General features: G+C 39.7%; 4 protein-coding genes and 4 non-coding genes across 15 annotated transcripts in view; 1 reads left to right on the forward strand and 7 right to left on the reverse strand.

The window, feature by feature from the left end:
• Positions 1-7,003: 7,003 nt before the first annotated feature.
• Positions 7,004-93,218, reverse strand: LOC127637225 (laminin subunit beta-1-like). Of its 2 annotated transcripts, none has more exons than XM_052118175.1 (32): positions 92,910-93,218; positions 91,987-92,144; positions 89,737-89,872; positions 79,459-79,532; positions 79,117-79,305; positions 78,939-79,002; positions 76,659-76,858; positions 76,424-76,583; positions 62,493-62,681; positions 39,785-39,961; positions 39,571-39,683; positions 38,423-38,502; positions 35,935-36,070; positions 34,892-35,050; positions 34,651-34,772; positions 32,679-32,799; positions 32,032-32,221; positions 31,640-31,783; positions 31,121-31,352; positions 24,303-24,691; positions 22,577-22,791; positions 21,582-21,678; positions 17,958-18,327; positions 16,954-17,138; positions 16,625-16,866; positions 12,753-12,953; positions 11,801-11,945; positions 11,253-11,457; positions 9,694-9,835; positions 8,850-9,026; positions 7,476-7,635; positions 7,004-7,370 (listed from the first exon to the last, which is right to left on the reverse strand). In XM_052118175.1, the coding sequence occupies exons 1-32, from the start codon at positions 92,941-92,943 to the stop codon at positions 7,234-7,236; spliced, it is 5,343 nt and encodes a 1,780-aa protein (XP_051974135.1). In that variant the 5' UTR covers positions 92,944-93,218; the 3' UTR covers positions 7,004-7,233. The 2 variants fall into 2 exon arrangements, with proteins under 2 accessions (XP_051974135.1, XP_051974136.1); XM_052118176.1 differs by having other exon boundaries at positions 76,463-76,583; positions 92,910-93,216.
• Positions 45,180-45,253, reverse strand: trnam-cau (transfer RNA methionine (anticodon CAU)). The gene has a single exon. It is a non-coding gene; the product is annotated as a tRNA-Met (tRNA).
• Positions 47,084-47,157, reverse strand: trnam-cau (transfer RNA methionine (anticodon CAU)). The gene has a single exon. It is a non-coding gene; the product is annotated as a tRNA-Met (tRNA).
• On the reverse strand, positions 50,136-50,209 carry trnam-cau (transfer RNA methionine (anticodon CAU)). The gene has a single exon. It is a non-coding gene; the product is annotated as a tRNA-Met (tRNA).
• Positions 50,944-51,017, reverse strand: trnam-cau (transfer RNA methionine (anticodon CAU)). The gene has a single exon. It is a non-coding gene; the product is annotated as a tRNA-Met (tRNA).
• Positions 93,219-94,776: 1,558 nt separating the features above from the next.
• On the reverse strand, positions 94,777-111,059 carry LOC127637228 (peroxisomal succinyl-coenzyme A thioesterase-like). Its single transcript, XM_052118183.1, has 12 exons — positions 110,927-111,059; positions 109,166-109,255; positions 103,942-104,144; positions 103,613-103,712; positions 103,336-103,526; positions 103,024-103,187; positions 101,547-101,666; positions 101,073-101,155; positions 99,403-99,496; positions 98,868-98,948; positions 95,693-95,834; positions 94,777-95,545 (listed from the first exon to the last, which is right to left on the reverse strand). Exons 2-12 carry the CDS (start codon positions 109,180-109,182, stop codon positions 95,415-95,417), a joined length of 1,326 nt encoding a protein of 441 aa, XP_051974143.1. The 5' UTR covers positions 109,183-109,255; positions 110,927-111,059; the 3' UTR covers positions 94,777-95,414.
• Positions 111,060-113,419: 2,360 nt separating this feature from the next.
• On the reverse strand, positions 113,420-134,097 carry LOC127637226 (peroxisomal succinyl-coenzyme A thioesterase-like). Of its 6 annotated transcripts, none has more exons than XM_052118181.1 (12): positions 134,066-134,097; positions 131,565-131,640; positions 131,092-131,294; positions 130,820-130,919; positions 130,053-130,243; positions 128,656-128,819; positions 128,336-128,455; positions 121,387-121,469; positions 121,001-121,094; positions 120,841-120,921; positions 114,573-114,714; positions 113,420-114,425 (listed from the first exon to the last, which is right to left on the reverse strand). In XM_052118181.1, exons 2-12 carry the CDS (start codon positions 131,618-131,620, stop codon positions 114,295-114,297), a joined length of 1,365 nt encoding a protein of 454 aa, XP_051974141.1. In that variant the 5' UTR covers positions 131,621-131,640; positions 134,066-134,097; the 3' UTR covers positions 113,420-114,294. The 6 variants fall into 6 exon arrangements, with proteins under 6 accessions (XP_051974141.1, XP_051974142.1, XP_051974140.1 ...); XM_052118182.1 differs by lacking the exon at positions 134,066-134,097 and adding an exon at positions 133,943-134,013; XM_052118180.1 differs by lacking the exon at positions 134,066-134,097 and adding an exon at positions 131,963-132,365 and having other exon boundaries at positions 131,565-131,644.
• A 7,303-nt stretch (positions 134,098-141,400) lies between these two features.
• Positions 141,401-144,179, forward strand: part of rbm17 (RNA binding motif protein 17) — a 10,516-nt gene continuing 7,737 nt past the window's right edge. Inside the window, exons 1-5 of one of the 2 annotated variants that reach the window (XM_052118653.1) lie at positions 141,401-141,504; positions 141,820-141,967; positions 142,046-142,162; positions 142,410-142,576; positions 143,337-143,458. In XM_052118653.1, the coding sequence (XP_051974613.1) occupies positions 141,845-141,967; positions 142,046-142,162; positions 142,410-142,576; positions 143,337-143,458 (529 nt within the window). In that variant the 5' untranslated portion in view covers positions 141,401-141,504; positions 141,820-141,844. The remainder of the gene's footprint in view (positions 141,505-141,819; positions 141,968-142,045; positions 142,163-142,409; positions 142,577-143,336; positions 143,459-144,179) is intronic. The other variant, XM_052118652.1, reaches the window with a different exon arrangement.

A 144,179-nucleotide genomic window follows, 5' to 3' on the forward strand; every position in this document is an offset into this window, starting at 1 on the left:
ACCCAGGGCTCTGCCTCTCAAGTCTCTCGAGCCACCCAGGGCTCCGCCTCTCAAGTCTCTCGAGCCTCCCCGGGCTCCGCCTCTCGAGCCTCCAGGAGCTCCGCCTCTCGAGCCTCCCAGGCCTCCGCCTCTAGAGCCTCCTACGGTGCCACCTTCCTCGGCTCCGCCTCCTGAGCCTTCCTCGGCTCCGCCTCCTGAGCCTTCCTCGGCTCCGCCTCCTGAGCTTTCCTCGGCTTCGCCTCCTGAGCCTCCCTCTGCTCTGCCTCTTGAGCCTCCCACGGCTCCATCCCCTGAGCCTATAGAGTTTTCCATGGTTCTGCCTCCCTCTGCTCTGCCTCCTGAGCCTCCCTCAGTTCTGCCTCCTGAGTCTCCCTCGGCTCCGCCCCCTGAGCCTCCAACGGCGCCACCTCCTGAACCTCCCTTGGCTCCACCTCCTGAGCCTCCCTTGGCTCCGCCTCCAATGGCTCCCTCAGCTCCGCCTTCCGTGCCTTCACCGCCTACGCCTTCCACAGCGCCGCCACCCAAGTCTTCGACTGCTCCGCCTCAGAAGTCCTCCTTGGCTCCTCCAGCTCCCCCAGTGGGCACTCCTCCTCCCAGGCCCCCTGAACCGGGCCTTGCCTTGAGGCCACCTCCCTGGCCTCCTAAACCTGTCCCTACCCAGTGGACGCCCCCCAGGCCACTTGACCGTGGCCTCGTCTCACATCCCCATAGACTGCCTGCCTGCCCCCTCGGCCTCCCTGGTCTACCTGTCTGCCCCTTGCGCCTCCCTGGACTGCCTGTCTGCCCTCTCGGCCTCCCTGGACTGCCTGTCCACCCCTTGTGCCTCCGTGGACTGCCAAATTTTCCCTTGTGCCTCCATGGACTGCCTGATTGCCCCTTGTGCCTCCTTGTTCTGTCTCTGTGTCCCTTGTGCCCCCTTTGGGCTGTCTGTTTTCCCCCTTTTCTAGCCCCTCTCTCCTTGAACATTTGTTTATTTTTGCTATTTTTTTGTTTCTTAAGACCGTCTGAAATCCGGTCCTTTTGAGGGGGAATTATATTATGTTCCCGTGTTGTCTGCCCCGTGTTTTCTATTTCACTCGTCACTGATCACATTCCATGTCACGTTTTCCTTGTTGTCTGCCCCATGTTTCACTTGTCTGTCTAAAAACTACACTTCCCACAATTCCCTGATCTCATCACTGCCATCATTGCATCCTTGTTCTCACCTGTGTCTCGTTTAGTCTTCATTGTGTCTGTGTATTTAAACCCTGTTGTTTTCCTTTTCCCTTGTCGCTCGTTGTATGGTTTCTTGTCGTGCCTTTGCCCTTGTTTCCTGCCCTTCGTGTTTGTTTTTCCAGCTGTGTGTTCTTTTGTGTTAAAGTTAGTTTTTCCTATTGTGGACTTTTCTTTGTGTTTACTTATTTTTTATTTATAAAATAAACCACTTTTGGATCCAAACCACCCATCTGCCTTCTCCTGCTTCCCACATCCATAACACATATATTGCAAAATTACAATTTGTGTCTTTAAGAGTTAAACATTTTTTATACCACAGAGACACATTGTTTACAGTTTGAGAAAAGTAACCTATGATTGGCAGTTCCCCTTCTGTCGCTCTCTCCACGTTGTGTCAGAGAAGCGACACTAGGGGTCTCTCTCTTGAGCGCCGATATTCACCTCTGACCTATTGAAAAGGGCCAATGAGAGTTGGCAGTCAGTATTTGCATACCCCGCCCCCGCATACGGGTATTTAAGTGGGGCAAATACGGAAGTTTAGTCAGAAAATTTCTTCGGAGCCGATGGTCTGTCTGCAGTTTGCTGCGAGTTACACACCACATTAAAACGTTCCTGTTTCCTCTGACGATCTGCATGCTGTTGGATCTTGACGGCGCACAACAGCGGCTTTCTCCTTTACATTGCACGGCGTGCATTGTTGCCCCTGAGCACTTCGACAGCGCAGACATACACACACACTGTGTATTAAAAGAGTAAATTCCTATTAAAAGAGTAATTTCTCTAAAAGAGCAAAACACAGTGGCGTTGAACGTTCTTTTCAGAACACGTCTTTTTCAAGATGCCCTTCCGCCCCTGTGTTGTTCCTGGATGCGGTAGAGTGCTCTCCGCTTCAGACGGCCACAAGCCCTGTCTCGTGTGTTTGGGCCGCGATCACACCGAGACGGCGTTTGTGGATGGTTCATGTTCTCACTGCAAGAACATGACCACGTTGCCACGGTTCCCACGGGATTGAGGATGATGCAGTTGGCGCTGGGGGCGATTTGGGGGCGGCAGCGGGTGCGGTTTCACCGGGTAGCCCCCCGCGAACCTCCTGTTCCCCGACACGCTCGCTGGTCCCCGTCCACGCTCGCAGCGATAGCGGCTCGCCTCACGGCCCGGCTGTCTATCCTCCCGAGCCCGAAGCAGATGAGCTTGCCGCTGCATCGGAGAGTGTGATGTCTGATGCCGAGGACTCCCCTGGACTGCCGCCTTCGGGCCAGCAGGCCCAGGCTGAGGCCGACGCTCAGATGTCTGACATGCTTTCCCGGGCCGCCGTAAGCGTGGGCTGGATTGGAACCCTCCATCCTCCCCACAGCCTTCACTGTTGGATGACTGGTTCCTGAGGGGAGCGCGCCGTTCGCGGCCTCGCATCCCCCCGGTCCCGTTTTCCCGGAGGTGCATGACGAGCTGACGTCTACGTGGAGAGCCCCGCTCTCCGCCCGTCTAGGTGCCACCCGCTCCACTCTCACCACCCTCAACGGAGGAGGGCGCCACGGATACGGGGCGATTCCCCAGGTCGATAGGGCAGTTGCGGCCCCGGTAGCCCTACCTCCTGGCGTGGCCGCCCCGTACTCCCATCCAAGCCCTGTAGGACAACATCCTCGCTCAACGCGAAGGCCTACAGTGCGGCTGGATGCGCTGCCTCCGCCCTGCATGCGATGGCCCTCCTGCAAGTCCACCAGGCCAAAGCACTCAGAAACATGCACGGGGGTGGACCTGATCCTGATGTGCTGCATAAAAAATGTTTAACTCTTAAAGACACAAATTGTAATTTTGCAGATGGGTGGTACACCGGACGCGGCGATCCCGCCTTCCGCCTGCCCACGACTGTCCCCCGGCCGGCCGGTTCAGACGAGTCCAGAGGACGCCAGCATCAGACCTCCTCCTCAGTCACGAACCCGCCCCCTGCCGGGTGCGCGGAGCAAGGTAAGTGCTTTGAGTCTATTCTCAGGACCTCAGCCTCAGGCCGCAACGAAGCCGCCCGACGCTGCACTACCTGTTCCGCCCTGCTGCGAGGCCCCGCCGGGTACGTTCAAAATACTCGTCCCTTTGGTGCCCCTAGCGCAGAGCTGGGAAGCGTGGCTTTCGCTTCCCAACGCATCATGCTGGCTGCACCGGACCATTCGACTCGGTTACGCAATTTAGTTTGCCCGGCTCCGCCCCCTTCAGGGCGTCCGCTTTCCGCAGTACACGGCGAGCATGCCAGTTCCCTGCGCACGGAAATCGCGACCCTCTTAGCCAAGGGCGCGGTAGAGCCCGTCCCTCCAACCGAAATGAGGAAGGGTTTCTACAGCCCTTACTTCATTGTACCCAAGAAAGGCGGCGGCTTACGACCAATCCTGGACCTGCGAGTTTTTAATCGGGCCTTGTTAAAACTCCCGTTCAAAATGCTCATGCAGAGAAATATTCTGGCTGGTGTTCAGCATCTAGATTGGTTCGCAGCGGTAGACCTGAAGGACGCGTACTTCCACATCTCAATTCTGCCACGACACCGACCCTTCTTACGGTTCGCGTTCGACGGCCAGGCGTTTCAGTACAAAGTCGGCGGCCCTTGCCCCGCTACGAGTAGCCGGCATCCGCAGAGACCAGGTGCTCCGGCACCTCAGCCGTTTGGGGCTTCAGGTCAACTGGGAAAAGAGCAAGCTCACTCCGGTTCAGAGCATGTCTTTTCTCGGGTTGGAGTTAGACTCAGTCTCAATGACAGCACGTCTCACGAGCGAGCGTGCTCAGTCGGTGCTGGACTGCCTCGCTTCCTTCAAGCCTGTCTACCACTTTTCCTCCCCAAGAAAAAGGGCAGGTGTGGTCTCCGCAGGGTCTGGGTAAGACCCCCTTCCCTATATGCGTGTAAGGGCCCCGGCCGTGATTGCTCTATGCGAGAAACATAGAGAGAAAAGAGGCCCAGCCAGGCTGGCCCGTTCCCATGTTGGCAAACATCGCCTTGTTCCCCTCTCAGGGTAACTAGAAGGATCCCGATGTTTGTATGGGGCATTGGGGAAGGGTACGTGCAGCCAGGTACAGACGATGCGCGGCACTGGATGAATCCCTGCCCGCCTCCGTATCGGCAGTTACATATGTAACCAAACGACTTATAGTTAAGTCTACATATTATGCTGGGATAGAAGAAAGTATTTTAACACTGAAAAAGTTGCAAATGTCAGCTTTAAGGGGCAGTCGCACTACACGCAATTAATTTATCTTTTTCAGACTATAACGCAAGAGGCCGAGATATGATTTAATGCGTAAAAAGCTGCTTTATTCTGCATATCGTGCTGTGTGCACATTCACTAGCGCTGCCATGTATTGAAATAAATGATTATGTATTTATTTACCTCTAAAGACACTTTTTGTATTGTGTAATCAATGCTTTACTCGTCTACCACAATAGTGTAATGGATTTAACTCATCTGATTTTTTTTGTTTATTAAATAGATTTGCAATTTAAGTATATAAAAAAATTATAATTATATTTTGAATTAAATATTTTTTGGTGGGATGGGGGGGTTATAAGCAAATATTGATGCATGATATTAATTGTAATTTATCGGCACATCATGTAATTAATTAAAAAATTATAATTGTTTATCAATCTGCGAAAGCACTGACGTGCAAGAGTGTGGTAGTTACCATTAGATATTTAGATTTAGACCCGCCCTGCATCCCACCCACCACCTTGTAGGACACACCCTATTTCTAGCTCAAATCAGCCCCGCCCCTCCCCGCCTGCACCAATCCCACCCAACCTTGTAGGTGCCCTTACCCGACTGTCCTCAAACTCAATAAGAAACTGGATTTTCAGAACTCGGATAGCTGGTAGCTGGTGCACCTGGAGCTAGGAATGAATTACAATCAATCGGCAAGCACCTCAGAGCAACGTCGTTCACTTAACATCACATTACATGATGCTCAATAGTCTCTAATTTTATAATATACATTTTATTGAAGTTCAATTATAAAATGAAAATCACCCCAGCCCACACTGTACAGTCCACACCATTCACCTTGCAGAACTTTCTCCCCAGAGTGGTCTCGAGAAAGTCCTCATCTGAAGACAAACAAACCTGGAGAATGTTACATCACACATCCCAAGCCCTATGTCACAGCGCCAGCTTCAATTTCCATGACAACGATGACGCCATAATAGCGGATTCCACAGATGTGTATAAGTGTGTGTGCGCGCGCAATGAGCAAACTAGAACTTTCCATGCGAAGATGCAAATCCTTCTCTTACAAGAATAAAAACACTGCAGAAGAGGAAACAGTTTGGATTCACTCTACTACATAAATAAATTCTGATACGTTTTTATGCATCACGATATAAAGGCAGCCTCCCGAGTTTATAAATTACATTTATCGTTTATCTTGTTTTCATGGACATCAATATTGAACTCACAAACCACAATAACTATGTCAACCAAAAATAATATGAGCTCTCAATAATCACCACATCAACTGAGTCACAACAAAAACACACGAGCATAAATAAAATAGGCAAAAAACAAAAAAAAAATGAATAGTAGACAGTAATCTAAATAATTATGTTTCTATGTGTAAGCCCTAAATAAATTATTATTTTGCATCTATACACCTTCACACATTGTTCAGCCCCACTTTTTGTTTTTACAATGATTGTGCTGCCAACAGTAAGATACCCTTAAGATTTTCCTTTTGCCACTGCTAGCCAGAGCACTACTGTGTGATTTATTATGTAAAAGTTCAGTCATCTTCTGCCAGAAAGCATTATCAGTGGGATGTGAACAGATTCAGTACAATCAGTGATGTCAACAGAATATTTGGATTTAGGAATTGATTTATTCGTTAGTGTAGAAATAAGCAGATTCCAGGCAATAAAATACAACAAAAACACAACTTAAATAGTCTTTATACTGTTTATCTGTTGAATGTACTGCATGTGGATATTACATACAAAATAAATAAAATAAAATAAATAAATAAAACTGCTGAAATAGTCCACAAAAGAATGGAACATTGAAGGAGGGACCTGAGACATTTAGCCAGGAACACAATATAAAGTACATACTAAAAACCACTCAGAACACATTAGCATCCACCTAGAACACCCTAGCAACACTAAAAAATATTCAAAAAGATATCGATGCTCAGACAACCACCCCAAACACCATAGTAACTGCATAGTTACATGCTATAAAACACTTAACACCTTAGCAACCGCAATGCAACACCCTGGCAATCATCGAGAAAACCCTAGCAACTGCATTACAACCTCCTAAAAACAACTCAGAATACCATAGCAACTGCACAGCAATGCCTCGGAAACCACTCGGAACACTGTAGCAACTTGGGATGTCATAAAATATAAAAATGTTGATTATTGATTGGCACATTATTTTATCGATACATTTTTGAGCCGATATTTAAATTAGAAGCTTAATTTATGTGCTTTCAATTCACTGCCAGTTGCATTCCATTCAATGTAGACTCTTTGGGAGACCACAAGGGGGCGACATAACATTTACTTAAGCCAGTCGTAGCATTGACAAGGGACAGACCACACACATATTTTGAGCTGATGGCAGTCCAAAGTTAAAAAGGTTTTGTACTTCTTCAAGAATTTTCAAAGTGACACTGATGAGTTGATGATGCAGGTTAGTGTATGAAACTTGTGTAACTCTGCAAACTGAACGATTAGATATGGCGACTTTATTATGCAATTTCTCTTTATGTATCTTTGTACCTAATATCATAAAGGACACAACAAGCTGAGTGAACATCTTTGACTTTTTAATTATAACAAATATTGCAATGATACAAAGACTGTTTACATAGTTTAGAAAGTGTATGTTAAAATATCAGAAGTAGTCTTAGAAAAACTCTACATTGATTTCCAAACTACCTTGAAAATAAAATGAATTCGAGTCAAGAAGTTAGTAGTATACGTGTGAAATTATAAAATTGCATTTGCGTGGTTGACACCATTTTGTACAGCTAAAGTGATAATTATTAAGAGCAGGTGCTGTAGACTGTGATTTTCTGACTCAATTCTTGCAGAACATCTCTGGCTTCAGTCTCCAGTCCATCCAGCTCCTGAGCTTTTGCCACCAGGGTGTGCTGATTTAATGAAAAAGATCTTTCTAGCTCTAAGAGAGCGAGACAGTAAGAAAGAAAAGTGAGAAAGAATCAATAATATTTAAATGTCTTAGTTCATGACTAATATGAGAATGCATGAGTGGCCTTGTGTTCACCTCTTAGTCTCTGTAGTTTGTTTGTGGAATCTACCAATAGGTCTTTTGCCTCCTGTCGTAGTTGCTCTGCCTTCTCATGTGCATCAAACACGACCGCAGCCTTTTGATCAATCAGACCGCTGACCAGTTGGAACTTAGGTTGCACAACTGAGTCAAAATCCTAAAAATACACAAATATACATCAAATAAAAGCTTAATTTAAGTCTATAGGTAAACTTATGGGAGGCTAATAAAAAGCACCAACACCTTCACATGCCATATTTGAGTCTGTTCCTCGCACAAAACAATACAAAGTTATCGTATGGCTTTAGAAGACTTGGAATATAGCACAAGACTCATATATAGTGGCGAGAAAAAAATATGTGAACCCTTTGGAATTACCTGCATTTATGTATAAATTTGTCTTAAAATGGGGTTTGATCTTCATCTAAGTTACAATAATGAACAGGCACCAAGTAATAGTGCTAATAGTATAACTAATGACACACAAATTATTGTTTTTTTCTTGTACAAATTGAATACATTCATTCGAACATTCACAGTGTAGTTTGGAAAAAGTTTGTGAACCCCTAGGCCAATGATGACAACAAAAGCTAATTAGAGTCAGGAGTTGGCAAACCTGACATCCAATTAATGAAACGAGATTGGAGGTGTGGGTTAGAGCTTTGACTTATAAAAGGTGCTCAAACATTTTGAGATTGCTATTCATAAGAAGCATCTACTGACTTAGGCCATGCCTTGCAAAAAAGAGATCTCATAAGACCTACAATCAAGAATTTTTGCTTTGCATGAAGCTGGAAAGGGTTAAAAAGTTATTTCAAAGAGCTTAGATATTCATCTGTCCACAGTTAGAAAAATTGTCTATTAATGGAGATGATTTAGTTCTGTCGCTACTCTCCCTAGAAGTGGCCGTTCAGCCAAGATGACTCAAAAGGCACACCGCAGAATGCTCAGTGAGGTAAAAATGAACATTAGAGTGACAGATAAAGACTTGAAGGAATCATTGGAATTGGTTCCATCTCTGTTCATGAGTCTTCTATATGGAAAACATAAACATGAAACTGGCATGGTGTCCATGGCAGGACACCACAAAGGAAGCCGCTGCTTTCCAACAAAACATTGCTGTGCACCTGAAGTTGGAAGACAATCTTGACACTCCACAATGCTATTGTTCAATAAAGACATGAAAGATAATAATTGTTTGTGTGCTGTTAGCTTAAGCACATTGTGTTTGTCTATACTTGTGACTTTAATGTAGATGAGGTCACATTTTGGGTTTGCAATGAAAAAGGGCGGTAAATGATTACAGAATGAACATATTTGGGTGAACTATTCTTTTAAATGGCAGGTGCAAATTTATTTTAATTTCTTTACCCCTTTGGTTTGCTCAGTTTCAGATGTGATATACTCAGATCGTCTTTGAATGTTCTCCGCACTACTGGACACTTCTAGAATTTTCTGTCTGAGTTCGTCCACCTTGTTCCCAAGATCTAAAAATCTTCCTGTGCCGCTACTCAGTTTAAACTCAGTTGCTTCTGTTTTAGATTGGACCTGCAAACACACACACATACAGCAAAGTCATAAAAATTATTAAATAATTCAGAAAAAACACAAGCTGATCATGTTTAAAGGGGTTGTATCACACACAGGGCTGGACTGGAAAATAGCCCGGGATTTTATATGGCAGCTGGCCTAAAACTTGTTGAGCGAAAAGTTGTTCGCTGTCCTTTTCTGCATATCGCGCCGCCATTTTGTGGTCCGTTCTGCATAACATGGCAGCTCATTTTCAATTGTCGTGGCCCATTCGTTTCCCCCGCACGTTTCCCGGCCGACCCACCCACCCGCTCGGTTCTCCCGATGGCCAGCCCGCCCCTTATCGCCCCCAAAGTTCGTCTGCCCACCGGAAAAATGCCCGGTATGCCAGATTACCAGTCCAGCCCTGATCTCTCACACACACACACACACACACACACACACACACACACACACACACACACACACACACACACACACACACACACACACACACACAGTTTAACTTGCTCAGCCATATTTGCATACTGTATGACCACCCATATTCTGCTGTTTCACTTGAGAAACTTGTTTCATTTATAGCAGATCATTATCAATCATAAAATAATTGAATGGCATTCACTGAATTAAGCATAAGCATAAAACAGGACGTCTAATATGCAGCATCTTCACACTTCACACTTACAAATGTGATTTGATATCTTGAGAGGTCCGTGTCACTCTCAGCCTCTTTCAGTTTTTCACTGGCAGCAGACTGAGCACGCTCAGTATCATCTAGAGTTTCTCTTATCTCATCAGTGGCCTGTTTAAGTGCTGTAGTTCTCTCACTGTAATATATAGACAGCACATTTGAAATGTAATGTGTATAGGAGGCTCTATTTATGGATGAGTCTTCAATTAGGGGCACTTGAAAACTTTGTTAAAACATTTATCACGCCCCTTGAATAAATTACATTGAAAAAGAAGTCAAATTACTAATTACTTTGCTTTTATGTTACTTTCTAAAACACTTTTCCACTCAACAAATTCAAAATAATGTCTATATTTCTTTCTTGTTCATTGTTACACACAATTCATACACGCTTGACCCTTTAATACCATAATTCATGTATTGTACATAAATAATATATTAGAAGCATAACCATATAATGTACTTAAAAGTAATTTAAGTAATTTAAAGTCAGTAACTGTAATCTAATTACATTAATTAAAAATGTAATGCATTACAGTACTTTGTTTGACTAAAAATTAGATTACAGTAACTTTTTAATTTGTAATGGATTTACATCCAACACTGAACAGTTATTCCTTGCATCACTTCATAACAGGAAAATGTAATCTGATTATTGTGATGAGTCACACCAACACTGATCAGTAGCAGCTCTGCATATATTACATTTGCAGTGACACTGAGTGAATGTCAACATGATAAAATTGTGAATAAACATATATTTTGTATTCTTGGTGAGCGAAATAGCCTATCCTGCCAACACAATTATACCACAGAGCACAAAGTGTGATTAAAACTTGCAGAATATTAAGCATTCAATATTTAGATGATGCACAGTGGCAATCTAGTAGCATCTAGCCCCTTTTAGATTAATAAGGCGATGCAATAGAAAAAGTTTGGACACCCCTGCCCTATAGTAAAAGTGTTAAGATGTCATAAGATAGCATTGTGTAAGGAACAGAGTGTAAAGTAGGTGTTTATGAAATGATGATCTGCTGTTTTACCTGTGATCTGTGTAAAAAGAGAGTAAAACTTATTGTTGAAGCTCCTCACCAGGAAACTGCTGTGATGCATACAATGTAGGTATAGTTTTGTGATTCTATGAGACCAGGTTGTATTCAACATTTCAACAATCTTAAAAATTTGGTAAAAGAAATAAAAAGTCTAAAAGTTATATCATACAACAGTAAGTCCGGTTTTCAAGTCTGATTAGCCAAGTGAAACTTGCAGGCCAATTCTTGCCTGAAACGTAAGTTACTTGATATTATTTTACTTGTCTGTAGAACTGTTGTATAAAAACAATATCACACTCATAATCGTGCTGGTGTTCTGAACATCAGCGTGGCCTAGAGCCTGTATCACAGCTGTGCTGATATTCAGAACAACAGTATTCTTGCACAGATATATGGCCTAAATAATCTATTTTTCGAAAGAAATGTTTTTTAAATCATCGAATGGGAGAGAAAAGTCCCCTAACTGAAGAATCATCCTTACACGTGTGTGTTTGTGTTCACCTGGCAGCTTGTGCTCGTTGAAGGAGTCTCTCTGTAGAGTGGGCTTGCTCTTTTGTCTGGGTGAGAATATTATCCACACTTGTCAGTTGTGCCACATGATGGTGAATATCTGTAGTGACATTCTTTAACACCCCAGACGACACTGGCATACTCAGTTTCAACACCTCATTAGCTACTTCCTCTACACGCTTTGGATCTGTGGCATCTACACACACACACACACACACACACACACACACACACACACACACAATCAGAACTTAGTTTCAATTTTTTAAATATATATATATATAAATAACATCTCTCATATCAGTTTGCGATAAATTGCCCTGCGACAAGTACTAAACACAATGTATTTATTTGTTGGAACATGTACAGTAAAAGCAATATATGGTTGAAACATTTCAAATCATTAATAATTATGTCACAGATACAAAAATATTTATGTTAGAAATGGAACTATGACATAATATGGTATGATATAATAATAGTTATTCTACAATTGTTTTGAGTGCTGTGTGTGTGTTAGTATATATGAGAAGTCATACTAGTGAGAAAGTGTCGTATTTGCTGAATGAGATCTCTGAGCTCCTCATTGGTCTGTTCCACTCGTGCTTTGCTCTGATTGGCTCTCAGTAACACACCCTGTGCATTGAGTTTGGCATCATCCGTACGTCCTCGAGCATCTGACACCTGAAACATAAATGTACTTCCAAGAATGCTTACCTAACCTAGTGTTAACTGATGACATTTAATTACATCTTGTGTTGACTGATTAAACTACCTCATGAGTTAACTAAGAATATTAAACTGCTAATATATTACGCTAAATCCATTTTAATTGATACAATTAAACTACTTTTGTGAACTGAACACTAAATTACTGCTTGAGTTAACTAAGCATATTAAACTATTCATGTTAAAGTAATCGTTCATCCAAAAATGAAAATTCTGTAATCATTTATTCACCCTCATGACGTTCAAAACCCTTATGACTTATTTTCTAATGCGCATGAATAGCCCATTATGTCTTTTTGATAATGGCAGTTGATAATGACACACTTAAAAGCTTACAAAGGAACTATTCATGCGAGAATGTGTGATTATTAGTGCTAAAAACAATGCAAGTTCTTGTTTGAACGTGTGTCACTATGAACAGGCTTCTCATAGCACTCATGAACCTGCAACAGACATCAAGGTTTTGGAATATGGCACAGCAAGTCGCACGGTCTGCTTTAATGATAAAATTGGGTGCTTTTTTAAGCTTTAAAGTCACTACCAACTGCCATTGTACTGAAAAGAAAAATGTAGATATTAATTAAAACTTTCTCATGTGATCCACACAAGAAAGAAATTCATACAGTTTGGAACAACATGAAGGTGAGTAAATGATGACAGTATTTTCAAAGATTTTCATTATTGATATACTTTACACAGCAACAATAAAAGTGTTATAATCTAATAAAACTGTAAATGAATAGTGTATTATTGAGTACCAACCATCTTTTGAATCTTGTCTACTGCTCTTAAAGCTTGTAAGATCTCTTGGTCAAAGTTTTCAGCTTTGTTCAAGGCATCTTGAGATCGAGTCACTACTGTCTCACATCCTTCACCCCCACATTGAGACACGCCGTCCTCGTTCATACAGCCCAGACCACCACAAGCACGGCAACCATCTAGACTTGACAACCCTCCGCACACCTATAAACACAAACACACATTTCATATTATACCAGAAGCTCATGAGTACGTGTCTGATGCATTACAATAACCAGCATGTTTCTGTCAGTACAAGCTTCTGAACTGTAAGCTACTGTAAACTCAATTGACTTCCAATGTGCCCAATAAATATCCCAGAATAAAATTTTAAATGGAATGTATGTGTACCTCATTCTAATGGCTACAACTAAATAAAAACTTTGATATCTAAATTTGAGTCTAGCTACTGGTTTATTCAATATCAAATCAACCAACTGAGGTTAGTTTGTTCTAATGTTCAAATAATGTACAAATCATTTTGAAAATATCTTTACTTATTCACATAATAATCTCGATTAATACTACTACTAATAATAATAATCCAATAATACCCAATTATTAAGAACAAGCGGCACATGCATCTTGTCAGTTATTGCAATTCTTACTTCATATACATTTTTGTTCAGAATAAACAAAGGTAAATTTGTAGTTTCAACATTATTTGTTCTTTAAACCTTTGTTTTGTTTGACAAGAAAAGAGAGCTTTAGACCATGTGACCCACACTTGGTTTTTGACCATTGAAATTTGTACAATTAAACAATTTATGCATGGAGCCACATTGAGAGCCCCATATCTCTGAGATTCAACCATATATGGTCTTAAAAATGAATATACCATAAGCAAAGTTTGTTCTGAACCAGAATCTAAAAGGATATTAAGGGCTGTCAATTGATGTTATAGAATAAATCACATGGTATGCCAATTAATTAATCAAATTAATCGCATATATAAATATTTGCTGAAAAAGCCCCTCAAATAGAAATAATACAATATAGAAAGATTTAATAATTATAAATAGTAATATTTAAATAATTAATAATGTTAATTTATCTTTAATACGTCTGGAGTTATAGGCGCTACAATTTTGGAAAAACAACACAAAAAAGCGTTAGGCGGAAAAAGTTGAAACTGGTCTTTACAAAATAATGTAATACTCAGCAAGATCCCACTTTATATGAAGTGTCTTAAACTAAATTAATTTATGAGGGAATGAACTAGATTTAGATTTACTGCAAAACATTCATAATAAGTAGTTTGAAAGTATACAGCTGATTCAGTTATAGCATTCACAGGGTAAAAATATAGATTTTCCGTTCCGTTATCCCATTCTTCATTTGATCAATCTTTATATTGATTCTTAAATCTAAAAATAGATATTTAGCTTTTACTTTAAAGTTTACTTCAGTCTTGGTTGTGTTGATCATTATATCTGTTAAATAAATAGCAGTTTAACTGCATAGTTTGAGACCTGTTGTTAATTTTTATATAAATATTTTTCAATGTACCAAGTCAGCCTGTATAATTCAAAGCATTAGCCGAGAGAGAATTTCTTTCACATACAAGCAGAAATTAACATCATAAATGAAATTTATCCAAATAAATCAGAATCAAATTAAACTGCATCGAAATTGGAATGTTTTCATAGCAACAACGACTGTTCTGATTGGTGGATTTCTCTTTAGGATTATGGGTAATGTAGGTCTCCACTGGCTAATAGTTAGAAGTATAAATTAACAATCTCAGAGCTCTTGAAATGTTTACAAGAGATAATTTCTCAGTTTCTCTATGGAGAAAATTACTGAGAATTTTACTTTCAAAACCTGATTTCTGCACTCTGTTGCTGTAAATGTTTGCACCCCTTAACAGTCAAAATGGATTGAAATCGTCTCGGTTACTATCGTAACCTCCGTTCCCTGATGCTGACACTAGGGGTCTCTCTTGAGAGCCTTGGTTACCTCTATCTTTGACAAAAGGCCAATGAGAATTGGCGAACAGAATTTGCATGCCCCTCCCCCGGGCATATGGGTATAAAAGGAGGGAAGGCTGCATCTGTTCAGACAGGTTTTTAGCTGAGGAGCTGAGAGTAAGGTCCCGGCCATTTCAGCGCCTTAGTACAGTGTTGTGGCAAGAGGGAAACAACGTCTCATCCCCTCCATCAGGGAATGGAGGTTATGACAGTAATCCAGATGTGCCCCTTCTGTCACTCACTCAATGTTGTGTCGGCACTAGGGGTCCCTATCACATCCTGCCCAGCAGGGGAGGTTAACATGTGGCAAATACGTCACATGGGCTTACCAGCCACATATGGGAGTGGGTAGGTCCTACTTCGACGGGGAGGAGCTCTACAAACACAGCGACCGGGGGGGCAGAGGGAGCTCTGCCCAAGGGAGACCCGGGTCCGCTGACAAGGAAAATATATCACAGAAGATATTGGAATTATCAGAACCTGTGGAGTACCTGTTCTACTACAGGCAAGTCAGTCCCTGCAGTGGGTCTGGCTGCGAATTCCGCTAAATTCAGAGCCAGAGAGCTAGGGAGGAAGGACATCCAGAGTCCGTGACTTGTAGACTTGACTGGGGGAATAGAGTGCATGTCTTCACCTCAGGGGAGGGGAAAGGGGCTATGTGCAAGTGATACACCCGGCCAGCTATACTGTATTACCGAATTCTACGTGTTCGGACCTGTCAAAACACGGGACGAGACCGGCTCAACCGGAGATAGTAAGACCTCGTGAAGCTATTGGGTGCTGCTAGAGAGGTGCCATTGGCCAGTGCCCATGAGGATGCCACATTCCTTGTAGAGTGAGCTCATACCCAGAAGAGGGCGGGCACGGCCTTGGTCTAGAAGGCCAATGCAATGGCGTCCACGATCCCGTGGGAAAGCCTCTGTTGGAGACAGAGTTCCCTTTGTACATCAAAGCAGACAAAGAGCTGCTCAGAGTGTCTAAAGCTCTGCGTGCAATCCAAGTAGGTGCGCAAAGCATGCACATGACACAGCAATGCTAAGGCTGGGTCTGCCTCCTCCCAGGGCAGCGCTTGCGGGTTCACTACCTGATCCCTGAAAAGGGGTCGTAGGAACCTTGGGCACGTAGCCTGGTTGGGATCTCAGGATGATGTGAGAGTCTGCCGGACCGGACTCCAGTCGCTGATAGAGAACGCTTGCAGGTCCCCAACCCTCTTGATGGAAGTGAGCGTGATCAGTAGGGCAGACTTCAAGGAGAGGGCCTTGAGTTCGACTGATTCAAGCGGCTCAAACGGGGCTCCCCGAAGGCTCCGAGAGGACAACGGAGAGATCCCATGAGGGGAACAGGCATGGCCTAGGAGGTTCAGTCTCCGGGTGCCTCAAAGGAACCTGATGATCAGCAGACGAATGCACTGGGGAACGGGTGGTCCGTGGGGATTTACCCGGCAAAACCGTGCCCATTGAACTCCCGAAAACGTCTCCATCGCTAGCCTTTTAGTTGTATATACTCTTTTAGGTGGCTGTCGAAGCGCCCAGGTGCGTAGTCAGCAATGGGATGCAGAGAAGAGAAAAGCTGCTGATTTGCGCCGTATCTCCAACAGCATACGCTCTTGTAGAGGTGAGTGCAACAGCAGTGGATTTATTCAGCTCACTGAAACACAACTGCTCGGCTCCGAAGAAAAAATCTGTCTGAACAGATGCATGCTTCCCTCCTTTTATACCCGTATGCATGCAAATTCTGTTTGCCAATTCTCATTGGCCTTTTCTCAAAGATAGAGGTAACCGAGGCTCTCGAGAGACCCCTAGTGTCACTACATCGACACAACGTTGAGTGAGTGACAGAAGGGGAACATGTAATTTGTTGATTTACCTGATGGCTTAGTTCTGAAAGGTCTTTAGAGTTCAGTACATATGTAATTTTGTCCAGTCTCTGTCCATGCAGCTGATGTTTCGGGTTGAATTCTTTCTCTGTTGTGTCTAGTTTGGCTTCTGCGGCTTCGCGTGTCCTGGCAGACTGTTTCACCGTACTGTCTGGATCAGTGACAGCTTGACCGGTTTGAAACTCTGCCTCTGCAGACTCCCTGTAATATTCTCTGATGCCATCCAATGCACCTTCAGGAGATAACAGTGACCACACACTTCAGATATGCCATATTATTGATGTGAAAGTGTATTTGTACATGTGCGTGTTCTGCTCACCTCTGAGGTCTGAATGTTTGATGTGCAGAACCTGTCGTTGTTTATCCACAGAGGTCTTCTGTAAGTTCTGGACCTCCTCTGTCAGACTGTTCAGGTTCTCTGTGGCTTTCTGATGGTCACGTGATATCTGCTCCAGATCCATTTTAGATCGCTCCAAAGACTGTTGCAGAACTGATGCCATCTCACTTAGATAAGAAGACAATGATGGTATAAGGAATAGTTTATCCCAAAATGAAACATTTGTCAGGCTGTCAAGCTCCACAATAGACTAGAAAGCACCATAAAAGTATCATAAAAGTCCATAGAGTGCAACAGTCTTGTTCCGGATGCAAAAATGCCATTCATTTTCACCATAAAGGAAATTATTTTTAACCCTAACATAAAAACCTTGAAAGACAGATCTGCGATGAGCTCCAAGGTTGGTAATCAAAGGTATATGCTTTTTTTTGAAGTCATCAGTCCATGCAATTTACATTTAATTAGAAAAAAAAACCCTGGTGAAGAACTACACTACCCGCGATCATGAAAAGACAAAGCGCTCCAAAAGAGCTCTGCACTGACGAGTCGGTCTCCATACATTCTTAAGTTGTTTGTATATGTCTGAGCATTTGGGAATAAACTGAAAATATATTGTTTCTATACTTAGAATGAAAATGGTGGAAATAATTAAAACCATTAATTTAAAGTTGCTTATTATAAGTCATTCACAATGCTTCATGGTATTGTAGTTATTTCCTCATTAAAGACATTAAGTAAACAGTTTTGTACCTTTGTCTTTTTGTCTATTTTTCTAAAACTTGTTTGTATCAAATCAAAGTTTGTAATGTGATGATTCAACTCTGAGCTGGTTGGTTTGGTTCATTGCTTGGAACTCTTTTATGATTAATTATTTATATCCCTATGAAAAAAATGTATGGGAAAAGACATTTTGGGATTCTACTAGTAAATACTACTATCCCTTTAAATTGAAGAGGAAAATGTGAAGTAAAGTGTGTTATACATACTTAGCTTGCCGCATCACCATCTCTGTGTGTGTCAAAGTTTTATGAACTTTTTCATCTTTCAGTATTTGTCTGAGCTGTCTCGTATCATCCTCTAGACTGGATACGGTGTATTTAAAGGGCGTCATCACGCCAGATTCTTTCAACTCCTCCACTGTGTCCACCAGCCTCTGCATGTGTTTGGTCAGTTCTCCAACATTAACATCCCACTTGTGGAAGCATATATGACACAGCTTACAATCAGGGAAGGTCCCCAGATAGCCACGGCCACAGGAGTCACACCTTCGCCCAACCACGCCTTCTACGCACAAACACTCTCCAGACATTTTATTGCACTGTTGAGTAGCAATGCCTCGCGGGTCACAGTCACATGCTGGAACACAAAAATTTGCACAAGTAAATCAAAAAATTTAATGAAATCATGTCATTTTTTTTTTATAGGATTTAAAATCCTGGATGTGAGGGCTGGAAGGAACAGTGAATGTGTGAGAAATCTTGTTTTTCAGTCAAAATACCGAATCATTCTTCATAGGGATTTCAAAAAATCCTTCATTTATGAGTTCTAAGCCATGAATCAAACCAACTAGTTACAAGGTAAATCACAACATTACAAACTTTGATTTTAAGCAAAAAAAAAGTATTTTAAAATTGGACAAAAAGGCAAAGGTCCAAGACTGTGTATTTAATGACTCTCATTAGGGAATGAACAACAAACCCATAAAGCATTACGAATGACGTAATTGAATTGCAAGCAACCGAAAAGAATAAAACCATTGAAAAAAAAAACATGACTTTCCAGTCATTTGGTATTGCTGGATAAAGATTTAAGAAAATATATATATATATTGATTCATACCTATTTGTTAATAATTCATTAAGTCTATTTTGTAAATCTTTTTGACATATTTATTGACCCAAAAGAAAGATTCACCTACAAATCAGAAATCACTATGATTTGCTAGCAAGGTTTTCTGCACATGAGCTAAATCTAGCTGATGAGATATGTTTAAGCATCAGACAACTAGGCCAGTCACAACACCAAGGTTTCAATATGCAGACTTGAGAGTTTTTGTTGTTTAGAAAAGAGCAGTCTTGACATTCTGCAATATATTTGCATTCATTCATTAAGGAGATTTCATGCTTGATGATTGTACACAAAGCATTATAAGCTATTGAATTATAAGTTATTGAAGATCTGGATGTAGTTACTCCACCTTACCTTAAATATATTTAATTTTGATAAACCTACATGGGATCACTTTCAAACATAACAATTCATTTAATAATAATAATAATATATATATATATATATATATATATATATATATATATATATATATATATATATATGTATATATATATTAGCATTTTTAAATGGTTGGCACAAGTCGCCACCATGATTCACTTGGGACTGGTCAGACTGGACAGTAGCCCCTGGTAACAGTAAGGAGATCAGGCAGGGCGGTGGCCACTTGGGACTAGACAGCAACCTCTGGAAGCTGGACAGGCTCGTTGATGGCCTCCGTGGCCGGGAACGCTGGCACTGGTACAGCCGAGGATTCAGGTGCTGGCTCGTGGATGGACGAGGCTATCTCGTTAACCATGGTAGGCATGGACGCTAACTCGTTGACCATGTAAGGTGCGGGTGCCAGCTCTTGGACCGTGGCTGGCATGGGCACTGGCTCATTAACCATGGCTGGTGCAGGTGCTAGCTTATGGACGGAGGCAGGCTTGGACACTGAAAGTGGCAAGGGATTAGTGATAAGGGATAAGTGGCGCTGGTTCGTTGACCGTGGCAGGCACAGGAGCGGGCTCTTGGACTGTGGCAGGCGCGGGTGCTGGCTCGTTAACCGTGGCTGGCGCAGGCGCTGAAAGTGGCAAGGGATTACTACCATACCCCAAAGTGTAGGGGGATAATATGAGCCTCAAAGCATAGTCAATGAATTAAATCAAGGAAAGTGCATATCTGCCTCCTGACAGACAGGATTTCACAGGCTCGTTGAGTCCAAAACGATGGCAGTCTTTGAGTGTAATATCTCTCCAATTGACAACCTGGGTGAGACTGCAGAACTGCTCTGTATACTGCTCGATGGTACCACCACCTGAAAAACAGCAGTTGTAAAGCTGCTAGAACTAGAGTTCTTCTGTAATGATTGCAGGAACGAGAGAAGAGTGGAACTGGGTGTAAATGCAGGCTTTTAATTTAAACTCAGAAAATAATTACAAGTAACCAAAAACATGAGAACACAATGAACCACTTCAGCCATAAATTGAAAAGAACTGACAAAGAACACAGGGGGACACAGGGATTAAATACACAAGGACTAATAGGGTTAACAAGACACACCTATTTTTTTTGGAACACTAACTTACAGCCCAATTCTATAAAATTATTGTTTATCTTTTGAAAAAATGCAGGCAAAATTCACTGTATTAAATTAAATAAATTGCCAAAAGAAAAAAGCATTAAATTAAAAAAAAAATGAATTACCAAATGAAAAACCCCCCAGATTTTTAGACCTATTGATGCCTTTTCTTTACACAAACTTAAATTAGCCTTACCCTGTTCTGTAGATGAAAAAGGTCAGCTGAACGACATTCTTAGAATAATCTCCACTTTCTTTTAAGACTATAAACTCTTTTTAAGTCTTATAAACTCTATACAATATTTGTCAAATGCTGAGTTCACTTTCAGAAAACAAGCTTTTGAACATTTTAAAATGTTTAAATATTTTAAATCTAACCCTCTTTACCTCGGATCGCATTTGCTGAGCTTCTTCAGAATATGTAAATTGTTATGACTCTAAAATACATTTTAGATGACAATCAAGATCAGTTGGTCGTAAAAAATATGTGGGACATAATGCAGTTGTTGTAATGATGACGCTTTAGATTAGATGATTGTTCAAAATAGACTGTTGAATATCAGAAATGTATCACATGTAAACCCTGATATTAACATTTTTCTTTATTAGCTGTGCACACAGCATATACACATCGATGGATGGTCCTTATACTAAGATCAAAAGTTTCCCCCGCTACTTGGTGCAGGTTGAACAGGGCCATGACGATCCACTTTCGGGTCGGAACCGATCGGTGGCAACCTGCAATATGGGCAACATCAGGACCAATATTACAGTTCTACCAGAAGGGCAACTGCGCCCTTTTGATTTTAATTCCTCGTCTTCTGATTGAATTTATTTGTGAAATTCTAATGACATTAAGCTGGCTAATTTCAATGAATTTTCTCAATATTCTCCACATTTTACCAAAACTTCTGAGGAAAAAAATGAGGGACATCTGGGAGACGAATTAGTGATAAACACACATTTCTGCATGGAAATGGCTTCAGGGCAGATTTATTTTGCGATAAACCAAAACTTATGCAACAAAGCGTTTTTTTAGGCATGACGTCATCACACACCCCAATTTTATCGATAAAAGGCCATTTGAATGGAAACAGGCAGAAGATGCCAAATTTCTCTAATTTGTTTTACACGTTTTCACTTTGTCGATAACAAAATAGCGTGAAATGTGGATGAAAACTAGGCTTGTGACATTACCTTGTGAGAGTGAATTAGTTTTACATGTGTTTATTTGTGTGCTGTTCACGTGTTCTACACTCACCATGACATTTGACCTCAGGATCACCCCAGAACAGCTCTCTGCACTCCTCACATGTCCTGCCTCCAAAACCAGGTTTACAGGAACACTGACCTGACAGCTTAGATAATCGGACACACATGGAAAACAGTGTTCAGTTTGACAAGAACTGATTTAGGTTTTATTTTGTCAACTGGTGATACATTTAGGCCCTGTTTACATGTGGTATTAACACATAATAAAAAGTGCTGTCAGCCAATTCAAATATTTAATCACAATTAATCGCTTGACTTTTTGGAGATAATAGCTATTAATTGAAGATTTTGAAAGTGCTGAAATTTGACTCTAAATATACTTCTCTTCCTGTGAAAATGTATTTAGTTTCTTCTTAGGAACAAAAACTAAATATTTTTAACAAAAACTAAATCTTTTTTCAAAAATATATTACATTTTTTTCTAAACAAAGCCTTTTATAAAATGCAATAACATAGCACTAATTTAAGTAACATTAAATGTTTACCAAAGTCAAGCATAAGTTCAAGTTTGGTGAACTCTGATGTGCGAATCTGGAAGATGAGAAGGTGTGTGACCAACAGAAGATCGAAACTATGTAAAGTATGTCAGAAATAGTAAGAGTAGTATGGTAGCATGCCATTCCGAACACGGCCAGAAAACATTTTCTAAATTTTTTGTTCTGTTTTTAGCACTGGAATGACCACACACTGATACGTCATCCGATTCATTAGCTGAAGTTTCGAAAGGCCAGCAGAAACAGGTTTTTATTTGAACTTTGAGTGACATGTCAACAGACATTCAATAGGTGAACTCCAACAAGCTAGTCATACGCAGCGGCCCCTTATCAGTGCCATGTATCGTGTGTTTGGCATGTTAAACATTGTTAATGAATGCATGTGTAAATGCATTCATTTTGACAGCTCTAATAATAACACTTATAATTAACACATGTAATTCACATGTTAATAACTCAATACCAAGGCCTTATATGTGTGTGATCATACCAGGTCACAAGAAGAACTATAGGAGTGTTCAGGGTTGCATTGACAGGGTTGGCATCCTTTTCCACTGTTGATGTTCCATGTGTTGGGCACGCAGAGGTCACACTGTTGACCCTTAACGCCAGGCAGACATGGGCATTGCCCACTTATCCGGTCACAGTCACATAGACCGTCAGTACAGCTTTGCCTGACACTACCCACTGGATCGCACATACACCCTGAACACAAAATGAAGAACAAATATGACTGGGACTATTTGATAAACACACGTGCTTTACTATGCATGAAACACATGCACAAATCTCAAGGGTGCATACCTCACATACCAAAAGACACACAGAGAATGCATGGGCTTTTAAACAAACACACACACAAATATGCTGGCAGTTGACACATTAAATGTGGACTATTTTATATTAACATTAAAATGTATATGACTAAATGATAAAAAAAAATGTATAACTTAGACCCTGTTAATGGTCACTAGCTTTTAAACCCTTTAATACCTTTTTTTAGTTTATTTTTTTACGGAGCCCCTCAGAGGACAGGGAGGGAATTTAATTCATTTTCAGAAAAAGTTTTTCTTTCCTTTGCAATACGTTTTACTGTCCCACATAATAGTTTGCATTCCGTCGCAATAGGTTTTGTGTTCCCTCGCAATAAGTTCTGCATTCTCCATTTACATTCTCAGTTTATATTTGTAGTTTTGAGTTGCCTTACAATATTTTGCATTCCCTTGCAAAAAGTTTTGCGATTCCTCGCAGTAGTTTTGAGTTGCAGCACAACAGTTTGCATTTCCTCGCAATAGTTTGTGCTTTCTGGCAACAGTTTATGTACACTCGCAATATTTTGCGTTTTCTCACAACAGTTTCTGTTCTATCGCAATATTTTGCACTCCCTTGCAATACGTTTTGAGTTCCCTCATAATAGTTTGCATTCCCTCACAACAGTTTACATTCCCTTGCAATAGATTGTGTTCCCTCACAATAATTTAAGTATCCTCACAAATAGTTTTGTTCCCTTGCAATAGTTTTGTATTTCCTAGCAAAAGTTTACGTTCCATCAAAAGTTTTGCATTTCCTCGCAACAGTTTATGTTCTCTGGCAATAGATTTTGTTCCTTTGCAAACAGTTTTGCATTTCCTCACAATAGTTGTGTTACCACGTAATTATTTTTGGTTCCCTTGCTATATCCATCCCTTACAAAAATTGACCATGGCTTTATTACAGTAACTTGAGTTCAACTATGGTTTTTGTAGTAAAACCATAACCAAACCATTTTACCCATGATATTCGTGAAAAAAATACAGTAATAAAAATAATAATAATTCTTCCAAAAATATAGTTTTACTATAGTAACACCATGGTTAATTTGTGGTACATGTATCATGGTTTTCAAAGGATGGATAAAGCTATTGCGACTTTGCAAGGGAACCCAACAAATAAATGATCTCCTTGGCCTCTAAGGGGCTATGTACATTTTAAATGGTCCTGAGGTGTGAAAATTGCCTTTTTAAAAGTACAATTCTCTTAAATAATATGAAAAAGCTATATGTTTAATTATGATCATCTTTAATATAAAAGTAAATATTATAAAACTGTAATAATAATAATTATTGAAAAATAACCAAAATGCAGTTTAAAATTGTTTAATTTTATAGCCTGCTACACCACATGACAACTTTCCAAAAGTATTTCATTCCAACTACCCATGTGCAATGCATACTCACTTCTGCAGTTCTGTGTATGGGCATCTCCATAATAACCATAAATACAAAACTGGCACGCATTGCCATCTGTGTGAAACAGGCATTTGAGACAGATGCCAGTGCGGGTATCACAGGACTCCGGGTCTAGCATGTTGATGTTGCCATTACATTGGCATGGATGGCACCGCCCACCTGGCACCTGAGGTTTACCATAGTAACCGGGCATACATTCCTTACACCTGGATCCTTTATAACCTTGGCTGCAAAAGCAAACCGTTTGAAGGGAGTATTGATTTTGGTAACAGCTCTCGGCAAACTGCCTGCCACTTCCTGGGCCATCAGGACACATACAGGGGCGACACTGCTCACTGGAGCCCAGCAATGGATTTCCATGATAACCTCTTGCACACCTAGAGAAGAGTTTCAGGAAATGTAGTTGTCATTAGGTAAAACTAATTAACCCTTATAAAAGAGCTATTTTTTTGTTGTTGTTATTAACAATTTCATTGATTCCAATCATAAAACAATAAATAATAAATTATTCACATTAAACCCCTACCCCCGAACATTATTCTAATTGGCAACGCCAGCAGGTGGGTGTGTCTTTATGACCCAACCTATACAATCTACAGGGGGTCCAGTAGAATCTATGCAAAATCTTAAATTGCATCAGACGGACCCTTGCATCTCTAGATGTAGACTTGAAGCTTTTTAGAATCCTAGCTAACACTCCCTCTTCCAATACAAAATTTAAAATTTTCACCCATAATCTCTTGTGAGATAATAAAGCTCCATCCCCCAGAATCTGATTTAATTGGGAGGAATACACCGATGCCTCATGACCTTTTCCAAAAGCAGTAATCACCACTTCCAGAGTATCTGACGCTTTAGGCAGGTGTATACTATTCCCAAAAATAGTACAGAACAGGTGGCGCAGCTAGAAATCTTAAAATGTTGAACAAAATTGTCAAAATATCTCAGCACTCCACTCTCATATAGGTCACAGAATTTAGTAAAACCCCTCCCAAATCACTCTGTCCAACAGAAAGTGGACTTATTAATACATAATTTAGGGTTCAGCCATATCTGCTTTTTATGTCTAGCCAATAGCTTACCTGCTTTATCCGCCGACTCAAAGTATGACTGTCTTGCCCTGAACAACCAAAATTCCACCTTCTCAAAATAGTATTATATCTGTATTTCAATCAGGTCAATTATCTGAGGCCATCAGATGACATTCGGCGCTTCAAATATCCCTCAGCATTTTGAATATTCCCTTCCAACTCTACAAGTTCTCGTGCTTTGGATTTTTTGATGAATGAGGCATACTATATGATCTGCCCCCAAGAACTGCCTTAAGTGCCTCTCACAGAGGATACTGAGAACCAGTTGGTCTCCATGTAAACTTTGATTTCATTTTTGGAATTTCAAGATTTTCAAGATTTTGCAAAAGGGATACATTAAAGCACCAACTACAGTGAGGAAAATAAGTATTTGAACACCCTGCTATTTTGCAAGTTCTCCCACTTAGAAATCATGGAGGGGTCTGAAATTGTCATCGTAGGTGCATGTCCACTGTGAGAGACATAATCTAAAAAAACAAATCCAGAAATCACAATGTATGATTTTTTTAACTATTTATTTGTATGATACAGCTGCAAATAAGTATTTGAACACCTGAGAAAATCAATGTTAATATTTGGTACAGTAGCCTTTGTTTGAAATTACAGAGGTCAAATGTTTCCTGTAGTTTTTCACCAGGTTTGCACACACTGCAGGAGGGATTTTGGCCCACTCCTCCACACAGATCTTCTCTAGATCAGTCAGGTTTCTGGGCTGTCGCTGAGAAACACAGAGTTTGAGCTCCCTCCAAAGATTCTCTATTGTGTTTAGGTCTGGAGACTGGCTAGGCCACGCCAGAACCTTGATATGCTTCTTACAGAGCCACTCCTTGGTTATCCTAGCTGTGTGCTTCGGGTCATTGTCATGTTGGAAGACCCAGCCTCGACCCATCTTCAATGCTCTAACTGAGGGAAGGAGGTTGTTCCCCAAAATCTCGCAATACATGGCCCCGGTCATCCTCTCCTTAATACAGTGCAGTCGCCCTGTCCCATGTGCAGAAAAACACCCCCAAAGCATGATGCTACCACCCCCATGCTTCACAGTAGGGATGGTGTTCTTGGGATGGTACTCATCATTCTTCTTCCTCCAAACACGGATAGTGGAATTATGACCAAAAAGTTCTATTTTGGTCTCATCTGACCACATGACTTTCTCCCATGACTCCTCTGGATCATCCAAATGGTCATTGGCAAACTTAAGACGGGCCTTGACATGTGCTGGTTTAAGCAGGGGAACCTTCCGTGCCATGCATGATTTCAAACCATGACGTCTTAGTGTATTACCAACAGTAACCTTGGAAACGGTGGTCCCAGCTCTTTTCAGGTCATTGACCAGCTCCTCCCGTGTAGTTCTGGGCTGATTTCTCACCTTTCTTAGGATCATTGAGTCCCCACGAGGTGAGATCTTGCATGGAGCCCCAGTCCGAGGGAGATTGACAGTCATGTTTAGCTTCTTCCATTTTCTAATGATTGCTCCAACAGTGGACCTTTTTTCACCAAGCTGCTTGGCAATTTCCCCGTAGCCCTTTCCAGCCTTGTGGAGGTGTACAATTTTGTCTCTAGTGTCTTTGGACAGCTCTTTGGTCTTGGCCATGTTAGTAGTTGGATTCTTACTGATTGTATGGGGTGGACAGGTGTCTTTATGCAGCTAACGACCTCAAACAGGTGCATCTAATTTAGGATAATAAATGGAGTGGAGGTGGACATTTTAAAGGCAGACTAACAGGTCTTTGAGGGTCAGAATTCTAGCTGATAGACAGGTGTTCAAATACTTATTTGCAGCTGTATCATACAAATAAATAGTTAAAAAAATCATACATTGTGATTTCTGGATTTTTGTTTTTAGATTATGTCTCTCACAGTGGACATGCACCTACGATGACAATTTCAGACCCCTCCATGATTTCCAAGTGGGAGAACTTGCAAAATAGCAGGGTGTTCAAATACTTATTTTCCTCACTGTATATGACTTCTTTTTCTCCATATGTGGCAACACCTCTAAACTCACCAGGGCATGATCTGAGACTAAGATGTTTACAACTGATCAATCAACAACAGATGAAATGAGGGACTTAGATATATAAAAAAAAAATCTATTCAAGAATACATTTTATGGACTGATGAAAAAAATGTATAGTCCCTACCAGATGGGTTAAAAAGTCTCCAAATATCCATAGGACCAAGATTTATACACAGAGAAGCGTCAGTGTTGCTCTAGTGGGCTTACAAACTTTTGCTTCACTATGATCAAGGATTGAGTCCATCAAAAGATTAAAGTCTCCTCCCAATATTGTATCATGCCAGCAGCTTGCAACATCCCTTCAAGATCTATAAAAAGATGCCTGATCATCAGCCTTAGGTGTGTAAATATTTGCCAAAATAAGACTTCTATCTTATATCTTATATAGGACTCTTCCTAATTTATCAATTATATATCCTCCCAAATTTTTCATCTTCCAGTGGGGGAAGATGCGTTTCTTGAAATAACACTATATCGCATTTCTTTCATTTAAGAAAAGAAAGAAAAAACCTTCTTTTTATGGGGTGCCCCAACCCATTCACATTCCACGTGGAGAGAGACAATCCACTCATATTAACATTTGACATTTTGGCATATTAGAAAAAAAATCTTGTGTGCCAAAATTAAATTATACATACCACATTCCAACATATTGGCAACAGTCAAACCCTGAACTTCCCCCAAACCAAACAAACAGAAAAAATAAAAATATGCGCATTAACCCCGCACACGACAGCGCCAACCGACGTCCACGTCCATCCCGCTAAACTCAAACAGTCCGTGTACACCTACGAGAGCACCGTGACAACTTTGCTGTCGCATTGCTCAAGTCCAGTGCTTCTATACAAATTTTGTGAGACCGAATTACATAACAGAAGGAAATCTATAAAACAAACGTCTAGGTTACTGTTGTAACCTCCATTCCCTGATGGAGGGAACAAGACGTTGTGTTGAATGAAGCGACACTAGGGGTCTTTCTTGAGAGCCTCATTTATCTCTGAACTTGAGAAAAGGCCAATGAGAAATTGGCAGACAGAATTTGCATGTCCCTCCCCCAGATATACAGGTATAAAAGGAAGGAATCATGCATCTGTCCATTCAGGTTTTGCACTGAGAGGGAGGAGTTGCTACAAACACAGCGACTGGGGGCCAACGGGGACTGCCCAAGGGAGACGCGGGTCCGACCGTAGGGGAACCGTACCGTGGAAAATACACACAGGGGGAGTAATCCACACAAGGGCTCATCCTGTGGACCACCTATTCCAGTACAGAGTCACTTTAGTTCCCGTAGTGGGTCTGGTTGGGGAATTCCTCAGCCGAATCTGCAGACCAGAGGGCTAGGGAGGAGTCATCCAGGGAGCCGAGTTAGTGGGATCTCCTGGGATAAGAGTGCACATGTTCACCTCAGTGGAGGGGAAAGGCGCTAGGTGTAAGCGGTACACCCGGTCAGTTGTTCCGCGTTACCAAGTTCTACTGGCTCGGACCTGACAAAACATGGGACAAGACCGACTCAACCCTGAGATTGTAAAATCGAATAAAGGTATTGGGTGTTGCCCAGCCCACTTCTCTACATATGTCTACTAGGGAGGTGCCGTTGGCCAGTGCCCATGAGGATGTGACTTTGTCGAATGTGCTTGAACCAGCAAGGGGGCAGCACGGCCTGGGTGTGGCATCAAGCCCCTGTTTGGAGACAGCATTCCCTATCGGCCGTCCACCAAAGCAGACAAAGAGCTGCTCAGAACCTCTAAAGCTACTTAGTCCCTAAAGGAGGTCATAGGAAACTTGGCACATAACCCAGTCGCGGTCTTAGGATGATATAGGTGTCTGTTGGACCGAACTCCATGGGTGTCACTGACAGAGAACGCTTGCAGGTCCCCTTTTGATGTAAGCACGTGCGATCAGGAGGGCCATCTTCAAGGAGAGGGCTTTGAACTTGACTGATTCGAAAGGGGGTCTCTGAAGGCCTGCAAGGACCACAGAGAGATCCCATGAGGGGAACAGTCATGGTCTGGGAGGGTTCAACCTCCAGGCGCCTCTAAGGAACCTGATAATCAGATTGTGCTTCCCTAGGAACATACTGTCCACTGCGTCGTGGTGAGCCGATATGGCGGCTACATAAACCTTCAAGGTGGAGGGGGACAGCCTCTCCTGCAGAAATGAGAGCACTGACCCGACTGCGCACCTCTATGGGTCTTCAGATCAGGAAAAACACCAATTTGTCAACAAGCGCCATTTTAGGGAGTAAAGTTGCCTGGTAGAAGGAGCTCTGGCTTGGTTGATCATGTCTACGACAGCAGGTGGTAGGTCACTTAGATCTTCCGCATCCTGTCCAGGGGCCAGACGTGGAGGTTCCAGAGGTCTGGGAGCAGATACCAGAGGGTGCACCGTCCCTGAGAAAGAAGGAATTTGCCAGGGAGGGGCTGTCGCAAGGAGCGTGAGATCCGAGAACCAAGTCTGTGTGGGCCAGTAGGGGGCCACCACAGTGACTTGTGACTTGTTTTGTACTTGTGTAGAGCTACTCCCCTATGAATGGCAGGATCTACCGCCGTGCCTCTTCCATGTGCGGCCTTAGGCCCAAATGACGTATTCGCCACTTTTTTACCCTCTCCATCAGGGCAGGGTGTGGCCTCCTTGGGGTCTTTTACCCCTGAAAGAATAGGTTCGGAAAAGAACCAAAGATTCTGTGGAGAGAAAAAACTTAGAGAGAAAAGCTCAGGGTTGTTGAGAATTACATGATGTTTTGGGGCGTCTGGGGAGGCTACGTGCAGTTCGAGTGCATCTGTTCCTATGCTAACATTAGCTTGCCTACACCTGCATCGGCAGATCACGTAACACAGTTCAGCCTTTGTGCCGTTTCGTATAGGGACCCCTAGTGTCACTACATCGACACAACATCGAGTGAGTGACAAAAGGGGAACGTCTTCCGATCCCTGATGTAGGGAACGAGATTTTGTGACCCTTTGGCCACAGGTTGAACTACACCGCTTTTATGGCCGGGACCTTGTCTCGGCTCCTCGGTGCAAAAACCTGAATGAATCTGCATTTCAGCCTCCCTTTTATACCCTTATGTTAGGGGGAGTGGCATACAAATTGTACTCGCCAATTCTGAAGGTGTCTCGGGCTCTCGAGAGCTACATCGACACAATGTCTTGTTCCCTGCATCAGGGGACGGAGGTTACGACAGTAACCGAGATGTTAAAGATAATTAATAGAAATACAATTGTTCAATGCCTTTACTAATGCTAACATCCACAACTTTTGGATTTAGTTATCTAATGTTAACAAATACAACCTTTTAGTAAGTGTTTTAAGTGTTAAAATCCTAAAGCATCTGTAAAGATTTCATGACACTAGGATATGTTAATTGGTCAGAGCTCGCCACAGAGAGCCATGAGCCCAGATGCAGAGCTTCATCACAGGGCCCACTTCGCCCAGAGTCTCTGCATCATGAAGCCCACTAAGCCCAGAGGCAGAGCTGAACCATGTGACCCATTGAGCCTAGAATCAGAGCTGCTCTATGAGTTCCACTGAGCTCAGAGGCAGAGCTACACCATGAGGCTCACTAAGCCTAAAGATGGAACAACACTACAGAGCCCACTGAGCCCAGAGGTGGAGCAACACCACAAAATCGACTGAACAATACTAACCTCAGAAACTTATTGTGACTTAGTGTGAACTGATTTGACATTTACTCTCACCTCTCACAGTGATGTCCGATGGTGTGGCCCCTGCAGTCCAAACACTCACCCGTATGTGGATGGCAATGGTCACTATGTCCATTACAGAAGCATGGCTGGCACTGAGGGAAGCCCCAGTGGCTGGGCTTACAATATGCACACTGGCGCCCATATGCCCCTGGTACACACAAACACTGCCCCGTACTGTGGTGGCAGAAGGCGTTCTGAGAGCCCAGTGGGTCACATTCACATGCTGACGAGTGAGTGATCAGAAAGACAAAGTGCTATTGTTATTTTATGCTGATGGATACATTTTCAAATATTCTTTGAACATGTGTCATTTCTAAATGTTCCGAATGAAACGTTATACTGATTTCTACATAGAGTGCAGAAAATAATGTATACTATCTACTATTTTTCATAAATAGTTTGTAAAACAGTATGTAGTATGTAATGATAAGGATTAACACACTATTCACACTGAATGAAACTGAGATTTGTACACGGTACACAGTGTAAATGTGTAGAGTTTACACTCACGTCTACATCCTGAGGATCCAAACAGGTAGGTTGCAGGGGCACAGGCATCACAGTTTCTGCCTGAAATGTTGGGTCGACACTGGCACCATCCACCGCTAGAGTCACAGACTGAGCTTAGAGAGCCATGCAGGTCACACCTGCACTCTACACTCATGACAATATAAATGATTGAGAGACAAATTGAAATTAGGGAGGTACAAATTTTACCTGACAAAAATGTAAAAGACAAACAAAAGAGGTCAAACAATTTTGTAATGACAGGCCTTACTCAAGTTACCCCTGGAGGTCAATTGTCTTTATTAATCTTATCTTGTTTATTGCTTCATGTGTTTTTAAAACATAAAATGTACCCTATTTATGTTAAAAAAAAATTAACTTATTGAGCATCTCACCCAGAGCTCCACTGTGCATTAGTGCAGACACACTGAAGATGTAATCTCTGCAAATATCCATCATGGGGATTTTAATGACACTATGGCTGCGCTCCATACATCGATATTTCTGGAACATCTCCCAGTCCACATAATGCCGTGGTCCTCCCGAAAACAGGTCCAGATCCTGTAACTTTGGCAGCAGCACAATCTACAGAGGTCAAAGGTCAAGTCATTTGGCATGCATATTGCTGTGAGAAGTCAAATTGATTATTGATTTGCTTTGTTTATTAGTGAGTGTGTGGATATTTGTAAATGTGAACTGGTTTTGATCCCTTCTTGGGGCTGAAACTTCCAAAAATGTCCTCATAAGGATGTAAAACTTGAAAAATGCATCTTACAAACAGATATTCAAATAGCTTCATGGAGGGTCTTAATAATGTTGTATTTTAATCTTTAAATACCAAAGGTTTTATTTTAGCATTAGGGTTGTTGCAACAAATGTTATTAATGAAAATGTTAAATAAAAACATTTAATAAATTAGAAGATACATTTAGCAAAACCTCCCTGTTGGGATTCATACAATAAATTATTTTATTTATTCTAGATATGTTTTATTTGGTTAGGGTTAGGGATTAGGAAAGTACTTAGGTTTATCTGTACTTACTGAATCGACGAGTGTGTGTGGAGAGGAGTGATAGTTGTATGATGAATACAACGGGAAGCTTATTTTCACTGTGTAGTTCTGATCCTTCTCCAAACACACTGGACCAGGAAGAACCACATATCTGAAGCACACACAAGCACACACAATCAGAGAAATAAAAACACACTACATATAAATACACACTCAATGCCAGTAGTTCTGAATGGGTGGATTGGGACCAGTGTTGGGTAAATTACTTGGGTAGTTGTAATTAGATTACTTTGTTGATTACTTCATAGGAAAAGTAGTAACATTACTAATTACTTTCCTTTTAACTTACTTTCTAAAACACTTTTCACAGAATGTTTTTTTTCTGCTTAAAAAATTTAAAACGTCTATATTTCTTTGTTCATTGTCGCTCAGCCTTAAAGGGTTAGTTCATCCAAAAATGAAAATTCTCTCATAATTTACACACCCTCATGCCATCCCAGATGCATTACTTTATTTCTACATCAGAACACATTTGAAGAACAATGTAAAAAATATCTAAGCTCATTAGGTCCCTAAATGCATGTGGATGGTGATACAACGTTTGAAGTTCCAAATCATAAACATCCTCCACATGACCCCACCGGTAACTAAATTAATGTCTTCTAAAGTGAAAAATATCAGTATTTAAGTCCTTTTTAACTATAAATCATCGCTTCCGATCAGCATCTGTATGCGCATGATTTAATCACGTTGGCATGTTCACGCGAGAACAGATGCACATGCGACACTTGGAAGAGCTGTGCTGTTTATAACTGAGTAGAGCTTTGTTGGTTTTATCTGTTTGTTTACTCACAATGGGGCATTTGCATACTAATGCTGGATGTCTCAACTGAGAGAAAAACGTGAGATTAAATCTATAACATTCCAACGCTAATACGTCACACGAGACCGCATGATCTCCGTCCTCTCGTGAATGCGCGAGGCTGCTGACCGGAACCGATGGTTTATTGTTAAAAAGTACATAAAAATTTATCTTTTTCGCAGCACAAGTGAGCGTTTAGCTTTAGAAGATATTAATTTAAACAGTGGAGTCATATAGATGATGTTTATGCTGACGGTCTGTTCTTTTTGGAGCTTCGAATGTTGTATCCTATCCCCATCCACTTTTTAAGGACCTTTAAGGATTTTAAACATTTTTCTTCAAATGTGTTCTGATGAAGAAAGAATGTCATGCACACCTGGGATGGCATGAGGGTGAGTAAATGATGAGAGAATTTTCATTTTTTGGTGAACTAACCCTTTAAGCTAAAATACAAACATGCCTAAGTATTTGTACATTTGAACATATGAATACATTTTAAAAATGTATAATACAAAAATTATATTTTTTAGAAATTTGTAACACAAGTAATATCCTTAAAAGTAATTAATTTAAAGTCAGTAACTGTTATCTGATTACAATAATTAAAATCTAATGTGGAACAGCAGGGAAAAGCATCAGTCAGGTTACTGTTGTAACCTCCGTTCCCTGATGGAGGGAACAAGATGTTGTGCTGATGTAGTGACACTAGTGAACAAATCTGAATGAGTGGTTGAAAGCCAGCTCCTTTTATAACCATATGTCCGGGGGAGTGGCATGTAAATTCCACTCGTCAATTCCCACTATCCTTTTCTCAAAGATCAGAGGTGTTTGGGGCTCCCAAGAGTGACCCCTAGTCAGCCTCTAATGGCTGCCAAGAGCAAGAAACCATTGAAATTCAATAGACATTTATATACCAAAATTTTACATTTCCTATTTAGCTTATGCCATGTTAACAATGTTGCATATTGTTGGGCCTATGCAGTTCATGGTAATATTAATACACTTAAATGTTTGAGGACATTTTTGTTTACTTTTGTATTAGAGAGGAGGTGGATTCAGGTGGCCTGTGCTAAAAGTACATTTCAAACACTTTATTCACCACATCACTTCTACAGACTATTGGATTGTGAATAGCCTCACCTGGATCCAGGGTGCAGTGAAACAGTCTGTTCATCATTGTATGTAGACATACAGTGAGTTGATGTGTAACCAGTCCTGGGCCGCTCTACAGTCACCACAACCTGCTCCCATTCATCTGGCAACTACAAACAATGTATAAAAGTACTTTTATACGTGGGCATGTCCATATATGACACTTATAAGATGTAGCAGCTAAGTTATACTGTAAGTTGAATATTGTGTTTATGTGTGTTTACATTACCAGTGGTTCATAGCGGATCATGAAATTGTAATCCATAGACAAAGGGAAAATGTGAACGTTGAATCTCAATGTTTCCCCCTCTGGTACTTTCACAAAGCCTGCACCTGTCCAGGTGGGTTTATCATCCAGAGGTAATGGTCTTTGAACCACTTTCACTGCCTGTACAGTCAATACATGCTCTGAATGCACTAATAAAACACATTTGGTTCTGCTTCTTGTTAAAGGAATGTTCTTGGTTCAATATAAGTATTTAGTGAATGACTTGTCCTCCAGTGTGCTGTCTGTCTGCACTGGTCTCAGAACAGTCGAAATGCACCTTCTTTTCATCCTAACTCCATATAAAGCCTCAGAAAGCAATATTTTTCAGCTTTGGATGAACCCATTGATTTTTTATGTGATAATGTAAAATATAAGTATATATAATCCACAGAAAATATAGGATTTCTAATAAAAGAAATTGCTGAATTACACAGCAGCTTGGCATTTCATGATAAATCGCTCACATTTAAAAAATCACTCTGACCTTTTGACCCAAACGTATTTCAATGTAAAAGCTTAATTAAGTTTATCACCAGATGTAGTTTTGTTGTCGTATCTCCCAAAGACAAACGCTGCTGTTATCGGCACCAAGTTGTTTTGTAACATGATATGTGTTGAAAGTTTAACCCTTTACTGACAGCACAGAGTCTTCTGAACTGAGATAAGTCGGTTTAAATGAAATTATATTTTGTGTTGCATATATTTAAGCCAAAATGCAACATCAACGTATGTGTATGTGAGGTCGTACACGACTAACGATAGCAACATCATGCATTTAAAGTGTATTTTGTGAGTTACTGGGTTTACTGGATTTACATGGTCTCTACATCAGTTGAAAGTTTTCAAAGACAAGAGTAGTAAGCTCTTTTATCACACTAGTCTCATGTTAACACCAGTAATGTTAAAGTCTTGTGGCCTTACCCCATTGACTTTCACTTGATGTGCGTTACTGCAAACCCAATTAAGCTTGTTTTTACACATAGTTAAAATTGTTAGACAGTTACCGGTCCAAAGGAAGCTTGCTCAGCTTCATAGGTATAGTGATCCAGTTCTGCAAAGAAGAACCCGGACTGCACCTGGTCACAACGTCTGCCAAACATGTGCTTCTTGCATACACACTGTCCTGTCTCTGGAGAACAACTAGAGAGAGAGAAAAAATTTTAACCTGGATATTAATTTTGTGCTAAATGAAAATCAATTATCAGAGAATAAGCTATTCACGTATTCATTACGATTATTTGGTTCCCCATCGATTCAGTTCACTCAACATTGCATTTGAATGCTATGGGTAAAATCCCCTTTCCACGACCTAGTTGAAGCCCTTATATCATAACGGCAATGTTATGTTTGAGTTCTGCCCCTTTAGGAGCGCATTTGCCCTATATAAGTGGGTGCTCAAACATAATTTCTTCAGAATTTCTTCCTTCAAGGTGGTACTCTCGTCTTGACTATGATGGATCATCTCATCTTGATCAGCCCGCTCTTCACCATCAATAGACACCCTTCAGCGAATGGGATTCCCTGCAGACGTACAAGGATGTTCTTCACCTGATTCCAGCACCTGCAGCGAAGATTTACCCGCCCCCTCTAGTGTTCCAGCGAAGAAGTCTCTCCACCTCACCACCGGATTGGGTTCTGCGCTCAGCATGACTCTATCCGCTTCACGCAGCATCCGGACAGGTGTTGTATACTTTCAATATATAGAATATAATTCCGTCCAAGTGACGTAAAACACACATGAAAGAGCCGCTTGTGTGTACGCATCTTTTTAAAGATGTCTGTGGAGCGGAGGAGGGCGGGGCCAGGCTTGAATGTCACACGGCTAGTCCCCAATCGGCTTGATGGGGCGCACGGTGGCGATAAAGGCGGCCGGTGGCGACGGTTCGACAGAGAGAGAGGAGAGAGAGAAGCAGCTCACTCACCGGTTCTCTGATGTGCCGTCGCGTGGTCCTCGAGCACTCCTCCACACTCTTCGGCGGATGACAGCCGCTCCGACCCCCAGTGGACAGAACGCCCCTACACTTTTCTGGTGGCACATGGGGACATTCCTCCTACCGCTCAAGGCGATCGGGGAGCTACTTCCCTCCTCCCCTCGTGGACAGCGGTCTTCCCTCGACCCCTCCGCGTTTCTGGGGGATGGCAGGGCACTCCTCCGCCTCTGGCAGCGGCTCCATCGCTCCAGGCGGTTGGGGAATCCAGTCCCCACTCACTCCGCGGACGACGGCCGTTCCCCACGTCCGGGTGGTCAGGCTACTCCGTCACCCGGCAGATGGCAGCGGTGCTCCCCGGGTGGACGGCAGTGTCGAGGACTCTACGACGGGCATCCCTCCTCCTTCCCAGGTTTTCGGCACCAATGTAAGGGGGTTAAGATGGGCAAGGTGGAGGCGAGAACAGCCTTGTCAATATAACTAATAATTTAATGAAAACTTAAACCAAAACACACAAACATAAACACACACATGATGGACATGCCCGTAATTCTCTCTCTCTCGAACTGTCGTCACCGGCCGCCTTTATCCCTTGTGCGCCCCATCAGGCCAATTGGGGACCGGGCGTGCAACATTCTAGCCCTCCCCCCTCCGCTCCACCATGTCACATCGCTCTGTCAGACCAACATGAGAACTGCGTTCGCTGCCTGGGCTGCAACCACGCCGAACCAGCTCTCATGGGGACAGACTGCCCTCACTGTGGGGACATGAGTCTCAAGATGCTCTGCTCTAGGGTCACACCCATTCTGAGGGATGATTCTGCCTCCCGCGCCCTCCCAATTGCTTCCTCTGTGTTAAAGTCTCGAGGGACCATGTGAGGAAGCATGGTTGGGCCGTGAGGTAGAGATGGAAGAACCTGAGGAGGATCTCGAGCCGGTGCAAGCCCCATGAGCCCCTCGATCTTCCCACGCAGCATCTTCACTCTCTCAATGTATCGTTGATGCGATCACCCTCGATTATGAGTCACAGGGCATTAGATGCCCTATTGGCGTAAAGGCGCATTCCCTTCCACCGCCCGAAGGGCAGTGACCTCTTATGCATATTCTTCGAAGTGTTTCTACTCAGGTACATCTAGGATATGACGCTACATAATGCGGCATGATGGGACTCCGATCCCCATAGCATTCAAATGCAATGTCCAGTGAACTGAATCGATAGGAAACGTCTTCGGTTACTCCGGTTACCTCTGTTCCCTGAGATGAATGGGAACATGAAATTGCAAAACTTGGCCGCACTACTATGTTTCAAGAAACGAGCGACGCATTCTTGTCCCTCAGTCAGAAATTTGGAAGAAATTATGTTTGAGCACCTGCTTATATAGGGCAAATGTGTGCCTAAAGGGGCGGAGCTCAAACATCAATGCCAATCACAAGATTGCTGTTATGATACAAGGGCTACAACTAGGTCATGGAGAAGAAATATTCCCCATAGCGTTCAAATGCAATGTCTCTTTCCCTTCATCTCAGGGAACCAAGGTTACATGAGTAACTGGAGACGTTCTTACTCATTATTCAAAGCTCCACCTATGTCACAGTCACATGGTCTGCAGCCATCCATATCTGTACTGAGTCCCCAGTGCTGAGGCTGAAAGGAGGAATTGTGTTAGGCTATGTTCGGAATTACATACCAGCTATGTTTCTATCCAAGTTACTAATTTAATTTATTTAAAAAAATCGAAATATCAGAAAAACAATTTGTGAACAAAGCAGTGTTTCTATTCCATGCGTTTAAGAGAACAAAATCGTCATTCATCGTTCTGGAGAAATTTACTTAAAATGAATATAAAATGGAAGTTGAAGCCACTGTGGCTGTTCTATTCATTGTAATCAATTAAAAGATAAATCAAATCTATAAGCGAATTATGTATTCACATGGCTTGTTAAGGCAAAGTAGCATGACTTTTTTGATGTGCATCTATATTCCTATAAAAATTCTATAGGAGTTTATTCTGTAAAAGTGTTTTCATTATAGTTTATTTGCATGTCTTCTTATGAAATAAAAAATATATCCACCTGACTACCACCCCTGGAGTCGAGAGTTCAAATTCAGGGCATGCTGAGTGACTCCAGCCAGGTCTCCTAAGTGTAATGTCTGAGCGGTCTCCCATCCACCAGAGGGAACCCTCACCTGAATTCTAACTGTCGCTTCCTGTTTAATGCCATGTCACTTCCTGTTTGTCTTGTATATAAGGCATGCATTCACACTCCCATATTGCAAAGTATTGCCAGTTATCTGCCTTATCAAGCATTTGTTTCTCTGCCCTTGTTTTGACTACTGTTATGATCATTGCTTACATTTTCTGTATTTATGTCTCTGGATTACTGTTTTGGATTTGTACGCCTGTGGACCGATTTATCTGTGTTTTGACCCAAGCCTGTTGACCTGATTACATTTAAGGAAAACTGTTTGAATTGTTTGTTTAAACCCTTCAATAAAAATCTGTATATGGAACCTGCTCAGCCTACCGCTTCATTACATTAAGCAACCAAATTGGCCCAGTTGCTAGGGAGGGTAGATTCACATGGTAAAAACAAATAGTGTGCCGTAAACAGTGTATACTGCACAGTATGCCGTAAGAAATAAGTTAGTATTTCATTACAAACATAGCCAAATACACAAACCAAAACACATACACCCATAATGCTCTCTCACCAGACACTGGTCACAGTTCTGTCCAGTGACAAGACGTTTGCAGAAGCAGATTCCTGTCTGTATATCACAGGGAAGTCCTGCTAGGAGTGTGCCAAGAGCATAACAGCTGCATGCTGGGCCACAAAAGAGAAAAAAAAAAAAAAAAACTTTATCTTCCTAACTGACTATAGACAAACAAGAAGTCAAAACTTGAAAGAATGTGTATGTAACTCACCCTGACATCCCAAAGGATCATTGCTGAGGCCATAGTGTCCTTTCTTACAGTGGTCACAGCGTTCACCCTCCACATTAGCTTTGCAGCGACACTGTCCAGCAATCATATCTCTGAGCACATTCGTTGCACTGTCACATAAGCCTTCATTGAGAGACCCCTGTGGGTCACAGTCACAGGCTAAACACAAAGATTACACAGATTACAAAAACAATTAAAACAAAATAGTTATTTCAAGGAATATTTCAGGTTGAATACAATCTAAGGCTCTCTATTACCACAGAAAACAATTTAGTCTAGTCCCTCAGTTTGAAAAAAAAAAAAATAATTATGTTTAAGTAATGCACTTACAATGGAAGTATAAGGGGCAATTGTACTGGAGGGATTCAAAGCAGGAATGTAAAGCTATTTTTTTTATTTTTGTTTAATAAATTGAGCAAATATATTATTTATTTGATCTGTATATGTAGGACTACTTTTCTAGGTGGATGAAATTACTGTAAGCTATCCCAACATTGTCTGTGACATGCTATCGATTTCCAACGAAAAAAATGTCAGCTCATTTCTCAGTTTGTAAAAATAATGGAAATGTTTTTACAGTAGTAAGGAACTAACAATTGAAGTACAGCTCTGGAATAAATTAAGAGACCACTCCAGATGTTCAGTTTCTCTGGATTAACTATTTATAGGTATGTGTTTGAGTAAAATGATTTTTTTTTTATTTATTCTATAGATTTATTCTATAATTTCTCCCAAATTCCAAATAAAAGCATGGTCATTTAGAGCATTGCTTTTCAGAAACTGGTAAAAATAACAAAAAATATGCAGTGTTTGTCAGACCTCGAATAATGCAAAGAAAACAAGTTCATATTAATTTATACACAACACAATACTAATGTTTTAAGGAAGCGCTCAGAAATCAGTTTTTGGTGGAATAACCCTGATTTTTAATCACAGTTTCCATACATCTTTGCACGCTTAGTCTTTCACATTGCTGTTGGGTGATGTTATGTCACTTCTGACTGAAAAATTCAAGCAGAAATTCAACAGACAGAATGGATTGGCTGCCATACATGTAGAGATGCTGATTTAAGAAACATTTGGAGTGGTCTCTTATTTTTTTCAAGAGCTGTATATGGATAAGTGTACAGCACAACAAATAAACATTAAAAATATGCAACTGTCATACTCCAGCGGAGAGTGGAGGCTTCATCCACAGTCGGTCCAGCTGATTTGGGAATGATTCGACGAGGCCCAGGTAGATCTGTTTGCCTCCCGAGAGACCTCCCACTGCCCGCACTGGTATGCCCGAACAGAGGCTCCCCTCGGGGCAGACGCACTGGCACACAGCTGGCCCGCGGGGCTGCGCAAATACGCATTTCCCCCAGTGAGCCTTCTTGCACAGGTACTGTGCAAGGTCAGGGAGGATGAGGAAAAAGTCACACTAGTGGCTCCGTATTGGCCCACCCGTGTCTGGTTCTCGGACCTCATACTCCTCGTGACAGCTCCTCCCTGGCAAATTCCCTTGAGGAAAGATCTTCTTTCTCAGGGGCAGGCCACGCTTTGGCATCCGCACCCAGACCTTTGGAACCTCCACGCCTGGCCCCTGGATGGGACGTGGAAGATCTAGCCAGTCTACCACCTACCGTCGTAGACACGATCAACCAAGCCAGAGCCCCTTCTACCGGGCATCTCTATGCACTGAAGTGGCGCTTGTTTGCAAATCGGTGTTCTTCCCGAGCCGAAGATCCACAAAGGTGCGCAGTTAGGTCAGGAGGCTGTCCCCTTCCACCCTAAAGGTGTATGTCGCTGCTATCGCGGCCCACCACGATGCAGTAGATGGCAAGTCCCTGGGTAAGCACAACTTAATCATCAGGTTCCTAAGAGGTGCCCGGAGGTTAAATCCCTCCCGGCCAAGCCTGTTCCCCTCCTGGGACCTCTCGGTAGTCCTCGTGGGCCTCCAGAGACCTCCCTTTGAGCCGCTAGAATCAGTTGGACTCAGGGCCCTCTCTCTTAAGACTGCCCTGCTGTTCGCTTCCATCAAGAGGGTTGGGGACCTGCAAGCGATCTCTGTCAGTGACACTTGCCTGGAGTTCGGAGCGGCAGACACATACGTGACCCTAAGACCGGGCTACGTGCCCAAGGTTCCTACCACACCCTTTAGAGACCAGGTAGTGAAACTGCAAGCGCTGCCCCGGGAGGAGGCAGACCCAGCCCCCTCCTTGCTGTGCTCGGTACGTGCTTTGCGTACCTACCTGGATCGCACGCAGAGCTTTAGATGTTCTGAGCAGCTCTTTGTATGCTTTGGGGGACAGCGGAAAGGAAACGCTGTCACCAAACAGAGGCTTTACCACTGGGCAGTGGACGCCATTTCATTGGCCTATCACACCCAGGTCGTGCCCCCCCCATTGCGGGTCCGAGCTCACTCAACAAGGAGTGTTGCGTCCTCGTGGGCACTGGCCAGGGGAACCTCCCTGGCAGACATATGTAGAGCAGCGGGTTGGGCGACACCCAATACCTTTACGAGATATTACAATCTCAGGGTTGAGTCAGTATCATCCCGTGTTTTCTCAGGTCCGAAACAGTAGAACTCGGTAACAAGCCGATGGGCTGGCCGGGTGAATCGCTTGCATATAGCGCCCTTTCCCTAGGTTGAGGTAAAATTGTGCGTTTTTTCTCCCAGGAGATCCCACTCCTCGGATCCCTGGACAATTCCTCCCTAGCCCTCGTGGGTCCACTGTTCAGCGGAGGAACTTGCCGACCCAATCCACTGCGGGTACTCAATCTACCTCTTACTGGAATAGGTGCTCCACAGGGTGAGGACTCCTACACGGACTCCCCCTGTGTGTATTTTCCACGATACGGTCCCCTTACAAAAGTGGACCCGCGTTTTCCTTAGGCAGTCCCCGGCTGCCCTCCGGTCGCCGTGTTGTAGCATCTCCCCCCTCCTGAGGCGGGATCTACCACCACGCCACTTTCCACGTGTCGCCCAAAAACACGTGACGTATTCACCACTCTAACCTCCCTTTCCAGGCAGGTGTGGTCTCCGCAGGGTCTTTTCCCCCTGAAAGAATAGGAAACTGGGTAAGACCCCCTTCCCTTGATGCATGTAAGGGCCCTGGCCGTTCATTGCTATATGCGAGAAACATAGAGAGAAAAGAGGCCCAGCCAGGCTTGGCCTATTCCCAGGTTGGCAAGCGTCGCCTTGTTCCCCTGTCTAGGGTAACCAGAAGGACTCCGACGACTTTTTGGGGGCATTGGGGAAGGGTACGTGCAGTCTGACACAGCTGGTCGCCTTGGCACGTAAAATACCTGCCCGCTCCTGTGTCAGCAGAACACGTACACGGCTCAGCGCATGGCGTGATTTAAATTGGACCCCTAGTGTTGCTTCTCCGACACAATGTCGAAGAGAGCGACAGACGGGGAATGTCTAGGTTTTGGATGTAACCTCCATTCCCTGATGGAGGGAACGAGACGTTGTGTCTTCCCGGCCACGTCGCTGACCATATCCGGCTCCTCAGAAAAATCCTGAATGAACTCATAGTATTTCCTCGCCTTTATACCCGTATGTCCGGGGGCGGGGTATGCAAATACTAGCTGCCAACTTCTCATTGGCATTTTTTCATAGATCAGAGGTATATTCGGTGCTCAAGAGAGACCCCTAGTGTTGCTTCTCTGACACAACTTCTCGTTCCATCCATCAGGGAAGAGAGGTTACATCCGTAACCTAGACATTTTTTTGCACTAAAAACGTTTTGTAAAACATGACTTTTTTCCATCCACGTTCTGACCCTCTGTCAGAAACACTTGGTTTTAGGCTGCTTCTCCTTTAAAACTTTAAAAATGGTTTAAAACACCCAGGAAGATTTGGCATTGCATGACAACAGTTTGAGGCAGGATAAAGAGCTCCAGCAATGATTTGTAAGTGTGCTGATTTCGTTTATAACGCCATAGGGTAATCTAAAAAGTAAAATTAAGATTGTACACTGCATATTCTACAGGCTGAATCCACAGCCTGTCACATTTAAAATTTATGAGAAGCATCAGAGAAATTTAATTTATAACACTTTTTTTTTTGTATTTTCAGCTTCGGTTTTTGGCAATCAAATGTGGGAGGGACCTAAAGACAACCGTGTGGCGAATGCTTCAGAGTATGTTCTCTAATCACCTTTCCATCAATACAACCTGGACTGGTGTAGGGGATAAAGCATGTTTTAGAGACATGTTCCTGAAGACCATTGTTCAAAGTAAGTTGGATATTTTTTTTATATTTAAGTAGATGTGTATGACCTTATGCCATTCAAATGGAATGACAGATCTTTATTTTCTACAGGAGCCATCCGGAAGAACCCGGCAACCCAGGATGCCACTGATGAGGCAATCCAGGTTAACGTTACACGTTTCCTGAAAGGAGCATCTGAACGTGAAGGTGGAAAAAGGCGCCACACAGCTGAGAGGGACCCACAGCCGACCCCTTAAACCTAGGCTGACTATTAACACCCCAGCATCACTGACAACTGGAACCCTTTCTTTATCCTGCAGTCAGTAACATAAGGACCCCTAAAAAAGCCTGCTAAAAGTGTCAGACTACACTCACCCAATCCACACTGTTCACTGTGGAAATTGCTCTTTTTTTATCCTCATTGCTTATGTTTACTGGTAATTCTTTTCATCCCAGAGCTGACCTCTTTATATTATTAATAATTATTGTAAGTGTTACAACAGTGGTTTTTACAAATGTTTTTTTTTTTTTTTTTTTTTTTTTTACCAAAATTTAATTGGAAACCTGCATGTTCTTTAGTGTGTGTGTGTGTGTGTGTTTGTGTTTTTCTGTTATTTATATTTCAGTGATCTGACATCTTGTTTCAATGACAGTTACTGTACTTTGAAATGTGGAATTAAAACGGCAAATGGAAATTTGTCTGGTTTGATCAGTCATTATTCTTGATAAACTGCATGCTATAAATATTAAATATATATATATATATATATATATATATATATATATATATATATATATATATATATATATATATATATATATATATATATATATACATATATACAATAAAGGGCGGCAGATCGCTCAGAAAAAGCGAAGGCAGTAGGAAGGCGGCTGCTGCTTTTAAAAAGCGGCTGCCGCCGCCAGTGCACCGTCAAACGTGTTTGCGATAACGCCATTCTGCCGCTACTACTGCCTCCGGAGCACCGCCAGCGGCCCGCCGACTCATTGCTATCTGGGTGTATGTCGTAGATGCCAGCTTTTCGCTTGGACATTTTAAGAACAGTTAGACCACCTGATACATTTCAGCCATCCAGAGGATCTGAAGATGCTTGGCAAAAATGCTGTGTTGTGAGAAAAAAGTGTCTCCTTTGTCCAAAATAAAAAGCTTTACTCTGCCCCATGTGAGGCTCGAACTCACGACCTTCAGTTTATGAGACTGACATGCTGCCTAACTGCGCCAAGGAGGCATGTTGCAGAAACCTGTTTAGCAGTGAAACCTATAGCATATAGCTCACTGTCCTTCAGTATGGCTCGAAAGGGGCAAATTATTTCATTCTTATGTGCCAGGTTGGCTGAGCGGTCTAAGACTGCTGCATTGTGGTTGTCACAATTTCTCATTTCCATGTAAAGGCAATGTGCTGCAATTATCCTGGAGCCCCGAAAAGTGAAGTAGTTATCATTCTTTCCACACTTTTCATGACACTCAGGAAAGTGGCACATTTCAAACACTCCACATAAATGGGCACCCCTCCACTCTGGAAGCAGCAAATTAGTTTGTGGTGGGCCAGTGGTGCAATGGACAACACGTCCATTACATTAGGAACACGCACCATAGTAGCCCATACCCCACTGTAACTCAGAAGGTAGAGTGGAGTACTCTAGACAGTCCACTGTTTGTCCTTAGGATGCTGTTTTGATTATGTCTAGAAGGAACTTGTTTTTTGACTCATGGAGGCACTACTTGACTTTCCCTCAAACTCAACTGTGTGTCGTAGATGCCAGCTTTTAGAGTGGACATTTTTTTTTACCCTGAATGGGAATCAAAGCCAGATTGCAGCAGTGAGAGCAAAGAATCCTAACAGTTAGAACACCAGGGAGGGCCTGATACATTTCAGCCCTCCATAGGATCCAAAGATGCTTGGAAAAATGCTGTGTTGTGAAAAAAAGGGTCTCCTTTGTCCAAACTAAAAAGCTTCACTCTGACCCGTGTGAGGCTCAAACTCACAACCTTCAGATTATGAGACTGACACGCTGCCTAACTGCACCAACGAGGCACGTTGCAGAAACCCGTTTATTAGTGAAACCTTTAGCTTATAGCTCACTGTCCTTCAGTATGGTTTGAAAGAGGCAAATTATTTCATTCTTATATGCCAGGTTGGCTGAGCGGTTTAAGACTGCTGCATTGTGGTTGTCACAATTTCTCCTTTCCAGGTAAAGGCAATGTGCTGCAATTATTCTGGAGCCCCAAAAGTGAAGTAGTTATCATTCTTTCAACACTTTTCATGACACTCAGGAAAGTGGCACATTTCAAACACTCCACATCAAAGGGCACCCCTCCACTCTGGAAGCAGCAAATTAGTTTGTGGTCGGCAAGTGGTGCAATGGACAACATGTCTGACTGCAGATCAGAAGATTCTTGGATTGACTCCTGGCTGGTTCAGCAGGATACATTTTTTGTCAGTCATGGCACTATATATGACCAATCTAGTATAACCGGTAGCTGGGTAAATTAGGAACACGCACCATAGTAGCCCATGCCCCACTGTAATTCAGAAGGTAGAGTGGAGTACTCTAGACAGTCCACTGTTTGTCCTTAGGATGCTGTTTTGATTATGTCTAGAAGGAACTTGTTTTTTGCCTCATGGAGGCACTACTTGCTTTCCCTCAAACTCAACTGTGTGTCGTAGATGCCATCTTTTAGCTTGGACATTTTTTTTTTACCCTGAATGGGAATCAAAGCCAGATTGCAGCAGTGAGAGCATTCCAAATCAATAGGCACCCCTCCACTCTGGAAGCAGCATATTAGTTTGTGGTGGGCCAGTTGTGCAATGGAAAACACGTCCATTAAATTAGGAACACGCACCATAGTAGCCCATACCCCACTGTAACTCAGAAAGTAGAGTGGAGTACTCTAGACAGTCCACTGTTTGTCCTTAGGAAGCTGTTTTGATTTTCAGTTAGACCACCAGGTAGGTCCTGATACATTTCAGCCCTCCAGAGGATCCGAAGTTGCTTGTAAAAAATGTTCTGTTGTGAGAAACAAGTTTCTCCTTTGACCAAACTAAAAAGCTTCACTCTGCCCCGTGTGAGGCTCGAACTCACGACCTTCAGATTATGAGACTGACGCGCTGCCTAACTGCGCCAACGAGGCACGTTGCAGAAACCTGTTTAGCAGAGAAACCTTTAGCTAGCTCACTCTCCTTCAGTATGGCTCGAAAGGGCAAATTATTTCATTCTTATGTGCCAGGTTGGCTGAGCGGTCTAAGACTGCTGCATTGTGGTTGTCACAATTTCTCCGTTCCAGGTAAAGACAATGTGCTGCAATTATCCTGGAGCCCCAAAAAGTCAAGTAGTTATCATCCTTTCCACACTTTTCATGACGCTCAGGAAAGTGGCACATTTCAAACACTCCACATCAATGGGCACCCCTCCACTCTGGAAGCAGAAAATTAGCTTGTGGTCAGTCAGTGGTGCAATGGACAATACGTCTGACTACAGATCAGAAGATTCTAGGATCGACTCCTGGCTGGTTCAGCAGGATCAATATTTTGTCAGTCATGGCACTATACACTCACCTAAAGGATTATTAGCAACACCTGTTAAATTTCTCATTAATGCAATTATCTAATCAACCAATCACATGGCAGTTGCTTCAATGCATTTAGGGGTGTGGTCCTGGTCAAGACAATCTCCTGAACTCCAAACTGAATGTCAGAATGGGAAAGAAAGGTGATTTAAGCAATTTTGAGTGTGGCATGGTTGTTGGTGCCAGATGGGCCGGTCTGAGTATTTCACAATCTGCTCAATTACTGGGATTTTCACACACAACCATTTCTAGGGTTTACAAAGAATGGTGTGAAAAGGGAAAAACATCCAGTATGCGGCAGTCCTGTGGGCGAAAATGCCTTGTTGATGCTAGAGGTCAGAGGAGAATGGGCCAAATGATTCAAGCTGATAGAAGAGCAACTTTGCCTGAAATAACCACTCGTTACAACCGAGGTATGCAGCAAAGCATTTGTGAAGCCACAACACGCACAACCTTGAGGCGGATGGGCTACAACAGCAGAAGACCCCACCGGGTACCACTCATCTCCACTACAAATAGGAAAAAGAGGCTACAATTTGCAAGAGCTCACCAAAATTGGGCAGTTGAAGACTGGAAAAATGTTGCCTGGTCGGATGAGTCTCGATTTCTGTTGAGACATTCAGATGGTAGAGTCAGAATTTGGCGTAAACAGAATGAGAACATGGATCCATCATGCCTTGTTACCACTGTGCAGGCTGGTGGTGGTGGTGTAATGGTGTGGGGGATGTTTTCTTGGCACACTTTAGGCCCCTTAGTGCCAATTGGGCATCGTTTAAATGCCACGGCCTACCTGAGCATTGTTTCTGACCATGTCCATCCCTTTATGGCCACCATGTACCCATCCTCTGATGGCTACTTCCAGCAGGATAATGCACCATGTCACAAAGCTCGAATCATTTCATATTGGTTTCTTGAACATGACAATGAGTTCACTGTACTAAAATGGCCCCCACAGTCACCAGATCTCAACCCAATAGAGCATCTTTGGGATGTGGTGGAACGGGAGCTTCGTGTCCTGGATGTGCATCCCACAAATCTCCATCAACTGCAAGATGCTATCCTATCAATATGGGCCAACATTTCTAAAGAATGCTTTCAGCACCTTGTTGAATCAATGCCACGTAGAATTAAGGCAGTTCTGAAGGCGAAAGGGGGTCAAACACAGTATTAGTATGTGTTCCTAATAATCCTTTAGGTGAGTGTATATGACCAATCTAGCATAACCGGTAGCTGGGTAAATTAGGAACATGCACCATAGTAGCCCATGCCCCACTGTAACTCAGAAGGTAGAATGGAGTACTCTAGACAGTCCACTGTTTGTCCTTAGGATGCTGTTTTGATTATGTCTAGAAGGAACTTGTTTTTTGCCTCATGGAGGCACTACTTGATTTTCCCTCAAACTCAACTGTGTGTCGTAGATGCCGGCTTTTAGATTGGACATTTTTTTTTTCCCTGAATGGGAAACAAAGCCAGATTGCAGTAGTGAGAGCAAAGAATCCTAACAGTTAGACCACCAGGGAGGGCCTGATACATTTCAGCCCTCCAGATGATCTGAAGATGCTTGGAAAAAATGGTGTGTTGTGAGAAAAAAGTGTCTCCTTTGTCCAAACTAAAATGCTCCACTCTGCCCCATGTGAGGCTCGAACTCACAACCTTCAGGTTATGAGACTGACACGCTGCCTAACTGCACCAACGAGGCATGTTGTAGAAACCTGTTTAGCAGAGAAACCTTTAGCTTATAGCTCACTGTCCATCAGTATGGCTCGAAATGGGCAAATTATTTCATTCTTATGTGCCAGGTTGGCTGAGTGGTCTAAGACTGCTGTATTGTGGTTGTCACAATTTCTCCTTTCCAGGTAAAGGCAATGTGCTGCAATTATCCTGGAGCCCTGAAAAGTGAAGTAGTTATCATTCTTTCCACACTTTTCATGACACTCAGGAAAGTGGCATATTTCAAATTCTCTACATCAATGGGCACCCCTCCACTCTGGAAGCAGCAAATTAGTTTGTGGTGGGCCAGTGGTGCAATGTGCAACACGTCTGACTACAGATCAGAAGATTCTAGGTTTGACTCCTGGCTGGTTCAAAAGGATACATTTTTTGTCAGTCATGGCACTATATATGACCAATCTAGTATAACCGGTAGCTGGGTAAATTAGGAACACGCACCATAGTAGCTCATGCCCCACTGTAACTCAGAAGGTAGAGTGGAGTACTCTAGACAGTCCACTGTTTGTCCTTTGAATGCTGTTTTGATTATGTCTAGAAGGAACTTGTTTTTTGCCTCATCGAGGCACTACTTGACTTTCCCTCAATCTTAACTGTTTGTCGTAGATGCCAGCTTTTAGCTTGGACATTTTTTTTTTTACCCTGAATGGGAATCAAAGCCAGATTGCAGCAGTGAGAGCAAAGAATCCTAACAGTTAGACCACCAGGTAGGTCCTGATACATTTCAGCCCTCCAGAGGATCCGAAGATGCTTGTCAAAAATGCTCTGTTGTGAGAAACAAGTTTCTCCTTTGACCAAACTAATAATCTTCACTCTGCCCCATGTGAGGCTCAAACTCACAACCTTCAGATTATGAGACTGACGCGCTGCCTAACTGCGCCAACGAGGCACCTTGCAGAAATAGTTTGAGCAGTGAAACCTTTAGCTTATAGCTCACTGTCCTTCAGTATGGCTCAGAAGGGGCAAATTATTTCATTCTTAGGTGCCAGGTTGGCTGAGCGGTCTAAGACTGCTGCATTGTGGTTGTCACAATTTCTCCTTTCCAGGTAAAGGCAATGTGCTGCAATTATCCTGGAGCCCCAAAAAGTGAAGTAGTTATCATTCTTTCCACACTTTTCATGACACTCAGGAAAGTGGCACATTTCAAACATTCCACATCAATGGGCACCCCTCCACTCTGGAAGCAGCATATTAGTTTGTGGTGGGCCAGTTGTGCAACGGAAAACACATCCATTAAATTAGGAACACACACCATAGTAGCCCATACCCCACTGTAACTCAGAAAGTAGAGTGGAGTACTCTAGACAGTCCACTGTTTGTCCTTAGGATGCTGTTTTGATTATGTCTAGAAGGATCTTGTTTTTTGACTCGTGGAGGCACTAATTGCCTTTCCCTCAAACTCAACTGTGTGTCGAAGATGCCAGTATTTAGCGTGGACATTTTTTTTCCCCTGAATGGGAATCAAAGCCAGATTGCAGCAGTGAGAGCACAGAATCCTAACAGTTAGACCACCAGGGAGGGCCTGATACATTTCAGCCCTCCAGATGATCCGAAGATGCTTGGAAAAAATGGTGTGTTGTGAGAAAAAAGTGTCTCCTTTGTCCAAACTAAAAAGCTTCACTCTGCCCCGTGTGAGGCTCGAACTCACGACCTTCAGATTATGAGACTGACGCGCTGCCTAACTGCGCCAACGAGGCACCTTGCAGAAACGTGTTTAGCAGAGAAACCTTTAGCTTATAGCTCACTGTCCTTCAGTATGGCTCAAAAGGGGCAAATTACTTCATTCTTATGTGCCAGGTTGGCTGAGCGGTCTAAGACTGCTGCATTGTGGTTGTCACAATTTCTACTTTCCAGGTAAAGGCAATGTGCTGCAATTATACTGGAGCCCCGAAAAGTTAAGTAGTTATCATTCTTTCCACACTTTTCATGACACTCAGGAAAGTGGCACATTTCAAACACTCCACATTAATGGGCACCCCTCCACTCTGGAAGCAGCGAATTAGTTTGTGGTGTGCCAGTTGTGCAATGGACAACACGTCCATTAAATTAGGAACACGCACCATAGTAGCCCATACCCCACTGTAACTTCCCAATTGCATATAAAAAACAGAATCCACACCCCCGCTGTGTATATTTGTAAATTACTACACTGCAATATTTTTTATTTCACTCCGCTTTCTTCACACATAATAAAAGTATTCAACTCAAAAATTCTTCATACATTTATGTATTGATTTGATAAGCAGCAATGTATTAATGATATGCTTGGTGTGGGTGTCCTGATCAGAGATTACTTAGTTCTTTGCACTGGAAGACTCTGTCACCATGACAAATTCCTTGTGAGTGTGTAAGCATACTTGGCAATAAATCTCATTTTGATAAACAATGGCTTACTCTTTATTACAAACACATAAATGAAAGATAAGAAATAAATGATTTATGTAATGATTTACTTCATGGTGCAATAGAGTTTACACTGCCACATCTTTCAATAAAAGAAACATTGAAAAGCCTGCAGCATATTGTGAGTGATTCACAAAAGAGTCAGCTGTAAAATGTGTTGAACAAACAAATAATCATGATCAGGCATGTCTATAAAAATACATGTTGACAGAGAGTAGGGAATGAGATGCTCAGGACCCAAATGCAGAATGAAAAACAAAGGATTTATTAATGTAAGAAAACGTGTAAAAAACAAAACTCACACAAGGGGTTAAAACAAACACAAACTGGGCCATAAGGGCCAAAAGTAATTAATCCAGACTGGGGCACGGGGAACAGGACTGACCACACAGGAACAGGGAATAACATGAACTGACCAACAGACCTACAAGACTAGATCAACAGGAAGATTCAAGACCGACTGGAAAACAAGACGAACTGACAAATACGAGTAGACTAAAATAAGGAGAGAAATCAAACATGTTAACAGGGGACAGGTGAGGAATATTAACTAATAATAAGCAAACAAGGAGGTGGGGTATGACGTAAGACAGAGAGACACGTGGCCATACAGAAACAAAACAAAGCCACGTGCCTAGGGCCGGACCTAGGGTTTTGGGGGCCCTAAACAAAAATAGTGTATGGGGCCCTACAGGTTTCTAGAAAATTCTAGTTAATTTAGAAAAAAATATACGAAATGAAACATTCTACGTTTCATTGATATGGTTGTGTGTTTTGTTGATTAGAGTAATTGATGGGCAAAAAATTAAATAAATGGGGGTGGTGGGTGGGGCCCCGAACCAATCACGGGGTCCTAAATAAATGTTTAGGTTGTTTATTGGGTCGGGCCGGCCCTTCATGTGCTTCACAAGACAATAAAACACCCGAATGGCACGAGTGCACATCCCCAAGACAATAATTCAATATACACGCACATGCCAACCGACAAACAAGGCCAAAGAATGCGTATCAACTGCAAACAAAGCAATGCCACGCATTCTCACACCAAAGAATCGGTGTGAAACCGACAAACAAGACCAAAGAATGCGTATCAACTGCAAACAAAGCAATGCCACGCATTCTCACACCAAAGAATCCTGACAAACATCTCATGACCCGGGCGCGCAACGCGAGCGTGACATGAGGCAAACCCGCATTCCCGAGAGCCAGACAAACTATTGACACAAGTGCATGCTGCCAAGATGACATAAGTGCGATGCACCCACGTCAATAACAGACAGACATGGAGCACGAGTGTCCGGATCCCAACACAGACCGAATCCGAAACAGACAGGAAGTCTTGGTCCAGACACCATACTCCCAAAATTAAATTAAAGATGGACTGATGAGTGCACAGCAGGGAATACATCCAAAACCACGCTCACACAAAAACAGACAACGAAACAGAAGACAGACATGGGATGATGATGTCACAGTCCTGTCAGACACAAACCCAGACAGACAGAGTGACAGGACTATGGCACATTTATTCCTAATGCTGGGATCCCTGGTGCAGTTTCTCCAAATCCATGCACACAACAATGTCTGCATCCACACCTCGCAGAGGTAAAGGCAACTCTGCCAAGGGAAAACTATGCGAGTTGTGCTCCGTGGCACGGTAGAAATTTGAGCAGCCTCCAGATTCGTAGCTCGGCGCCGCTGACAGACATCAATTTTTTTCAGTGATGTGATGTCACAAACACACAGATTTCATACTCAACTCAACTCAATTTTATTTATAGAGCACTTTCAAAAACCACACTGGGTACCAAAGTGCTTTACATGGAGTAATAAAAAATTTATAAAATCACATAAATACAGCTTAAGAATGCAAAAGACATTTAAAACCTATAAAACAAGAATAAGATAAAATTTACCTAGTACAATTTATAATGCAATTAATTAAAAGCTAGGGAAAATAGATATGTTTTTAAGGCCCCCTGGAAAGAGAATAGAGACGGAGATGATTTTATGACCAATGGAAGCTCATTCCAAAGTCTAGGGGCTGCCACCACAAAAGCTCTATCACCTTTAGTTTTTAGGCGAGATCGAGGAACTGACAGACACAGCTGATCACCAGAGCGGAGAGACCTTGAAGGTTGATTCAAACTTATTAAGGCAGAGATGTACTCAGGTGCAAGACCATGAAGAGCCTTAAATACATACATCAATACTTTGTACTTGATTCTGTATTGGATCGGTAACCAATGTAGTGAAATCAATACTGGGGTGATATGGTCTCTTTTTCTGGTTCCAGTTAAAAGCCTAGCAGCTGAATTTTGGACCAGCTGCAGGTGAGAGAGAGAGGCCTGATTCACACCCAGATACAAAGCATTACAATAGTCCAATCGAGAAGACACAAAAGCATGCACAACCTTCTCCAAATCATCAAAAGAAAGGATGGACTTCAACTTTGCTATAGTTCTAAGATGGAAAAAAATATTTTTAACAACAGCATTTATTTGTCGATCAAACTTGAGCTCAGAGTCAAATATAACACCCAGGTTTTTTCCATGGAAGCAGTGACAAATTTCTTTCTAAATTTACCTCACATCCCCTTTGACCAAAAACAATAAACTCTGACTTATCCTCATTTAATTGAAGAAAGTTGTTTGCCACAGATTTCATAACAAGATGTTTCAGCAGGGTGGTAATTTACAGTGTCATATAGTACAGATGCCTCTTATATGTCTAAATATCAAGTAAAATCTTATTCTCCATTTTATGACCCCTTTAATCTCTCCAGTAAAATTGCTCCATAGCAATTTTCGTTCATAGGAGTTTCCGTTCAATTTTCACAGAGATGTCCAGGACATTGCCCAACGGGTATAGTATTTGTATAGTATAGTATTTAAGCAAAATCAAATGAGAGGTCATGATGCAGAGGTGGGGGACTCGAGTTACATGACTTGACTCGAGTCGCAAATTTAAGGACTTTAAGGACAAAATTAAGAAAATTACTTGACTTGACTTTGACTTGAGAACCAGTGACTCGAGACTTGACTTGACTTGAACTGAATGACTCAATAATGACTTGAATTTTAAACAGTAATGAAATGCGTTTAAAAAATATTGCAACATCAATTAATTAATATGCAAAAATGTAAGCCCACCAGCACCACTGATCTGCATCTGCGCAGTTAACCCTGCACTCACAACCCACCAAAATGACAGATTGTCGAGTTCCCAAAATAATCTCCTTTGGATATAAAGATTTAAGATTGGATTGTGTGAATAAAAAAGTATGAAAATATACAACGCAAATATATCGGATACAACCACCGAAACCTCAAATTTCATCAGACATTTCAAAAACCACAAGGAAAGGTAAGTGTCGATCAGAATATCGCGCGCCCGGTCCCCAATCGGCCTGATGAGGCGCGCGAGGGATAAAGGCGGCCGGTGACGATGGTTCGAGAGAGAGAGAGAATTATGGGCATGTCCGTCATGTGTGTTTGTTTATGTGTTTTGAGTTTAAGTTTCCCATTAAAATATAATTTATGTTGACAAGCCGGTTCTCGCCTCCTCCTTGCCCATCCTTCAACTGTGTTACAGTAAGTAAATAATTTCATTATCCAGAAAGATTAACATGTAAAATTACTGTTCAAATGTTTGAGGGTTGTCAGTAAATTAAAATTATTCATGATCTAATCTCATGTTTTGTAGCACAACAAGTTTGAAATGACTCGACATTGACTCTAAATGTGTGTGTGCCTTTTCTAAACCTTCTCAACAGTCAGCAATGTACCATAACCATTTGTTGGCAATATAAAAACATAACAGGCAGTTTTGCAATCACAACACTTTACTTAAAACATGACAAGTAGTATAAAATATACAGAATGAGTCATTACGAAATCCAGTACAAATCCTTGAATGCAATATCTTTATGACTATTTTATATAAATGTATCACTGAAGAGAACTGACTGTCTTCAGAATAGTTTCGATGGCATTTTCTTTTCATTTTACCTTCGTATTACGCAGGGGTCGGGAACCTTTTTTCACTAAGGAGCCAATTTAAAAAATGTGGTTAATGTACCAAACAATTTTGGTTATTTTTTTAAAGAGCCATACCACAAACAAATAATTTACTATTTTCACAAACAAGGTTTTTCAATAAAATAAAAGGTTTATATTGCCCATAGACTACTCAAAAACAAACAAATATGCAAACATTTATAGGTAACATGTTGCAATATGGATTGAGTTTGTGCCGGTCTCCATGAAATTACTTCATTTTACAATTGTTCATAAAAACTTTTACTACGCTTTTGGGTTGGGTGATATTTAAAAAATATTTTTATGATAATCCATTTAAAATATCGCCATATACGATTATATGGTGAATATTTTTGCTTGATTGATTTTACTTTAAAAATTACATTAATTTATTGAAACACGAAAAACTTAAACAAAAGACATTTCTAAATTCAAATTGCACTTTAAACAAAATGAAAAAAGCAATTAAAATAACAAAGTAATTAAAGAATCTTCTATATAACCACCTTCCTAAATCCAAACATTTACGTCTTCAAAAGCAGCATTAGCCATCACACATGTATCAGTATGCGGCAACAGGTGCAAATTAAGAACTAAAGACAATTATGGCTGTAAAGATTATTATAATAATCATCATAATAAATAAGCCTCCCTGGTGTTCCCAAACAATTCTGCCAAATGTGTGTTCTTATCGAATGTGTTTGTATTGCATTTGTTAATACAGTTAATGCTGCCTAAAGAAAAGAAAATAGAACACAATTTTAGGTTCAAGGTGAACGTGTCTTGTATTTCTTTATGATTTAATCATATTCATCTTTGTTTCTTTAATACAAAGATGCCTGTATATATTACTCAAACTGCAGGGTTGCATTCACAATGTGTAAGAGCAAACTGCTCCCTGGAAATAAGGCGAAACTCGCAGCACCTCACGAGATGATAGGAGATCATGTGCCACAATCTCATGGACAACGTTATTTTTCCAAACAGTTTTCATTTAATGAAACTGAAAAAGGAGTGATACTCTTTAAATGGGCTGAGACAGGGTCTGAACAAACAGCAAATCAGACACGAACACTGACGAATTTTCTTTTGTCTGTTCTTAAAAATATAATAAAGTATGTTTCTTCTTTGTGACAAACAGCATTTGTTGTCATGTGTCACTCAGAGTCGTCTAACTGGACACCCACCCGTTGCGGGTAGATGAGCAAAATTACTCGCGCATGAAATATATTTGGACGAGGACCTCACAAACTGGATTGAGTCTCATCGCATTTCTTGTAATATATCACTCCGAGAAGTCTTAATGAAAAATACTCTGCATGAAAAATCCACATATGGCGGGTGTTCATTTCAAACATTGTACATTAGGAGTAGCTATATGACAAATTCAGAAGAAAGGAAATCAAAACTGTCATTGACTTCAAGCTTTGCAATCGCACCCACACTTTCTGCTGAAAATTATCTCTAGAAAGTTTTAAACATTCATGTGTTGGTGAGACTCACAAGCACGACCCCTTGTGTAATGCCTAAAAGTATTGTTTATACTTTATTGTTTAAAAATACAGTGCATGTTCATTAATGCAATTTACTAATATATATAAATGTAAAGGTATGTTAATCTTTTCAGAACAAAAATAAATATTTATTTCCCAAATTAACCTCTCTTTATTTTAGTACTGTGGCTTTAATCTCTAACACCTCTTTCTTGTTGTAGTGATGGCAGAGGGAGACCTGAAAAGGTGCACAAAGCATATGGCCACTAAGAAACTTTTTTTATTAAAGTTTTTGTATGACACTGAAGAGTAATAAAATACTCACATTGACATATCATTGCATCCTGACTCCTCCATTGCCCAGAAATTATGAACCTTGAAACATTGGTGCCGAACCCGGGAGACTATCAGAGGATAACGTATTCATGGCGTCTTCACCCGCTGGGTGAATTAATCAAGTCTCTCGCCAGCATCCAGTAAAACCAACACCAAGCCCTCATGGAGTTACATCTGGAGCAGGAACAGCATTTCCAACTCCTGCTCCAGGCCCAAGTAGAGGACCGGCAAGCATTCCGTAGGCTGATTGACAGATAGGGGGCTGCAGAAGCGACCCCAGAGCCCACATCCCGCGTTACCCTCGTTAAAATGGAGCTGAACAACGATCCCGAGTCCTATCTCGATCTATCTGAAAAGACTGTCGAGGTGTAGAAATGGACACCCGACCAGTGGGCGGCCCGCCTGTTATCGTTACTCTCCAGGGAAGTGCAGCTAGCAGCCCAGCAACTTCCTGCCACCAGCCGCCTCGACTACAGAGACGTGAAGAATTCCATTGTGCAATGGGTCGGCCATAGCGGAACCACCAGTGCTTCAGATCTCTGTTGTTCGGAAGACATGGCTGCCCATTTGCTTTTGCACAACAATTCCGGGACGCCTGTCAGAAATGGTTGCTGGCTGAGGGAATACATGCACCTTGGACATCAATGACCTGATGATCCTGGAGCAATTTATCTCAGAGTTTCCTCAGAGGATGGCCGAGTGTGTCCAGTGCCACCACCCCGCGTCACTGGAGGAGGTCGTCCAGCTGGCCGACGACTACATGATGGCATTTCCGGGAGGCAGCGATCCTATGTCCCCCCACCCCTTTAAAATTTAAAAAAAAGGGCTCTTAGTGGCCAAATACAGAAAAGTCCTTGAAAATCTGATGGGCACATGCAGCCAATACTCTCTCTGCTGTCTCTCTGTGCCACTCTTATGATTGTGCAGCTTTTCAGGTCTCCCTCTGTCATCACTACAACAAGAAACAGGAGTTCGAGATAATGACAACCCAGGTGACGAGCCTCACCGCTCTCTCCCTCTCGCAGACAGATACTCGACCACGCCCCATACCCACAGAAGGCAACTGAGATTATTCCTCTGCACCTGGATTGATGTGAGTAACTGTGCCACCATGAGGAATTATAGAGTATTGGGAATTAGGCATACCAAATTGGGGAGAAAATGTCAAAAAAAAAAAAAAAAAACATTTAATTATAAGAAGCCGGACCACTCCACTCCCTTTACTATTAGCTCAACAAAAACAAAATGTGGAACTGCCAGTTTTCTCCAAGAAACAGTTCTGTTTTAGCATTTTACATATCAGTGTACTGTACATACTAGTAAATGGTACAAATTGTGTGTGTTAACAATAAACATGCAGGTCTAACACACACACACATATGTGTACACTGCCTACCAAAAGTTTGGAATAATGTACAGATTTTGCTCTTATGGAAAGAAATTGGTACTTTTATTCACCAAAGTGCCATTTATTTGATCACAATTTTTAGTCAGAACATTAATAATGTGAAAAACTACTATTACAATTTGGGGGAAATTTTCAGAACGTCTTAAACTATTTCAAAGTATTCTCATCAAAAAGATCTTCCACATGCAGCAATGACAGCTTTGCAGATCCTTGACATTCTAGCTGTCAGTGTCAGGATACAAACTAGGACAACAAGGTCAGAAGGATTCAGAATAACTTTTAATGAAGCTTTCGTAGGACAGTAGGGAAGTTCAGATGCATCAACGGGCGCTGTGAGTATAATACTGATGAATGACCGTCTTTTCTCTTGCAGATAACGGCAGGCTTGAGTGTGGTAAGTATCACAATCCAAAAGGACGCGGAGAATGAACGCCAGGGAGATGGAGGAGTCTCTAGACGAGGGAAAACAGGTAAGTAACACAAGGGTGTACTGAGGAAACGGACTGGAATAGTCTCAGGAACAATCGTCTGAAATGCACAGAGAGCAGGTTAGTGGATATTTCCTCGTTCAAGGTTTGACAGAGACTGGAGGTGAGTTGTGCTCTTAAATAGTGCTGGTGATTGCTGGATTGATGGATTGATGACAGGTGCAGGTGATTAGTATTCGGGTGAGTGTGATCTTTGTGTTGTGGATGTGAGTGAGCCTGATTGCCTCCTGACAGTCAGTTTGTCCAGATACTCATGTGACAATTTACCCCACACTTCCTGTAGCACTTGTCATAGATGTGGTATTTTCAAATAATTCTCACATACTTTACAGTCTAGCTAATCCCACAAAAAATCAATGGGATTAAGATACATAACACTCTTTTCCAATTATCTGTTGTCCAGTGTCTGTGTTTCTTTGTCCACTCTAAACTTTTATTTTTGTTTTTCGGTTTCAAAAGTGGCTTTTTCTTTGCAAATCTTCCCATAAGGCCTGCGCCCCTGAGTCCACATTTCATTCTGTCCTAGTTAAAACCAGTTGTCCTTTGTTTTTGAAGACTGTAATGTACACCTTTGTATGACATCTTCAGTTTTCTGGTAATTTCAAGCATTCTTTAGCCTTTATTCCTCAAAACAATGATTGACTGATGAGTTCCTAGAGAAAGATGTTTCTTTTTTGCCATTTTTGACCTAAAATGCCAGTCTATTGCATGCCGTGGCAACTCAAAAACAAAGACAAAGACAATGTTGAGCTTAATTTAATTTAATTTTCAACTGTGTTTAATATAATGGCAAGTGATTTTCTAGTACCAAATTAGCAATTTAGCATGATTACTCAAGGATAAGGTGTTGGAGTGATGGCTGCTGGAAATGGGGCCTGTCTAGATTAAATAACGATGGTGCTTTTTTTTTTACATCAGTATTGTCCTGACTATACTTTGTGATCAGCTGAAGGCCACTTAGGTGAATTAAAGTACCAATTTCCTTCCGAAACATCTAAATATAGCTAATCTGTACACTATTCCAAACTTTTGTCCACCAGTGTGTGTATGTGTGTGTGTATATATATATATATATATATATATATATATATATTTATTTCTTTTTTTTAACTCAAAACTAACAAGTTAATGCATGCGATTAATTAAAAAAGTTATTTCCATAATAGCGATCATTTACCAACCAGAGTCATGTGCCCGCAAAGTGGGGGTATTTCTCCCTATTTCACGGTAGCCGGTGCACGAGTCGATCACTATAAAAACCGCAATGTCCTCCGCCAATTTAAACAGCACCCATTGTGTAATTTATCAGTCTGTTTTGTCTCTCAGCTGTGATGAGCCATAATGCTGAAGTTGTTCATTTAAAGCTATTTCCTAGCTTTAGTAGTGTAGTAGTAAGACAAGCAATCACGAAGAGCTGTTATATGTAAACACTGGCTGATGCGGATTCACTTCACATCACCTAACTGGCTCATATTACACATAAAAATGATCTTTTGTCACCACCAAAGTATATATATATTTTTTACATATATAATGTAAAAAAAGACAAGCAGTAGCTCTTAACACATATGCACTGCTCCTACACTAGTTTAGAACAGTGAAGTGTCGGAGTGCTGATGGTGTCAGACCATCAGTGCTCATGGAACATCTCTCGTCCAATCAGATTAGAGGACCAGAACTAACTGTTGTGTGTGTATGTGTGTGTATGTATATATATATATATACTAAAATTATGAAAAACTAATTTGTCTGTTCAAATTGAGCATATAATGGCTCATTCAGCCTGGTTATATTCTTGTTGTTATTGATGAATAAACATCCTAAATAATCTTTACATATAAATAATAGTTATATACTGTATGTAAATGATATTTTGCCTTTAGTTCACATCTTTGATTTTGTGTCGATGGAGTAGGATGAGGGAAGCCTTTCTGATGGTGCTGTGGGGGTGCTTATGGCATAAACATTTGGGAAACATTGAGCTAGCAAGCAGAAATTGTATCCAGGTAGAGGTGTTCAGTATAGATTTTACAGATGACAGACTAAATAACAAGCTTTTTCGAAGTCCCTTTTCATCTCAACTTCCCTATAACTCTCTTCTGAAGTTCACCTCTGATCTATCACAGTTTAACTTTTGAAAAACTCGTAGCTGCAGAAGTTTGAGTATCATATGTCTGGTTTATGCTTCACTCTGAACTGTAGTGTATTACACATGATGCCAATGATATTGTGTATTAGTACGGTTTCAGAGCATTTTTTGCTCTATACACACAAATTCCATCTCGTGCTCTAATTCTGTACTTTAAGCAGAACAGATGTGCTCGGAATTGTGTTTTTTTTTTTTCTTCTTTTGGAATTGACATCTAAGCAGTTGCAACAGTGATTTATTTTTTGGTCTAAATCGTGCAGCCCTACAATAATAATAATAATAATCAAAATGTCCCAAATGAAAGAATAATAGTGATTCATTATCATGATAAAAACTGAGCAAATAATTATGACAATCACTTTAACCATTATCGTGCATCCCTAATAATGATGCGTGTTTTCGGTGTATGAGTGCCCGGCTTCACACATTCATTTTGAAGAGTGCAGCACAACAGACATTCAAACATTAATTTTCATCCCAAATATGTAAATTTCCATGACATTCAGCATTTTATAGCTGCAAATGTTTTTGTAGTTATGTGTATTAAGTTGTGTTTAGGCACCTATCTGCAGTCCCCATCATTATTATGTTTATGTATATGAAACAATCAAATAGTTTTTTATACTAAATTTTTTTCCTGGAAAAATTATTGTTTCCAGGACATTTAGGTATTTTTCTTCTATGGCTGGAAAGCTGCGATTGCTAAATTCCATGTTTTCCAGGATGCATTACATTATTGTAAATACAATTTTTGCTTGTTCTTACAAACTGCGGCACAGGTCGAAATTATTTTCTGTGGTAGTTAACAGCATGCGGTCGATAGAGTTTAAATTTGATTAAGTTAGACACACTTACACTGACAGATGTTGGGGTCTCTGATGTCTCTCTCTGGGTGCTGATAGTAGAAGGGTTTGCAGCTCTCACACCATTGGCCCTGTGTGTTGTGTTGACAATCCTCACACACTCCTCCACTCATATTTCCAGATGAAAGATACACCGCCATGTCAAAGTGACAGGAATGCGAGTGGTGGTTACACTCACATTCTGAGAAAGAGAGGCCAGATGAAATGTGGAAAAGTAAAACAAAACATTTAAACACATAAAACAGCATTCACAAGGCATTTACTTCTTTAAGCTCTGAAGGTGTTTTTAAAGATTTCCTTTCAGTTTCAGTGGCATACACAAAATTAAAGGCTGATAACTAATTTTTTACTTAAAAAAAAAAAACAAAAACAAACAATGAGGTTCGTGTTTGCTCTTATTGTAAAGAAAACTTGAATATCAGAAAGATGATAACGATTATGATACATTCTGAGACTCTCAGCCTAAGAAACTGCTGAAAAATCACACACACACACAATGGCCAAAAATTTACTATTTTTCTGATTTACATTATATATCTCTGGGTGTAAATAAGGTGGCTCCGGAAAATTGTTTTTGTTTTGTTCACAATTTTATCAACTGTATCTGAGAAAACAATTGTGTTGAAATGACAAAGCAATCAAAAGTTATAGCATTACAAAATAATTAATAATAGTGTCCAAAAACGACTCCATGTGTCCAAAATTGTGGCAATTGTTTTTTAACAAATTATCAAAATGAAACACTTCTGATTTTCTGCAAATTTCAAAGCACTGCATGCATTGGGAAGTAGAACTTCTAAGCTTTAAAACGATACCTATTTTGTGTTGGTCATGACTGTAGTTATTAATATACTGACATTTCTTATTCTTGCAGGCCCATCCGTATTTCTGAGTGAAACAGAAGTTTCAGAGCAAAACAATGTGGTTGATTTTATCCATTGATATTTGACTAGGTTGAGAAAAGTGGGCTATGATAGTATTGGTTTATATTGGTTTATTGTTGGTCGCACACTTGGGTTGACATCTCTTCCTGTTGCTGCTGGCACCTAGCTTGAGTCAGTGTTTATAGCCTGCTAGCTTTGTTAGTATTGCTTATCTATTTCAGCTTTTAATCTTTAATATCTGCCATTTTTCAGCATGCATCAGGTTTCCCCCTGCATTATTCTCTTATCGAGATTCAACTGCATGCATTTCTTCCATGTGCATCTGCTTTCTTTTTTTATCATGATTAAACTGTGAGTGTTTTTACTGCGTGTTTTACAGCATGCACCCGTTTTCTCCTCTGTTACACAGATTATTGTATCGATCTCAAAGCACCAATGTGACAGGGCGGAGGGCGGGGCCAGGATGCTGCAAACCCGGTCCCTTATCAGGCTAATCCAGCCTCAGAGAGGGATAAAGGCAGACTGCGGACGGTGGTGTGACAGAGAGAGAATATTTAAGGGCAGATGTCCATCCTGTTTGTGTCTTTTGGTTTATTTCTTCACTAAACTATTATTTATATTGTCAAGCCGGTTCTCGTCTCCTCCTCCTTCCCCTGAATCCCTTTACAACCACTTATCAAGAACAACCATAAAAACAAACAAGTGCGTGAGGGATTCACATCGATCTCAAACCCTCGCTGCTCAGGAACAACAAACAACAACAAACAATTGCACTAAATCATGGTATCAACTCATTTTATTGATTCATGCATTACATGCCACATGTTTACTATAGCTTCTTCCATCAGCAGTAAGGGGTTTACGTGTGATAAATGTAAGGAATTAGTCAGGCTGACAGAGAAGGCTAATGAGTTAAAGACACACATCAGAATGCTAGTGGAGGTCAGTGAGATGCTGTTTCAGATGTGGATAGTACAGCGAGCAGCAGGGAGTTTGGGTGACGTCTCGGCAGCATACTCGCTCATCAAAGCGACACCACTCTCCCGTTCCTGTTAGGGTTTCCAATCGATTCTCCCCACTCAGTGATGCATCCACTGAGAATCATGTTGAAAGAGCCTTGGTCATAGGTGATTATATTGTAAGGAACGTGGAAACAGAGATTCCAGTCACAATCGTTATATACATTTTGAGTACCAGATTGTCTGACATCAGATAAAAGTGCTGGCTAATGCTAAATGTAGATTTTCTAAAATTGTTATTCATGTCGGCACTAATGATGTCCGGCTTCGCTGGTCAGAGATCACTAGAGATAATATTAAACAGGTGTGTGAACTTGCAAAAACTATGTCATACACTGTAATATGCTCTGGCTCCCTCCCTCCTCATTGTGGTGATGAGAATTATAGTAGATTAGTGTCACTGAATGGCTGGATATCTGAGTGGTGTCTGGAGAATAGCATAGGATTTATAGACAATTGGAAGAGTTTTTGGGATAGATCTGACCTGCTAAAGAGAGATGGACTCCATCCCTCCAGGGAAGGTATTGCTCTCCTCTCTAGTAATTTGGCTCATAGTCTAAATACTGATAGTATTTGACTAACTGGGGCCCAGGTCAGGAATCAGACAAACTGGCTAATCCAAACATCTGCTAGCTACCTTGAGCCGTCACACAAATTACAACACATAGAGACTGTATCACCTAGATATCATATAGAGACCGTGTCTGTTCCTCGAACTACCAAACACATAACCCTCCATAAATCATAAAAATACATTTGTAGTAAGGTCAAACTTGGGGAAAAAAAATGAAGATAAACATCATATCAAGATAGGGCTACTAAACATTAGATCTCTTTCAACCAAAGCACTAATTGTAAATTTAATTATTACAGATCATATTTTCATATTTTGGATGTGCTCTTTTTGACTGAAACCTGGCTTAAACCAGATAAATGTATTAGTTTAAATTAATCTACTACCACAGGTTATTGTTATAAAAATTAGCCTCATCTGAAGGGTCGAGGAAGAGATGTTGCTACAATTTACAGTGACATTTTTGGTATTACTCAGAGGACAGGATATAAGTTTAAGTCTTTTGAACTAATGTTTAATGTGACTGTAGGGTATGGACGGAGAATCATGAAGTCATTGATTCTGAATGCAATGCACACATTCTTGCGAAGGGTCATAAAACCCCCACTCATGTGACTCGCCCCGCACCCCCCTCCTTAGATGAGTAAGGAATGTGAAAAGTTGAGAGACACACACGTTTCTCACATTTAAAGCCCAGAAGGGCTTATGTTTAAGGAAATATGTTTTTATCCCCGTAGGCTTTGGTATTTCTGCTGTATATCAAACTAGTAAGACTGTTTAGTTGTGTAGTAAAACTCTGAGGATATATATATATATATATATATATATATATATATATATATATCCTCAAAGAGTGTATATTCACTTAAGTGTACCAAATACACGTTTCTTGGTATCAAATTAAACCTTACGACTTGCCCTAGCTGAATATAAATATATGGTTACGTTAAAAATGTATTCTGCTATGTTTTTACTGTCTTTTGAGTGATTAAACCCAAAATCCTGACCCGGTCATAAATTATGCAAATGACATGTAAATGAGCCTTGACAGGACAAAGAAACAATCTCGTGCCCAAAACGGAGGAGTCTCATTGGGCCAGTCCTCCCAGAGGAGGTGTGACCTCCCTGCCTTAAAAGTTAGGCTCCGGCATTGAATCTCTCTCTTGGCTTCTTCCCTCGTATCTCTTCAAGCTTTCTTTACTTTTCTTTTGTGTTACTTTCGTCAGACATGTCTTTTATTTTATTTGCCGTTTATCTCAGTCTTTTATTTGTCTTCGGACAAAGCTCAACACTTTACATTTCTAGAGCAATCCGATACCCTCCGGGTGAAAGGACTCTCTCTCAGCAACAACAACCGTTCCTCCTAAGATGCTTTGAACTCCCATGAGCGACCCACGCTCGGGAACACCCAACAGAAATCCTCCATCTCACGGACCTAACGAGGGCACAATAAACACGCAGTCTTGTTCAGCCACAGAAAGGTCCATTGTGCAAGTATTATTTCATCTAAATTCAAATGCGTTAAAGTGTGTAACTTCCGTAATGGCTCTTAAGGTTTAACTGTTGTAACAAGTTTGCTACCCCTCTCTTTACTTTCCTTACCGTTTTTACTTTGTTTATTTTATGTTTGTTCTGTGTTAAATGTTTGTTTGTTAAGTTTAGTGATATATCCTAGTTCCTTGTATTAAACTCAATTATGCGCGTGATTGCCTGTGTGTGTTGGTTACAAAACAAAGCCTCTTTAATGTGCGATTTTAAGCTACGAGCTGATATTATCGAAGTAAGTTAACGTGCTTTTGATGAGTAAGCTTATAACTAGGAATAACCCCTCTGGAGAATTGGATAAATTAGGTTCCAAATAAAGTGGTTCGGCGGACGAACTGACTGGTTGCGGTAGCCTACGGTCAGTTCCATTACGGGGTTATTAAAATTAATATAGCCTGTCTGCATAAAGTATATATTCCTAATTAATTATAATTCGTTGTGTTTAATTATCTATATATTCTTGAAGCAGAATAAAGGACTATATAAGCCTTCCTTTTAAGGTTTAAGGCGTTTTTACATGTATGGGTGTTCGGGTCACACTGTATGATTAATCATTGATTTCGATCAGTAATATTAATTGTACATTCCCCAAACCTGACCTGTTCACACGCTACATTATTATGGCGGAGAATGATGGGGGCACATTTTAAGCTTTGTTTTGTGAACGAATGCATTGTCAATTTTGTGTATTTTTGTTGTTAATTTTGTACGCGAGCACGCCGAACTGAAAGGCACAAAGCCGATTCTCAGTTCAGCATTTAACAGCGGCTAAATATATGTCTTACATTTATTTTTGCCACTGTTGATTGCCACAGTAAACTGCAGTACATAATATTAAAATTGCTTCTGTAAAGACGCGCTATATTTTAATATTACAAACCCCCCTGTTCAGAACGACGTTCTTCTGTCGGGGCGATAGAAGATTGAGTGAAGCGATGCTCCTTCCCTCATCTTAAATAAGGCCTGAGATTATAACGTTATAAAATTAACTCCTGGTTTACAATGACGTAGCTAATCAACTGGAAACCTAATACATTTTGAATAAGTGCTATATTCCTAATGTGTATGGGAGTCGAAGGACAGACGTACAATTCCTGTTGTCCACATTTACTCTAGTGCAGGAAAAAAGAATCTGCCACACCATTTATGTAAAGCATAGCACCAGAAAGAAAGAAAGAAAAGACCCGCCGAGGTCTCAATTGAATAAGTGTGATTTTGCAGAAAATCACAGCGTAACAAACGCCCAGATTTGAGTCACACCGAAATATAGGGTGTTATTTTGCTAACAAACAATAGAGGGCAGCCTGTAAAAGCTTGATTAGTTCTCAAGTTACTCCCACCCCATGACGTCATCTTGCGCGTGCGCAAGTACGCCATCGTGTGGACATTAGCAGACAGGTCATATATATTTAGTTAATTTAGTTCTCAAATTACTCCCACCCCATGACGTCATTGTGCGCGAGCACAAGTACGCCATCGTGTGGACGTTCATTTTAGGTCATCTTTTTTTTTTTTTCTCAAACCCTTTCTCCCTGTGGAGATTTACAGGGCGGTTTTGACTGTCAATCCATGTTTGCAGTTACAAGCTTTGCTTGTGCTAATATTATTGGATGTTAAACAATTCTTCTACCTCCGACTATTACATTTAATTGGTTTCAAACAAAACTTGAATTAAAATTTAAAGTTAAGTCTCAGTCCAGTTGGTTTTATTTCAGACACCGTCTTACAGCAATCTGATTATCATCGGACACAATTCTGATCTCTAACTTTTCTTACACTTATTCAAATTTGGTTTGAAACAAACAAATTTCGAACGTAAATCTGAATTAAGTCTCTCATGTCAATAATTAATAATTAATATGATTAATTATTATTAATTATTATTGATATAAAAATTTTTTTTCCAAATAAATATTTTTTTTTCCTTTTCCCCTCCCTCTTTGATACTTTATTACGACTGTATCCTTACTATCTTAGATGCTACTCGACATCTCTTTACAAGCTTATTTAAATTGAGTTTAACAAGTTGAATTCAATTTAAATTAAGTTTGTCTGTTAACCCTGCCTTGTATACTTCTGTCTTGTCTTGTGGTCAAATTGTTTGATAATTAACATCATTATCAAACTTCTCGATTTATCATCAATTGGTAAAGCTTTGCCTGTTATTTCTACACACATAATTACTCAATTTGGTTTAAACAAGAAAGCCTTGATTCACTTTAAGACTTTCACTTGCTAAATCCTGTTCTGTATTTGTATGTAGAATTCCCTAGTGTGCTGTGGTGATTCGACCGTCATCTCTGGTTGGTTCCCAGCAAGCTGGTTTGTCCGACCGGCGGTACCGACGCTGGCTGTATGTGAATCTCGGACTCTTCTGTCTCTTTTCATTGGTGCGCGCACTAACGACATCAGCAATTTGGCACTCCAAAGAGAGTCAACCCCGTCAGTCGACACACACGGCAAGTTTGGAATAATTACCTAAACCAGGGCCTAAAGAGGGGCCACTCTCACGAGGGTTCTAGGGAAAATCCAAATCTTGTTGTGCCGTCTGACAGTTGACACCTTGGTGTTGCCGGTTGTGTTTAAAGTCAAGTTGTTTGAGAGGGCGCACCGTGATAGTAGCGGAGGGCCCGGGGACACTGCTGCCCAGTGTTCGGGGCCGTTGGAAAGATTGACCACGCGCTGGTCCCCAGCAGAGTGACATCGATTCACCCCAGGCAAACTAAAAGGTAAAATCCATCCACCAGTATAGGCCACATAATACTAGACATTCCCCTGGTCATTTAAGCATTTGACCCACTTCTTTTCTTTCTCTCCCCTAAGCCACACCATCTTCCTAGGGTTTATACCTCGATAGCGCCCCACCCTGTTGGTCCTATCATAAACCCTAGCAGTGGTGGTAGACTTAGGCCCTTTTTCTCCTGCCTATCTATTCCCAACATTAATTGTGTTCTATTTTATTCTGCTGTTCTGTCCTGTCGTAGTGTGTACTTCCAGTTCACAGTAAGACAGAGCCTACAAGAGCCATCAAGGAAAACTGAATAAAGAGACAAACAGGCAGCCCGCATCCTCAGATAACCCTGGTGGGCTGCCGCCTTGTCAAAGTCTTTATTTAGACCTGCACTGACACGCGAAATTCGGCCCACTAACCGTCTAACTGTCAACCCCAGTTAGTCAAAATTACGGCTTATAATAGCCACCTCATTGTAGCTCGCTAACCCTACGCGTACTTGCATTGGCCTCTTTGTGTGTGTGCTGTTCTGTTCTCTCGCCTACAGTAAGCCAGTATGTCCCGTTCGTCCAGTCCCGCAGCCCACTGGGATCACCTTGAGGCCTGGTTGAGCGCAATGACGGACACCGTCCTACCCAAGGACGCCAGGGACCTACAGCCCCTAGGTCAAGAGCAACTGGACGCCGAATTGGACAGCCTAATGGCCCACGATCCAACACAGAGCTACAACCACAAAGAATGGACCAAGATCATCGGAAGTCTTGCCCACAATCTCGTCGCCCAGACACGGATAAAGGAGAAAAGCAATCTCGACCTGGAGCAAGAGGCCGCAGCACTAAAACTCCAAGCTGAGGAGGCCCGTAGGAACCAAGCAAAAACTCAGAGTCATCTAGATCAGCTACGCCTCGAAACCGAGGAACAGCGGAAGGAAGAGGATGAAACGGACCCAGAACAGAAAATGGAAGTAGAAAGACTTCAAAATGCCCTGGAAAATCTTCTCCTAGACACAGACCAAAGAGAACAGTCGGAGAAGAAAACCAGAGAGGAACTCAAAGAAAAGCTGCAACAAGGCGAGTCTCTCCTTGTAAGAGCAGAGATTGCATTTAAGGAAAGAGACGCTAAAGCAAAAGCCTGTGAAAAGCACCTGAACACGGCCCGAGCTGAAATCCATGAACTGACTCAGCACAGAGACCATCTCAATTATGAACTTGACACTGTTCACAGAGAACTGAAACATTCTCATAGACCATAAAGTGAACAGAAAGGGAAACGCACACCACAGAGTTTCCCTGACCAGTGGGTCCAAGCTTTTCAGCCAAGAGCTCAGAGCTGGAAAGGGGGGTGAAAGCCCACTGTTCAACATGTCACCAGCCAGCCTCCAAGAACCCCCGTCGGCAACAAAAGGGTGGGAGCCCGCCCACAAAATCCTGGTCACCAACCACGGCATGGCTCCCAAAGAACTTGACAAGCTGGCCAGAAACATCCCTACTTTCACCCCAAAACCTGCAGGAGGCCACGACGTGCACGCCTACCTGCAAGAAACAAAATGGCTTTAAGACTTCGAACAGCAAGCTTGTCAAACACCAACACCTGTTCCAAGAATGGGACGACATCACAAAAAAATCCATCCGTCTCTCAAGCCTCTCGAATCAGCCAGGAGACTCCAGCCTCGTCACAGCCTGCACCACTCACCAGTACCTCGACGAGCTACACTGGCACCTGAAAGCAACATTTGCTTTCGCCCAACAACAGCTAAAAGAGCAACTCACCCCACAGAGTGCATCCCTGCAGACCATCGGCAAGACCTTGAGAGGAACGTTGGTAATTCTCAAACACTCACAGCGTTCTACTGAACCAGACAGTGAACTCCATGAAACAGCTGTTTACTGTCTTCCAGAACGACTTTGCTCAAACGCAGCTGGTCACAGCCCTAATAACCACCTGCTACAAAACCCTCATGATTCACCTGCCATCCGTCATTGTGATGATTGTCGTCCGATGATGTCTCCAACAGGGACTTCATCTGACGAAAAGGGGGACTGTAGGGTATGGACGGAGAATCATGAAGTCATTGATTCTGAATGCAATGCACACATTCTTGCGAAGGGTCATAAAACCCCCACTCATGTGACTCGCCCCGCACCCCCCTCCTTAGATGAGTAAGGAATGTGAAAAGTTGAGAGACACACACGTTTCTCACATTTAAAGCCCAGAAGGGCTTATGTTTAAGGATGTTGGATATTTTCAGCCAGATTGCAGAATTTGAGAAGGGAAAAAAGCTGAAATAATAAGGGTGACTCAAAAGTGTTACATTTTTGATGATCAAATTAAACTTTACGACTTGCCCTAGCTGAATATAAATATATGGTTACGTTAAAAATGTATTCTGCTATGTTTTTACTGTCTTTTGAGTGATTAAACCCAAAATCCTGACCCGGTCATAAATTATGCAAATGACATGTAAATGAGCCTTGACAGGACAAAGAAACAATCTCGCGCCCAAAACGGAGGAGTCTCATTGGGCCAGTCCTCCCAGAGGAGGTGTGACCTCCCTGCCTTAAAAGTTAGGCTCCGGCATTGAATCTCTCTCTTGGCTTCTTCCCTCGTATCTCTTCAAGCTCTTCAAGCTGTCTTTACTTTTCTTTTGTGTTACTTTCGTCAGACATGTCTTTTATTTTATTTGCCGTTTATCTCAGTCTTTTATTTGTCTTCGGACAAAGCTCAACACTTTACATTTCTAGAGCAATCCGATACCCTCCGGTGAAAGGACTCTCTCTCAGCAACAACAACCATTCCTCCTAAGATGATTTGAACTCCCATGGCGACCCACGCTCGGGAACACCCAACAGAAATCCTCCATCTCACGGACGCTAACGAGGGCACAATAAACCACGCAGTCTTGTTCAGCCACAGAAAGCTCCATTGTGCAAGTATTATTTCATCTAAATTCAAATGCGTTAAAGTGTGTAACTTCCGTAATGGCTCTTAAGGTTTAACTGTTGTAACAAGTTTGCTACCCCTCTCTTTACTTTCCTTACCGTTTTTACTTTGTTTATTTTATGTTTGTTCTATGTTAAATGTTTGTTTGTTAAGTGTAGTGATATATCCTAGTTCCTTGTATTAAACTCAATTATGCGCATGATTGCCTGTGTGTGTTGGTTACAAAACAAAGCCTCTTTAATGTGCGATTTTAAGCTATGAGCTGATATTATCAAAGTAAGTTAACGTGCTTTTGATGAGTAAGCTTATAACTAGGAATAACCCCTCTGGAGAATTGGATAAATTAGGTTCCAAATAAAGTGGTTCGGGGATCGAACTGACTGGTTACGTGTAGCCTACGGTCAATTCCATTACGGGGTTATTAAAATTAATATAGCCTGTCTGCATAAAGTATATATTCCTAATTAATTATAATTCGTTGTGTTTAATTATCTATATATTCTTGAAGCAGAATAAAGGACTATATAAGCCTTCCTTTTAAGGTTTAAGGCGTTTTTACATGTATGGGTGTTCGGGTCACACTGTATGATTAATCATTGATTTCGATCAGTAATATTAATTGTACATTCCCCAAACCTGACCTGTTCACACACTACATGACACTGTCAGATATAAATAAAAAACTGTCATCTTTTCAACATTCACATAGATGATGAAAATTACATTGGGATTAGCATTTATCGATATTCTCAACTCACTTGGAGTCAGACAAAATGTGACAGGACCAACTCTTCGCCATAATCATACACTAGATTTAATTCTGTCATATGGAGTTGATGTTCTTTCTCAGGGACGGGGCACCCTCTGGCATCCGCGCCCAGTCCTCTAGAACCTCCACGTCTGGCCCCTGGATGGGATGTGGAATATCTAAGTAGCCTACCACCTGCTGTCGTAGACACGATCAAATAAGCCAGAGCTCCCTCTATCAGGCAACTTTACACCCTGAAGTGGCGCTTGTTCACAAATTGGTGTTCTTCCTGATCTGAAGACCCGAAGAGATGCGCAGTATGGCCAGTGCTCTCATTTCTGCAGGAGAGGCTGTCCCCCTCCACCTTGAAGGTTTATGTAGCCGCCATATCGGCTCACCACGACCCAGTGGACGGTAAGTCCCTAGGGAAGCATGATCTGATTATCAGGTTCCATAGAGGCACCCAGGGGGGGAACCTCCCAGGCCATGTCATGCCAATGGCACCTTCCTAGCAGATTTGCAGAGCAGCGGGCTGGGCAACACCCAATACCTTTATGAGATTTTGTCATCCCGTGTTCTCTCAGGTTCAAGCATGAACTCGGGAATACAGAACGTCTGTTTATGTTCAAGTTTATGATGATTTTTTATAGGGCGTTGATGAAGGGTACGTGCAGTTTGATGCAGCCTGTTCCTTTGGCACGCAACTGCCTGCCCGCACCTGCGTCAGCAGCTCACTTACACGTTCAGCGTATGGTGTGATTAATTAGGGACCTCTAGTGTCTAGGTTACTATTGTAACCTCCGTTCCTTGATGGAGGGAATGCGACGTTGTGTCCCCCCAGCCACAATGCTGAACCGAGCCACTGTAATGGCCGAACCTTATTCTCGGCTCCTCAGTGCAAAACCTGAATGAACAGATGCACTATTCCCTCCTTTTGTACCCGTTTGTCCAGGGGAGGGACATGCAAATTATGTCTGCCAAATTCTCATTGGCCTTTTCTCAAGTTCAGAGGTAACCAAGAGGTAACCAACACAATGTCTTGTTCCCACCATCAGGGAACGGAGGTTACAACAGTAACCTAGATGTCTTCTGCCCCCCTTACTTTATGACAGGCTTATATAGGATGTACTTTTGTATAGTTCCTTTGTTTATTAATATGTTACATGTGATTTTCTCTTCTGCAGATTTCCATGTGATATTATCAAAATATCTTTTAGGATGCATTTGTATACATTCTATATTAATCCAAGTTTGTCATAAGATCAGTTAATAAGGAGCATGCTCTTTATAGTAAAGAAACATTTGTCTTTAGCTCAAAAACAGGTTTCATTTGAACTCATGATCACAATACCATAAAGATAATGCATTTTCTAGCTGCAAAGTGCCTAACTATTATATTTTCTTTCACACTAGCAAAAGTATAACTATTTCAATTTATATGCATAAAACACACTATAATCACTTAATATATTTACATACTAAATGATTAAATAAAAATATACCATAGGATCAGTTTTAGGGCCTCTGATTTTCTCCTTGTATATGCTTCTACTGAGAGATATTATCAGGAATCAAATCAAAGTTTCCACTGTTATGCCGACGATTCCCAACTTTAAATTTCTTTGAAACTGACGAAATTTCACAATCCTCCAAATTAGAAAAAGTGTGTTAATGAAATCAATGATTGGATTTTTCCTTCTACTCAATTCCGACAAAACAGAGGTACTAATTATTGGACCAAAAACCTCTAAAAATAAGCTGCTAAAATATAATTTGACTCTCGATAATTTGACATCGTCTTCAACAGCGAAGAACATAGGTGTTATATTTGATCCCAATATGTCATTTGAAAATCTAATTTCCAATTTTTGTAGAACAGCATTCTTCCACCTAAGAAATATTGCTAAAGACTCATCTATTTATCCAGGCATACTTGGATTATTCTTCACCACACAATTAGGCAGCTTTAGTTAGGTCTGCCGGAACCTGAAACATTGATCATGATCTAAATCATTTTATCCCGAGGTAACCAGAACCGGCCAGATTCAGCTCCATTCCTGCTCCATGGCTACGTGTCTCGGAGTGATGACGACAAAATACAGCCAGTGCAAGCTATATATCACTTCAGTCTATGGACTTCAGAGGATTAATTTATGACAATTCCAACCATAAGACATGGGATACTTCATATGCCATTGCCTGAACCTTGGACATAGGATAGACCTCACTGAAATTGCCAGCCAGTTGAACAGCGAAGCACCTCACTGATCTCAGCCTGCATCACCTCGGTCTAATGATGGACTCTTAAAATGGAATACATAGACTATCAATTAACTGCCAACAAAAGCCTTCATCAGCCAACTAACAAGGACAATGCATCTATGTTAACTTCTGCAGTTAATCCAGGATCAACATCAAAGACATTAGTCATTAATCTTACAGTTCATACTAAATCTTTGTAAGTGTTAAGGGTCAGTGTTTATACATAGTTTAATAATTTTATACCATGACTTGCACTGCACTAATTACTAATTAAAATAACTAATATTGGCATTATATTCATGATGTTAGCCAGAGCGGAACTGGCCCCCACAGTGAGTCTGGTTTCTCTCAAGGTTATATTTCTCCACTAATCAACATCTTATGAAGTTTTCTATTCCTTTCCACAGTCGCCTTCGGCTTGCTCACTGGGTTTCTAAATACAATTATTACTTAATTACTTATTTTTATACACTTATATGATTTTTAATTACTTATATGATTGCATTTAATAAAAAAAACTAAGACTTTATAGATATTACGGGTTCATTTTCTGTTAATGCATGATCTTCTGTAAAGCTGCTTTCAAACAATGTGCATTGTCAAGCTATACAATAAAAATGACTTGACTTGACTTATATTATTTTTCCCTACCAATGTGGCCTTGTTGAAGTTGTTCATATTGATGAAAGCTTTTGAACACAAACTTTATTTTTTTAAGAATAAAACTGAACAATAAAACAAAGGGCATGTATAAATGCATTGTAAAAAACAAACAAAATTGCAGCATTTTTGTCTTTTTTTTTTCAGAAGACATTTCTAAACATCCTTAAAACAAGATACATTTACACAAAAGCAAAAATTGTGTAAGATAATAATTTTCTTGAATTTAAGTTAAAAAAAAATTTACCCCTTTTAAAAATATTTTTTGTTCTTCTTGTTTTTAAGCATAACCCTCACTAAATCTTGTTAGATTTATGCTTAAACAACTACAACAACAATAAAAAGAATAAGAATAATAAACAATTAGCCAATTGGTAAGTAAACTTTGGTAAGTACAATTTGGTAGGTAAATACTTAATTCAAGAAATATTCTCTGAAAATAGGTCTTAATATCTTCTGCAATTTTGCATCTCAAAGTAAATGTACCTTTTTCAAGGTAAACAAGACAAAAACAGTGTAGGGGCAACTGTTATTTCACGGTATCTTGAAATAAAATTCACTTATAATATGTGTTTGTGCTGCATGCGTGTTTGTCGTACTCTTGCATGCGTTTGTGTTGCGGCCCTCTGCTGGTCTCCAGGGCAGATCTTGGTAAAATTCCTCACACTCCTCACAGTTCAGTCCAGTAGTGTGGTGATTACACATACAATGACCGTGAACCTGCACACAAACACATAAAAATGAGATGTGAAGGTGAAGCTGGTATTATTTTTGTTAATGTTGTTGTTTACTCACCATGCTCTCGACTCCAGGATCACTGCAGAGTGGTGCACACTTGGAGGCATGGCCATAGCAGAAACAATTGCCACGGACAACCATATCATAAAGAGAATAATAATATTTCTGTCTCACTTCCTCTCGATCATCAAACAGATCATCACCTAGAGTGTGTAACTTCTCCATCCGAATGCGCAGGTTTGTGATTTTTAGTAAGTCTACACACACACACACACACACACACAAACACAAACACACACAAAATCTGTCATATTTACTAAATAATGATAATCAGTAATCAGTAAGACCAAAAATGTACACTAAAAATTAAATACAAAATAATATATATTATTTATATTTTTTATAATTATACATATATATATATATATATATATATATATATATATATATATATATATATATATATATATATAATTATTAAAAAGTTAATAAAGGACGGTCATATAACGCCATGCGAGGATCGGACGACTGAACGGCGAGCTCTGCGCACTTTGCTAGTTTTAAAATTTTTCATGACATAAACCAGTGAGATTCGATACACTCTGTTCCATAACTGTTCTAGGAGGACAATATGTCAAAGAATTTAAAATCCTTTAGTCATAGAGATGCGGGAAATGCGGCAAGAGATGTTGAGCATGTCGGCAATGTTGAAAAACAAAACAAAGGTTGTTGCTGACTTGAAGGATCTTGCTGTAATATGTCAATCAATCTGCCATGGAGACAAAAGGCTTTTTAAGGAAGGCTTTCTTGGAAAAACCACAGCATTTTCTTGTTCCCAGACTTTGCTAATTCGACAAGAGAGAAACATGAATAGAAAGATACTTTTACATCAACGGAAGGTCGCTTTTGCCCTGATATTACTGGCTAAATTGAGAATAGATGCTAAGGATGGCCGTAAAACATTCACGTGCCCACAGCAAGCGATGTCCTTCATAAAGTTAATGGAGTGTGTAAGTTATCTTGTGGTACTCATGTTGCAGCTGAGTGAACCGGCTAACTGAACATTCGTGTGACTGTTTGAGAAACTGAGCGTTGTTTTTTTTTTTTTGCTGAGTAATTCCGTCTCACAAAATTTGTATAGAAACACAGGACTTGCGCAATCCGACGGCTAAGTTGTCACAGGGATTCTCTTAGGCGTACATGGACTGTGTGAGTTTAGAGAGATCGACGCCAGTTTGCGCTGTCGCCAACTAACGTTGATGATCAGGGCTTTTTTATAGATCTCGAAGGGATGTTGCAAGCCGCGGGCACCTCTCATGATATAATATTGGGAGGACACTTTATAGTGAAGCAAAAGTGTGCAAGATGCCTAGAGCAACACTTACACTTCAAAGGATGTGTAAAAATCTTGGTCTTACAGATATTTGTCAACTTTTTAACCCATCTAGGAGGGACTATACATTTTTTATCAGTCCATAAGATTTACTCTAGAATAGATTTTTTAATATACATATCTAAGTCCCTCATTTCATCTGTTGTTGATTGCTCAATTGGAAACATTTTAGTCTCAGATCACGCCCTGGTGAGTTTAGTTGTGTTGCCACATATGGAGAAAAGGAAATCATATAGTTGGCGCTTTAATGTATCCCTTTTGCAAAATCCTGAATTCTAACAAATGTTAAAGGCTGAAATCAATGTCTATATGGAGACCAAATGGTCCTCAGTATCCTCTGTGGGCATGGCTTGGGAGGAACTTAAGGTGGTTTTTAGGGGCCGGATCATACAGTATGCCTCATTCATAAAAAAAATCCAAAGCACAGATGAGAACATATCAACAAGTTTGAAACAACTACAACATGTGTTGTACTGCTAAGTTGTGTTTGTTGTTTCAAAGCTTAAGTGGACTCCTTGGACCTCATGTATAAAATTTGGCATAGATTATATCCCAAAAGTGTGTAGTTGCTAAAACCTGCGCAAAGTTTATTTTATGAATCCCAGTTAACAGAAAATTGTGCATGCTTTATTCTCCAACCATACTCCTCTCTGAAATAACCATATGGGATTTACAACGGCTGTTTAACAATGCATAACCTCATTTGAAAATAATTACCATAGGCATATTGCCGTGTGGTTAATACTAACATGTTTGACACATGAAACTATAGAATATAATATACACACTGAAGCCTACACTGCTGCTAATAAAAAGAAGCTAAAACATTTGAAGCAACATTCTTTTTTCCACATTCACTTCTTACATTTTTAAGCCCACAAGATTGACCCACATACACCAACACACAAAGCCTCCTATTGGACGAGAGATAGTGATAAACTTACTCTGAATATATGGACTGTAAGGGTCAGGAATAACAAATGCAGGATCAAGTGCCTTGAAAATCACCTATACACAAGAACAGTGGCAGAGAGTTGATATACTACATACAATTGCTAGAGATTATGTTTATATAGATTGTATATGTGCACATATGTTTTCAAAAAATTTGTGTTTATATACTTCTCCCTCTGTTGATGGCTCAATGCCAGAATAGCGGCTGTCACAAATGACATCATCCACTTTTTTGATTGGCCCTTGAGGGACATGTGGATAGGAGTTGGTGCAGTTGAAAGCGTAGTAACGGTACACCTGCCAGCTTTGCCCAAAATCTGACGAACGCTCAATCACCATGGCGGCAGGAAGAAAGGTCTGTGAAACACAGCAAAAATGTACAATTTACAGATCAGCTTCAGATCCTGACATGAGAAGCACTTCAAATGTATCTACACAAATGTTCCACATTCCTCAAGAGTGTGCTTTGATGAGTGTATGCTCTGTTTCAGTGTATAGTGTTTAGTTCACCTTAAAGGTCATGATGAGGTGTGTGAAGTGGAATTCAGCTTCCAAGTCCAGCTGAATGGTTACATTTTCAACTCCTGATGGAGAGAGATGAAGAAATTAGTGTGGAAAGGTAGCTAGATAAGTGAGACCAGGAAATATTGATAGTGTAATAACAATTTTAGAGAAAATTTACATTATAGACTAAGATAAAAACTGATTTCAAACCATTTAATAATGAATAATTCAATTTGAATACTAATGTTTTTAATAAAAAATAATATTTTTAATAATTAATATTTTAACTCTTTCCCCGCCAGCGTTTTTAAAAAAAGTTGCCAGCCACCACCAGGGTTTTTGACGATTTTCACTAAATTTTAATGGCCCGCAGAATATTTTCTTCATGAATATATGAAAATGCTATATATCAAAATAAAGATCTGAGCCTCTGCTTTTAGGCAAAAAAACGACTCGGTTACTAACGTAACCTCGGTTCCCTGAGAGGAGGGAACGAGTATTGCGTAAGTAGCTTACGCTATGGGAAAACTCCGTTTCTCGAGAAATATTGAAGTCTTTATGTAAAACGCATTGCAGCTGCACAGCAGACAGTAATGAGCGAGGCAGCTCGGTCATTGGCTGTGCTGCGGCAACTGCTCTAACCAATGACGGGGCGACTCTGAACGCGCGACCAATGGGCGCGCGCCCACCGAAATTAGCATAGCCAGGCTATATAATGGGCACCCCGTCATACGAGTTTCTTTAGGTTCAATCGGCTGAAGCGAACTGACCAACCACAAGCACGGCAGCTTACGCAATACTCGTTCCCTCCTCTCAGGGAACCGAGGTTATGTTAGTAACCGAGTCGTTCCCTATCGAGAGGTCTCTCCTATTGCGTAAGTAGCTTACGCTATGGGAACACCATGTAAAACGCTGTGCATGCTGACTTCGCTCTATAAAGCCAGAGGCAGATGCCTGAGCCTTAAAGCAAAGTGATTATTCCACGAGCTGGCCAACGGCGAGCTACATAATGGGATAGTATAGAGCGCCCTTCCAAGGTGGTCCATGGTGGGGCGCTCATAGTACAAACACAAGCACATATCTTATGTACTGAGTTTTCTATGTGCTGATATGCATAAAAAATCCTTTAAGTCAGTCAGAGACGGACCTTGTAAGGGAGGAGATAATGCTCAGCATATACATACTCCAGTCCATTCTACAGTCAGGCTGATAGAATGTTGGAATGCAATGAGGGGACCTGTAGGTTATAAAACCTGATAAATGTCGAGGCGAGGCCCAGCCCGCCGCACGACAAATATCTTAAATGGGTATCCCACTCGACCAAGCCCACGAGGAGGCCATGCTCCTCGTAGAGTGAGCTCTGACGCCTAAGGGGCATTGAAGGCCCTTGGCTTCATAAGCTAGCGCTATAGCATCCACTATCCAGCCGATATTCTTTGCTTTGAGACTGCGAGACCTTTAGTGCGCCGCCAAAGCATACGAATAATTGTTCCGTCTGTCTGAACAGGGCAGAACGCTCCAAATATACTCTTGAGCACCCTGACCGGGCAGAGTAAATTAGCGTCGCTTCGTCTGCTGGGGACGATAGCGCTGCCAGAGATATTACCTGTGCTCTGAAGGGTGTGGAGAGCACTTTAGGAATATACCCGTGCTTTGGCCTAAGGACAACTCTGCAGTCGTTAGGTCCAAATTCCAGGCAAGCAGCTTGATGACAGCGCTGTAGGTCGCCCACTCTCTTGACTGAAGCGAGCGCCAGCAAGAGCGCAGTTTTGCTGTTTAAGGTGCACGGTTCGGAGAGGTTCTAACGGGCACTCTTGAGTGCGTCCAGGACCGTGGCCAGGTCCCAGATCGGCACCGAGGGGGCGAGGAGGGTTCATCCTCCTAAGCCTCTTAGGAAACGAATGATTAGATCGTTTTTCCCTAATGAATGTCCTTTATCAGGATTGTGCGACGCCGCTATGGCAGCCACATAGACTTTGAGCGTGGAGGGTGTGCGGCCCACCTCCAGCAGCTCTTGCAAAAAGGCGAGTACACTTGGTATCTCACACGATTTGGGGATCAAGCTCTTGGTATCACACCAGTCACTGAACACTTTCCACTTTTGGGCATATAAGCGCCTCGTAGAGGGTGCTCGCGCCTCAGTGATGGTTCTCAAAACTCCACTGGGGAGGTTCTCGGGAACCCGTTGAGGGGCCATGCATGGAGGACCCTCCATAGAGTGCAGGGAGCTCAACCTAAGTCCACCCTGGCGATTTATATACGAAACTACCGTCATGTTGTCCGTTCGGACCAGAACCTGTTCGTTTTTTATGTACGGAAGCAGGGCTCTGAGAGCCAAGGCGACCGCCTTCATTTCCAGACAGTTTATATGTAGGCGCTTTTCCGGGTTTGACCAAATGCCCTCGTAAAGGGCCCCCCATCCTATTTTGGAGGCATCTGTCGTGATCATTTTTCTCCGCTTGTTCACGCCCAGACTCACGCCGGTTTGATACCAGTTGATTGCTTTCCAGGGCGTCAGGGCTTTTATACAGCCGTGATTCGCTCTGATCAAAAAGTGGCCCGAGCGCCACGCGTGACTGGGGACACGGCTCTTGAGCCAGCGCTGGAGAGGACGCATGTGCAACAATCCTAGCTGGAGTACAGCTGATGCCGAGGCCATGAGACCGAGCATTCTTTGAAATCGTTTGACGGGGCGCGCGCGCCCTTTCTGAATGATGTTGCAAGGCGTCGAATAGAGAGCGCACGCTCTGATGAGAGGCGCGCCGTCATCTGCACTGAGTCTAGCACTATTCCCAGAAGAGATATTCTGGCTGGGGGATAGCACGCTCTTCGCAAAATTGATTCTCAGACCCAGGCATTCTAGATGGCTGATAATCCAAGATCTGTGCGTCGTTAACTGACCCTCTGATTGTGCTATGATTAGCCTATCGTCGAGGTAATTCAGTATTCACACTCCCCGCTGTCTCAGGGGGGAAAGTGCCTCGTCCATACATTTCGTGAATGTACGGGGGGCCAATGATAGGCCGAATGGTAGTACTGTGTACTGGTATGACTGTCCCTCGAGCTGAATCTCAGAAAAGGCCTGTGATAAGGCGCTATCGAATGTGAAAGTAAGCGTCTTTCAAATCCACTGATAGAAACAGACCCCGGGCTGAACTTGCGCGAGGATATGTTTGGTTGTTAACATTCTGAACGAGCGAATCATAAAAGCTTTGTTCAGATGTCTGAGATCTAGGATGGGGCGGAGGCCACCGTCCTTTTTCGGGACGAGAAAATAGCGGCTGTAAAAACCCGCCTCGCTCATAGAGGGAGGAACAGTTTCTATATCGCCCTTCTCTATCAGTTCGAGCACCTCGGTGCATAGAACATGTGACACATCTTTCCTCACTTTCGTCTCGACCACCGCTGAAAAGCGGGGTGGTCTGCGAGCGAATTGAAGTGTTTTATTATGTTCAAAACCCATTTTGGCATGTCGGGGATTTTTTCCCAGGATTTTGCTCGCACAGATATGGGCTGAATGTTGGCTGGGGGCGTGTCGCAGTGACGTATGGGCCCCACCGGCAAATTGCCTTGTGCTAACACTGAGTTTACAGCTCCCAGAGGCGCTGGTGCGCGCTGAGCAGCCGTGTTGAGTGCCGAGTGCAGGGGTGCGTGTGAGATTACAGGCACGCGCGCTATCTCCGTAATGCTCGCAGCCGGAGAAATGTTTGAAACTGTATAGACAGTGTTTACAGTTGGGGGTGCATACATTGTAATAGGCACGCGTGCCACTTTCATAAAGCTTCCCGCTCTTAGCGGGGAGTTTCTTGGCTCGCGCGTCACATCTGTGATGCTCGCGACATGAGCCAGAGAATTGTTTGAAACTGTATGGGCAGCGCTTATGGGTGGGGGTGCATATACTGTAGTAGGCACGCCGCCACTTACATAAAGCCTCCGCTCATGGCGGGGTGTTTTTGGTCATGCATACAGTGTTTGTAACTGTGGGAGTGTGCACTTTAGTGTGGACACGTGACCCCTTAGTGACACAGGCAGAAAATGTGCTAACACTGAGCTTACAGCTCTCAGAGGCGCTGGCAGCTGAGCAGCTTTGTTGAGTGCAGGGGTGCGTGTGAGATTACAGGCACGCGCGCTATCTCCGTAATGCTCGCAGCAAGAGCCGGAGAAATGTTTGAAACGACAGTGTTTACGGGTGGGGGTGGATACATTGTAATAGGCACGCCGCCACTTCCATAAAGCTTCCTGCTCTTAGCGGGAGTTTCTTGGCTCATGCGTCGCATCTGTGATGCTCGCGGCGTGAGCCAGAGATCTGTTTGGAACTGTATGGGCAGCGCTTATGGGTGGGGGTGCATCTACTGTGGTAGGCACGCGCGCCACTTTCATAAAGCCTCCCGCTAGTGGCGGGGTTTTTGGCCATGCATACAGTGTTTGTGTGTAGGGGTGCGTGCAGGACAGCAGGCACGTGCGCTACATTTATAGTATTTCCCGCTTTTACTGGGGAAGTGTTTATAACTGTGGGAACAGTGCTTGTGTGTAGTGGTGCATACATGACAATAGGCACACAATCTCCATTTATGGGGCGTCCAGCTCGAGCTGGGAAAGTATTCGGCACTGTTTGGACAGTATTGATATGTGGGAATGCGCACTTTAGTGTGGACACGTGACCCCTTAGTGACACAGGCAGAAAATAACTCTTTTTGTGATTTCTGTGTGTTGCCGTGAAAACGGCGTTTGATTGCAGGTGAGCGAGTTCTGTGACTGGCCCATTGACTGCTGTACAGACATTTCCAGCCGCCTGTAAGGGGACTGGGTAATGTTTTACACGTTTTGCTCACTGCAGTGAAGCTGCTCAGCTGAACTCTCTTACCGTGCTGGTGCCCGTGCTCGTGTCCGCTAATGTCGACGGCGCGGGGTCGAAGGCCGAGCCAGGCCAGTCGTCGGATGCAGCGCCAATTGGAAAGGCTGTCATCCTTTTCACCGTCGTCCCCTGGCGCGCCGAACGAGATGAGACCCACCGTTCTGTTGGAGGGGTGCCGGTCCGTCTGCGTGAATTGGACTGGCGGCGGGGAGTTCTCGGGTGGTGGTGAAGTCCGCGTGCTCTGGCGGCCTCCGTGAGCAGCGCTTTTTCTTGCGCGGCTCGAACAGAGGGGACGGCAGCACGGTGGTAGCAGGCTCGCTCGCGCTGGCGGCGGCGAGCGCAGCTGCTCGTTGAGGCCCAGGGAGTCACATTCGGGCATCCGCCTCGAGTGAAAGCAGCTTCTGCGTGGTCAGGTCCCAGGCAGCGAGTGCAGATAATGTGACAGTCCCTGTCAGGAAGAAGGCCTCTGCACGAGGCGCAGGTCGAAGGCATTTGGAACAACGCCGAATTTGCTCTTTTACTAAATACAAAAAGTGTCGCAAAGGCTGAACACTTGCAAAGTAGCTTAGTAAAAGGATATAGTGATGCGCGCCGGATGGCGTAGCAGAAGGCTTCGAAGGCGGCTGAAGGCGCCGGCATCCTCTTAGCAGTCCTGCTGTAGGCTTGTCAACGGCGGGCGAAAGACTCCAACAATCCGGAGGATCCAGCAAAGAGGAGGTCTTCGCTGAAGGAGATCAAATCTAAAGGAACTCGTATGACGGGGTGCCCATTATATAGCCTGGCTATGCTAATTTCGGCGGGCTCTGAGCGCGCGAACCCGAGGAGCGCGCCCATTGGTCGCGCGTTCAGAGTCACCCCGTCATTGGTTAGAGCAGTTGCCGCAGCACAGCCAATGACCGAGCTGCCTCGCTCATTACTGTCTGCTGTGCAGCTGCAATGCGTTTTACATAAAGACTTCAATATTTCTCGAGAAACGGAGTTTTCCCATAGCGTAAGCTACTTACGCAATAGGAGAGACCTCTCGATAGGGAAACGATTTTATTTTATCTTCATTTGTTCTTTTTTTATTGCCACTTGAACAGAGGTAGGTTTTGTCAAAAACAACATTTCGGACAAAAAGCTGAGAAAAGGGCATTTTTATCAAACAAGTGCTTTAGTATTAGTATGGTGTTCCACTTCACGTTTGAGACGATCGCAGTCTGTTTCTTTGATCAAAGAGTTGCGTACTCTTTCAAAACATGCGCGCGGGTCTTCCTTACCGTATACCACCTAAAACACGGATACCCGGAAAATTCCGTGTTTTGCGGGGAAGCGTTTTTTCATAAAACCCGGAAAATTCCGTGTTTGGCGGGGAAAGAGTTAAAAGAGCAGTAGTATGTTAGGTGAAAAGTATTATTTCAGTGGCACTAGTGACACCAAACAGAATCTTAAAAATAGTTACTATAAAATGGGTTTCCCAAACACAATGACACAATAGTGGTGGCTGTGGGGATTGAACTGGCAACCTACTGCTTACAAGTACTGTGCTTAAGCCCACTACGCCACCACCATAAATACAATAGTTTGGAACTGTACCATAACTTCCTCTCCAGTCCAAAAAGATCTGTGAAAACTAAGCAGCAAAAACGCCTAGGTTACGTATGTAACCTCCGTTCCCCGATGGAGGGAACGAGACGTTGTGAGAAGCGACACTAGGGGTCTCTCTTGAGCGCCGATATTCACCTCTGAACTATGAAAAAAGGACAATGAGAGTTGGCAACCAGTATTTGCATGTCCCGCCCCCGGACATACGGGTATTTAAGCGGCGCAAATACGGGAGTTCATTCAGGATTTTTCTGAGGAGCCGGAAATGGTCCGGCAACAACAGTGGCTCGGCTCAGCGACGTGACAGGGGAGACACAACGTCTCGTTCCCTCCATCAGGGAACAGAGGTTACATACGTAACCTAGACGTTCCCCTTCTGTCGCTCTCTCCACGTTGTCTCAGAGAAGCGACACTAGGGGTCCACTTAAAAAGTGCCATGCGCTGAGCCGTGTACGTGAACTGCTGATACAGGAGCGAGCAGGTATTCTTACATGCAGAACGACCAACTGTATCAGGCTGCATGTACCCTTCCCCAATGCCCCATTTAAGCCTGGCTGGGCCTCTTTTCTCTCTGTTTCTCGCATAGAGCAACTACGGCCGGGGCCCTTACACGCATTGAGGGAAGGGGGTCTTAGCCCTCATTCAGGGCGGAGAAGACCCTGCGGAGGCCACACCTACCCGGGAGGGGAGGCAAATTTTAGTGGCAAATACATCAGATGGCCTAACTTAGGACCTATGTGGAAAAGTTGGTGCAGTGGTAGATCCAGCCTCGTAGAGGGGGGAAGCATACAGCACGGCGACCGAGGAAGCTTTAACTGCCTAAGGAAGACACGGGGGTCCGCTCGTGAGGGGACAGTACTGTGGCAATACACACAGGGGGAGTCCGAACAGGAGGCCTTACCTGTGGAGCACCTATACCAGTACAGGGTAGCTTGAGGTATCTGCAGTGGTTTGGGTCGGCGAGTTCCTCTGCTGAACTGCAGACCCACGAGGGCTAGGGAGGAGTCAACCAGCGACCCAAAGATGGGATCTCCTGGGAACGGAAGCAAACTGTTTTCCCTTGGTTAGGGGAAAAGGGCACTAGGTGCAAGCGGTTTACCCGGTCAGATCGTCTGCATGCTACCGAGTTCTACGGGCTCGGACCTGAGAAAACACGGGATGATACTGACTCAACTCGGAGATTATAGAATCTCGCAAAAGTGTTAGGTGTTGCCCAGCCCGCTGCTCTACAGATGTCTGCTAGGGCGGTGCCCCTAGCCAGTGCCCACGAGGAGGCAACACTCCTGGTGGAGTGAGCTAAATGCGCTAAATATTCATTATTTTGAGTATCGTTGCAGCTGTTATAAGTGATGTTGAGAGACAGGTGACAGCAACAATGTTAAAAATTACAGAAAAATATTATTTTACATTTTTAGTCCATAACCTATATTCATGAGTTTTGTGACATCACAACCAGCTCCTCCTGACCCCTCCCCACACCCTACAAAACTGTCTCAACCACTTTTTAAAACAAAGTGACACTCATGCTTCTATCCTTCTATATCGTACCCTGGTCCTTTACATCGCAAGTGCAACACTATCAATAGGTGATAAAAAAAAAGGCACGTAAATGTGAAATGCAGGAAACTACTGCCATTGGACAAAAATTATTATTATTAAGTTAATTTACTGTCATTTAAAGCTGCACTTCATACGATTTTTTGGTTAAAAATAAAAATTGTCATTATTGATTGAGAACATAACCAATCAGTGTGCAAAACAATGTCCTTACCTCACAGCAATCTGGATGGATGTTTATCTGTTATCCATTTGGCGAAGTTGTTTACCTGCTATAATGCTTGGATATGTTGTCTGTTAGGGCTATTGAAGCTTATATTGCTTGCCATGCTTGTATGAATCACATTGTTGGGAAGTTACTGTGACATGTTTACTAATATTTATGACTTCTGAAATGTACTTGTAACTCTTATGTATTTAAGCATATTATTTTCACGTTTAATTATGTATATTGTATCCCATTCATTACTGAATCCTCATTTATGTTTTAGATAATTGTGTGCATGGTATAGACATGCTATTTTAGTATTATGTTTCACTTGCATTATAAACGGAAGCTGTACAATATAATATAAAAATAATATTTGAGTAAAATTCATTCAAAAAAAGTTTATATATCTTCATCAAAGCAACAAATACTTCAGTTTAAAATGTTTAATTGTATAACATATCAACATCAAAATAGCACGTTATGACTCTGACACTTGATGAGAACACACAGGCGATGTTCAGGTAAGCTCAAATCATCAGATTCATCCGCCAGAAGAGCAATACGAAACACGACTGATGTAAAGTGTTCTTCCGCAAATTGCTTGCAGTTTTAATTTTCAACCACAGATGTCGCTAGATAGCTCAAAGCTACGTAGTGCAGCTTTAAACTGTAAAATCTCAACATGCTTGTAACAATATGTAAAATGTAAATTTCTTCTGCAAGTACTCTCAGGGAGAGAGGGTGTAACAAAACAGAAACACAATGCCAAATAAAGCATCCCAACTCATGCATTCCTAGAATTGGTGATACCGTGCCACACCCATGGAGTCAGTCTGTAAACGCGACTGCTGTGGTGGCTGGTCACCAGGGAGAGAGCGGGCCAAGCCCAGTGGCTGCACCCATCCCAACTCTCACTTTCTCATCCAAGTTTTTCCCACAAGACAATGTCTACTTCCAAATTATTTGTGAACTGATTACAACAGTAGAGCTGAAAAAGTTCATTTGGGATTATACTTCTGTTTTACCATTATTCCATATTTGCATTACAGTTTTATGTAGGACTAATTACCCTCTATTAGAAACATGATGATTTGAGTTAGTAGCTGAACTGACAAATTAATATGAATTTAGAATTTCTTAGCATTTGGCATGCACTCAACCTGTCAAGGATTCCACATGTTTTTGCACAACCTGATGATTCATATTATCCAGCTTGATTTGAGAATGTTCCAAAGAACATCTAGTGTGCTTCAATAATTTTTAAACCCCACTGTATTTCATCAGGTTTCAGAACCAGCGTTGTGTGTAAAGCGATTACAAAGCAATGAGTTACTGTAATCTAATTACCTTTTACTAAAAAGAAATGTAAAATAATAAATATACATTCTTGTAAATTAGATTATTTACGTTCATTCAATTAAGCTACGATTACTTTCTTAAATAATATTATTTACGTGGATTATTTGTTATTTGAGTTTTTGTGAGAGCTAAAGGGCGTGCGCCCCTATAATGTGTGAATAGGAAGAAATATAGACAGTATTTTAAATTTTTTGTGCTGATAAACAAAAACTGTTCTGTGAAAAGTGTTAATAGGGTTTTTAGAAAGTTACTTGAAAGTATGAGTAATAAGCAATGTGAATAATTTTTCAAGAAGTAATCAGTAATTAAATTTTATTTAAATTTTAGAAGTAATTATTTATCTGTAAAGGATTATTTTTATGTGTAACACAATTCATATTATTTGAGTGATTTATAATGAGCATCGAAGCCTAGATCAAAATTTGTATCATAGTGACGATTCGAAGAAGTCTCTGAACTTTCTTCTCTGATATTTCTCCTAACAATTGCTGGCATACTGTAAGAGTATATAAGAGCTATCAAATGTATTGGTCCTGAATTTGATAAGAAATATTTACATTTATATTAAGATCTCTGATGGGATTATATTTATTGCAGATGGGTTTATATTTATTGCAAAAGTATCCATTTGATCACCACATCATTACTGTCTAGGAGAAACTACTTAGATAGTAAAAGGATCTAATTTGCGATTGACTTGGTTCACACACACTCTTACCGTTCTGGGACTGCCACCAGGTGTTGAGACGGTTGGGAGCAAAGGTTGTCACCACGTTCTCAATGGTATGGCTAATGGGATTGGTGAACTTATTGTACATCTTCCGAGAATCACATTTAAAACATTCCTCCTCACCCTGATGATGGACAGAGAGAGAAATGCAGATGTTAGTGGACTGTGTGAAAGGCATAGAGTTTTTGGGCAATGGCACATTCATGCGGACATGAGGACTCCAGATATACTGGATGTGCAACTGTTAGTAGCCTCTCATCCACAACTTTCTCACAAACACACATGAACATATGAATACTCTCTCTCTCTCACACACACACACACACACACACACAAATACACACTTTCTGTATACTGTCATATTAAGTGAGTTGTTTTAGCCAAATAAATAAACTTGCCCATATACTGTAAAATAATATCTGCAAAATTAAATGAACTAGGGTCCGGATCTTTATGGAGCCCCTTAGAGGACAAGGAGGGAATTTTCTAAAATTGTTTTGCATTCTCTTGCAATAGTTAGCGCTCCATTACAACTTTTTTTGCGTTTCCTCACAAAAAGTTTTGTGTTCTCTGTCAATAGTTTGCGTTCCCTCATATTGAGTTTTGAGTTCCAATGTAATAATTTGTGTTCCCTCACAAAACGCTTTGCTTTCATTCGCCAAAAGTTTTGCATTCCCTCTCGATTGTTTGCGTACCCTCGTAAAGTAGCAATAGTTGTGTTCCTCACAAAAAGTTTTGTCCCTCACAATAGTTTGTGTTCCTTCGCAATAGTCTGCGTTGCCTTACAAAAAGTTATGCGTTCCCTCGCCATAATTTGCATTCCCTCACAATACATTTTACATTCCCTTGCAATTATTTTTGGGTTCCCTTGCAATACCTTCATAAATCCCTTACAATAATAAATCATGGTTAACTATGGTATTTGTTGTAAAAACCACAGTAACCACAATATACCTTATTGTTAATACAACAAAATACTGTTGTCAACTAAATTGTTTGTAGTAAAATTATTGTATGGAAAAGACAGGCCAGTACATTCATCTTAACAAAATTTCTTATTTTGTGATCCATGAACAAAGAAAGTCAAATAGGTTTGAAACAACAGAAGTGTAAGTAATTAATGAGAATCCTTTAAGATTTGATAATATCTTGTATTTACATGTGCTAGATGTATTTAAGCATTATATTCCAGATCGGATCTACGCATTAGACCCAGTACAGATCTTTTGTCTGATCACAAATCAATTACTATTCACAGTCAGACCTCAGTCTGAACTTCTCACGCTCTCAGGATCTGATTTATAAATGGAAAAGATGGGCCACACAGATAGTCTAAAAGAGCAAATGGACAGTGGCCTGAAGGGGTCTGGAGAATTTTTGAGAAAGGGGCCTTTATCAACCCTCCCTCCCACCACATACACTTTACATAATGATCTGATTGTTCATCAGACAGTAAATATAAGAGTGGGCAGAGAAACAGAACATTGTGATATACATCTAACAACATACACTACACCAAGACTATGATCAAGTCACTGGTGTTTTAATTTTCATGCATCGTTTACAAGAGGTGGATGAAATAAGTGAGAAAAAACCTAATAATACATTTATATATATATATATATATATATATATATATATATATATATATATATATATATATATATATATATATATAGAATAGAATAGAAGCCTTTATTATGGTCACACATTATACATACATGGGTCAGAGCGCAGGGTCAGCCATGATATGGCTGCCTCTGGAGCAGATAGGGTCAAGGGCCTTGCTCAAGGGCCCAACAGTGGCATCTTGGCGGTGATGGGGCTTGAACGCCCGACCTTCTGGTCATATATATATATCAACTTTATAGGGTGAATTTCTAGACTTATTGCAAAGTGAATTCGGTTAAAATCGGTGAATGCTAAAACAACCCCCCAGTGGCCGAAGCTGGAAGTGTTGTTGAATGAATGGGCACTCGTGAGTTACTCTCCGGGTCAAATGTCCACAGACTGGTGCCACTGGAGTTTTCAAGTAATTTTTTTGTGTGTTGCATTTATTTTTTTTATTTTTTTTCGTATTATGGAATAATTTAATAGATTCGGACCCAAAAATTTGCAAAACATTTAATCAAATAGACATGACTTGGAGATATTTTATTGTAATTCTTAAAAGCATGTCTGTCTTGTATGGCACAAGAAGTTTGTCATCCTCTGTTGTATTAACTGCAAATGACTCACAACACAGAACGTCTCTGGTCCATCCAGTCCACAGGTGGAGGAGGCAATAATCCAATGTGCTCTTCCGATCAGTAGATCGCCAGTAGCGGGGTAACAGCTCCCTTTTGTACACATGTCATTATGATCGGGATATTGTGCCAGGACGTGCAAACCAGTGACTATGAGAGAAGATATGAGATGCTACAACACAAGCTGGACACATGTCAGTCATTTTGATTTTATTTATAAGACATGCTCTCAATTATTTATAGATATAAGTTGCATAACTTTATATTAAACATGTATATTCTATTTTCTCAACTGTTTTACTTTGTGTAAATCATGCACGTGGTTAAATTATTTTGGCTTCTGGTTACAGTTGAGACTGTTTGTAATTATTGAAATGAATATCACATGGGAACGCTTACTGTCCCACTGGAGAGATGAATGTGGCATGAGGAAAACCAGATAATGTGCTCACACACCACCAAACTTGACACTATCTAATGTGTCAACTCAATAAATGTATAAACAGACACAACAGGACGGATACTGATTTCAAACTATATATTTCATCACACTCCTACAAATAATAAGTGGCAAACATAACTAAACCTTTCTTTCCTAAAACACACAGTTCCCCCTGCTTTTATTCTTTGAATGCAGGCAGAATATCTGTTCTAAAAATGTAAATCAAATTAGAACCATAAATGGTTTTACAGCCTGACACCATAGGAGAACCTTATTACAAAGAACTTGTAATGTTCTAGTTCTTTACCAAATGTATGTACAGTATTGGTTATTTAAAGAACATAGAAACCAATACACTGAAAAAAAAAAATTAATCTCAGATTAACCATATGCAACTCACTGTACAGTTTACAGCATATAAAACAAGCAGAGTCAGAGTTATGAAATGAAGAGCACAAATAAAAATAACTTACAAATTGTAAGAGCTGCAATCCTAAATATCCACATATTGCTCTTTTCTCCAGCACCGTTATCCAGAGCAGAAAAACTGTATGCATAGAGCTCTTGTCAAGTGAGAACCGCCCAAGATATTAAACACTGATTTACGCATAATGTGCTGCTCTAAACGCTGAGAATCAAGCCAAACAATTTGGCTGTGTGTCAAAACCTGGTGAGCTGCCTAGTTAGAAAACATTTCTGGGCATCACACTCGTTTAAACAGACAGAGCACGATGGATGTGTTTTTAAAAGTTTAAGGGCCATTTACACACCTTGAATATAGTATTCCATGTTTACCAGAAGCAGTAGCGTTTCTTGTCTTTTAGCAATAGGCCTACTTGGTTACAGATCCCCCATGAAGTAAAAAAATAAAACATGTATCTGTTTTATTGAGTGAGAAACCGTTCGAAACGACTCATTGCGTGAGTGAACTGTTTAAATGATACAAACTGAACCACAAACCAATTCAGACATTTTGCCAGTGATTATGTTAAAAAAGTTCAAATCTGAAAATCACTGGAAAAATTGGCTAGTGTGACACAAGCTCAACCCGAGGTTGAGCAGGAAAGTTGTAGCACCAAGGGAAAGCGCAGTGTCATTGTAATAAAAACAAATTAATCTCAACAACCTCAGTGCCGTTAACATTTGCCAACTACCTATGTCTGATCTATGTGGAATAATCTATTAATTTAGTTTTTTTTAAAGACTAATATAGATTATATTTGTGTTTTGTTTGATCGGTTGCTGTGCATTTACTTTAGTGCTGAAATGCATTTGAGAGATTTTACAGCATCTTTACAATGTTTTTATCATGTTTAGTATAGCTTGACATATTCAAGAATTATAAGAAAATTATAAGAAAATTCAATTATTTGGACTTTTTAATAGTACCATTAGACAAACTATAAAAATAAATTTAAAAAATTCATTTTTGTGCAGGACATTTGTTATTTAAGTTTTTCTTAGCCCACACATGCTACAGTGGTAAATCTTGGGGTATCATCAGAGGACTCCCTGGGCTTTTCAGAGATACCAAATGTTTGATAGTTTGGCCATGACAACTTCCTCTGCTTGGTCTATAAATATGGATTGAAATGCAATATGAATAAAATATTCTTTAAAAAAAAAAAAAAAAACATTTATCATGCATTTTATGCACAACACTATATTGACATTTTAAAAAGGGAAATTGTAAAACTTTTCAATGGGTCACAGGAACTTATGGTAAAATGACATAATAGCTTGTATTGTAAAATAATGAGATATTTGTAATGACAGAGCAGGCTGATTATATGAAAGTACACAGAAAAATTAGTTCACACTTTAAATATATCTTATAGAATGTATGTCAGAATTTTCAAAGCTCTGTGATTTATTTTTTGGCGGGCATGAATGGAATATGGAAGATATACCTCAAAAGCCAGTTGTATCATATTTTATATATGGATTTCAAAGGCAGGTTTTCAATCAAATAATATACAAAAGTTTAACCATATTCAGCAAATACTATTTAATCATTACTTTCTCTTTTACTTTATTAATATATGCTTTTACTTATCCCAATCTCCCAAGTCCAATCGCTTTTCGAGCAACCACTTTTTTCAGAAATAATCCCTAGATGGTGCCATAAACATGTGAAACTTACATTCCATAGGTTATTTGGCTCTTCAGCTTGAACAGAGAGTGAAACAGGAGCTGCATTGTGTATCACATATGATACACACAGCTTTACAGGGTTAAACTTGACATGACGAGATGCTAGAAAAACAGCACGGACAACACAAAATTTGCTGTGTGAACGGCTCCTTGGAAAGCACAGATATTATACACTTCAGCTTTAACTGGAAATGGAAGCAATATTTATTAATCCACAATGAATACATAAAGTCCAGTGTGCAGGTGCATAATCACAAACTTGAAAATTATTTGAGGTAATTTGCACCTATTCTTCTTTTTAAAATATGCAGTACTTATTTGCAAAACCTACCTTCACAGTTTTTTTTTTTTAAAGGAATGTAAACAAAATTATATTACTAAAATTATATGATCTCATAGTAAAATTGCTCATCTGAGTTTAAATGAAAATAAGCAAATGGTGATATAAACAACATGTTTTATCAGTTATAACATTTCAGGTTATGACTGTTCCATTGGCCTTAAACAGTATTTTGTGTGCCAGAAATCTAAACTGTTTGTTGTATAGTTAGAGTTATCATGTAATAATTATGTATTTAAATACATTGCCTAATTTCATACATACTGTAAATAATACGTAAGTATTCTATTATCCTTAAATACTATTAGAAATGTATTACATAAAAAGTAATACCTAGAGTCCACTTTCATTTCCTACAGACACCAAGGGAAATGTAGCCTGTGGTTTAAAATTGTTAAAGAACAAAAAAAAACAATTAAAAATATTTTGCATTTGGAGACATTTGAAATGAAGTTGAACTCATAAGACAATTGTGATGGCACAACTAGAGTTTGGCCTTTACAGCAGAGTTTGAACTGAAATAGAGGTGTTTCTGTAGAAATGATAAAATCTTCTCCCATGCGTCCTCTTGTGCGTATGCATGCGGTTTGGTCTGTCCACCCCACAGCATGACAACTGAAACAACAACAACACAATGTTCAAATGTGTCCTCGCACAGATACATGCACACAATCACACAGATACAGTAAAAATGTATCAATATTAACATTGGAAGAGAACACATCCACTGGGAAAATTGGACTTTTGATTAAGCATGCATACTTTTCTCCTTTGTGTCTTGCAGGATGAAATTGCTTGCACGGAAGTGAGGCGTGTAAGGAGGTTCGATCAGATGACCAGCGCAAGGATATGTCAGGACTTCCAACAAGTGCCGATTTCCTGCCATCTCCATCATCATCTCCATCTGAGTCAACATCAAAGACCCAGACCATGTCAGATCATTTTAATCATGGGATATTTTGTTCTGATAATGTTTCATGAAACCAACGATCATGTAAATAATCATGTCTGTGTTTCTTCACACACAATCGCCTTCTAAAATAAACTAAAACAATCAATAATAGTCTAATTAAAGAACAGCTACAACTGATGTAACTATTTCTTCTCATCATATGTTCTTTACTTCTGTAAGTGGTTAAATCGTTTATTTGGTATTAGGTAATAGCTTCCTACTAAAATTAGGTAATAGCTTTTAGTTTCCTACTAACATTTATACATGTGTATTAATTGGTAGTCAATCTAAAAAGAGTTTATTTAAAACCGTAGTAAAAAAATTATGTGTTTTCATGCAGATAATTTGGGTACGCCTTCCCACAACTCCACCCCATATTACATTGATTGTGGGTTGTATTTTGTTTTCTATAATCACTGTAGCAGCGTTCGCGTTGACGGGTTGTTTAGCGTGTAACATTACTCTTATAAAATGGCAATTATTTAAAAAAATAATGTGTTGTTTGTGCAATTGATTTATTTATAAAATATTAGAAATTTACAAGAAAAAAGTAATTTTTCTTGAAAAAGTTTGTAACTTTAAAAAATCTTGTGTGTCTGCAATTCAGGACATGTCGATGACCGTGAAAACTTGGAATTCATTGATCATCTGTGTAAGTTTACATAAAGATCATTGTGACAGGGAGGAGGGCGGGGCGGGTCGTGATTATACACACCCCGTCCCTTATCAGACTAATTAAGCCTCCGAGAGGGATAAAGGCGGATGGTGGTGCGACAGAGAGAGAACGTTTACGGGCAGCTGTCATCGTGTGTTTGTGTTTGTGTCTTTTGTTTTGAAGTTTTTCATTAAAATATTATTTATATTGTCAAGCTGGTTCTCGCCGCCTACTTTCCCGTATACTCCCTTTACAATCATTTACTTGTATTTATATATTTGCTATTAGAAGTGTGTAGCTGTTATGTGACTATTTTATTTTAATTTTTGTGTCTGGTCCGTTAATGAATAATAATAGATCTATGGATCAGAGGAGAAAACGTGTTTCTAAAACAATGGATATTGGCTGTGAAGCAAAGATAATGAATAAATTATTTAACCTAGATAATGTTTAGCATTAGTTTAATAAACATGGTTATGTTACTAAAACACAATAATGTCTTTCTTTTCTTTTTAGTTTTGTCTTTAACAAAAAAGTGTCTTACATTTTTACATTTATCAAAGGTAAAATAGTATCTTTCTAAAACGATGAGTAAAGTTGCTCTATTTTAGCAAACAGGTTTGTGTTACGTCAATAACGATTTCATATAATTCTAGTTATATCTTTAAGTTTGTTAATTTTTTACTTTTAACACAGAGGATAAAATGTTTTTCCCAAACAAAAAGGTGAACGTTGTGCAGCAAACTCAGTTACTTAATAATGAACAAAGATAGCAAACAAATGGTTTAATAAAAATTAAAAAAACATTGTGAAGCACATCTCTAGTGTAAAGATGATGAACAAACCGTAAAAAAGGTTTAGCATCACGTCATAAATCAATCAATTTGACATTTTGACACATAGTATAGGTTATAACTACTGTCAATGACAATCAAAATTTGTGAACAGGTTTGACCAATTTATTAAAAAGAACCAACTCAGGGGGCCTGGGTATCTCTGCGAGTATTGATGCTAACTACCACCCCTGGAGGGTATGTATCCAGGGCATGCTGAGTGACCCCAGCCAGGTCTCCAATGCAACCAAATTGGCCCGGTTGCTAGGGAGGGTAAAGTCACATGGGGTAACCTCCTTGTGGTTGCTATAATGTGAGGTTCTCGCTCTCGGTGGGGTGCGTGGTGAGTTGTGCGTGGATGCCGCAGAGAATAACGTGAAGTCTCCACACATGCTACATCTCCGCGGTAACATGCTCAACAAGAAACGTGAGAAGATGCGTGGACTGACGGTCTCAGATGCGGAAGCAACTGAGATTCGTCCTCCACCACCAGGATTGGGGCGAGTCACTACATAGGCTTGGGCATGCCAAATTGGAGAGAAAAGGGGAGGGGGAAAAAAGAACCAACTCAAAAGAATGATGCACTCACTAATCAGACATTCCTATGACTACACACAAGAACAATATCTAGCCGAGTAAATATTTAAGAGCAGATAATTTTATCTCCAAGAATTGGACTTGAAAAATTAGCTTTTTTTTTATGAATTTTAAGATTTTACCATTTTCAAATTCCAATTTTCCAAGACCCTGGAACCCTGTAACATGTTCACTGTGACAATACATTTACATTTACATTTACATTTATTCATTTGGCAGACGCTTTTATCCAAAGCGACTTACAAAAGAGGAAGAACATCAGCGAATCATCTTAGGGAGACAGTGGTACAAAAAGTGCCATATTACAAAGTTTTACTATCATCATAATAGTATACAAAACAGATTTAAGTGCAACAAGAAATGTAAATATATATATATATTTTTTTTTTTTTTTTTTTTTTTTTTTATTATTATTGACCGGTTAAGTGCTTTTGGAAAAGATGTGTTTTTAGCCGTTTTTTGAAGATAGAGAGTGAGTTAGCTTCCCGGATTGAGTTGGAAAGGTCATTCCACCACCGTGGTATGATGAAACTGAAAGTCCGGGAAAGTGTTTTGGTGCCTCTTTGTTTTGGTACGACAAGGCGACGTTCCTTAGCCGACCGCAGGCTTCTGGTGGGAACGTAGCTCTGCATAAATGTTTTTAGGTATGCTGGAGCAGACCCAGTGACTGTTTTATATGCCAGCATCAGGGCCTTGAATTTAATACGTGCATGAACCGGCAGCCAGTGGAGAGAGACAAAGAGTGGTGTAACATGTGCTCTCTTAGGTTCATTAAAGACCAGACGTGCTGCTGCATTCTGGATCATTTGGAGAGGTCTAATAGCACATGCAGGAAGGCCTGCAATGAGAGCATTACAGTAGTCCAGTCTAGTTATGACAATACTGAAAGATATGACTCACATCTTCAGCTGATTCAACCGAAGCCCAACTCTGATCATCATCAGCATTCACCAACAGAATTGGACACTTTATTCTCCCAACCTGGGTGCATTTTAATAAAACATAATCTATGTTACAATATATATACACACACACACACACACACACACACACACATATATATATATATATATATATATATATAGAGTGGCAAGAAAAAATATGTGAACCCTTTGGAATTAACTGGTTTTGTATATTAATTGCTGATAAAATGTGATCTCATAATTAAAGTCATAAATATAGACAAAGCACAAAGTGCTTAAGCAAACAACAATTATATTTCATGTCTTTATTGAACACATCCCATTAAACATTAACTATGTTTAACAATGCCTTCGTTCCCAGATGTACAGTAGTACTTTATGTCCGTGCATGTAGTCATATTACTTACCAGTACACTTAAAGAACATATTTTAACAGCCGAGAACAACGTTCTCAATCAAATGCATTATATACTCTGCCAGTATACGAATTCAGATGCAGCTGTTGTACTCACATCCACTTTGAGAGTCGGGTCTGAGGGAATTGGTAAGATTAGGTTTCTGTGGATAATCTGGTTGTCTTCATTCATTTGTAGTTTATTCACATGCCTGCAATTAGCATAGTTTGTTAGTGTTTACCATTTGGAACAGACATTTATTTCTAAATAATGGGTATTGACAAATTAAATGCTTCATATTGTAGATTTAATCACTTGCAAAACTGCTCAATGAAACTGAAAATAGTTGAAGACCCCTGTCTACAAACAGTTTCTAACAACTGACCAGCAGTGAGCTTGACTGACAATTCAGCAACAGTTAAACGGTTGTAAAACTATTAATGTAAATTTATTGTCAAAAGAAATCCATTTGAATATAACAATCTGAAAAAATGCACAGGAAAGTGTTAGCATCCAAATACATGATGATCACATAGTGAATATTTTAGGTATTCGTGTTATTGAAGTAACACTGAGTTGCATCTACATTAGAAGCTGCACGCCACCTCAGAACATTCACTAATAGAAGGTTAAACTTCAGGAAAAGACAGTAAAAGTTTCCTATCTTATTTTTTAACAGAAATTAAGTGGTAGGCCTATTAAAACAGAATTTGTGTCAGCCATTTAAAATATTTTATAATAATAATGGTATTGGTACAACTGTGTATGCATTTAAATACAAAAGATAACTTAAAATATAGGGGCCTGGGTAGCTCAGCGAGTACTGATGCTGACTACCACCCCTGGAGTCACGCCTTCAAATCCAGGGCATGCTGAGTGACTCCAGCCAGGTCTCCTAAGCAAACAAATTGGTCCGGTTGCTAGGGCGGATAGAGTCACATGGGATAACCTCCTCGTGGTCACGATTAGTGGTTCTCGCTCTCAATGGGGTGCATGGTAACTTGTGCATGGTTCACGGAGTGTAGCACACGCCCCCACGTGCTGCGAGCCACGTGATAAGATGCGCAGATTTAAGGTCTCAGAATGGAGGCAACTGAGACTTGTCCTCCACCACCCGGATTGAGGTGAGTAACCGCGCCACCAAGAGGACCTACTAAGTAGTGGGAATTGGGAGAAAATGGGATATATATATATATATATATATATATATATATATATATATATATATACATATATATAAAAGATGTCTTAAAATAATTGGTCAGAGACCTGAAATATCATGAGTTGGCTTTGATGTAACTGTCAGAAGCTTTTTAAATGAGTAACCACGTTTTTTTTTTACATCAATCAATTGTCATGAAATTAGTCAATACAATTATTTTATTTTATAAAAGCATGGAAAATAAAGTGGCTGAATTCACAGTGCAGTGTGACAAAAACAGAAACGCAAGATAAATTACAATAATTTATGATTTTGAAATTAACTGATGCCTACTATTAATTTAACATTAATGTTATTCATGTTGTTAATGGTAAATACAAGTAAAGCCATACAGTTTTTGTTTTTTTGACTACAAACATTAGTCAAGAAATCGAATTAGAATATCATTAATTAGCTACCTGTTTGTAGGCAATTGTGTTTAGGTAAAATGTCTGTGATGGTGGGGTGGGGAGGGGGTCCTTAAGAAGTAATATGGGGTCCAGAGTTTGAAAAAGGTTGAGAACCACTGCTTTAGATGAGGTTTAGTCAGGTTGTATGTTAATAATGAAGTCTGATGTCCACTCACTTTTTCATCTCCTCAAAAACTTCAAAGAGGGATTTATTAACAGGAACCACATGACTTCCACTTATACACACACAGCACTTGGGCTAAAAAGACAGTAAAAAGAGTTATGAGAGACCAGAGATAAGACAAAATGCCAAAAGAATACCAAAAAGCCACATTAAAAATGTAGGTAAATGTGTGTGTGTGTGTGTGTGGGTCAGATTTTGCCTACACTCTGGGGAAGAAATGTCCTTACAAAGATAGTTCAACTTGAAATAACCCACAATGTGAGGACCAGCCAATGTTCTCAATGAGAAAAAGTATATAAATAATGTTGTATTGAAAATGTAAAAATGCAGAAAGACTTGTGAAAGTCTTAGAGAACAGAAAATATAATTAGCTCAGTATAAAGATAATACATGTCAATAGAAAGTCCCCAACATGATAGAAGAACAAACAAGTGTACAAACATGCATGTGTGTAAGCCAAGAAAACCTTGATGACTTTGGAGTAAGCCACCATGCTGATTGTGATTGCACTTCCAAATGATAGACCAAGCATAGCCATGCAATCCTTGTGTACCTTTGGATGATTCTGCAGGATCTGGTATGCTTCCTATAGGAAAAATGTATCTAGTATTAATAATAATTACAATGTATAGAGGGCTTTTCATTGCAAAGCAATTCTTTGGCATGGAACAAGGAAAACAAGCCTGCAGAAAGGCTTGCTGGTAACGGTGAGTTTTGCTATGTCTCGTAAAAGCTTCTAGACAGTCTGCATTATGGAGATGAGAAGGCTGGGGATCTAAAACACTACAGTGGAGGAAAACGACCCCACCCCCGTCACTCACTCGACATTGTGTCGATGTCCTTGAGTCTTCGATCACTGCATCGGATAGAGACTCGACTGGCTGCCACCTTCAGGTCTGCCGCCCAGTCTGAAGCTGACACAGAGCTGACCGCCATGCTTGCCCAGGCCTCCGCGAGCATCGGGTTGTGGAATTACATGACGTCTTTTGGGGCATTGGGGGAGGTTACGTGCAGACTGACACACGCAGCTTGCTTGCACCTGCATCAGCAGTTCACGTACGCGGTTCAGTGTTTGTGCCGTTTTTCTATAGGGACCCCTAGTGTCCCTTCATCGACACAATGTCGAGTGAATGACAGAAGGGGAACATCATGGTTATTGTCATAACCTCCGTTCCCTGATAGAGGGAACGAGACGTTATTTCCCTCTTGCCACAACACTATACTAGCCGCAGAAATGGCTGGACCTTGTCTCGGCTCCTCAGCACAAAACCTGAATGGAGTGGGCATTCCCGCTCCTTTTATACTCGTATGTCCGGGGGAGTGGCATACAAATTCCATTCGGCAATTCTCATTGGCCTTTTCTCAAAGATTTGGAGGTGTTCGGGGCTTTCAAGAGCGACCCCTACATCGTCGTCACTATATCGATACAATGTCACCTTCCCTCCATCAGGGAACAGAGGTTACGACAGTAACCATGACGTTTACTATGGATGAGAAGCATAAACATAGCTAAGATAATGCAATTTAAAATAAAAATTTGAATATTTGTCTTACTTTTTATTTAGCATAAAAACTGTGCATTCTGATTTTTAAATGGAAAATTTTATTTAGTTTTTCAGCCCTGTTGACAGCCCTAGTCCACTTTAGATTTAACAGAAAGCCAGTAATGGTAACAGGACTGTAGTTTGCTTTTGTTTATGTTCTGATTAGGATTCTTCCAGTGCTGTTTAGGATCAACTGAAGCTTAATTAGGCCTTTCCCTTGCAGACCACTTCGGACAGCATAGCAGTTATTGAGACGAGAGAACACAAATGCATAGATAAACTTCTTAGTGTCACAAAACGAATTGATGGCCTCAACCGAGAAATGTTTTTTAGGTGAAAGTAAGCCTATAAACAAAAAAATAAATAATGATCCATATTATGAGCAAAGTTGTAGATTACCTCAAAGTAAGAGGAGTCAACACCTGCTGTTCTCAGCTCATCTGGGATGAGATACTCTAGTGCAAGTGATGCAAAGCCATGAGATGCCAGCAGTGCAGAACGATACTCGACCAAACCTCCACCTCCTCCCCACAGGTCCAGAACTCCAGGGTACGGTCCTGGGCCTAACACACACACCAATTTATACCATGTCATTGACATAAGACAGACCTTATAGACACTGACCCCAAAGTATAATTGGTAATATGAATAAGGTCAAATTTAACCTGGATGATTCTGACTGATGATATATGCTGACATATGTGTATGTACCTGGGGGCAGGAATAATGTTCCTCGTACTGTTTTCTCCCTAACGTCCACCCTCTGCACACCCGGTGCTATGTACCAGCGCTCTGTTTCACAGGTTGCCAGGGCTGTTTTCTGGTTGAAACCTTGAGTTAGGTGCCCATGGTATACTGAAATGTGAACTACCATCGGTGTGAGGATGTCTCTCTTACGCAACCTTGAATTAAGAGATCAGTGGAATTATGAAAGGGGTCCAGTTTGGGGCTATGAAAGGGGCCCTTGGTACAAAAAGGTCTAAAATACCTGAGTCCACCTCGGCTTCCTGGTATGGGCCTCATGCTCCACAGCAACCCCATCGGCTCTATGCCTTCATAAGTGCCTCCCAAACTTTCATCTTTGGCCACTAAATGTTAAAATAGTGGGGAGGAAAGTTAAAAGTGTTTATCTGTACAGCAAAAAGACATGTGATTTCCATGACATAAACTTATTAAGTCGTGTTGTGGTAGCACTAGTATCAAATATGCACATGTGTGATTGATTCAACAAGTCATCAAAATCTCACTAGGTAACCAATGTTGGCAACCCTACATAAGCCAATCCTATATTCCCAGTAGAAAATTGAAAAATAACACCTGTCACTGTTCCATGTTCATCACTCTTATAGTGTCCAAACGCCTCCCAGAAGTCCTTGTCTTCTGATTGATGTATAGAATGAAGCGTCACCTCTTGATTTGGCAACAAACTCATTACGACAATCTGAAACTTCTCATCTACCAGTCCTCGAGTGGGATGCACAGACAAAATTGGACATGTCCCTGTCTCAATGCTCAGTGTCCTAGAGAGAGTTTATATAAGAGATTAAGAACTGTATGAAAGATTTCAAAGAATTCTCTATACAATTATATTGTGTATACACTTCAATTGACCAATTTCACTGAAGTTGATGGTAAATATACAGGGTTAAATTAGAGGTTGACCTAAATGGGTATTTTAATGTCCAATTTCTAGAGAGCAGGCAACTAATGGTCAATATAATATCAATATACTATGATAACTAAGGTGATTTAATAATAGCAAATGAGATGTACACAAAATTGCTGCTTACTTTGACGCTTTACACAATATTTACTAAAAAGTTGCTCAAATATAATTAAAACCGATTTAATTATCCATTGACAAGACTGCCAGTTGATTTTGGATAGGTAACTTCTGTTTATCAACCATGCATTATGCTGATAATCAAAAAATGGCCAACAATCGGCTGAATAATCGACTTAGTCGATATCTCCTATCATAGGTGCTTCTGAAACTGCTTAAAAAATATTACCATGGATCATTAATTTCACCAAATACTGTTATTGTTAATGCAGTAAAAATGTGAAAAACATTTTACTAAACTAAAATAAATTCAGCAAACCTTGCTGAAACAATTCTAATGGTTTCCAATACAAGTGGCGCCTGATTGCTATGCAATTTGCGAACGGATAACAATAACTTCGAATAACAGAGAGGACTGTGGGCATTCACCACTGAGGCAAACAGATTGATTTCTGCTTTTCCGAATATTTCCCAAATCATCAGTATAGTTTGAGGATGAAGTCTCCATTCGCCAAGTATCACCCCTTAGCGTGACAGTAGGCCCGCGCCGTAATTCAGGCAGCCTGGGACAACGTCACTCTCAGGGAGAGATGATGCTCCCTCCATAGGTGAAGGTGACGCATTATTCTAGACAGTGGCGGTGAATTAATTCCGTCTTGGTTGTTTATATATGCCCCAACTGTCATGTTGACTGAGCAAACCAAGACATGACAGCTCACTATTTCTGACTGAAAGCCTTTAAGGCTAGTATTATCTAAGCGGTATATGTGCCACGCCCTCCTCACACCTGTCCAGGTGCCAAAAGTTGGGCATCCATCGCACACCGCCCCCCCAACCTGTGTTGGAAGCATCCGTGGTCACTACTTTCTGTCTGACAACTTGGGACTTCGAGTACTAGAGGGGACAGTGGGTATTCTCCACTGAGGCAAATAGATACATTTCTGCTTTACCAGATATTTCCCAAATCCTCAATACAGTTTGAGGTTGAAGTCTCCTGAATTCCACCTTGGCGGTTTATATATGCCACAACTGTCCTGTTGTCTGAGCGAACCAGGACATGACATTTTGATATTTCTGACTGAAAAGCTTCAAGGCTAGAAATACAGCCGATAGCTTTAGGCACTGTGTGACACTTGCCCCTGCAGTAAAATGTCCGTGGTGCTAAACAGCGGCAGGATATAGTGATGCGCATGCGTCCTTGGTGCTAAGCATGTCGCGTCACACAGCGTTTCAGCCAGCACTGAAGAGGTCTCATGTGTAAGAGACCTAATGGAATGACTGCGGATGCCGCTGACACAAATCCCAATGCTTTCTGAAACAAGTTTCAGTGGAAATGTTCTCCCCAGTTTGAACTGAGACAGACACTGTAAAATGTCTGAAGCAGTAAGTCTGTGCTGGTATAACAGGTAGTTCAAGATGCGCATGCCGCTCAGTCTCAGAGGGGCGAGAACTGTATCAATGCACTTTGTGAATGTGTGAGGAGCCAAAGACAGTCCGAAGGGCAGGACTTTGAACTGATATGAAACCGTGGAAAACAGAATGCCATTGAAAAGGGGTAGCCGGTGTGCAAAATTGGATCGTATAACCATGTTCTATCATTTTTGCACCCATTCTGAAATACCCGTTAGGGCTCGCCACACATCCGTTTAATGGGACAGAGGGCAATTTGGTTTGCTAAACGTATGATATGATGCGATGCTCACTATAGGGAAGCGGTTCACATAATGTGTGTGCTTTGAAGAGGAAAAAGGGGCTCTTTATTGAGAATGTGTGAGCATCTTGTGCATTTGCAACGAATGCTGTATTCTTTTTTGCACTTATTGCATTTTTATTGCATTTATTTAAGTGCAAGACACAGAAACAAAATTTTTAACAATATTGTGCACAACAATATCCCTTTCCCGACAAACAATAGTGGGGAGATGGGAAACAGTGTTTTGTGTCTCTCCAATCAAGCCTTTTTTAGAGCAGACCCGGAGGGTATCGCGGGCTCTGCTTTCCACTTCAAAGGGTTGTGCCCGTCAGGAACGGTTTTGCGGCACGTGCTGATATGCATGTGCCTGTGAGGCAGCAGGTATGGGGCTTTTATTCGGGTGCTGGCTCGAAACAGAGCGGCAGCGAACCGGCTGTGATATACTCTATGTGGGCATAACGTGTCTCATAGCCTGTTACTGCTGCTGAATCGCGACGTAACGCTCAGCAAACTTGTTCTTAGAACCACCAAAAAGGCCAGCTGGAGACACTGGAGCATCCAAAAGAGTGGCTTTTTCCTTATCACTCATTTCTGCCCTGGAGCACCGCCATTGTGTGGAGTGCTGATCCAGCTTGTTCTGCTATTGTGTAAGCTTTTCCCGTCAGTGCGGACATTTGTCGATACGGTTTGGAAGGATGTGCATGTTACTTGCTGGGCAGAGGTGTGCCGCTACCGCCTCCTCCACGGGGTGTAATGGGCATCGCTGTTATCTTTCCCATGATCCACTTTAAAAAGGATGGCGTCACTGCGTGAGCACGCTGTATAAGGTCGTGCCAGGACTTGAATAGTTCATTATGAACTTCGGGGAAGATTTGTGTGGGATGCTGCCAGACTGCTGGAACCATTCATCGAGGTGAGACTGTTCAGGTTCCTCTGGGGAAGACCAGTCAGAGTGAAGCTCTTTGACTGCCCTTATACTCTACACCTGCTGACGTGCTGTGGAGAAATAGGATGCTGATGTCCGTTCATCAGCAAAGCGTCAAGCAGCGAGGCGGAGAGATGTTCACCGGAGCACTGCAGGGGAGCGGAGAGTCTTCTTGCTGCCGTGAAGATTCCGTCCACTGACTAGTATGTATTGATGGCGAAGGGTAGAGGGCTTCGAACTGGTGGGGCTAAAACACCATAGCCACTATTAGAATATTGCATTTTCATAGAGAGGTTTTAAATAGGTTGTGTATGAAGGCACTCCCCATATGCGTTACTACGCAATGTCAAGTGGACTGAGTCGTAAGGGAACTCATGGGGTAGAATGCCCCTGGACCCCCCTAGATAGGTTTATTAGGCAGTTTTTGAATAAATCCTGCATGTGCCCCTGTCCACTACAGATTCAAGTGCAGTGTGTATTGGGCCATATTCTATTAGGATTTAATGGTTCGTATTGGGTTCCATTACAGTTATGTATCGGTCCCTAATATCGGTATCCAATAGTATCCAGCTGCAGACCTGCAGCACCAGCAGTTTCAGAACAGCAGCGCCAGAATGGATGTGAGGGGCGGAGTTGTTGACAACGAGATAAGCATGGTGGAGAACACGGCGAGTTGTTTGTAATGTTTTTGCCACTATGTGGTGAATAATTATCGTATATATTAACATAAGCGTTTATCTGCTAAATACTGAATCTGTGCATGGCTTATTATCTTATTAAAGCTTGAATTTGTTGTCATGCTTTATTGTACAGTATATTTTTTTCTGCAGACTGTTCGGTTACTTTTCGGATTGTGTGTTGTAAATGGGCCTTGCGATGAAGTTTTGAAGACGTTTATTATTTATGAATATAAATGCATGCTGTGACAATTGTTACAAGAAAGACCCAAATACTGGTGACTGCTGTGATTCTTTGCAAATTTTACATTTAATAAATATTAAAATTACATTTTTCTTAAACATTCTCTAATGAAGGAGCTCCCAGTACTCCGACACATGACAGAAGCTGTGAAATGGCTCCTTTCCAACTGTCATCTGCTCAGGGGCCCAGTGGAAGAGCCTCTTTTCCTTACAATGGATGAAGAGGACAAGGAAAAGGCCCTCAACAATCTCCTGGAACAATCAGAAGCTTCCAAAGAGCCCTTCACATTTCATTTTGTGTTCAGCGATGACATGGGGTTATTTTTGCAGGAATGTCATGACAAAATGGGCCTAAGAGTGAATTGTTCATTTGAGGAATTTTATTTTAAATATTTGTTGTATAAAGTTAGATTTTTGTTAATTTTTTATTATATTGCTGTTTGTTGTTGTTGTTTTTATGTTTTGTTTTTTATAATATCTAGTTGTATTGTAGTTATATTTTTATTGAAATGTTTTAGTTTTCAAATAGAAAAGTGCATGCTGCAAATGTTCTTGGCTTTGGAATAAACATTTATTCTGAATGTTGTGATTAAAGTATATTTCATATTAAATGCCCATAAGTTTCTTTAAGCATTCTTTCTAACATCATGAACAGGAAATAATACTCACATAATACAATTAAATGGATAACATTATACAATAATATTACACAATATTAATGTTTTAAAATGCTTATTGTACTGTACCTTACTGTATCATTATAACGTATACATGTATGAACTGAAAAGTGGCCTTATTTAAAAGTATGACATTTCGCATACTAAAAGAAAATTACGCTCCAAAACTGTAGGTGGCGTGACTCCGTAAAGAACGTATGCTCCGCCCCTCACTTCCATTCTGTGTCTGTGATTCTGGTGCTGCTTCAGGTCTGCAGCTGTATATTTCTCATGGTAGCAACTAATAGCATGCCAACACATTACAAGTAGAGACCCACGGCAGGGACCAATAAAACCAATACAAATACCATAATAACCATTAGAATATCTGTGAGGTTTCTGTTGTTGTTTGTTTCAACAAGGAAACAATAAAATACTTTTTACACTGTTTTAGGCACATCCCATATCGAATTACTACAGTAACTACATTAACTATTATTTTTAAACCATAGTTACCATGGTGAATTTTTGTAAGTGACATGCCTGCAGAAATATGAACTCTACCTCACAGGAGCAAACATGACTTTATATCAGATGTTTCTCCTGAGATGAATGTCCGATATCAGACTCTGGTCCGAGTTTACAGCATACTGTCTGTGCAAAACAACAACAACAAAAACAAACGAAAGTTAAATGGTACTCTATGGAGCCAGAAATATGACAAAACAATTTGAATTAGAATTGTGTAAATTTTAATGATAGACTTTTGAATTTTAATTATAAGTGTGATTTTGCCAAATGTGATATTACGTTGTATTTTAAATAGAGTTAAACTCCAATCCTGGACATTTCATATTTAACTAAATTGAATTATTTTATTTTTTTATGGCACAATTTTATAAATATGTCTTTTCAAACAGCACATTTTTGGTTCTGAATTCTTAAACAGTAAATATTCCTTTTAAAAAAAATACAGCTTCAAGTTTTCAAGATGAAGAACACATTCAGAACACCAAATGCAGAAATTCAGATCTACAGAAAGTGGGTCAGAGGTCAAGCTTCCATGTTCCACAGGGAAGAGTAGAGGGTCTCGGAAAAATCGAATGGAGCATTTTGGCCAATTACAGGTTGAGGTGCAATAATTCTCTGGTGCGAGCGTGATTCAAAAGGTCGCCATTCTGACCATGAAGTGGTTCTTAAAATTTTATGATTTATATTTTTATGGTTAGCACGTTAGCACATTCTCAGCACATGAGACATTTGTCTAAGCGGTCTCTAGTATTTATTTTAGTATATTACAATAAATTACATTTAGTATGAAAGTATGCGTAAGAGTAAGCATCACATAACTCAATAATGAATGTAATTCTGCTTCATTCTGTGATCGGAATCCACATCAGATCCATGTCGGATGTTATTTCAAACACTTGTTGTTGTTTGTAAGTGCGTTTTGAACTCAAGATATGAATAAGATTTAGCAGGCGTGATTACATTAAACGATTAATTTCATGCAAATTGTTGCTTATTGTAAGACATTTAATGGCTAATTTACACACTGAACTCCAACAAACGTTACAAACACAGGATGACTGTCATTCTCACATGGAGAGTGCACATCCCTTTTGATCATTAAGCCATTTATTTTTTGTTTGATTATCAGAATCATTTTAAACTGAACATTTCACTTGTTCTTGTCATAAATCTTCAAAGCTGCAAAATAAGTTTAAACAAACCAAAATGCTCCATTCGACTTTTCCGAGACCCTCTACTCTTCCCTGTGGAACACAGAAGCTTGATCTCTGACCCACTTTCTGTAGATCTGAATTTCTGCTGTTTGAATTTTAGAATATTGAATTGGTGTTCTGAATGTGTTCTTCGTCTTGAAAACTTTAAGTTGTATTTTTTTAAACGGAATGTTTACAGTGTAAAAATCAGAACCAAAAAGACATGTTTGAAAAGACATATTTATAAGATTGTGCCATAAAAAATACATTTGGTTAAACATGAAATGTCCAGGATTGGAGTTTAAAAAATTCAAATTCATCCCTATTTAAAATACAACGTAATATTACATTTGGCAAAATCACACTTATAATTCAAATTCAAAAGTCTATCATTCAAATGTTCACAATTCTAATTCAAATTGTTCTGTCATATTTCTGGCTCCATAGTACTCCGGTCCTACAAACTGAACGTAACATTTCATCATCACACTAGAATGAAAACCATAACACAACTGACGTGCATATGAGTTAAAGTTGTGTTTGTTGGTTAATGAGTTGATTAAACCGGAAGATAATCAGCTTAATCCGACTGAGTGTTTACCTTCAGAAAATCAGTGTTAATACGGAATAATTCAGAAGATATCTTCCTGAGTCGTCAGAAGTTTAGGATGTCCAAATATCTGTAATTAAATAAACATATCCGGTCTTGAAGTAAGCTGTTTGCACAAGCATTGTGCAGATTGTGAAATACAACCTTTGACACCGAATCAGTGTTTCTGGGTTCACAGCACACACAAAAAAGAAAAATGTTTAGAGCCCGTTAGAGGAATTTTTTCTTCTTCAAATGTCTTATATTTATCTAAAACCTTTTTAATAGTAACTGTTGACCTTCTAAATCCGATATAAAGCGGAAGTTTAAAACACCAAACGTTTTTTTTTGTATGCGTCTCTCTCCGCGTTGTTTTTCTAAGTAAACGTGCTCGAGGGCGCTACTCGGCCCGATTATATCATCATCAAAATATTTATCAGCAGCCTATCAAATCTGTATGAATCGTGAGATGTCAATTTTCATGAAGATTTACGCTAGTTCTCCACATTGCTGAATCAGTTCAGAGAATTAATTCAACTGCAAGAGGATGTTACAATAATAATAATAATAATAATAATAATATCTGAGCATGGCTGATGTTGAGTGCGCGCGAGGTCTGTCAATCAAACATGCACGATCGCAATCTCACTTGAGAGTAACTCGCCGCAAATCTGTCTAATATCTTGAAACTCAGAGATTCATTATCGTCATGACTACAGTATTTACAGGAAGAACACCCCTTATGTTTAAAATAATTACTAAAAGGGATAGTTGATCCAAAAATGAAAATCCTCTCGTCATTTACTCACCCTCAAACCATCCCAGATGTGTATGACATTCTTTCTTCTGTAAGATGAAGATTTTTAGAAGAATGTCTCAGCTCTGTTGGTCCATACAATGCAAGTGAATGGTGACCAGAACTTTCAAGCTCCAAAAACACAAAGGTAGCATAAAAGCAATCCATAAGATTCCAGTGGTTAAATCCATGCCTTCAGAAGTTATTTGATAGGTGTGGGTGAGAAAAAGATCAACATTTAAGTCATTTTTTAATATAAATCTCCACGTTTACATCTGTAAGTCACAGGTGCCTGTTGTTTCACATTCACCTCTGAAAGTGAAAGGAGATCTGTGGTAAAACAATAAAAAAAAAGCCTTTGACTTAAATACTGATCTGTCTCTAAACCATAGAGTGGAGATATTTTTTCTAAATAATCATATTATGTCTTCAGCGGAAACAATTTAAGTTATACTCATCTGGGATGGCATCAAGGGGAGTAAATGATGAGAATTTTAATTTTTAGGTGAACAATCCAGTTAACTAACATTCCAACATTCATACTATAAAAATGTTGTCTTTATATATATATATATATATATATATATATATATATATATATATATATATATATATATATATATATATAAAACTGTAATTACTTGGTAAATAATTGGTATATAGAATACAGTTACATTCAAAAAGTATTTTGATTACTGAAGAAATTACTTTGCATTTTATTGTCATTCGTTTAATTTAATATTTAGTCCTTTCAAATGGAAAACATTTATACATATAAATGATGTGATCCAAAGTGCATTTGAACAGCGGTGAAACACTTTCTTATGGTGTGTTACATTCATACGAGCAGACAGAGAAGTAAGATTGAAGTAAATTTGTAAAAGTGTAAATTGTTAACTTTACGCTCAGCTAAAATGCTAATTCTGGCCATTTTATATGCACATGTTATCAGGCACAATCATATTTTTAATCAAGAAACTTCACATTGGATCATAATTTATTTTTTCTATATAAGAAATATTCTTGATAATCATTTTTTTATTGTTTTCCAGTAAAAATATATACAAATTCTTAAAACAAGATCAATTTGTTTTATGTTATTTTAGAAACAACAATGCTTAAGATATTTAGGTTTTTCAGAGAAATGTAGACTTTGTCAGTTCGAACCAGTCTGGCCATTGTCTCTTGACCTCTCTCATCAACAAGACATTTAAATCCTCAGAACTGCTGCTGCTCACTGGATGTTTTTTGTTTTTGGCACCATTCGGAGTAAATTTTAGAGACTGTTGAGTGTGAAAATCCCAGGAGATCAACAGTTACAGAAAGACTCAAACCAGCCCGTCTGGCACCAACAAACATCCGTGCGATTATCTAATCAACCAATTGTGTGGCAGCAGTGCAGTGCATAAAATCATTCAGATACAGGCCAGGAACTTCAGTTAATGTTCACATCAACCATCAGAATGGGGGAAAATGTAATCTCAGTGATTTGGAGCATGGCATGATTGTTGGTGCCAGATGGTTCGAGTATTTCTGTAACTGCTGATCTCCTGGGATTTTCACACACAACAGTCTCCATGCTATTCAGAGATGTTGCAGCCGTTTTGGTGGCACGAGGGGGGCCTATACAATATTAGACAGGTGGTTTTAAATGTAAATATAAACATACGACAGCCAAAAGTTTGGAATAATGCACACATTTTGCTCTTATGGAAAGAAATTGGTACTTTTATTCAGCAAAGTGGCATTCAACTGATCACAATTATATTTATATAATTGGACATTTATAACATGAAAAATTATTTTTACAATTTGAACTCTCCGTTAGAAGTAGTACAAACCTTAATTTAAGCCTACTTTATTTGTTGCTTCAAGTCTGTCAGACTTTAAAACAATCCAATAACTGTAAATGTCTCCTTTATGGTGCCCTCTTCAGTTTTATTGTTCACAATTCCAAGAATTAATTTTATAAGTTCTAATAGAGACACAATGTGGAAAGAAAAACAAAACATAATAAATGTATTATATTACAAAATCATTAAAATAATTACTACAAATTATATTGATTTCAGGTCAACAGCACAAACACTTTTCCTTGTTTAAATTATGCAGGATTCATATTATTTACTGGCTTTCACAATTACGTTCCAGATTTATGAAAAGCCGGTCTAATCCATTTTATAACATTTGCAGATAAAACTATTCCATTTAGTTTTTAAAAGGTTTTAAAAAAAAAGTTGATAATACGAAAAAGTATTTGGAATCTTGACCAACAAAGCTCAACCATGTTTGTAAGGCCTTTAGTTACTGTTCTCATGACTAAGAAATAAGGATTCAGTAAATTTACATACAAAATTAAATGCATCAGTCATTTGAATGCATTCTATTAATACTTACATTCTATTACAAATGTATTACATAAAAAGTAATGCTTATTGTCCAGCTTCATTCACTATAAATACCAAAAGTGATTAGTAGCAACATGTCCAAAGTGCTCATAAACACCATCAATATTAATATTAAAATGATGCATTTTAAAGACATTTGTAATCAAGCTGAACTCGTGACAATTGTGATGGCACAACTAGAGTTTGGCCTTTACAGCAGAGTTTGAACTGAAATAGAGGTGTTTCTGTAGAAATGATAAAATCTTCTCCCATGCGTCCTCTTGTGCGTATGCATGCGGTTTGGTCTGTCCACCCCACAGCATGACAACTGAAACAACAACAACACAATGTTCAAATGTGTCCTCGCACAGATACATGCACACAATCACACAGATACAGTAAAAATGAATCAATATAAACATTGGAAGAGAACACATCCACTGTGGAAAAAGGACTTTAATTTAAGCATGCATACTTTTTTCTTTCATTTCTTGCAAGATGAAGTTAGTGGAACGGAAGTGAGGTGTGTAAGGAGGTTCGATTAGATGACCTGCATCAGGATATGTCAGGACTTCCAACAAGTGCCGATTTCCTGCCATCTCCATCATCATCTCCATCTGGGTGTAAAAGGTCAACATCAAGAATCCAGTTCATGTCAGATCTTTGAATTATGGGTGAGAATAGAACACTGAACTTCCTAATTTACTGCTCCAACAATTGATCATAGCTGTAAACAATTTCATTTTGTGTTGCATGTTATCTCAGCTTTTTTTTTTTAAAGGGGTACTTCACTCAAAAATAAATTCTCTCATCATTTACTCACCCTCATGTCATTCCAGATGTGTATGACTTTCTTTATTCTGCAGAATATGATTTAATACATGTCTTCTGAAGTGATCTAATCAGTTTTGAGTGAGAAAGGACCAAAATGGAACTCTTTTTTCAGTTTATATCTTGTCATTCCAATCACAATCATGATTTTAAGCTTGATTATATTTCCCAGCACTTGACGCTAGGGGTTGCACAACTACTGATTTCTGCTATTCGGTTACTTGTGGTTTATGTTACGGTTAAAAAAAAAAAAAAAACGTTCGTTTATTGATATCCTAATGTCTTCAACAATTACGGCTCATACATGTGTTGTAAAAACATTAACATAAGTTATATCACTTTTTTAATCAATTTCATTTTGTTTTTAACAAAGTAACACATTATATATAGATTGCCACGTGTCTTTCACGTCTAACAATTTGTTCTTGTATTAAAGGTGCACTCAGTAATTTTTTCCTCATTCAAAAAGTTGAACTCCTAAAGACATGAATTGTCATGAGCACACACATTAAAACGAAGACTCCAGTCATATGTTACCTAATAAAAGCTGTTTTATTCTACATGGAGAGGTTCTGCACAAGGGGGCTGCCATGTTAGAATCACATGACCAGCCGAATACTACTTGCTTAATCTCAGTAACCATCCTGTTATTTGACACTTTCACTCATTGATTCAAATAATCATGACTGACTGTGAATACTACATATCTAATATGGCATCTGAAACTGAAAACTATTGATTTTAAATGATGCTGCATCCAAGCCGCTATGTGTCAGTGTAAGTCCAAGATGACACAAAGACAAAAGTTACTGAGTGCACCTTTAATAAAATAACTTCATTTAAAACAGTTAATGTATTATGACATTAGGCTACTCATATTACATTTCACAGATCATCAAGTGCAATAACAATAAATAATCTGTTACCTCACGTCACTTAGATCCTCACTCAACCGGTTTGAAATAGTTGAAAGTACATGTAGGGCTAGGGCTGGGCGATATGGCAAAAAATATTATCACGATATTCTTTTTCATATCATTCGATATTTATCACGATATTCAATCACATTTGCAAATTTTTTTGAATTTCCAAAAAAGGAAAACAAAATACTAAACTGTCTAAATAGTCTTAACAAAACTGCGTTGGGGGCCCAGACACAGCCAATGCAGTGGTGTCTGAGGGATCTTCTATGAAAATATTACAATGTTTATATAATTTTCATATTTCTTTACATACAGATATCCAAGTATGGGGGCATAGAAGCCCTTGCGACTGAGGAATGATACTGTATGGGGGGTTTTGAAAATGTAAAATTCTGAATTAACCATTTTTCTATTTTCATTAAAGTGAGAAAGACTAGGCTACAAACTAGTAATTGCTTTGTCTTTCATCCTTGTCAGAGATGATGAAATCTGAATAATTTCACAAAATTAGAACAGAAATCTATTTGTTTATTATTAAAGACTTGGAACATTCTGATTAATAAAAACTTAATTTAGAAAGAAAAAACTCCGGTAACACGCACCTCAAGTTTACTCACATGTGGGGAAAAGAGGAAGCGAGTGCAGACAGGGTATCAGTGAAGCATGTTTCAGTGCTAGAGAAAATTTAGAGAATATTCAAGAATACAGCGCAGAAAGTTCAAATATGATGTTACCGGCACTGATGTTTTGTCGCGCTGCTCACTAGAGAAGATGAGAGGGCGTAACCATCATCATGATGTCTTGCAATCAAGATGGAATCGAGATGGAATCAATCTGGGGTCCGGATCTGGAACGCGGTGACCTGTGTAGCGGGTGCAATAGCAACTTCATACAGTCTGAGGCTGCGTTTTCACTGACATGGAAATCCGCACAAAGCCACTCCCAGCGCTAGGGAACCGCTTGCCTCGTGTTGCTGTCAGTTTTACAATCCACCTCCCAAGCTTGACGCTCGGCTTCCATAGGAAGGAATTGAAAATGCTTGCTCACATTCACGCCAGTGGAAACATACGATAAAACAAACTACTAGCGTTTTTAGCAACATCCATGTCTAGATGTAGAACACAGGCTAAATATCGAAAATTACTATCGTTGATGTCATGGAGTTTTTTTAACGCGATAAATATTGATATCGTTTTATCTCGGTTTTTAGCAAACTTACAGATAATTTATGATTACATTTTTTTAGGGCTGTCGATTTAATACAGTGCGATTAATTTTATAAAAAATTTAATCACAATGCTCCCGGACCGTAATAAGGAAGATTCCTGAGAAATGCAAGCTTGTATTACCACCTGTTTACTCCTGAGGGCAGTAAGTGAAACTTCAGCTGTATGCAATGCACAGTTTATACAGTGAAGAAAACACTTCAGCAGCAGCACAACACAAACATACATTACGTTCTTGCATTCAAAACACTTGGAGTGCAAATCCGAATTAAGATATCTTAAGATGTGTTCTACGTATTAAAATATATTTAACTTGACACAGTGACCTAAAAATATTATGTTTATGATGCAACGCACCAGAGACTCTACACAAGCATGTCTGACGCAAGTGCACATTGATGTGTCATAATAAATCTTGAACTGATTGACAAATTCACTTGTGAAATGGATTGCTGTGAAATGTATGCCAATGATTGACTTATGTTCAATAATATGGTAGTAAACAATACATTGTGTTCTAAAGCCGCTTTCTGTATTGTATTACCAATGATTAACTCTTCTGCTACGGAATGTAATGCATATATATATATATATATATATATATATATATATATATATATATATATATATATATATAAAATTTTAAATATTTAAAGATAACTACGTATAATTATTTCATCATTATATACTGAATTATTGTTATATGAGGGGCTTTCTCAGCATATATTTGTATTAGGGTTGTCAATCGATTAAAAGTTTTAATCTAATTAATTACATGGTGTCCCGATTATTTAATCACGATTAATCGCATATACAAATATTTGCTGAGAAAGCCCCACAAATAACAATAATTCAATATATAATGATGAAATAATTATACATAGTTATCTTGAAATATTTAAAAACATGTACATATTTTACAAGTGGGACTGTTTCCAGACTTGCCAGCCAGGATTCAGAGTATTGAAATATGTCCTAATAGGCAAGTTTTAGTTACATTTAAATGCTGTTTCTGCTAAAGCAGATATTTCAATTGTATGCTGTTCGATATAAATATGTTATGAATGTTTAGGTTATATTTTAACTAGTGCCTCATTATCATCAACAAAGCTTGAGCTTGCAAATATGTGTTCAGGTTAAATGTGTAAAATGCACAACAATATGCCCATATTAGAAAATCAGCATATTATGATGATTTCTGGAGGATCATGTGACACTGAAGACTACAGTAATGATGCTGAAAATTCAGCTTTGATCATAAACAGCATTTTACAATATATTCAAATAGAAAACTGTTCTTTTAAATTGTAAAAATAGCTCACAATATCAATGTTTTTACTGTATTTTGGATCAAATAAATGCAGCCTTGGTGAGCAGAAGAGACTTCTTATAAATGTAGTGTAGGTCTAAAACTAAGTAAACTTTATGTAAAGAAAATGTATAGTCAGATTACTTTTAACTTGATTTTGATCATTAAGTCTCCTCACATTCATTCTCTTTCTGTCACATTCATCAGTGATAGGCCCAGGGGAGGGGTCTTTTGTCTCAAGTGTGAATTACAATCAATATTCATGTAGTTCACGACTCCTCGCATATGACCTTTCTAACACTAAAAGTGTCTTACAAAAGTTAAATTAGTATATTGTTTTGTATGAATGAGTGATCAGGATGGTTCTAGCAAATACTCTAGGCTACAAGATCCAGTTCTCAAAAGCCTTGTGGACAAATGTTTAGTATGTGTTATATGGCCTTATTTCAATGACTTAAAAACTTTAGTTTTTTAAAAACCATGCATAAACGTTATTTTTTCATAAATACAAACATGTACATACATGTTGCTCACATATTATTGAAGCCCAGTTTGTGCTGAATACAGTGTTGTCAGACTTTAGCCATTAATGTGTTTTTAAGCAACTGAAAAAAAAAAAAGCACAAAATGTCAAGGCATGTCAAAACTTCTCCAGGGCCCAAAACACCCTCAGACCCTAGAGGGTTAAAGCCCAGTTGCAAATGGGTCTTCCAAATGAACAATGACCACAAGCGTACCTCCAAATTGGTGGCAAAATAGCTTAAAGACAAAGTCAAGATTTGGAGAGACCATCACTAAGCCCTGACCTCAATCCGATAGAGAATTTGCGGGCAGAACAGAAAAAGTTATTGTGAGAAGCTTGTGGAAGGCTACCCAAAACATTTGACCTAAGTTAAACAATTAAAAGGCAATGCTACCAATTACTAACAAAGTGTATGTAAACTTCTGAGCCACTGGGAATGAGATGAAAGAAATAAAAGCTGAAATAAATCTTTCTGTCTACTATTATTCTGACATTTCACATTCTTAAAACAGTGATCCTAACGGACCTAAGACAGGGAATATTTTCTATGATTAAATGCCCGGAATTGTGAAAAACTGAGTTAAAATGTATTTGGCTAAGGTGTATGTAAACTTCTGACATCAACTGTATGTTCATAAACCCCTGCAGATCGAGACGTGCCCTCTAGTGGTTCAAGCTGAGCAGAGCATTATGAAATAATTTATCATTACAATTCAGCTAGCAAAGTTTGTTAAAATGATCACTTGCCAAATGTTGACTACAGATGCAGTACACTTGAAACACGTCACAGAACAAAGCAATAATTGCTGATCTATCTGAATAAATCATTGTAGATGTAAAGTGGCAGATGTTTGATTTCTCCCATATATCCTCTCAATGATTTGGAATGAAGCTCCATGATGGAGGAAGTGGAGCTAAAAATCACACTGTGCACAAGCATACTGGTAATAATACTGTTGACTTTTATATCAGTCTCCGTGTCACGTTCATTTGGAACACGCCACACATGTGCAGCTAATCAGATTAGGAGCGGCATTAAGACAAGTGCTACGAATTATTTTTCTCCTCATTCAGCCTTTGGTGGATTTACAAATGAACTACAGCGTTTGCAATATTTCTAGCAAAATCTTGATTTAAATAGAGTAATCGATGGCTTCCGATATCGCAGACAATGGTTGAAGTAGTCGACTACCTGACTAGTCTATGCAAGCCCTATTTGATGCATGCGCAGAGCAATGGACTGCACTAGGAAACGTAATCAAGCTTGAAATCATGATCGCCAAGGAGACTGCAGATGTAAAGATGTGCAGTGAAAAAGGAGATACGTTTTGGTCTGTTCTCGCCCAAAGCTGATTAGATCAATTAGACATGGATTCACACTGGAGTCACATGGATTACTTTTATGTTGCCGCTATGTGCTTTTTGGAGCTTCAGAGTTTTGGACCCTGTTGATTTGCATTATATGGAAATGCAGAGCCGAGGTATTCTTCTAAAAATATTTGTTTGTGTTTTGCAGACGAAAGAAACACATCTGAGGGTGAGTACGTGATGAGAATTTTCTTTTTTTTTGAATAAACTATTCCTTTAAATCTTCACCATACTAGTCAATGTTTAGTTTAAGAGTTCAGTGTAAGTGTCTGATAACCAATATTTAAATGGTTGTTTTAATTTATTTTTGTTATATTGTCTAATTGTTTTTTCTTATTACATTTAGATAATAATAACTACATCATTCATCACTAACATGCTATACGAGACTATTATTGCAAATAGTGAACAGAAAATTATAACATATACACTAGTCCAAGGCTCTTTACTTAATGTAATGTAAATATTTCTCACAAATATTGCTTATGTCTATTACATATATGTCTAGTTCTAATAACTAGTAATATGTTCAATGTAAAAACATAGAATGATATATGACTCACATCTTCAGCAGATTCCACTGTAGGCCAGTTTTGATCATCACCAGCGTTCACCAACAAAACTGGACACTTTATTCTCCCAACCTGTGTGTATTTGAACAAGCAAATTCCAAACAAATTCTATAGGACTATATCAAGGAATCCATGTCGATGTTTTACTCACGTCGATTTTGAGTGTCGGGTCTGAGGGAATGGGCAAGATTAGGTCTCTCTGGATGACATGGTTGTCCTTATTCACCCGTATCTTACTCATATTCCTGCAATACACCCAATAGTTAAAATAATTTGTAGCCACCTTGGCATGCAAATTTATTTTAGAAAGGAAAAGCCTGGCTAATGTCAGCAAACAAATTTGTTGTTGACAGACCTGAAATTAAAATCCAGGTTAAGATTTGGGGGGCATTGTTGGAATGTGAACATGTGTCAAACTGTCGATTTGCACTGACTGTAATCAGCAAAACATTTTAGATCAAGAACAAATGTGCAAATAATTTAAAGTTGCTTTGAATCAAGATGTATATTAATAATGACGTTTTGAGGTCTACTCACTTTTTTATCTCCTCAAAGACTTTAAAGATAGATTTATCAACAGGAACCACGTGACTTCCACTAATGCACACACAGCACTGTGGCTACAAGAAAATTAAAAGAGAGATCCAATCAAATATATATATATATATATTATACATACATATACACACACATGGTTTGTACAGATGCTTCAAAAGTTAACTTCAAGGACCTCTCAAGCAGATTTTTTGGTTTTCAAGGACTATGCTCGAGATGTCATTAAGACAAATTCTTTATTTGTTAATTTTAAATAAAAATATTTTAAAAAGTACATTTGTTTTTTTCCAACTTTTGTTTTTATTTGCATTTCTTAAATTTCACAATGAAAAAAAAAAAAAAACAACAAAAGTAGTAGGGTACTACAAATACAGGTCTTCCATTTGTTTCATACATTTGAGTGAGTTACATAACAAGTCCATTTCCACCATCGTATTTTACATTTATGTGCATCCAGTCTCAGGTCATGGGTCATTTTTTCCATTGCACATATTTCCTCCATGATATTCCTCCATTGGTCCAGACTCAAAGGTTCACTTTTCAACCAATTCCTAGTTATAACTTTCTTACTTGATATCAGCATCACTTTGATTAGATAAATGTCTTCCCCTTTAACAACATCTTTAGTTAACAGGCCTAAATACAGAGACTGTGGGTCATTCGGTATTTTGTAACCCAAAATTTTTTCCATTTCTGTTACAATAGAATCCCAGTAGGGGCGAATTTTTATACATGACCAAAATACATGAGAGTGATTGACATTGACATCCCCGCAAAGTCTCCAACATTGTTGTTTTTTTTTAAACTGTTTGCTTTTGATGAGGGAAGTTCTTCCAGCCAAATTCTCCCCATTGTCTAGAGCTAGTAGAAGTTTGTTGTAAAAGACAGATCGAATGCCAATCATCCTCTGACAATTCGAGCTGCAGTTCTACTTCCCATTTCTGTTTTATGTATAGTGAGTCAAACCTATTGCAATTTTGTAAACATTTGTACACCCTAGATACAGTTTTCGAGGGTAAATGTTTGTATGCCCCTACGATCATATCTATTAAATCACTGCCCTCTTGTGAGAGGTGATTTTCAATGTCTGTATTATAAAAATGTCTTAATTGGAAATACCTAAATAAATCAAAGTTTTCCAGATCAAATTCCCTCTTCAAGTTTTCAAAAGATTTAAACTTTTTACCCTCTGTTAATGTACACATTGCGGTGATTCCCTTGTCTCTCCATCTTGTAAATGTGCTATCCATCTGACCACTTCTGAATTTTGTAGAGTACAATGGCCAGATCAACAATTTACAATCCCCCTCCAATTTGTATTTATTCATTATATCCCACCAGATCTTAATTGTTGTGTCTACTATAGGATTTGGTTCTATAGGTTGGTTAAATGTTTTCTCACCCAACCTCGTTTGTGGTTGGCATGTTCCGTGGTTGGCATGTTCCGTGGTTAAGCTCAATGTGTTTCCATTTGGAGTAATATTCTGACGAGCACCAATAGATTATATATCTCAACTGGGCCGCTAGGAAATATTCTTTAAAATTAGGAAGAGCAAGTCCTCCTCTTTTTTTCTCTAGTTGTAGAGTTTTGAGCTTAACCCTTGGTCTTTCCCCCTTCCAAATAAATCTAGTCACTTGTTTATCCCAATTATCAAATTGAGTTTTTGGTATACAAATTGGCAGTGAAATGAATAAGTACAGCAATCTAGGCAACACATTCATTTTTATCACCTCTATCCTTGAGCTTAAATCCATTACTAGTGTTGCCCATTTTGTCAGATCTTTTCGTATAACTTCATTAATCTTATTATAATTAGCCTCATATAATGTATTTAGTTCTCTAGTCAGATAAACACCTAAATATTTAATTTTTCCTGAATCCCATTTTAATTTGTAAGCACGTCTGATTGAGTCAGCTGGTCTGTATTTTATACAGAGAACTTGGGTTTTTGAAATGTTTAACCTATACCCAGATTTCCCTCCAAAATCTTTTAGTAACGTAAAAAGTTTAGGAATCGTATAATCCGGATTGCTGAGGTATATGGATAATATCATCTGCAAAAAGACCTAACTTATGTTCATCCTTAGCGACTGTGATTCCTTTAAGTTCTTTACTTTGTCTTATATACTGAGCCAAAGGCTCTATAAACAGGGCAAACAGGGAGGGGCTCAGACAGCATCCCTGCCTTGTCCCTCTGAAGAGTCTGTTAAGTCGCCATTTATTTAATTCTAGCCACTGGTTTATCGTATAGGGCCTGTATACATTTAATTATAGTTTTATCAAAACCCATTCTTTTCAAAACCACAAAAAGGAAATTCCAGCTGACTCTATCAAAAGCCTTTTCCGCGTCAAGACTTACTAAGGCTGTAGGAGTGCTCTGTTTATTGACTTCATTAATTATATGTAATGTGCGCCGAATGTTATCTTGTGTTTGGCGACCTTTTATAAAACCTGTCTGGTCCTCATCTATCAGGTCTGGGATGAAGGTTTCTAATCTTCTAGCGATTATAGACGTGAATAATTTATAATCAACATTCAAAATGTAAATTGGATGGTAGGATTCACATAACTCTTTATTTTTCCCTTCCTTTGGTATGACTGTTATCATGGCCTCTTTCCACGAGGGAGGGCATTTTGCATGTTTGAGTGTCCAATTGAAAGATTCCAACAATACAGGGCCAAGGTCTTCTTTATAAACTTTGTACCATTCATTAGGATATCCGTCTGTACCTGGACTTTTTTTGCATTTCAATCTACTGATGGTATTATCAAGCTCTTTTTTAGTAATGGGTGAATTTAATAACCCATTTTGAGTAGTTCCTATGGAGGGGAGATCTAATTCAGCTAAATAATCTTCAAATTCTTTTTTATCTACTTGTTCTGAATGATTATACAGAGCCTTACAATATTTATGAAAAATATTTTTGATTTCCTCAGGTTCATATTTTATGACCTTACTTTCTGGATCTCTGATTTTGTTAATTGAGTTCCTTATTTGCTGTGATCTTAATCTTTTTGCTAGTATTTTGGTTGCTTTGGGACCTGATTCATAAAATATTTGTTTTGTGAATCTCAGTTTCTTTTCTATCTCCTCGTTTGCCATGTCTGATAGTTGTTTTCTAATTCCTTTTATCATACCAGCCAATTTATCACTCTTATCTGTATGCTGTTGTTTTTCTAGTTTTCTCATATGTTGTTCTAATTCCGCTTGTAATAGCTTTTTCTTTTTTTTAATGTGAGCTAGCCTTGATATCAGATTTCCTCTCATCACTGCTTTTATAGTGTCCCATAAAATTGTTGGCTCTATTTGTTCATCCTTATTATTGGCTATACAGTCTTGAATCTCTTTTTTGATTTCTTGCACCGCAATTTCATTATTAAGAATATTAACATTCATTTTCCATAATGTTGTTTTGTTTGGACTATCAAGATGTATAGTCAAGTATATAGCATTGTGATCTGACACATCTGCTATTCCGATTTCACAGTCTATTACCCGATGTCTATCTATTGTATTCATCAGAAAGTAGTCAATCCTAGAAATGTACCTTATGAGCAGCAGAATAATGCGTATAGTCTCTCTCTAATGGATGCAGAACTCTCCAAACATCACACAGACCTGCATCTTTTATTAGAATTTTATGATTCTTGGATTTGATGTTTTTATATCTTTTAGTACTTGTAGTGTCTTTAGTGTGATTCAAAATTGTATTCCAATCGCCTCCACATATCAAAATCCCCTCACTCATTACTGTTATTTTGTCATACAATAAGTTGAAGAATGTTTTGTCTTCCTCCGGGGGAGCGTACACATTGACTAATGTGACTACAGTATTATCAATCCTCCCTTTAACAATCACATATCTGCCATATTTATCGGAACATTCCTCAGTCAATTCAAAATTAACAGTATTTGAAATTAGGGTAATAACTCCTCTCCTTCTGCTATTCTTGTGCGAACTATAAAATGAATTTATGTAACCAAGCTTTTTAAATTTCTCATGTTCTTCATTTGACATATGAGTTTCTTGTATGACTATCACTTTCAAATTATCCCTTTTCAATTGCCCTATGTAAGGTTTGGAAACTACTTCCATCCTAAGTGTCCAACGTCCTAACTCCTTCTCTGGTGCCTCTCCATCAGTCCTGTGAATTACGGAGGCCTTCCTGTGTCAGTAATGCGAAAGCTCCTCATCCTTCATTTTTTCCCGCTTCTCTGAAATTCCATCAGTTTCTCTTTTGCCCTCTGCGCCGTAGGGACTCTGTGCTCTCGCCGGGGACGCGCCTCCCGCTGCCATCCCAAGGACTTCTGTAGTCGAGTCTCCATAGCGACTTCTTCCGTAACCGCTGTCGGCACCTCCACTTCCAAGCCCCGCTTCCGCAACTCCATCCCAGCTTCGTGTGCGCTGCTGTATGTTCCAACGCCACTCTCCCAATGGATTCGTATGCTCGTGTAGGGTGTTTGGAAACGAACACCTTTTTCCTTCAGCACTTTCTTAATCTCTTGATATGCCATGCGTTTTTGGACGATCTCTGTTGCATAGTCGTGGTCAAAATAAATGTTTCTCCCATTTGACTGAATGCGTCCTTTTTTCCACGCTTCCTTGAGGATTAGCTCTTTAGTAGTATATTCTTGAAAATTTACTATAATTTGTCTCGGGTTTTTATTGGGTCGGGGCTTAACTGCGAAGACTCTGTGGGCTCGCTGAATTTTAAGATCCAAGTCCGCTGGCAAAGGCAACTCACACTTGAGGAAATCTGCCACGAATTGCGTCACCGACTTCCCTTCCTCTTCTACCCCGAAAAGGCGAATGTTGTTCCTTCGCGATCTGGATTCGAGATCGGTCAGTTTGTTTTGAATACTCCTCTGTCGCTTAATGCTTTCAGTCAGCGCTTCAGTCAGATCCAGTATCATGTCCTCAACACGTCCCACGCGACTCTCCGCTTCTTCCATTCTTTCAGTCAGGGCTCTCACTTCCTCCGTCAGATTGTCAAGTTTGTTACCCACCTCCTGGCGCAGGGCATTGATGTCCTTCCTTAATTTGTCATTGTCCTCCTTCATTTCGGATTTAAGCGTTTCTATTGCTTCCAATATAGCGCTCGAGGTTTTGTTAGTTCCGCCCGGGCTCGTGCTTGCTTGCTCGGTTGCATTGCTAGCTTTTGTCGCGGTTATTGATTTATCTCCTTTAGGCATTTTGCGTCTTTTTGGCCTTTAATGTTTTGAACCCCACTCAAATGCTTAACTTACTCTATTAATGGATAATATATCGTCGAGTTTTTGTGGGTATTTTCCATCAATCTCGGAGAGCGGTCACCAAACACGTCTATCTCGTTACACCATCACCGGAAGTCCCCCAAAAAGTAAATTTTTATAAAACACCACGAATTACAAGTACAACATATCTCAATGAGAATCTTTAACTACACATTCTCACAGTAACAATTCTTGGTTCATTCATGATGAAATTGATCTGCAATTGTAGTGTGCTCCCTTTTCCATCAAAAGTGAATTACTGGGTACGTAAACAGTATATGACTAATGTGCAGTGTTTCATGTTTTCTGAAGTCAAACAACAGATTTATGTGAGGAACTGACTCAAATTGCAAATGGGTCTCAAAACATTTGGACTTTCCACCTAACAAAATACTGAAATTTTCCATTCAGTTTTTATTCATAAAGAACAACTTGGCTGTTGTTCTTTTTTTTACTATTTAATTTTGTTTCACAAACAAAGTTAGTTAACACTAACGAGGGTTAAATGGGCTACAACACCACATTTTGAAGGTTCAATGGGGTACAACACCATTAGTTAAAATGTGAATTAATAACTTTTTATCATGCTGGGGAAAATAACTATGTATATTTAAGCAGCTTCTGAACTTTGACCTTAATTTATTTTCTACTACTTTTGTATTTAAATTTTTTCTTTAAACTAAAACTAAAAAAGGGTTTAACATTGATAATACCAATGCAATGAAATCAAGGGACAAACATTCTTTTTAAATTATTTAAATTATTAATAATAATTTTGTTTTGCTTTTTACACACTTGTATGTGTTTTAATAAAAATAAGTACAAAATAAATACACAAATAACTTTACATGTCATATAAGTGGTGTACTACTTATGGTAGGGAACAAGGGAACACAAATTTCTTTTCAGAAAATGTACTATTTCAAATATATTTTCTAAATAATTAGCAAAACATTCAATCCATTTCATATCACTAAAAGTTATAGAATTATACCATTTTTGTTTTTCGCTATTTGAAAGCTTATTTTATGACTAAAAAAAGTCAAGAGATGTTTGTCAACATATATTGATATTGACCCAAATGTTGTCAGAAAAAAAACAATTTTGTGAGACACAAACTTTCTTTGCACAAAGGGGCGCTAGAGGGCTCATAAAACTGAATCCTCCATTGATCTGCATTAAAATCTCAGATCATTTTACATCTCATAATTTTTTCACTCTAGACAGTAAATTGTAATTAAAACGGATAGTTGTAAGAATTCATACTTGTTAAATCCGCCACAGCAGTATCTACAAAATATTAATTTTTAAATCGTCCAGTAACAATTGATTGTGATTGGCCCATTCTGAACAGTGCTGCCAAAAGTAACAGGTGCCACGTGACTGCCGTCTATGTGCTGCCTGCTACAGCAAGTGCTCTGTCATTGTGCTTTTTCAAAAATAAATAAATACATTTAATTTATTAAACGATTTAAGCAAAGTATTTTAAGATTTCAAGAATACAAGAACTTTTTAAGCACCTCTTGGTAAAAATTGCTATTTTCAAGGGTTTTTTAGGACTTAAATGTGAAAAAGACAAATTCAAGTACTTAAATTACCTTGTAAGAACCTTGTATATACCAAAAGATTCAAACTGAGATTCAAAATGTAGATAAATGTGTGTAGGTCAAACAAACCTTGATGACTTTAGAGTAAGCCACCATAGTGAGTGTGATTGCACTTCCAAATGACAACCCAAGCATGGCCATACGATTCCTCTGTACCTTTGGATTATTCTGCAGGATCTGATATGCTTCCTACAGGAGACGTGTATAAACACACACACACACACAACACATAATATCAATAAGATAGTAAGGAGAGTTTTAAATAGAGTTCCTCTGGAAACACACATAGCACACAGGTAACAAATGAAACAACAAAGGTGGCTCATAGCTATGCTAGATTATCAATGAAGATCCGTCAAAGCTGATTCACATTTGGGAGACTGAATTACCTCGAAGTAAGAGGAGTCAACATCCGTCGTTTTCAGCTCATCTGGAGTGAGATACTCTAGTGCAAGTGATGCAAAGCCATGAGATGCAAGCAGTGCAGAACGATACTCGACCAAACCTCCACCTCCTCCCCACAGGTCCAGAACTCCAGGGTACGGTCCTGGGCCTACAACATACAAAACATACATTCAAACATTTACAAGACTTCTTTGACATTTTTATCATCTGATAAAAATCGGCCCCCAAGGATAATTATCCTTATTATGGAATGAACCAGTCAAATTTAACCTGCACTGTTCTGAGTGATGAAATCTTAATTATGTCAGCTGTACGAAACCATCACACTTTTATTCTACAACCTTGGTTTAGTGCTTTTTAAAAATCCCTAAACCATGACCAAAATGTCTAACATTTACTCCTACTACAGCTTTCAAGTTACATCCAGCAAAACTGGCACAGTCCTTTAATTTTGACTGTTCTGTAATAGTGTGCCATGTCTTTTCCAACTGATCTGACTAACAGTCTTCGGACAGCCCAATCAAAAATAAAAATAAATCCCATAGACTGACATTGATGGAATGTTCAAACAGACCAATGGAATGCTTGTTATTTCAAACTCCAACTGTCAAAAAATTCAAATGTAAACAAACTCACAAAAGTTTTTGATCTGCTTTAAGTAGCACTCTCTGGCTATGTCCACATTAACCCGAATACACTTGAAAATGGCGATTTCATTTTCGAAAGGCTCCCAAGTCCACGCTGGCATTTTCCAAAAGAGTACTTAAATGTATGAAAACTCTTAAATCCCCTTACTGCACATGCTAAAAATTGCCGTTCCATGTACGATCAAATGCAATCCTCCTCGTGTTCTGTTGCTGGACACGTCCAGTCACCTTTGAAGGAATGTAATTAAAGGTTGTACAAAGTAACATTTATCTTTAATATCGCAATCAAAGTGAATATCATGAACAACAACTCCACTACAACATGGGCCGCCATTTTGACTGTTTTGGGTTGAATAGATCACATGACAACATAGTTTTAGCTCATAGTTTTGCCTGCCCACACACCAATGCGAAGATGACGTTTTCAATGCATCCAATTGGGAGAGGATTTTTGAAAAGCTCAGTTTTCCGCTGGTGTCTCAGTGTGGAACGAAGGCCAAAACTTAAAAAGATGCATTTTCAAATGAAAAAGTATTAAGTGTGGATGTCGCCTTTCTCTCTGATCGTTTACTTCACTATCTACCTGCCCTTCTATCTAGCTAGTAGCTTATTTTAATGAAATGTCTGTATAACCATCAATCTTAAAACTTTGAAAACTAGTTTAAATGTTCAGAGTGTCAAGACAACAACCCAGTTTGTTGAAAAACGTTACCTGTCTAGTTTAACGTATGTACCTGGAGGCAGGAATAATGTTCCTCGAACTCCTTTCTCCCTAATGTCCACCCTCTGCACACCTGGTGCCATGTACCAGCGCTCTGTGACACTGGTTGCCAGGGCTGTTTTCTGGTTGAAACCTTGATTTAGGTGCCCATCATATACTGAAATGTGAACTACCATCGGTGTGAGGATGTCCCTCTTCCGCAACCTGGAACAAAGATGGTGGAGTGGAAGAGGAAGTTATATCGTAATAGCTAATTTGCAAATCCCTTTGAAAAACCCAATTATCAAGTCTTACATTAAAGCTGAAGAATGTAATTTCTGCACCACCATATGGAATTGCAAAAATAAACAGAATACGCCCCACATCTGCCGTTGATCAAACAAAGAGACAGTCCCGCTCCAAACTCACACCATTGTCTAAGCAAGTCGCTCAAAACAAACATAGGAATTCTCATATCACCACAGACACACAGTATTTATGGTTTTCATGAAAATTAACCCATGAATGGCTTACTTTAGTTGTCTCTGCATTTTAAACTGGTAGATAGATAAAAGTATTTTAACACTGAATGTTACAAACCTCAGCTTTAAAGATTGATTTTTGTTAGATAGAAACATATGCATTAATTGTGGTGGGGATGGATAGAACATGTCCCCACCACTTTTTGTAATAGTCAATTTTGTATATTTGTCATTCATTTTCTGCAAATGCAAAGAGTGCGGGGAACAGTTTGGGATTAAGAAATGGGTTCTTGGGTCAGAAAACCCTGGCCTAATATACCGGAGTCCACTTCGACTTCCTGGCACAGGTCTCATGCTCCACAGCAACCCCATTGGCTCCGTTCCTTCATAAGTGCCTCCTAAACTTTCATCTTTGGCAACTAAATTTCAAACAACAGGATATACATCATATCATCCCAACAAACTAACAATGTTTGATTTTATGTTTTTGGAACATTGTTCACTCTGCTGTAAAGAGATGTTTGTGAATTCAGCGATTGAGGTGGCCTACTGGATAAACCCAGCCAAAACTTTCAAATCAACAAATAACACCTGTCACTGTTCCATGTTCATCACTCTTATAGTGTCCAAACGCCTCCCAGACATCCTTGTCTTCTGATTGATGTATAGAATGAAGCGTCACCTCTTGATTTGGCAACAAACTCATTACGACAATCTGAAACTTCTCATCTACCAGTCCTCGAGTGGGCTGCACAGACAGAATTGGACATGTCCCCATCTCAATGCTCAGTGTCCTAGAGAAAGTTTATATAGAGATTGAAAAATGAATGAAAAATTATGAAGCCATACAAGCAGACAGGGTTATCAGATGTTGAGAATCATCTAAAAATTGTCAAATATCGGCCGATTACTAATCCTGGCAGATATATTAGTCTTTCAGTTTACATATATTATCAACTCCTTAAAAAGATACCATGGGAACCATAGTTTGACAAAATACCATATGCTACAGTTATTGGTCCTGCAATAAAATAGTAACTGGTATCTGAAGAAATAAGTTGTACCTCACAGGAGCCAACATGATAGTCCGTGAAGATGTTTCTCCTGTTATAAATGTCATATATCAGACTCTGACCCTAACTGCCTGACAGAAACAAACAAAACAGATGTTCAGTGGTAGTGATGGTCTTAAGCTCCCGAAAACATGTCACCACAGTAGAAAAAAACACATGAAAACTGTAAAGAACAGCATCAAACGTGTTAAAAGTAATGACCGGTGTCAAGCCCAACGAAAGGAAGATGTTCAGAACAGCGTATTATCCTTAAATTCAACAGATTTCAAGCTCACCTTCAGGTTGTCAGTAAGGTTAGCAATTAGGTGTCAAATAATTTGTTATGACAAATCCTGATCAGCAATGCTGCGCTGCACTGCACATGTATAATGCTGATGACGAAATGTTACCTTTGACATGTTTCTGAGTGCACTGCAGTAAAGGTCGTTTACACCTCTAACACAAATTGTCTCCCATGTCTTTATATTAATGGGCCAATTACACGACAACGTTTTCAACTAAAAACGGAAAACTTTTTATGCGTTTTGGCGGTTGGTTTACACGACAACGGCGTTGTGGGGCCTGCAAACGGGTTTCAAAGTGCAAGTTTTTGAAAACGATGCCATTATCGTCTCAGTATAACCATACAAAAACGCGAATTTGTGAATACGATGACGTCACGCGCATGCGTATTACGTGTTCAGTCTTGCGCGCGCAAGACATTCAAAACGACAATGGCGGACTACAGGAATGTTTTTTTATTATTATTATTGATGCTCAAAACAGTACACAAGTAATAACAGTCAACAAAAAAATACATAAAGAGAGACAAAAACAAAACTAAAAGCTGGGGGTGGGACATAATATAACTTGAACATATTGACAAATTATGAGAAATACTTGACACTGAAAAAATAAATAATTGCACAGATAATGTTTTCAAGGCTTTTTTTTTTTGTTCCCAGACAATTTTATTGAAATTAGAATATTTCTTTCATTAAAAAAAAGAGAGGTTAAGCATTTAGATATATGAATGTGGACCTTGGTGAGTAACAAGATCAGATTAATTACATAAAATTGACCTTTTTTATATTGATCATAATCAACAAAGCGTAGTACCACATCTTTCCAATACAACACACATTCATTATACATTTCATTCCTAATAAACCCTCAAATATCTTGCTAGAACATTTTAGTAAAGGGACAAAACAAAAAAAAGGAGTTGACACACAAAGAGCAACTGGAGGAAAGATCTTTTTTTTTTACTTTTTTTTTGTTTGTTTGTTTGTTTTGCAGGGTAGCACTTATGAATTATTTAAAAAGAAATCTGTTATACTTTAATGGTTTAAAAATGTGGAAGCATCCACACTTTTCCCCAACAGATATTACCTACTGCATTATTCCAGTAAGCAGTCACAGGTTGTCAAGTAATGTCCTGCGTCAATAATGAACAGACTTATCTATTATTATTTTTGTTGGGTGAAGCAAAACACAATTTACCAACAGGAGTATTGACCAACCTCAAAGAGACTGGAATTAGAGATTGAGCATCTCTCAATAAAACAACATCTGATGGGGTTGAACACATAACTATTGAAAATTATTTGGGAGAAACAGGAAACTGAAAATTATCTAGAAATTCCTTATACGTAAACAACAACCCTTGATAATTGATTAATTGACCGACTAACAAAATATTTTTATCAAACCAATTCTGAAAAAAATAGAGATTTATTCTTCTATAAAATATTGCAGTTATTCCAAATAAAATATTTATGGGGTGAAAAATTGTGCTTGAATATCAAAGACCAAGTCAACAGAGCCGGTTTATGAAAAACAGATAATGCTGATGGTAATTTTTAGTTTTTGTAGTTACATAATAAAAGAAAATCAATGCCACCAAACTGAGAAAAAATATAATTGGGAATAAAGTGCAATAAAGACCCCAGGACTGTGTTTGTGCTGCTCACGATTTAGAGGTTATTGACGCTTCTCCAGCAAAGTAGTTTTAGTAATAAAGCAACCTCATCGTCCGTCCAGACAAAACTGCTCGATGCTTTCGTCATCTTCATTGTTTGTATTCACCGCTCTGTGGAAGAATGCTTGTGTGCGCAGGCGTGTAGTGTTTCTTTACAAAGTGACATCGCAAGCTACTGGCCTGGCCTGCATAATACAGCGTTTTAGTCATTTTCGCTAATCCGTGTGAACGGGGATCGTTTTGACAACGTTGTGGTCTGTACGCGAAACTTTTCAAAAACGCTAAGGAAAAACGTTTCCGTTTTTAGTACATCGTTGTCGTGTAAACGTACCCTAGATGCATAGTTTAAAAGTAATACTGTGTTTTGAAGGGGAGACTGAGGTTACATGTTTAGCAATAATTACTCAACTTGTATTACCACCACGTTGTGCAATAGTAATTATTCTTAAAGAAAACGTGCACAAATAATTTGTAATAATCCGCAATGTTAGCTACTATACATAAATGAAATCACGAGCAGCACTTTTCATACCGCATCAAAAGTCCAGCCCAGTTCTACGGAAAGCCAGTCACTCCAAAAATGTGAAGAACTGCGCTTCTTAACTGAGCCACTGGAGAGCGCCAAAGACATGAGGATCTGCAATGGAAATCTGATCACTCCTCTGTTATGCTAATGCCTGCATATCAGCCACTACAGATGCGGAAACCGGTTCCTAAAGTTATTAGAACTTGGCCAGAGGGTGCCATCTTGTCCCTTGAGGACTTTTTTGATCAAACTGACTGGAACATATTCAAGGAGGCTACCACATCAGAGGGCCACACAGACTTAGAGGAATATGCATTGTCTGTCACAGGTTATATCAGCAAATATCTAGACGATATTGCTGCCTCACGTACAATATACATTACCACCAACCAGAGGCCCTGGTTTAATGTAGAGGTCTGCTCCCTTCTCAAAACACGGAATGATGCCTTCAGGTCTGGTGACAAAGCAGCATTGAGAGAAGCCAGGAAACAACCTCACTGTTGGAATAAAAAGAGCCAAGGCCACATAGAGCAGGAGAATCTAGGACCATTTGGAGACCAATAACACCCAGCACTTGTGGAAGGGTTTAAAGGAAGTCACAGACTGCAACAGCCACATCACTGCGCCTGCTGACATCCCTACCTGCCTGCTGCTGAAAAATTTATATGCACACTCTGAGGCATCTAACAGCACCCCAGCTAAAGAGCTGTGGTTCAGAGACAACAATCTGTCCCTTAATGTCAGCAAGACAAAGGAGATGATTGTCTCCTGTGGTCCAATCCCCTCTGCATGTCAATGACGCAGAGGTGGAAATGGTCCAAAACTTTAAATTCCTTGGGGTCCACATCACTGAGGATTTCACTTTGAGCCAGAACACCACCTCCTTGGTTAAGAAAGCCGAACAACAGCTCTACTTCCTTAGGAGACTCAAGAAGGCCAGTATGTGCAACACCATCCTGATGAACAACTTCAGGTGTGTGGTGGAGAGCATTCTAACCAGTAACATCACTGTGCGGTTTGGAAGCTGCTCTGCTGCTGGCAGGAAGGTCCTACAGAGGGTGGTGAAGACTGCTCAGAACACTGGGTCCAGTCTGCCCTCTGTGATGGACATCCACAAATTGCGATGCTTAAGGAGAGCAACAAACATTGTGAAGGACAGCTCTCATTCCTCCACTGGTCTGCCCATTACCGTCTGGAAGAAGGCTCAAGAGCATCCGAGTACAGACCACAAGACTGAGAAACAGTTTCTTCCCCCAGGCTACTGAACTGCACTGCCTGAAGCCCCCCACCCACAATCCCCCCACACATTTACATTTACACACACTCACAAACACACACACTAGGAATCATCTGCTACCTTTATATATTTTCTTTTCTCTTATCTAACCCCCTACTTAAATATGTTCTTCTTGGTTGGTTAAAATTAATTTGTACATATTTATATTCAGTATCCTTGTCTGTCTTTTGCACTAAGAATAACTGCTGTCTGCGCCTTTATTGTGCTTTGGACTATGTTTGTGCAGTTTTATAGCTCATATCATAGATTTTTTGATGGATTGTATGTCTTTTTGGCTCATAAAAGCGTGGATTGCTTCTGAACCAGTCATAATATGATCAATCTTTGCAAAGAAACGGTTATTGAAGGATTGGGCAGTTAAAAACACTTGTACCCAATTGCAAAATCTTGAGTTAACAGTTTCATTCATTAACATTTTGAATGTCATGACTGTTTAATATATTTTATGGTGTTGTTGGGCTTACAGTAAGCTAAATATATAATATGTTGTATGTGCATTATGTGTAAACCCTGAAATTTAGTTTTATACTGTTGTGGAGCTGGTACATTCTCTTCCGATTGAGTTTCAAATATGGCTGTGTTTGATTGACTGCATGATGTTAGCTAATCATAACAGTGGGTGTTAACACAGACGTTTAAAGGAAGCGCTTATGCCAAAACCAAGCGTTTTAGACAGAGGGCCAGAATATATTAATATATTAATAAATTATGACTGCTTTGGAGTAAAAAACGCTTACCTCGTCTGTATACCTGGAGTTCAGTTGTTACAGAAACACTAAAACCAGCCCGTCTGGCACCAATAATCATGACACAGTCTAAATCACTGAAATCACATTTTTCCCCATTCTGATGGTTGATGTGAACATTAACTGAAGCTCCTGACCCATATCTGCTTTATTTTATACATTACACTGCTGCCACATGATTGGCTGATTAGAAAAACCAACAACATCTTTATCAAAGCCTAAACAGGAACTAAATCTGACAGCATTAGGGTAATGCACATACAGTATATGATGAGTCTACATAAAGGCAATTACTTTTTTATCATTTTACATGATCTTATTCAGAGAAACAAGTGGTAAAAGTTAGTTTATTTGTTTCTTAGTGTTCAGAGATTTTACTCACATAAACACATTCTATTCTGATAAACTTCAGAGTTTCTTGTGCAGCTTCGAAAAGAATGTTCATACAAAATCTTTTTGACTTGTACTACACATACTGTAAATAACTAAATTGGCATTATATTCATGCTGGCCCCCACACTGAGCCTGGTTATTTTTCTCTATTAACCAACATTTTATGGAGTTTTGTGTTCCTTGACACGGCTACCTTTAGCTTGCTCACTGGGGGTCTAAATACAACTATTATTTAATTATTCATTTTAAAGCACAATTTACACTCATATATATCGGAATATTATGACTCTAAGACATTACTATATTACAGCTTATTTTTCTGTTAAAACATAATTTTCTGTAAAGCTGCTTTGAAACAATGTGTGATGTAAAAAGCATAATACAAATAAAAATTACTTGACTTGATTTTGGCATTCACCAAAAAGTGGACCCTCATCCACTGGTATGCATGACCCAACAAGACCCAAATATCAATGGAGTAGAATAAAAATTATTATTCTTTTTTTTTTTCTTTCCACAATTGGTTTGTATGAAAGCAAATGCCATCCTTTCTCAACCAACACATCGACAACACACATTGAAGTGGACTCAATTGTAACTCTAAGTTTTGGTAAGAGATTCAGATAGAAAGTGCAGTAAAATTCAGCATTAGTCATACAAATCCATAGTAGTATATATGGAATACTGTTTTCCAAAATAAAATATGCAATTAGCATTTCTATTTCTGGCAAGATTAATGATTATTTATTCTGACAACCAATGTAAGGACATTTATTTTACAAAACTGAATTCCAAAATGTAAAAAGATCAGTTTTACTGAACGCCACTCTCATGCAACATGAGGTCATGTGACAGTTCCAATCAAACTTATATCAAACAAATCTTCAAATATAGGTACTGCATTAAACGTACTATGCAGCTTTTTACTTTAAGGTGAATTGAGAATGCCATTATGATAACTTTTGTTTAATGTTCAGAAAAACCCCTTCTGGTGTTTCTTTTTGATGGAGTGGTAATGAGCCCATGAAGCAATTTGTGTAAAAGCAAAATGGTGAGGATACAAACAGTTTAAGTAAAACTTTTACAGAAAAATAAGTGTCATGATGGTAATGACGTAGTGTTTCGGAAATGGCATAAAGTGTTGTTGATGAAAATAGTTAATAATGTGGTACATAAAAATGGATTAAAACAGAGACAAATGACACAACATAAAAGTAGCCCATGGAAGGAAAAGTTTGGTGTCAGAGAATCAAATTCAATAACATCAACATTAAAACAATATAATGGTAAGCAAAATTCAAATACAGTGGACCAGCCAATGAATTACAACTCTATCCATAGGATAGACTTGTGTCTTTATACTAGTTCTGTTTTGGTATGTTTTTTATTTACGATACTGCAAACCTGTAGGCCTTTCTTTTTTTTTGCGCTTTGTTTTGCAAGATATTCCAATTTGCTTTTTAACTTCAATTAGCAAACGGTACATCTTCAGTACCTTCCCAGCCAGAATCATTGAGACAGTTTGCTTGTCTTTCACTCCAAACTGATGGTATTTTTTTCTTCCTCAAGAAAATGCACATTTACAGTTCATGGAAACTTGCAATGTTTTGCATTTCCTTTAGTCAAATTTTCAGAAAAGTGCATTAAAATGGATGTAATTAAATGGATGATGGAATGAAAATAGTTGGATGGAAACACAGCCAGTGTTGTCCAAATCCAATATGGTATATGGTATTTTTTCCATTTAAGCTGCATTTGTTTTTAAATTTTCAGCATTGGCGACTCCAAATGGAAAGCAGAGTATACCTCTTTTTGTATTTTTCCATCTTTCTCTGAGATTCTTCTAGATTCTTTTGGATTGCACTAAGGTCACGATAGACTTTTGTTTTGTTTGCTTTCACTTTTTTCCGTCCTCGTCTGTGAGGTGTTTTATGGTGTGCACTTGAACTTTCAGGACATTCTTGGAAACATTGAGCATCATTCTGTCCCTGTCGCTGGTCTATTGGAGACTCAGGGGGCTGTTGCTTGCTGCTGTTTTTCCTGTCTTCTCCTAACACTAGCTCTTTTATTTGGTTGGTTAACCATTGTCGGCATTTATGTTTTTTTTCCCCCCGTTTTGAAACCTGGAAGATTGTTTTAAGCTTTCCTGTCTCTTTTCTTTTTCTGTATCTTTCCTTTTCTCTTGCAAGATACTCCTGATATTTCACAGGATCTTGCTTGACTTTGTCTCTGTATTGGCTAGACTGTTGTGCTGCCATCTTGGGGGCCATGATATCTTAAAGAGAAATAGTGAAAATTAAAGTTTTTCATCATAAATATGGTCATAAGAAAGCTTAATCTCTAAACATCATAATGAAATATAACAAAAAAATCCCTACATATTATATTAGAAAATAAACTGATAGGATGTCATTACCATCATCAGGTGTCATTTCCATCACAACTAGAAATGTTTTGGTATAATGTCTTAGTTTTTGGGGAAAAAGGAAGCTAGCTCATGGTTGAGCTAATACTAATTTGAAGCTAACATAGATGCACTTTAAATACATCAAAATAAAGCAAAATATTCGTCTATTTTTGTAAAATATTGCATCAGGTTCATATTTGGTAATTACGGTGAATAAGTATACTCTTTGATCCGAAAGAATAAATTATTAAATTACTCACATTTGTCACCATCAAATCTCCCAAATCATGGCAGACAGTACTCCTCTGTCAGTTATTATTTCCGTGATTACCAATTAAACAAGTGTTACCCCAAATGTTCCCCCCAGAAACAATATGCTGTGATGGTAATGATGACAATGTTGGGGACAGTAATATATTGTCCAAAAATATATACAAACTGTACAGATGTAAAATAAATTTAAACTACTATGAAGACAATGATAAATGTGCATGATTTGAGTTTGTCAGCAAAGTATTGGAGTTAAAAAAAAGGAAGACAATTTATTTGGTACAATACATTTTTTCAAGGTAAAATAACTATTGTTGTTTTTAATTACTAAACAGTTTGTTTCATAGTTAAGTGTTTTTAGATTAATTTGTGGTCCAGGGACATAAAAGCACCTCCAATTGGAGAATCACATTAAGGCAAGTGCCTTAAATGTAAACCACTGTTATATATGTTTCAGATTTTTATATTTTGTAAATCCATGAAACATGAATATTTTTCAATTTGATTCAGGAAAATAGACTGTTTTTCTGAATAAACTGCTCTTGTGAGGAAACCTATGGAGGCCCAAACCTGCATAAATAATAAATGAATAAATGTAATAATAAAAAAATTAATAAAGGAATAAATGTCTTGATAAAACAAATATAATTCGTTTTTAATTAAATGTATTCCTAAATTTATTATTGTATGACTTTATTCCTTTATTATTTTATATATTTACTTTTAACTTTATTTTTATTCTTTTTAACTTTTAATTATTTATTCATTTATTTTGTATATTTGTTTTATTTATGTGTTAATTTATTTTTTATATTTATTTATTCCCACATATATTTATTTCCATATTTATATATTCCCATATATATGTATTTATTTATACATTTATATATTTTCTGTGTGCAACATGGAAATGAGGGAGGCGGTCCTTGCGAGCTCCAGTACATCACTGGATGAGAGCTCAATAGTACTTTCGGAAGCAGATGGACGTTCCACCTTCACCCACTGACTGGCACAGATTTTGAATATGCAGGGAAACGTTTTGCAGAGAGTTTAACAATCCAGCATACAGCTCTCCTAAAACATCAATAAGCACCACTACTCTAAATGAAACATAGTTATTTGATTTGTGTGAAGCTATATATGTGAAGAGTCAACTATATATTTTTTTAATTTTTTTATTGCAGATGTATACATACATAAACGACCAGGGAAATGAAGCATGGTTGTATCTTTTACAATGAACAATCATAACAACAGAAAACAATATTATGGATTTGCAGACATCAAAATATGAAGTTATATACGCAGAAAAAAAAGAAAAGGACAAGGTTAAATCATATCATTTATGAAACTTGCTCATTTTGTGGTTTTGTTGAAGAAACAGCTCCCCATTTATTTTGTGATTGTAGAATAACCAATAAATCTTGGACTGACTGATGTATGACTCTTATGTTTTTAGCCCCACAAATAGCTATAGTTTAAACGCAATATGGCCATGACCTAACGTCACATCAAAAAAAGTCAAGAGTAATCGAGCACACACTTCAATCTACAATAAACCAATGGTAAGCAGGACCCGCCCACATCATTATCATACAAGAGACAGAAATGTAAGAATAAATACAAAAATAAATAAATGTGGGAATATTTAAATATAGAAATAAATACATGTGGGAATAAATAAATATAAAAATAAATGAATAAATAATAAAAACAACAACAACAAAAAAACAAAAAAACAAATGAAAGAATACATTTTTTTAAAAGAATAAAAATAAAAAGAGAAAATAATAAATAAAAAGAGAAAATAATAAATAAAGGAAAAAAAGTCATACAAAAATAAATTCAGGAATAACTGTCTTTAAAAACTAATTATATTTGTTTTATCAAGACATTTATTCCTTTATTTATTTTCTTATTATTACATTTATTTATTTATGTATTTATTTATTATTTTTGCACGTTTTGTCCTCCATAGGAACAGCTCCTCGCTCTTCACCATGTTTTACACTAAACAATCTTTTAGAAGTGTACTACGAGAAAATGGCTGTTTTGTAAGAGAAGACGTTTGACAGTTTTGCGACGGGAACGTGTCAGTTTACGGCTCTCCAAATTCATTTGTATGGTATCCGCAAACGGTGACTTACTGTCGTAGCACGCTTGTTGACTGATACGCTCTCTCATGGTAAAAACGCGCAGTTTGTAACAGAAATAGAAGATCTCTGATTTTTTTTTAACACAGTGACGTCATCTTTCAGCGATTAAGCGACAGTACTCTCGTAGCATGTTATGCTAACCGACCATTCAAACGAGGAGTAGATTTTGGTTAAAGGTCTGTATCACATCTCAGATATTCAAAAAACATATTATAATAAAATTCAAATGTTTAAACAATCGCAATATTAGTCTATTTATATGGCACAATGAGATTTGCTGGCCATCTGCTAGTGAATGCTAAGCGTTTAAGCGAAACTAGACGTTCAAAATCATATAATTATGTATATTACTAAAGTTGGTGAATTTAGAGTGTGGTTTTGTATTTAAAACGCATGTGTATTTTGTGATACTTCATCTTTTGTTTCGTAGAACATGTGTGGAGCACATTTATCTCAAATGAGAAGTAATATTTCACGATTGTTTATTTCAGTGTTTTTGGTTGTCAAGCAGATAATATGTCACTATATGATGATCTGGGTGTCGCAACCAGCGACACTAAAACAGAAGGATGGTCGAAAAACTTCAAACTGCTTCAGTCTCAGCTGAAAGTGAAGAAAGCTGCTTTGACTCAAGCTAAGGTGGGTGTCAGTGTGTATGTTATGCCTGATAATGCTTAAGTTTTATGAGAGAGAAATTAACTTGAATTCCTTTGGCAGACTCAAAGGACGCGGCAGTCTTCTGTTCTGGCTCCGGTTGTTGATCTGAAGAGAGGAAGTTCTGGAGATGACAGACAGATCTCTGATACACCTCCACACATTGCTGCAGGCATGAAGGTAAACAGTGTTTTTATTACTGTCCGAACACTGGCATCCAGAGTCCCTGTGTCTTCCTATGCATATTTGTGTCATTGTGTCACACTCACAGCATCATATTTGTCTCTCTGTGAAACAGCATCCAAACTCACCCATCCAGCAAATGAATGAGGATTCCACATTAATGTGTTTAACTGTACACTGCTAAGAACATTGAACGCTATATTAAGTAAATGCGCTACTTTTACCATGTGTGCCTGTGGTTTAGGACCCTGTGTCAGGTGGCTTTTCGTCTGGAGATGTGCTGATCCCGTTGGCTGATGAGTATGACCCCATGTTTCCCAACGACTACGAGAAAGTAATGAAGAGACACAGAGAAGAACGACAGAGGCAGAGAGAGCTGGAGCGACAGAAAGAGATAGAAGAGAGAGAGAAGTATGAGTCAGTTCTACTTAACACACTCTTGGAAGTTTGCAAGTGATCCATTTATTCAGACAGTGCAAATAAACTCAAACAATTTGCATGAAATTGAATGCGCTAGTTGGTGGTTGATTTTCTAGCATTAGTTAAAATGTGCATTAAAGCGATGCAAACAGCTTTTTCGTGACCATTTTTAAAGCGCAATGGCAATCCGCTCATCGGATGATATAGGTGTGCGAGAGCTTGACGTGACTGGCTCACTAAAGGGCCGACCGTGGCACACAATTCTTCAAATGTAGCCCTGGTTAGTTGAAAGTGCTTCACCCATAGATCGTCATTAAATTGGGTCCTCACAATCCACCAGAACTGTTTTGATTGTGGGCACTCCCAGGTTTATGGAGGCTTTTTGTGAATGGGAATAGCTATTTGTGCCCTCATTATGTGAGCTATTGCACTTAATCTGGGACTTCTCCTGGCATCATTTAATAACATAATTTACAATTGCTTTATAACAGCAAATACAAATCTCCCAGAAGCAAAGAGTTCATTCAGCTGCTCCATGACCAAAAGGCAGGCTTCCTCAAGAAAATGCACATTTACAGTTCATGGATACTTGCAATGTTTTGCATTTCCTTTAGTCAAATTTTCAGAAAAGTGCATTAAAATGGATGTAATTAAATGGATGATGGAATTATTATAGTTGGATGGAAACACAGCTAGTGTTGTCCAAATCCAGTATGGTATATTTACATCAGTAAATGTGTGTGTGTGTTAGGAAACGTAAAGAGAGGCATGAAGGAGGAGGAGGAGGGGGAGCTCCCAGCGGATTTTCACGTTTCCCAACAGAAGTTGAATCGGACGAGGAGGAAGAATATGATCGAGAAAAGAGGAAGAGGAGTGAGTGCCCTTTGAAACATTTCTTCATTTTTGTCACCTTCCTAAAATAATGTCCTAAGTCATTTTTTGACAAAAATGATTTTTTTTGGCCTAAATCATCTCCGCTGGCCACCTCTGGTAACATTTCTGAAAAACCTGAAAAAATTACTTGGGACATTATTTTAAGAAGGTGACTATTTCTCTGTATTTTTTAAGCTTTTAATGTATGTTTGTATGTCAATGTACTCCTTTAAGTTGACAAAATTACGTTTTAGCACTTGCATCGATCAGCCACAACATTAAAACCACCTGTCTAATATTGTGCAGGTCCCCCTTGTGCCTCCAAAAAGTGCCAACCCATATAGCCAATAGCATTCTGAGATGATATTCTTCTCAACAAAACAAAAATCATCCAGTGAGCAGCAGTTCTGTGACGGAAATGCCTTGTTGATGAGAGAGATCTACAGAGAATGACCAGACTGGTTCGAACTGACAAAGTCTACGATAACTCAGAAAACTGCTCTGTACAATTGTGGTGAGAAGAATAACATCTCAGAATGCTTTTCTGAGATGCGGGTTGGCGCTGTTTTGGCGGCACGAGGGGGACCTGCACAATATTAGACAGGTGATGTGGCTTTCTTTTCCAGGACAAATGAACTATAAGGTGACTCATCTTACACTCAGGGGCGTATACATTTTGTTTTTTAATAAAATACTGTAGAGAATGAGAGAGTCTCTCCTC

The sequence above is a fragment of the Xyrauchen texanus genome, chromosome 45 (genome assembly GCF_025860055.1).
Source record: "Xyrauchen texanus isolate HMW12.3.18 chromosome 45, RBS_HiC_50CHRs, whole genome shotgun sequence".
NCBI lineage: Eukaryota > Metazoa > Chordata > Actinopteri > Cypriniformes > Catostomidae > Xyrauchen > Xyrauchen texanus.

Bases quoted from the DNA above. Each gene is read 5' to 3' on its own strand.
- LOC127637228 (XM_052118183.1), bottom strand. The intron at 101,156-101,546 runs GTTTTCTTGGCT...CTGTCTTTTTAG, and splicing joins CTTACTCCAAAGTCATCAAG to CCCAAGTGCTGTGTGTGTAT. The intron at 95,546-95,692 runs GTATGCATGCTT...TTGTTGTTTCAG, and splicing joins GCAAGACACAAAGGAGAAAA to TTGTCATGCTGTGGGGTGGA.
- LOC127637226 (XM_052118181.1), bottom strand. From the start codon at position 131,620: ATGACATTTATAACAGGAGAAACATCTTCACGGACTATCATGTTGGCT. The intron at 130,244-130,819 runs GTATATTAGGCC...TCTTTGTTCCAG, and splicing joins GGAAGTCGAAGTGGACTCCG to GTTGCGGAAGAGGGACATCC. The intron at 120,922-121,000 runs GTGAGTAAAACA...AAATACACACAG, and splicing joins ACCCGACACTCAAAATCGAC to GTTGGGAGAATAAAGTGTCC.
- LOC127637225 (XM_052118175.1), bottom strand. From the start codon at position 92,943: ATGTGGATATTTAGGATTGCAGCTCTTACAATTT. The intron at 76,859-78,938 runs GTAAGTTTATCA...GTGTGTGTGTAG, and splicing joins TTACAGTCCATATATTCAGA to ACTTACTAAAAATCACAAAC. The intron at 36,071-38,422 runs GTAAGAACGTCT...CTCTCTCTCTAG, and splicing joins GGTGGAGCTTTGAATAATGA to TTGTTCTCCAGAGACAGGAC.